The 144,179-nt window shown below is 42.1% G+C and overlaps 2 protein-coding genes across 3 annotated transcripts; both read right to left on the bottom strand.

Annotated features, from left to right (window-relative positions):
* Positions 1-17,251: 17,251 nt before the first annotated feature.
* Positions 17,252-49,547, bottom strand: CFAP300 (cilia and flagella associated protein 300). Its single transcript, XM_072132968.1, has 7 exons — positions 49,337-49,547; positions 45,817-45,898; positions 41,865-41,940; positions 30,383-30,549; positions 29,937-30,109; positions 18,089-18,155; positions 17,252-17,471 (listed from the first exon to the last, which is right to left on the bottom strand). The coding sequence occupies exons 1-7, from the start codon at positions 49,453-49,455 to the stop codon at positions 17,346-17,348; spliced, it is 810 nt and encodes a 269-aa protein (XP_071989069.1). The 5' UTR covers positions 49,456-49,547; the 3' UTR covers positions 17,252-17,345.
* A 21,263-nt stretch (positions 49,548-70,810) lies between these two features.
* Positions 70,811-113,784, bottom strand: CEP126 (centrosomal protein 126). Of its 2 annotated transcripts, XM_072134190.1 has the most exons (12): positions 113,492-113,784; positions 110,802-110,921; positions 91,520-91,665; positions 89,872-89,989; positions 88,784-88,985; positions 81,667-83,629; positions 80,675-80,815; positions 79,679-79,794; positions 78,124-78,205; positions 75,285-75,470; positions 74,790-74,854; positions 70,811-73,476 (listed from the first exon to the last, which is right to left on the bottom strand). In XM_072134190.1, exons 1-12 carry the CDS (start codon positions 113,509-113,511, stop codon positions 73,372-73,374), a joined length of 3,264 nt encoding a protein of 1,087 aa, XP_071990291.1. In that variant the 5' UTR covers positions 113,512-113,784; the 3' UTR covers positions 70,811-73,371. The 2 variants fall into 2 exon arrangements, with proteins under 2 accessions (XP_071990291.1, XP_071990292.1); XM_072134191.1 differs by lacking the exons at positions 110,802-110,921; positions 113,492-113,784 and adding an exon at positions 91,791-91,905.
* Positions 113,785-144,179: the final 30,395 nt, after the last annotated feature.

Genomic DNA, 144,179 nt, shown 5'->3' with positions numbered 1-144,179 from the left:
TCTGAAATTATCGACAAGTCCTTATGACCCAATATCAGTGATTTAATGAGATCTGATGACAAATGCAAAATGTCCAGATGTTGCCAAAAAAAAAACAGGCCGACCAAAAGGTAATCTATGGATATGGTGAGCAATGTGGTGCCTTTTCAGTCAGTCTTTTGTATGGGGCTAATTTAGGTAACATTTAAAAGCAAAGTTGTCCTTATCAATTTTTAAGAGCAGAATATAAAATTAAAGCTGCCCTGTAATTGGCTGCTGTGGGTCACATGGACAGTTTTAGGCATTTCCATAGAGTTCCCCCATATTCTCAGTGGATTTCAGTCTCTTCCAGGGCTCGCAGTTTTGCTGAGATGCTTTTGCTTCTGGTGGATATCACTGGAGTGTCACATTATCAGTAGTCAGCACATCTCACTTGCTGTCTGTACTTTTTGTTAATTTTTAGTAAGTCGGACATTTTTGTGGCTTAGATTTATCCATTGGTGTAATCTGAACATGACAGAGCAAATAAACAATAGTCGCTGTGATGAAATAACACCCTCAGCCAAAAAAGCAAAAAGATGTACGGCAGAACTACGGCTGTATATATATGGAGAAATAATGCAGGGGAGGACAAGGAGATTTTCAATGCATATTTTTCATACAGGTCATCAATATCAGATTGGTGGGGGTCCAAAATCCAGAACCCCTACAGATCAGCTGCTCACAGAAGCAGTGGCGTAACCAGGAGGGGCAGGGCCACCATAGCAGACCTGTGAATGGGGCCCCCTATGCTCATACATGTGAGTTACAATCACATACATTTATAAACTAATATATACACAATCCATTTATATACATACACATGCAGCATAAACATACATACAGTATATACACACTATATATACATACATACAACATACACAAATACATACAGTACCATTTACACCAATGCAGCATATAAACATACAGACATACAGCATGTACACACAAAACCAGTATATACACCACACATACACAAATACAGCATATACACACCTAATACCCCGGATGCAGGGGCCCCCTGACACTGCAGGCCCCAGAGCAGCTGCTGTAGTTACAGCCCTGCACAGAATGAATGGAGCTGGAAACACAGCGCAGTCTACTTTGTAGTGGATCGAGCAGGTTACTACAGCTCAGTAGATGGGAGCTAGATAGGAACCCAATCCAGTACCTACTTGGTGAATGTGGTTGTGTTAGTTCTGATTCTGGGGGCAGATATGAACAGATTATCAGCGGAGGCAGTGGATGTCTTACCCCCTCCAATCTAATACGGATTGACTCAATTCCTTGTACTTTTCTGTTTTGGCTAGTAATAACAAGGGTCATCCGCCTAAAACATTGCAGTGACTGTAGCTTCAGAGGTTATTCCAAATGTACGCGAAAGAGCCAAAGGAGATGATGTATAAAAAGTGCCCACAGCAGACGGCAGGCTGTAAGTAAACTTTAGGCCACGTTCAAATGCAGAGTTTGAGTTGTATTAACATTGTGTTAAGATTAAGTTTACAACTCATTTACACATAGGCTATACAACACAATGTAAACACACCGTTAACATAGATTAATTGTGTTTACAATTTGTTTTCATTGTGAACACAGCTTTAGAGTATGAAAGGATAGAAGCTGAAGGTCCTGTGAGGAACGGAGATTGCATTATAGAGTTAGCTGGAAGAGCAGAGAGAAGGATGTTGCAGTAGTCCAAGTGGGAGATGATGAGGGCATGGAGTAGCAAGTATGAACACAGCCTTGATTAGGATGAGTGATGAAGAGAACCTCATATCGTATTTAGAAAGCCAATTTTCACAAAGCTTATGAGGTAATTTTAAGTTAATATTGGGGTTCTTTGTGTTGTTTAATAGCCTCCTCTCTTGTACTGGTTGGAAAGTGATCTCAATCAGGGGAACCCATACTATCCTACATTGCACCGACAAATCAATGATGTGAAAGGATTCTGTGTAATATGTGTGTTTATCCTGTGGGGGCCCTGCAGAGAAACATTAAAGAGAATGGGGCACATTTACTTACCCGTCCAGTTGACGCCACCGATCCGGAATGTCCGACAAGGATTCGGGTCTGCCGCACTTCACTAAGATTGTGCCTCCAGTTGTCTTCCTGTGACGCTGAAGTCCGCCGGAGTTCACCTCCTTCTTCCTGGTGCATGTGAGTGCTTATCTTGTGACACAATTTGCTTTTTAAATTCCGCGGTTTGTCGGAATCAGTTGGGTTGTCCGACATCTACGCCCCCCCCCCGATTTGTGTCGCATGCAAGCAGGCGCCAATGCGCCACAATCCGATCGCGTGCGCCAAAAACCCGGGGCAATTCAGGGCAAATCCCGACGAAAATGTGGTATACGGACCCTTAGTAAATGTGTCCCAATCTGTCATCAGTAATTGGCCTAATAAACTGCTACTAGTATATTGTCAAACACCATCACACCTTCTAGTTTTTCTTTCTTTCATGACCCAATGTGGTGGTATCATCCAGAAAATCTACTTTGTAGTGAGATGTAAATTGGTTGTATGAAGGAGGTAGAGAGTTTAACGCGGAAGTCAAGACATCATACATTGGAGATCAAGAGATCTAGTGATGTCTCTGGAAGCAGAACCATCAATTACAGTGAAGGGGCTTTCTGACTTTACATCTCACTTCAAAGTAGATTTTCTGGATGGTGCCACCACACTGGGCCATGAAAGGAACGTGATCTGCAAGGTGTTTAGCTACTTGGCAACATACTGGTAGTGTTTTTTTAGGTCAATTTCTGCTGACAAGTTCCCTTTAACTCCTAGGCTCCCTACAGTGGCCATGTTGGGATCAGCTAATTGTTGAGGTGTCAACCACTTTAATAAAAAAATACCCTACTCTGAACTAGTGTATGACATCTAAAATCCCTTTTAAATTTCTAGTAATGAGGGAAGTTCTCAGCCAGGGATTTATTGGAACTTGTGGCGGTTGCCATAGTATTCATAGCAACAAAAATGGTGCCCTGAATTCAGAAAAACTGGAGCAGTAGCGATGCGGAACAATAACAGTCTGTGAGCTGCTGCGGATTGTGACAGAGGAAGATAAATAAGGCAGCAGCGGGCAGGCCCGTGCTTGTCAGCATCATCAGGACGGCCCCGGCCTTGGATTATAGCTCAGGGTTTAGGTGGTGTTGGGGTAAACATTACACAGGCTTCTTTGTATAGGAGCCTCTGCGGGAGCGAGTGTTGACATTGCGTTACATACTATTATCAGGGTTTTATGATTCTATCTACAAACAATATTTGTGACAATAATCTCAGTTACCATTTCTTGATGGATGTCTTGTTGACTTCTTCCCCTTATGGGCTTTGTACAGTTTGGTGCAGAATAAGACTGTCTAGTTTAAGGCTACATGCACACTGGCGGCAGCGCGCGGGGAGAGGAGGAGGAGGAGTGCTACTCACCCCTGCCCCTCTCCATAGGGATGTATGGCACTTGGCTCCGTATGCCGTCAAAAGAAAGGACATGTGAAAAGATAGGACATGTCACGGGGTACAGAGCGGTACCGCTACCGTAGGGCGTTGTGCGCCCATTGCCGTCTATGGGGGACGTATATCGGCCCCCATCCGGCAGTGTGAATGTAGCTTAACTCTGCACTGTCTCACCTTAGAACACGTTTTATAAATCTGCCCCATTGTTGCGACAACATTTGTGTCAAATTTGCTGAGCAATGAGAAAAGTTTGACACAATGGGGGCTCATTTATTTAAGCAGTCACTGGAGCTCACTAAAAAAGTGCTTTGTCCAACGATCATGCACAGTGCCGCAATTCACTAAGATCATGCGCCCAATATCCTGCATGTGTCGCCTTCCTGCTCAGGTCTGACTGAGTTCACATCTTCTTCCTGGTGCATGTAAGTGCATTGTCTTGCAACACAATTTGAAAGTTAAATCCCGCGCTCAGTCCGAATTTGGCGTGCGCCAAAATCCCAGCGCAGACACTTGTTAAACACCTGTGCGAAAAAGGTGTAACGAGCAGCGTGAGCAGCGTGACCCTTAGTAAATGAGCTCCATTCTCGTAAAAGATTTACCCAGGAATGAGCAAGAGCCATAAATCACACAATGGGGGTTATTTCCTAAGGGTGCCGCGGCTGCATTTTCGTCGGGATTTCCGACTTTTCGGGGATGGCGCCGGGGATTGTGTCGCATCAGCGCCGGCTTTCATGCGACAGAAATGGGGGGGGAGACGAAGGGATTCGGATAAACCGCAGGATTTAACTTTAAATTTGTATCGCAAGATCAAGCACTTACATGCAACAGGAAGAAGAAGGTGAACTCCGGCGGACCTCAGCGGGGAAGCGACACATGCAGGATATTGGGCGCACAATCTTGAATCGTGGCAGCTGTGCATTGGAGACGGGGAACGCACCTCGGGTGTCGTGCAGGGAGGGGGTAAGTAAATCTGCCCTAATCTGTCCCCCCAGCCCAAATGGCCAATACACATATCTAGATGAGGAGTCCTACCTCAGCAGAAACTACTACTATTTTTGATATTTGCTTTCTGTTTTACGCTTTAGTTTGTTTTACAGTTTAAAATAAAAAAAATATTAATTTTGATTATGATTTAATAATTTTTTTTTTTTAGAAGTAAAAATAATCCTGGACAAACTGTAAAAATTACAATTACCGTACATTTCTGAAAATAGAATTGTATTTTGTGACTGGTATTAAATCTGAAGTCTATGAATTTCCATCCGATAAATACCTAGAATCAAATATTATTTCTTAATGCTATTCACTATAACTGGAGGACATCAGAAAAGAAATATGGATGATTTTTTGAAAAAAAACATTTAGCTAGATTTCTCACCAAAGACATTTATGATTGATCACAGTCCGGCCGCAGACCCCTGTTAAATACCTGTCACAGCCGCGCAAATCCCGAAAATAGCGCAGTCCGACTAAAGTGCGATCCGCGACCCTTAGGAAATAAGCCCCAATGTAGTTTAGGCCACATTTAAGTTGGAGTCATAATAATAATTCTTTATAATTAAATAGGGATCTTTGTAAGATCTCTGCACAATGTCAATGAATAGGAAGATTAGTGTTTAGGAAGGATGATGGGTTGGTTTACATATTTCCAGCAGACTGTCTTCTGTAAAATACAAATCCTGGACTATTTGTTGAAACATTATACATAGAATTAAACACTGTAGCAAATCAGGAGCAGAACAAGAGAAATCTTCTGCCTGGGAGCGATACATTGTATCAGGCTGTAATGTTTAGTGCGGATTAATCCATTTTACAACAGGCACCAAGGGCACCTTTCATAACCTATTACTATATAATGGGGGTAATACTTAATTTTTTTTATTTTAAGGGGACAATTATTGGGATAAGGATCTATAATGGTGGATGACCTGGTTATCACCCAAATCCTCCGTTCATCTGAAAATATGGTAAATCGCAGCGCCACTTGCTTCATTTAGTACCACCGATCATTACCAGGGGTGACTTCCTGCAGGTGTAGAGGGTCCAAAAGCTGACATTTGAGCCATGGAGCACTTTAAGCTATATATAAACTGTATCTGCCTGTTAATTATACTGCTAGGCCAGGAAAATAAGCACTGGCAGGGGTCTTTGCTTTGCCAATATCCTAATTGTCTTAATTGCATGTCTTTATTGGGGCGGTTTCAATGTTATCTGCAGATCTGAGCGCCCTGCAGGCAGGGTTACCTGGTGTGTGAGCCGCCAGGCCATTCTCCTCTCTGGCCACCCATGGAGGGGATCCTATAGAGATACTTTCATCATCAGTAATGCCTAGTGCAGACATTGCCTGGAGCTGAAGGGACTAAAGAGCTTCATGGGGGGCATGAGAGGCAGAATTATGGAGCCCACAGGCAGAAGAGTTGGTAAATCCCATCATTTTCTTTATGGTGTTGAATACTTCTTTTGTCCAGCTTTCTTCTAGTCGGAGGTATCAGTAGGTCTATGGCTGTAGTTTGGTCTATAGGAGTAGGTCTATGGCTGTAGTTTGGTCTATAGGAGTAGGTCTATGGCTGTAGTTTGGTCTATAGGAGTAGGTCTATGGCTGTAGTTTGGTTGTAGTTTGGTCTATAGGAGTAGGTCTATGGCTGTAGTTTGGTCTATAGGAGTAGGCCTATGGCTGTAGTTTGGTCTATAGGAGTAGGTCTATAGCAGTAGTCTGGTCTATAGGAGTAGGCCTATGGCTGTAGTTTGGTCTATAGGAGTAGGTCTATGGCTGTAGTTTGGTCTATAGGAGTAGGTCTATGGCTGTAGTTTGGTCTATAGGAGTAGGTCTATGGCTGTAGTTTGGTCTATAGGAGTAGGTCTATAGCAGTAATTTGGTCTATAGGAGTAGGCCTATGGCTGTAGTTTGGTCTATAGGAGTAGGTCTATGGCTGTAGTGTGGTCCATAGGAGTAGGTCTATGGCTGTAGTTTGGTCTATAGGAGTAGGCCTATGGCTGTAGTTTGGTCTATAGGAGTAGGTCTATAGCAGTAATTTGGTCTATAGGAGTAGGTCTATGGCTGTAGTTTGGTCTATCGGAGTAGGTCTATGGCTGTGGTTTGGTCTATAGGAGTAAGTCTATGGCTATAGTTGGTTTTTGGGGGTAGGCCTATGGCTGTAGTTTGGTCTATAGGAGTAGGTCTATGGCTGTAGTTTGGTCTATAGGAGTAGGTCTATGGCTGTAGTGTGGTCCATAGGAGTAGGTCTATGGCTGTAGTTTGGTCTATAGGAGTAGGCCTATGGCTATAGTTTGGTCTATAGGAGTAGGCCTATGGCTGTAGTTTGGTCTATAGGAGTAGGTCTATGGCTGTAGTTTGGTCTATAGGAGTAGGCCTATGGCTGTAGTTTGGTTGTAGTTTGGTCTATAGGAGTAGGCCTATGGCTGTAGTTTGGTTGTAGTTTGGTCTATAGGAGTAGGTCTATGGCTGTAGTTTGGTCTATAGGAGTAGGTCTATGGCTGTAGTTTGGTCTATAGGAGTAGGTCTATAGCAGTAGTTTGGTCTATAGGAGTAGGTCTATGGCTGTAGTTTGGTCTATAGGAGTAGGTCTATGGCTGTAGTTTGGTCTATAGGAGTAGGTCTATAGCAGTAATTTGGTCTATAGGAGTAGGCCTATGGCTGTAGTTTGGTCTATAGGAGTAGGTCTATGGCTGTAGTGTGGTCCATAGGAGTAGGTCTATGGCTGTAGTTTGGTCTATAGGAGTAGGCCTATGGCTGTAGTTTGGTCTATAGGAGTAGGTCTATAGCAGTAATTTGGTCTATAGGAGTAGGTCTATGGCTGTAGTTTGGTCTATCGGAGTAGGTCTATGGCTGTGGTTTGGTCTATAGGAGTAAGTCTATGGCTATAGTTGGTTTTTGGGGGTAGGCCTATGGCTGTAGTTTGGTCTATAGGAGTAGGTCTATGGCTGTAGTTTGGTCTATAGGAGTAGGTCTATGGCTGTAGTGTGGTCCATAGGAGTAGGTCTATGGCTGTAGTTTGGTCTATAGGAGTAGGTCTATGACTGTAGTTTGGTCTATAGGAGTAGGCCTATGGCTATAGTTTGGTCTATAGGAGTAGGCCTATGGCTGTAGTTTGGTCTATAGGAGTAGGTCTATGGCTGTAGTTTGGTCTATAGGAGTAGGCCTATGGCTGTAGTTTGGTTGTAGTTTGGTCTATAGGAGTAGGCCTATGGCTGTAGTTTGGTTGTAGTTTGGTCTATAGGAGTAGGTCTATGGCTGTAGTTTGGTCTATAGGAGTAGGTCTATGGCTGTAGTTTGGTCTATAGGAGTAGGTCTATAGCAGTAGTTTGGTCTATAGGAGTAGGTCTATAGCAGTAGTTTGGTCTATAGGAGTAGGGTTATGGCTGTAGTTTGGTCTATAGGAGTAGGTCTATGGCTGTAGTTTGGTCTATAGGAGTAGGTCTATGGCTGTAGTTTGGTTGTAGTTTGGTCTATAGGAGTAGGTCTATGGCTGTAGTTTGGTCTATAGGAGTAGGTCTATAGCAGTAGTTTGGTCTATAGGAGTAGGTCTATAGCAGTAGTTTGGTCTATAGGAGTAGGGTTATGGCTGTAGTTTGGTCTATAGGAGTAGGTCTATGGCTGTAGTTTGGTCTATAGGAGTAGGTCTATGGCTGTAGTTTGGTCTATAGGAGTAGGGTTATGGCTGTAGTTTGGTCTATAGGAGTAGGTCTATGGCTGTAGTCTGGTCTATAGGAGTAGGTCTATGGCTGTAGTTTGGTCTATAGGAGTAGGTCTATAGCAGTAGTTTGGTCTATAGGAGTAGGTCTATGGCTGTAGTTTGGTCTATAGGAGTAGGTCTATAGCAGTAATTTGGTCTATAGGAGTAGGCCTATGGCTGTAGTTTGGTCTATAGGAGTAGGTCTATGGCTGTAGTTTGGTCTATAGGAGTAGGCCTATGGCTGTAGTTTGGTCTATAGGAGTAGGTCTATAGCAGTAATTTGGTCTATAGGAGTAGGTCTATGGCTGTAGTTTGGTCTATCGGAGTAGGTCTATGGCTGTAGTTTGGTCTATAGGAGTAGGCCTATGGCTATAGTTGGTTTTTGGGGGTAGGCCTATGGCTGTAGTTTGGTCTATAGGAGTAGGTCTATGGCTGTAGTTTGGTCTATAGGAGTAGGTCTATGGCTGTAGTGTGGTCCATAGGAGTAGGTCTATGGCTGCAGTTTGGTCTATAGGAGTAGGTCTATGACTGTAGTTTGGTCTATAGGAGTAGGCCTATGGCTATAGTTTGGTCTATAGGAGTAGGCCTATGGCTGTAGTTTGGTCTATAGGAGTAGGTCTATGGCTGTAGTTTGGTCTATAGGAGTAGGCCTATGGCTGTAGTTTGGTTGTAGTTTGGTCTATAGGAGTAGGTCTATGGCTGTAGTTTGGTCTATAGGAGTAGGTCTATGGCTGTAGTTTGGTCTATAGGAGTAGGTCTATAGCAGTAGTTTGGTCTATAGGAGTAGGTCTATAGCAGTAGTTTGGTCTATAGGAGTAGGTCTATAGCAGTAGTTTGGTCTATAGGAGTAGGTCTATGGCTGTAGTTTGGTCTATAGGAGTAGGGTTATGGCTGTAGTTTGGTCTATAGGAGTAGGTCTATGGCTGTAGTTTGGTCTATAGGAGTAGGTTTATGGCTGTAGTTTGGTCTATAGGAGTAGGTCTATGGCTGTAGTTTGGTCTATAGGAGTAGGTCTATAGCAGTAGTTTGGTCTATAGGAGTAGGTCTATGGCTGTACTTTGGTCTATAGGAGTAGGCCTATGGCTGTAGTTTGGTCTATAGGAGTAGGTCTATAGCTGTAGTTTGGTCTATAGGAGTTGGCCTATGGCTGTAGTTTGGTCTATAGGAGTAGGTCTATAGCTGTAGTTTGGTCTATAGGAGTAGGCCTATGGCTGTAGTTTGGTCTATAGGGGTAGGTCTATGGCTGTAGTTTGGTCTATAGGAGTAGGTCTATAGCAGTAGTTTGGTCTATAGGAGTAGGTCTATGGCTGTAGTTTGGTCTATAGGAGTAGGTCTATAGCAGTAGTTTGGTCTATAGGAGTAGGTCTATAGCAGTAGTTTGGTCTATAGGAGTAGGTCTATGGCTGTAGTTTGGTCTATATGAGTAGGTCTATGGCTGTAGTGTGGTCTATAGGAGTAGGTCTATGGCTGTAGTTTGGTCTATAGGAGTAGGTCTATGACTGTAGTTTGGTCTATAGGAGTAGCCTATGGCTGTAGTTTGGTCTATAGGAGTAGGCCTATGGCTGTAGTTTGGGCTATAGGAGTAGGTCTATGGCTGTAGTTTGGTCTCTAGGAGTAGGCCTATGGCTGTAGTTTGGTCTATAGGAGTAGGTCTATGGCTGTAGTTTGGTCTATAGGAGTAGGTCTATAGCAGTAGTTTGGTCTATAGGAGTAGGTCTATAGCAGTAGTTTGGTCTATAGGAGTAGGTCTATAGCAGTAGTTTGGTCTATAGGAGTAGGTCTATGGCTGTAGTTTGGTCTATAGGAGTAGGTCTATGGCTGTAGTTTGGTCTATAGGAGTAGGTTTATGGCTGTAGTTTGGTCTATAGGAGTAGGTCTATGGCTGTAGTTTGGTCTATAGGAGTAGGTCTATAGCAGTAGTTTGGTCTATAGGAGTAGGTCTATGGCTGTACTTTGGTCTATAGGAGTAGGCCTATGGCTGTAGTTTGGTCTATAGGAGTAGGTCTATAGCTGTAGTTTGGTCTATAGGAGTTGGCCTATGGCTGTAGTTTGGTCTATAGGAGTAGGTCTATAGCTGTAGTTTGGTCTATAGGAGTAGGCCTATGGCTGTAGTTTGGTCTATAGGGGTAGGTCTATTGCTGTAGTTTGGTCTATAGGAGTAGGTCTATAGCAGTAGTTTGGTCTATAGGAGTAGGTCTATGGCTGTAGTTTGGTCTATAGGAGTAGGTCTATAGTAGTAGTTTGGTCTATAGGAGTAGGTCTATAGCAGTAGTTTGGTCTATAGGAGTAGGTCTATGGCTGTAGTTTGGTCTATATGAGTAGGTCTATGGCTGTAGTTTGGTCTATAGGAGTAGGTCTATGACTGTAGTTTGGTCTATAGGAGTAGCCTATGGCTGTAGTTTGGTCTATAGGAGTAGGCCTATGGCTGTAGTTTGGGCTATAGGAGTAGGTCTATGGCTGTAGTTTGGTCTATAGCAGCAGGTTTATAGCGGTAGTATGGTCTATAGGAGTAGGTCTATGGCTGTAGTTTGGTCTATAGGAGTAGGTCTATGGCTGTAGTTTGGTCTATAGGAGTAGGTCTATAGCAGTAGTTTGGTCTATAGGAGTAGGTCTATGGCTGTAGTTTGGTCTATATGAGTAGGTCTATGGCTGTAGTGTGGTCTATAGGAGTAGGTCTATGGCTGTAGTTTGGTCTATAGGAGTAGGTCTATGACTGTAGTTTGGGCTATAGGAGTAGGCCTATGGCTGTAGTTTGGTCTATAGCAGCAGGTTTATAGCGGTAGTATGGTCTATAGGAGTAGGTCTATGGCTGTAGTTTGGTCTATAGGAGTAGGTCTATGGCTGTAGTTTGGTCTATAGGAGTAGGCCTATGGCTGTAGTTTGGTCTATAGGAGTAGGTCTATAGCAGTAGTCTGGTCTATAGGAGTAGGTCTATGGCTGTAGTTTAGTCTATAGGAGTAGGTCTATGGCTGTAGTTTGGTCTATAGGAGTAGGTCTATGGCTGTAGTTTGGTCTATAGGAGTAGGTCTATGGCTGTAGTTTGGTCTATAGGAGTAGGCCTATGGCTGTAGTTTGGTCTATAGGAGTAGGTCTATAGCAGTAGTCTGGTCTATAGGAGTAGGTCTATGGCTGTAGTTTAGTCTATAGGAGTAGGTCTATGGCTGTAGTTTGGTCTATAGGAGTAGGCCTATGGCAGTAGTTGGTCTATAGGAGTAGGTCTATAGCAGTAGTTTGGTCTATAGGAGTAGGTCTATGGCTGTAGTTTGGTCTATAGGAGTAGTCCTATGGCTGTAGTCTGGTCTATAGGAGTAGGTCTATAGCAGTAGTCTGGTCTATAGGAGTAGGTCTATGGCTGTAGTCTGGTCTATAGGAGTAGGTCTATGGCTGTAGTCTGGTCTATAGGAGTAGGTCTATGGCTGTAGTTTGGTCTATAGGAGTAGGTCTATGGCTGTAGTTTGGTCTATAGGAGTAGGTCTATGGCTGTAGTTTGGTCTATAGGAGTAGGTCTATGGCTGTAGTTTGGTCTATAGGAGTAGGTCTATGGTTGTAGTTTGGTCTATAGGAGTAGGTCTATGGCTGTAGTTTGGTCTATAGGAGTAGGTCTATGGCTGTAGTTTGGTCTATAGGAGTAGGTCTATGGCTGTAGTCTGGTCTATAGGAGTAGGTCTATGGCTGTAGTTTGGTCTATAGGAGTAGGTCTATGGCTGTAGTTTGGGCTATAGGAGTAGGTCTATGGCTGTAGTTTGGTCTCTAGGAGTAGGTCTATGGCTGTAGTTTGGTCTCTAGGAGTAGGTCTATGGCTGTAGTTTGGTCTATAGGAGTAGGTCTATAGCAGTAATTTGGTCTATAGGAGTAGGCCTATGGCTGTAGTTTGGTCTATAGGAGTAGGCCTATGGCTGTAGTTTGGTCTATAGGAGTAGGTCTATGGCTGTAGTTTGGTCTATAGGAGTAGGTCTATGGCTGTAGTTTGGGCTATAGGAGTAGGTCTATGGCTGTAGTTTGGTCTATAGGAGTAGGTCTATGGCTGTAGTTTGGTCTATAGGAGTAGGTCTATAGCAGTAGTTTGGTCTATAGGAGTAGGTCTATAGCAGTAGTTTGGTCTATAGGAGTAGGTCTATGGCTGTAGTTTGGTCTATAGGAGTAGGTCTATAGCAGTAATTTGGTCTATAGGAGTAGGTCTATAGCAGTAGTTTGGTCTATAGGAGTAGGTCTATAGCAGTAGTTTGGTCTATAGGAGTAGGTCTATAGCAGTAGTTTGGTCTATAGGAGTAGGTCTATAGCAGTAGTTTGGTATATAGGAGTAGGTCTATGGCTGTACTTTGCTACTTGCAACAAAAATGCAATGGGTGAGTCCTATATTTTTGAAGGGAACCGATTGTATTTTGGACATTGATGACCTATTTGCAAGATCGGTGGGGTTGTTAATTGCATATTAACTCTACAGACACAGAAGCAGATGGCTCTCTATAGTATATAGCAGGAGTAGGTCTATGGCTGTAGTTTGGTCTATAGAAGTAGGTTTATGGCTGTAGTTTGGTCTATAGAAGTAGATCTATGGCTGTAGTTTGGTCTATAGGAGTAGGTCTATGGCTGTAGTTTGGTCTATAGGAGTAGGTCTATGGCTGTAGTTTGGTCTATAGGAGTAGGTCTATGGCTGTAGTTTGGTCTATAGGAGTAGGTCTATGGCTGTAGTTTGGTCTATAGGAGTAGGTCTATGGCTGTAGTTTGGTCTATAGGAGTAGGTCTATAGCAGTAATTTGGTCTATAGGAGTAGGTTTATGGCTGTAGTTTGGTCTATAGGAGTAGGTCTATGGCTGTAGTTTGGTCTATAGGAGTAGGTCTATAGCAGTAGTTTGGTCTATAGGAGTAGGTCTATGGCTGTAGTTTGGTCTATAGGAGTAGGTCTATGGCTGTAGTTTGGTCTATAGGAGTAGGTCTATAGCAGTAGTTTGGTCTATAGGAGTAGGTCTATAGATGTAGTTTGGTCTATAGAAGTAGATCTATGGCTGTAGTTTGGTCTATAGAAGTAGATCTATGGCTGTAGTTTGGTCTATAGGAGTAGGTCTATGGCTGTAGTTTGGGCTATAGGAGTAAGTCTATGGCTGTAGTTTGGTCTATAGGAGTAGGTCTATGGCTGTAGTTTGGTCTATAGGAGTAGGTCTTTGGCTGTAGTTTGGTCTATAGGAGTAGGTCTATGGCTGTAGTTTGGTCTATAGGAGTAGGTCTATGGCTGTAGTTTGGGCTATAGGAGTAAGTCTATGGCTGTAGTTTGGTCTATAGGAGTAGGTCTATGGCTGTAGTTTGGTCTATAGGAGTAGGTCTATGGCTGTAGTTTGGTCTATAGGAGTAGGCCTATGGCTGTAGTTTGGTCTATAGAAGTAGGTCTATGGCTGTAGTTTGGTCTATAGGAGTAGGTCTATGGCTGTAGTTTGGTCTATAGGAGTAGGTCTATGGCTGTAGTTTGGTCTATAGCAGTAGGTCTATGGCTGTAGTTTGGGCTATAGGAGTAGGTCTATGGCTGTACTTTGGTACTTGTAACAAAAATGCAATGGGTGAGTCCTATGTTTTTGAAGGGAACCGATTGTATTTTGACATTGATGACCTATTTGCAAGATCGGTGGGGTTGTTAATTGCATATTAACCCTACAGACACAGAATCAGATGGCTCTGTATGGTATATAGCAACATTGCAGCAGTGTAGTTCCAACGCTGCAGCGCTGCTCTGCCGCTATACTATGGACCGAGTCCTCTGAAGGTATCAGGTGTATGACCATCCCCGACTGAATAAGGATGACCTATCCAATGGTATTGTCATCAGTATCAAAGGGCCAGAAACCCCTTTGGTTACCAAAAATTCAAGAAATTGCATAAAATGCATCAATATTCGACTGGAACATCGTGACGTTCCAGTCTATGCTGTTTCCTCTTAAATGGTCTATGATGCCATGTCCATTCATCACATGGCCTGTTTGTACCCCTCAGGCTCATTAGCATACTTATACAAGTTGATTTTACAAGGAAGGAGGCCATGGATGATAAATATAAGAAGATTACCACAGTCCTGGTGCCTGGATCTATGAGTAAAAGTGTCCCTGGTTTATCATGATGAATTTTGATAGTAGATTTCCTTTAAATCATCTCAAAATCTCTTCTTCAAAATCTCAAAATGTCTTCTCTGGATTTGTTTTTAGAGCCTCGCACGTTGGTAATGCTGCCGGGTGTGATTCCTCTTCCTGCGCGCTTATCTCAGCCTCTCATACGAGCAGTGATCTGAAGAACATATCCAAATACTGCCCTGCAGAAATGTCACATGCAAGAATCTCGTAGATCAAGTTTCTTCTGTGAGTGGAGGACGTGTTTTTCTTAAAATCACAATCAAGAGTCCTGCATAAAGGGAGCACATTTACTAAGGAGCAGGTAAATAGCACCCAAAGACCTAATCACAGCTGCCGGATGCAACGTCCGTACCGGGACCCTCCACCTAGTCACATCTATATGACTGCTAGAGGGGTCTTTATCCCTTTGGATGAGACAATCTTTCTCCGTACCCCCTATACCTATGCCCCTGGTCAAAGCTGACACTTCATACCTTGTTTTTTCAATGCAGGTACTTGAAACGTATATATATATATAATATATATACACACTTTTTTTTTTATCTGTGCAGATACGCAGATGGAGACTGAAAAGGGTACGGTGATATATGAGGGGATGATGAAACTGGAGAAAAATTATGGTAATGAAGAAGTGATGTTGTTTTTCCTCACTACAAGAAGCAGAGAAGTTTATCTTCTGCTGATCGACTCCATCTTCAGCTGATGACTGAGAGGGTGGGGCTTAGATAAGGGGTGGGGCTTAAAGATAATTTTTGTTTTCCAACTGAGGAAAGTGCAGAGGGCAGAGCCTCCTGCTGTAGCCAGTCATCTTACAGCCTGTACCAGGGGCATGTCTGAGGCAGGAAAAGAAGACAAATACAAGGATAAACATCTAAAAGCTAAGTTTGGAAGTGATAACTGGCTGATCGGAGAGGGTCCAACTGTTGGAACGTCCACCGATCACGAGAACGGGACCCCCAACGACCTGGAGATCGGGGCTCTGTTTTCACTATTGGGTAGAGTGACAGGTCGAGAATGCGTCCTGTGGCCCCATTCAATAGTATGAGAGTGTCAGAAACTCCTGAGCACGGCGCCCAGATGTCTCCCATATCCCAGAATCTCATAGATACATTTGGAATGGAGTTACGGAAATACTCCAACCCTGGGCTCAGCAATTTCATTCTATTGTGGTTCATACAGTTGTGAATAAGGGACAACTTAAAAACTTTGTACAGCCCATATAACTATTATGGGACTGGTCTCTATGCCATCTGCAACATATGCTGCCTGTGCCTCCTCAGCGAGCCAGATAATGTGAAATAAAGTTTTATAAAGTAGTGTCAATATTCATAACATAGGCTATTGTAACGTGTCAGCAGCCAGAAATTACATTCCTGCTGACAGTTTCACTTTAATGCTCAAAAAAGAAATTGACGTTTGGCCTTTTGAATACATAATACTTCCTGGAGAAACCTTGGTAATATCCCGGACACCTCTATTGTTGCCCAGCTCCCAAAAATCCCAGTCAAACCACTCAAGTGACATAGTAATCTGTAGGACAACTCCTACTGCTCCAGGTATTGCAATGGAGGCCATATTGATTGTCATCCAAAACTCTGACACTTAAAATACAAAAATTACAAATTTTGGCAATTAATATTTTTAAAGGTAATACACAGACCATGACAGCATTATTATTTAGAATAAAAGACCACACATAATGCATATATATACATAGTACAATAAACATTTTAAGTCATAGAAATAAATAAAGGTTGGATCGTTTAAAGGGGTTGGCCACTTCACTCATGTATTTTGTAATGTGTGTGTAAGTGTGGGGGAAGAATATTAGGTAATCTACAAATATACATCTATTAATAGTTGTGTATCTCTTTCAACCGGACATTCCTGTCCATAAAATGGCAGCAGATGGAGGGTCATATGATCTCTATCTGTACATGAGCAATCACCCTGCCATCTTAATCTTATATTGAGGTCCTGGCAGGGCGATTGTTCATGTACAAATAGAGATCACATGACCCTCTGTATGCGGCCAATTTATGGACACCGATGAGGTAAAATCAGGAGACTTCACTTTACATATCAAAAAAGCGGAACAGAACTATTAATAAATGTATAGATGTAAATTACCTAATAACCTGTCCCCCACACACATTACACAAAACATGAGAAAAATTAACCAAACCCTTTAAAGGAAGTCTATGGTTGTTGCAAAGGATTTCTAGTCACCTAATTATAGGGGTCGGATCCATGAGCCCCGCGGCTTCTAAACTTTTCTCTGCTCATCCCACAACTGGCTGGTTTCCCCTTTCATTACAAGAGTCCGACTCCAAAGCAATTGTGATTTGCAGGTGAATTAGCAGTTGGACCCCAATTATTATAAAGTTATGCCAGAATATCCCTTTAAAGAGAACCTACCACCACGATTCTACCTATAAAAGGTAGATCAGGTGGTAGGTGGATCTATAGGACATGAGGATAGCTCATTTTAGAGCTAATCCTAGCATCCCCGCTATCTTTTTTAAATCTTTATTGCCTTAATATGGAAATTTTCTAAAGAAATACTGTGGCGTGGAGTAGCCGGACATGAGGCTACACATCGCGGCTACTTCACGCCCCAGTAGCCTCTTTGTTCTTCCTACCCTGACATCTTTGGCTCGCAGCTCCTTGTAGCTGTGTACCCACGTCCGAGAAGCAGAGGTTCTGCGCATGCGCAGTAGCTCTGGCTTCGGAGCAGTGGCCGTGCATCCCCCGAAGATGTCTGGGTAGGAGGAACAAAGAGGCTTCTGGGGGCGTGGAGTAGCAGCGACGTGTAGCCTCATGTCCGGCTACTCCACGTCCCAGAAGCCTCTTTAGAAAATTTACATATTAGGGCAATAAAGATTTTAAAAAAGATAGCGGGGACGTGAGCATTAGCTCTAAAAAAAAGGCTATCCCCACGTCCTATTGATCCACCTACCACCCGATCTACCTTTATAGGTAGATTCGTGGTGGTAGGTGCCCTTTAACAAATGATATCGAAGAAGACTAATACCCCATGAATCTTGAATCTTATGTTGCCGGTCCTTTAAAAGATTCCCCCTCCAAAACAATGGTAGAGTACAATGACGTGACGCTTCAGTGGGTCCACGATCAGATAGGCGAATGTCTGCTCGTGAGACTTGGGTGATGGATAGCATAATCCGTTCTCGTCCTGCAAGGACACAAAAGAAAGTGTAATCACTAGTGCCACCCGGGATTATTACCAGAAACACAGGGCATCGGTCACTCTCAGTTACCCAAAGAGAGGTCTTCTCAATAACCAGATGATTCTGTATATTGTGTTAAACTGATCTAAACGTAGTATGTGACACATCAGGCCGAGGTCCCCGATGCTGGACATACACATACTATAGGAGGCAGGCAGTGTACAATGGCCTAACAGAGGATCCCTGGTGGGCCCAGGCTCTAACATATTGGACCCCAGAGGTGCATCAGAAGATAACTGAGGCTAGCAGGGTCTTTTTTCCTAAAGGATAATGAAGGGTGGCTTCCTAGAGGGTGGATTTTTTTAACGCTCGGCCATTGAACAATGTCCAACTCTTCTTGCTCCAATATCTGCTGTCCAAGAATTCCTTGAATAGTTACCTAAAATATATACATCCACCGGTTGTGACTTAAATGCAAATAGTTTCTAAGCAAAAAAAAGAAAAATCCTCTTTTTAGAAAACGAATATTTGTATCAAAAAGTTTACTGGGAAATCGCTCTCCATTCTCTCTCGACCTGTTCACACACGGGACGGCATTATACATGCAGTAATGGAGACTTACATAGGCCGACACTTTGAAGACAGACGATATGATATTTATCTGCTGTGTCTCAGGATCCTTTTGGACGCTACAAAAAGAAAACAGAAATAACAATCACATAAAACAGAATTATTCCCCTTCGATAACATCTATCAAACTGAAAACTAAAACTGTTAAAAGTAATGTCCCTTTTATTTAGTTTTAACGCATTATATTTTAATTAGTGTTTTGCAATGGGCTTTCAAAAGAACGATATTGCTCTGCAGACTCAGTACTTGTCTATACGGCAAAGCAGAAAGCCTATTTTGTGTCCCTTCCTCGCTCAGGTCCGACGGAGTTCACCATCTTCTTCCTGGTGTATGTAAGTGCATTGTCTTGCGACACAATTTGAATCTTGAATCCAGCGCTCAGTTCGAATCATTCGGATCGCCGGACAGCCCGCACCCCCGATTTCTGTCGCATTGAAGCCAGCGCAGCTGCGCCAAAATCCGATTGCGTGCAAGACAATCCCAGCTCAGACCCCTGTTAAATACCTGTCAAAGCTGCGCACATCCCGAAACCGGCGAACAGTCCGACGAAAATGCGATCCGCGACCCTTAGTAAATAAGTCATATTATTGTTGTTGGAGGTCTCACTGCTACCGTTCACAAGAAAGGGGGCCCCAATCTCACTAATCATGCCACTCCAATTACTTCTATGGGGAGGGTGGTCTCGTTCAGGCCCAGAGAAGTGAATGGAGTGTATGCATGCAGTGGCCCTTATCCCAAATTTCAATGATAGGGTATAAGGGTCTTTAGTGGGATAACTCCCACCAGTAATTACGGTATAATATGGATGGCCACGTAATGTATCATCAGTAGATATCACAAGTTCCATCTGTGGACAATGTCTGATATTTCTAACTGAGGGCCGGCCCATTCAGATGTGAGGAAGGACTAAACTGTGTTGGTTTACTAGGCGGGATGTCATATACCATATTTCTTTCTCCTGGAAATGTACACGTTGTATGTGTGTGTTACACAAATGCTTCAGGAGGAATCCACATGCTATGAAGGTCAGACCTGTTCATGTCACCAGTAGACTGCAGCATATTTCTTCCAGGGTGAAGGGTCTGCCCCGAGCTACAAGCTACATGGGTGCACTGAGATCACCTGCGTGCACCCCCAACCTGTAATAGTGACTATGCTAATGTATAATAAACCCAGTATTCACTATGGAATGAAGATATTATAACCTTAGTCCACACTAAGCTGCTCATATACTCTCCATAACTATATCATTGAGGTTTCACCAAATGGCACCCCAAAAGATTTGTTCTTCGCAATACCCTATGGGCAGGCGTCTTGCAGAAGTAGAAATCTCCTTCCACTGTCTAGTGGCCATATCACGGTACTGCAGCTAATTAACTGAATGGAGCACTACATCCTGGACCCCTGCAGTTTGGAAGAAACTCACCCCTGCCAGAGTCCTGCTATTCGCATCGCCCGGGGGCTCAAAGTTTGCAAGTCAGCGTGAAAATGTCAGTCTCACAGTCAATCACCTTCCCTATGTGTATGTGTATTATAGAAACAGATCATTACCATGGAGCGCTTATTTGTCACTGGACACAGTAGTGTCCCTATTGCCTATGGGCGGCCAATTCTCTGAGCAGCAGGACTCTTATTATCACTACCACTTGCTATGAAAGCGTTAATTCTAGGTTTCACTGAGATCAGGCCTCCTGTGGTTAAAAAAAAACCCAACTATATTCTGTACATCAATGGTTACTAAACTTTATAAAGATAGGAATAATAATAATAATCTTTATTTATATAGCGCCATCATATTCCATAGAGCTTTTCAAATCATAGGGGACATATACAAATATAATATTAGATTTAAAGGACACCTGTCATCAGGTCTCAGTCACTATTTCTGTCACCTCTACCTGTTGGAGCAGCTCACAAGGATCCATACCAGACTTTATCTAGTCAATTCATAAATTAATCATTGTAAAATCATCTTTTCTTTATTATGTAAATTAGGCTGGTCACATGGTCAGGGGCAGTGATGTCACCCCTGTTACCCCTCCCCTTGCTCATGTCTGTGTGTAATGTATAGTAAAGCATTGCTGGTGTCTGTGCTTTATCTGCTGACATGCTGCATCCTCCTAATATACATGTGAGAGACACAGACATCAGCTACACAAGTACCTGACATGTTCTGCTATACCATGGCTGCATCCTGGAGCTGTTGTATCTCTCCTATACACACACAGGCTGCAGGGGGCACCAGCACCAGGAAGCACATGGAGGAGCCATTACACCATTATACCTCACATCATTATACAGGCTGTCAGTCAAGCACTGGGGGTGTGGCTTTGCCTCCCACTCATGAATAAGCCGGACAGCTTGAATATGATGACTCATTGGACAACTCACAGGTCATTTGCATAAAGATTTAGGACCTCATTGCTTAGGTTTACAGGCATGTAGAGGGACAATGAAGGGATGGAGGCAATGCTTTCTAATGGCAGTTTATGAAAATATATTTAGTTTAGGGGGTTATTTTGCCTGATGGGTTCTCTTTAAGAGCACAAACAGTCATATGGAACAATAGGAGTGAGGGCCCTGCTCGCAAGAGCTTACAGTCTATAAGGATGAAGGGGTGACACAAGAGCTTACAGTCTATAAGGATGAAGGCGTGACACAAGAGGTGTAAGAACTTGTATAATGGTCCAGCCGTTCTTGTTTGGGGCTACCATATTTAGGACACTTAGCTCTTCTTGGCCCCCACTCTCCTCCCCAATGGAATCTTTATGTTCCTCCATCATGGGTTTCCCACTTTCCTCTTCCCCGGTATTTCAAATCTACTCCCCTTCTGCATCCCCATGAAAGCCAAACTCTGGGATACTTCCCTTTTCTTGGCCATTTCTATCTCCAATCTGCTCCGCCCTGGGATCGACAATTTTCTCCGTTCCGGTATACCCACACTCCTTACCCACCAGTATCCCAAAACTCCGCCCCTCTGTTTACCCCCCTCTCCTCCAACCCAATATCCCAACACACCTGTACCCCAATATCCCCACACTCCACAGGCCCGATGTCCCCACACTCCACAGGCCCAATATCCCCACACTCCACAGGCCCAATATCCACACACCTATCCATTCCAGGATCCCAAACCTGGATCCATTTGTCTTCAGCACCTCTTGCTCCATCATATATATGAGATTATTAAGATCTCTTATCCTATAATTGCACTGTATTTTACGCAGTGGATTCTCTGCTCGAAAATATGTACCTAACGCTCCCCGTGTAATTGAAGAACCACTGCCCGGGCATGAAATCGGATGCAGAGATGTGTTTTCATTCCATCATTCCCTTTAATATTGCTAACAAGCTGTTGTTACGAGGGTTTCTGAGTAAATCATGGTGACAGCACGGTTGGGTTCATGTCAGTACCACTCTGGAGATGAAGGTGCCCATATGAATATAATGAGCTGCACATGTGGAATTCTCCAAGTACAGACAGCAGAGGCCATTCAGCCAGCGCCACTTGTGCACCAGTAATGAGAAAAGTCCAATAACAATCCCTAAAAAAACACTGCCCCTCACATACTTGCCTGCCCCTCACAGCACAAGGAAAGGCTTTTATGTGAAATGAAGGTTATGCTAGACCGCTGTGAGATTATGGAGGGACAAATGAGACACCTTGGCTTCTGCTACTGAAAAATAGGGCGAATTTTAGATTTCAATGAACATTGACAAAAAGGGCAAATATGGGAATTGTAGAATTAGAGTCTGGATGTAAATGTAACATTCGCAAATACTATTGCTGAAAGATCTCTGAGCGGTCTGATCGTACATCTGAAAATACGTATATGTGGTAACAGAGCCAGACGTAGCGGACTGATGGAGTAGGACAAGATGACTACACATAGTTAACTTGTAGTCTGTTACCAGGGAGACGCGTGTTTTGAATAGGAGCTGTAAACAAATGATAATCAAATAGTTTTTGCATTGTTTCTTCATTATAGATGCACTAGTACAAAGTTTTTAGCTTTTACTAGATACTTTAAAGTGGTTTCCCATGATTAAATAAAATCTACCACCAGAAGCAAGCATGGATAAACCAGGCACCGGGACTGTGGTCATCTTCTTATATTTGTTATCCATGGCCTCCATCCTTCTAAAATCCATTGTTAAAATTATGCTAATGAGCTTGAAGGGCTTTGGGGGACGTCACCAGAGCCTTTCAGTGCTGCAGATTCACAGGCTGCTACAATGAGCAGAACATGTCTCACCCAACCCCTTGCTCTTGCACTCCTCCCTCTGCCTGTGTAACCTAGCAGTAGCAGGAAGTGTGGGAGGAAGGGAGACCTGCTCTGCACAGTGTAACAGCCTGTGATGCTACAGGACTCTGGAAACAACCCGAGAACCCTTCAGGCTCATTAGCATCATTTTCAAGTTAATTTTAGAATGGAGGAGGCCATGGATCACAAATATAAGATGATAACAACAGTCACGGTGCTTGGATCTAGGAGTAAGTGTCCCTGGTTATTCATGATGAATTTTGATGGTAGATTTAGCATTATCCTCTATCGGTATGAGGGCTAAATCGTCATTAATGGTAGTGGTCCTAGCTGTCTGACAGCCAATGCTCAGAATGCTGTCCTCCATCGTATGGATAGTAAACAACAATTTAACATTGGGAGAAGCCTTGGGGGTTTGCCACTTTGATAACCCCTGTGGCTCTGGTCCGGATTCCAGTGTGTATGGGGGACATGTATGGGGGACGTATATACGGCCGACATATATGCGGCTGATATACGTCCCCCATACACTTCTATGGGCTCACGGCGCCCTATCTTTTCCCGTATTGCGGCGCCGCGGCCATACATTGCTATGGAGAGGGGCGGGGGTGAGCTGCGCTCATCTCCTCCTCCTCTCCCCGCGCTGCCGTGTATACCCGATGTGTAATATACATGTATCTAGTCTGCGTAAAGATCTGCCACATGTCCCAGCACAAGGAAACCACATGTAGATAAATCTCAGCTGATTTCAACATCCTAGGGCAAGGAAGTGCACTTTCCTGATCTTTCCTTAGTGTCTCCCCCCCCCCCCCCCCCAAAGAGGTGCATATAGACCATGCAGGGCAATTACCATCCACCAGCGTAGAGAAAACCTCTTTAATATCACGGCTGGAGGAGCTGACAGGTAGTGGGAGTGTTAGAAGAGGAATGTCACAGAAGTCTATGCTTCATTGTTCATGTCTAAGAGCTGAAACCAGAGCACTGTCAGTCAATGAGGGGCTGACGCGGGGTGATTGATGAGCGTTGATGGTAAATAAAGTCCCATTTCATTTTTCTTTCTCCTCTGGCGCCTTATTTCCTTCTCTTTACCTGTGATGTCAAACCCAACCCTATGAGGACTCTCAAGTCTGTGATGAAGGACCACTCCAATATTATACGTGACTGTCCAGGTGGATAGGTTTCACTTGTTGAGTCACCCTACGATGCATAGACGATAGTGGGATTTCTCATGGTGAGACTATAACATACGGCACTGTATAAGACTGTGGCATAGGTCACCCATAGCAGCCCATTTTTTTGCCTACAGTAAAATAGCTAGTAGTTACAGTATCACAATCAATTCCAGGGGATTCTGCAGAAATATATCTGGTAAAGGACCAGCAAGGAGTCACAGGGGAGGAGAAAAGTCATGCTAGGAAGTCTCCTCCTGGCTTAATTGATGCCTCATAGGTTGCGATCCCGCCTGAAATGCAATTTGATTTGCGAAGTAGAGGAGATTTGCCTAATTACATTGCTGTTCACATTTGTGTTTGCACATTTCAAGTTATAACATCAATATTTACGTGGATGTGTTAACATCACATTAACGGCTGCATTTTGTAAACGCTAATTTTAACAACAATGTAAAGGCCACGTGTGAAGGCCGCTGTAGTCTAGTTACATCATCAAAAATCCGTCTGGTAAATGCTAAATGTAGCTAATAATAATAATAATTCCTTTATTACGGATACGCAGATTACGCCAAATCAGTCCCTGTCCCCAGTGCAGCTCACAATCTAATCAACCTACCAGTAGGTTTTGGTGTGTGGGAGGAAACTGGAGGACCCAGAGGAAACCCACGCAAACGCAGAGAGAACATACAAACTCTTAGCACATGTTGACCCTGGGACTTGAACCCAGGTCCCCAGCAAGGCTGTAATGCTAACCACTGAGCCACGTAGCTAATGATCATGTACGCTCTCCTCCTGTGGCCATTAGAGGATTAATCACATGAGGAGAGTGTGACTCTTCTAAACCCTGTGACTGTATACAGGTCCTTTAAATGTGACCCTGTCCCTTTTCCCTTACGGCAGGATAGTAAGACTGCAGTTAGATTGTCTTATGAAAAGTCCAAGAAACATTCAAAGAAAGAAGAGCAGCGCAAGATAAGTCTCTGTTACAATGGATGAATAATGCAGTTGTATACGTCACCTCACCTTTAATAAAACATAGTGGCAGCACAGTTGCTCAGTGGTTAGCATTACAGCCTTGCAGTGCTGGGGACTTGGGTTCATGTCCCAGGGTCAACATCTGCAAAGAGTTTGTATGTTCTCTCCATGTTTCCTCCGGTTTCCTCCCACACTCAAAAACATACTGGTAGGTTGATTAGATTGTGAGCTCCATTGGGGACAGGACTGATTTGGCTGCATAATCTGTGTGAACTATATAAATAAAGGAATTATTATTATCATAGTGGACAACCCATTTTATATTGTCTGAGCTCGCAGTATTGCACCAACTTCAAGCAGAACCTCAGCACCTCCCTATGATGACCCATACTGGTCTGTTACACTGAATGAGGCTCTTAGGCTTCCGTATCTATTGCAACATTTTCCCACAGCATGAGAGTTTATCTGCGGGACATGCTCGGGGATATTCTGTAGCTTGGTATGGTGTGTACATAAGGGCTATGCTAGTGCAGGGCGTGGAACTGAGCAATAAGAAGTGAATGGAAAAGGAAATGGCAGGTGCATCTGCCCCAGCTGGGATTTTTTTTTTCTCTTACCGTGAGAGCCAAATGAGCGTCCTTCTCACACCCACCACATCACGTGTACAAGCAATCTGACGGGAGGAGACGGCCCAGGATGTAGCATATGGGAGATGGAACCTGTATGCTAATACAGAATCATTTAAACATTCTATATTTTAAGGGGAACCTGCCACCCCCCAGAATTCTGGCTTTAGAATTTAGAATGCAACTTTTTGGATCAACTTATGCAAACACTTTGTACCATTTTACAGTTATATGTGTGTGTACACTAAGCTTAAAAAAAAAGTGAAAGGGAAATGAGTGTCCACTATGATAATATAAAGGCGGGTGTGTATAGTACCCAGCTTTTATAATAAAACTGTAGAAGGGAGAATTACTCCACCTGCTTCACCTGTATATTTGTGTTCCCTGACCTCACCTCCACTCACCTCATCCATGTTAAATCCCATTACAGTAAAGACTTCTCTTGTGCTGCCCCTTTTCCCTGGAATTTTCCCTGTAAGGTGTCTGCAGCAGTGTAATAGTACTTTAGTGGCTGATGCTGAATGATGAATTCGGTGCATTTTTGGACATTTCGGTCCATTATAAATTAAGCCACACCCATTTCTTCTAATCCCACCCTCTTATCAAGCAAAAAGAAAAAGTAATCTCCCATAATTTTGCCCCATAACAATATATTGTAATGCTTCAGACACCACAAAGAAGTCAAAAAAAGAGTAGCTGGTGCACTGGTCTGTCCCCCATGTACCTGCAACCTGATTTGTATATACACAAAAAGATGGTTATCTCTGAAATGCTCTGTTTGTGTCCAAAACTGTATGTTAATGCCTCTATTAAAGGGAATCTGTCAGGGTACTTGGGACAAGTGGGGGTCTGACGACTACACCAGCACTGATCAGATGTTCCTGTAACCTTTGGGTGCTAAAACATAGGGTGCTGTCACACAGGTGCGTTCTTGGTGCGTTTTTAATCGCACTGAAAAGGCATGTATGTATGAACATTTTCACAGCTGCTTAAACTTCCACAAATGAAGAAAAAACTGATTCAAACCATCTAAACATATGGTAAACATGCAAAAACGCATATGTTTTCAGTGCGTTTCAAAAACGGACCAAGAACCATCCAAGAAGCACCCCAAGATAAACTTATAAATTATGATTATAAGCCTGAGGGGCTCTGGTGGGTGTTTCCAGAGCCCTGAAGTGATATCTTTTCACTCTGTTATGCTGTAACAAGAGCAGAGCAGGTCTACCCTTCCCCTGCAGTTCCTGCTGCTGGATTACACAGGCAGAGGCAGGGGTGGGACATGTACCGCTTATAGTAACAACCAGTGAAAAGACATCACTAAGGGGCTCTGGGAACACCCCCAGAGCCCTTCTGGCTCATTAGCATAATTTTGAAAGTTTATGCAATGGTGCGGCACACGCTAGCATGAATGGGGGAGGGGGACTCTGGCCAATCGCCTATGCGTTTCTATGGAAACACAAGCAATAGGTAACCAGAACCTGGTGTCTTGCATTTAAACAATACAAAACACTGGGTGCTGGTTAGAGATCGCATGTGTTTCACTGTTAATGCATAAGCAGTCGACCCCAGCCCTGTTACCATGGCTAGCATAGCGTTAGGTAATGTAAGGCTAGCAGAACGTGTAACCGCAGCCTGGGGATCAAACATTCTGCCTCTGGTCACAACAACCCAGCAGCAGGACCACTACCTCTGCATTTGTGCAAGGAGGAACAGGAGGAGCACTGCCTGAGCCCTGCAAAATGACCTCTAGCATCCACAAATGTGCAGGAGTCTGCACAACGGTTAGAAACTGATTCTATAAGGAGGGTATGAGGGCCCGACGTCCACAGATGGGGTTGTGCAGGATGCTTGGCATCTACCAGAGAACGCCAGAATTGGCAAATTCGCCACTGAGGCCCTGTGCTTTTCGCAGATGAAAGCAGGTTCACACTGAGCACATGTGACAGACATGACAGAGTCTGGAGACGCTGTGGAGAGCGATCTGCTGCCTGCAACATCCTTCAGCATGACCGGTTTGGCAGTGGGTCAGTAATGGTGTGGGGCAGCATTTCTATGGAGGGCCACACAGCCCTCCATGTGCTCGCCCGAGGTAGCCTGACTGCCATTAGGTACCAAATGAGATCCTCAAACAGTTGGCCTCCGGGTAGCTCCTAATGCAGGACAATGCTACACCTCATGTGGCTGGAGTGTGTCAAGGTGAAGGCATTGAAGCTAAGGACTGGTCCGCTCGCTCCCCAGACCCAAATCCGATTGAGCACATCTGGGATATAACGTCTCGCTCCATCCCCAATGTCACATTGCACCACAGACTGTCCAGGAGTTGGCGGATGCTTTAGTCCAGGTCTGGAAGAAGGTCCCTCAGGAGACCATCCGCAACCTGATCAGGAGCATCCTGAGGCGTTGTAGGGAGGTCATACAGGCACGTGGAGGCCACACACAATACAGAGCCTCATCAGGAGCATGGCTAGGTGTTGTAGGGAGGTCATACAGGCACGTGGAGGCCACACACAATACAGAGCCTCATCAGGAGCATGGCTAGGTGTTGTAGGGAGGTCATACAGGCACGTGGAGGCCACACACAATACAGAGCCTCATCAGGAGCATGCCGAGGCGTTGTAGGGAGGTCATACAGGCACGTGGAGGCCACACACATTACAGAGCCTAATCAGGAGCATGCCGAGGCGTTGTAGGGAGGTCATACAGGCACGTGGAGGCCACACACAATACAAAACCTCATCAGGAGCATGGCTAGGTGTTGTAGGGAGGTCATACAGGCACGTGGAGGCCACACACAATACAGAGCCTCATCAGGAGCATGCCGAGGCGTTGTAGGGAGGTCATACAGGCACGTGGAGGCCACACACAATACAGAGCCTCATCAGGAGCATGCCGAGGCGTTGTAGGGAGGTCATACAGGCACGTGGAGGCCACACACAATACAGAGCCTCATCAGGAGCATGGCTAGGTGTTGTAGGGAGGTCATACAGGCACGTGGAGGCCACACACAATACTGACTTGTTTTATAGACATTAGATCAAAGTTAGATCAGCCTGTAGTGTGTTTTTTCCACTTTAATTTTGTGGGCGACTCCAAATCCAGGCCTACATCGGTTAATAAATTTGATTTCCATTGATGATTTTTTGTTGTCAGCACATTCAACTCTGTACAGAACAAAGTATTCAACAAGAATATTTCATACATTCAGCTCTAGGACGCTTCATTTTAGTGTTCCCTATTTTGATGAGTGTATAAACATAGTATGGTGGTCCAGTGACGGGACAGTGGGGCAGGGTTGCAGTTCCTGAGTCGTTTCGGGAGGCTTATGGAGCACAGATGCTGCACAAGTCTGGGAAAGTTTCGATGTGAATGGAAGCTATTATGTGCGGGCTGTGTGTGAATGTGTGCGGGGCCGGCCGGGTATAATAGGGCACACACAGGACTTGCACTGCTTGTTTCCTTTTCCTCTCTAATAACGTTTGCAGAGGGGACGATGAAAGTGAAATGACACCAATTCTTTTTTGTTTCTGCTCCTATTTTTCAGCATTAAAGTAACTTCTCCCTTTCTGGTTCACTTGGAGGGCATGTTTGCTATAGTAACATCCACAAGGTGCTCTCCTCTACAGGGGAGTGGGGAGTTTGTTTTCTTTCCCTAATAAATTTCTATCATTAACCCGCTTCCAAAAAACGATATTAGGAAAAATAAACATAACGGCGCAACGCTGGGAACGATCAGGTACAAGCGTCGTATGGTCACGTGACTTCCACAAAGAGCCCATTCTGTGGATCTTCTGCTCATTTAGGGCTTTAATTAGCTAAATTGTCCTAATTTTAGGCCGGCGGTTCTCCTGCTGGTCCCCATCTGTTTCCCGTTGTGCTGATTTATGAAGCGGAGTTGGGAAATTGCTCTTGTGAATAGAGAAGTTTTTCCTACTTTACAAAGTTTACTGTTCATAAAAATCCTGCGTATTCTGTAACGTGGCAATGCAAAGCGTGTGCGGAGGGAGCAAAGTGCAGGACGGGGGATTTCAGTGTAAAATTTGTATTATGTACTGGGATTAAAAAGTTTTTGCTAGAAAATACTGGATTTTGCATACTGTTGGCTGTTGGCTTCACACGCTGCGTTCAGAAACACAATTCAAGCGCAGCAGAAGGTTGTCCTGATCCTACGTGCATTTAGACCTCAACGTCTGCAGGAGCAACATGTGAAGTACAATGGAAAACACGCGTTACTCATTCCCAATCGCAAGCATTTAGGTCTTAAAGAATCTGTGATCGTGGCTCGGCCACACTAGGCTTGAGTTGTGTTTCTACATGCAATTCAAATGCAGCATGTGAATGCGGCCTGCACGAAAGATTTTGCTGCCTGAGGTCCCGTTAATATGTAGCTGAAGAGTGATTTGCCTAATTAAACAGCTGTTGACACTTGCGTTTACAAAACGGAAATGTTAACGCTTGCGTTAACAAACACATGCGCTAACCGTGATGTTAACACACTTTATTTATGTAAATCACTCTTCAGCTATTCCAATGCATTTTTAAACGCATGCGGTAAACGCAACGTGTGACCGCACCCAAAGCTGTTCCACAAATGTCATTCACCTGTTGATTTGATGTCTTTCACTTGTTAAAATAAGTAATACCACCTAAAACCAACCCAAAACTAATTGCGATGCAGTTTTAACTGCAACGTGTGAACGCACCCCTAGGTCTACACACATCTGCACCCACTACTAGCATTGTAATCACCCAACATAAGAGGGGCCATCTAGACCCAACCAGATAAAACCCCATGCTCTCACCTCAGGAGCTCTTTGTACATGGACTTTGTAATATCCAGATATGGATCTATCGTATCCTCAAACTGGCAGACGGCTCCCCCAAGGCAGAGATGTTTGAAGAGGAGGAAGAGAAACTCTTGTCTATCAGATTGGCTAAATATCTCATACTTGTCAGAGTCTTCAAGGAGGAGGACCTAAACCAAGAAAGAAAAAAAATTCTAAAAAAGTGTTCATGATGCAGGTTGCAAAGTGGGGAGGAGTCTAGCAAAGCGGCCTACTAGAGTGTGGGAGGAGTCTAGCAAAGCGGCCTACTAGAGTGTGGGAGGAGTCTAGCAAAGCGGCCTACTAGAGTGTGGGAGGAGTCTAGCAAAGCGGCCTACTAGAGTGTGGGAGGAGTCTAGCAAAGTTTTTCAAAAAGAAATGCCATATTTTGGTAGGAAAACCCATCTGAATTGTAAAGGTCCTACCTTACGAAGTTCATCTGACACTACAAAATCGTCAACGTACTCATCGAGGCATTTAGAGATGTAGCCACTTTCCTTGACAATGTTCTCTTCCTGCAAGCGATCAAACAGTGACATGGATAGATGGGTGCACGGGACCTCCCTCGCTTCAATTTTCTTAACATTAGTCCCTGCAGGAACATGAATGTTCATTAACTTTCCCACAGCTGAGAGAAGAAGCATACTGTATACACATAGTGGTTACACATGGCGTTTTGAAACAGCTGTGGAGAGGAGATTTGTCTAATGACCTTATATAAACATTGTGTTTACGTGCATTAGCAGTTGCCGTTTATAAAAATAATGTTAACATAAAGTAAACTTGTAAACTTTTTTGTGGTGTAACTTTAACATAGGGCACGTGAGACACTTTGCATGTGAAATCTGCCGCACTGTCCCCTAATTTGTGTCGCATGGTGACCAGTGCAGCTGGGCCACAAAAGGGTCGAGTGCGACACAACAGACACTTCTTAAATACATGTGCAAGCAGTATACACTGTAAATCCAGCTATTTCTTACAACCCCCGGTTCTATATGTGATTTCATGTGAATGGGACAGGAGATTAATCTGCTGCTAGACCCTCTGACATCAGTTTATCTCAAGGTCCAATGTTACCTGTGAGGCCCCCATTACACATATGGCAGGGTCCAATGTTACCTGTGAGGCCCCCATTACACATATGGCAGGGTCCAATGTTACCTGTGAGGCCCCCATTACACATATGGCAGGGTCCAATGTTACCTGTGAGGCCCCCATTACACATATGGCAGGGTCCAATGTTACCTGTGAGGCCCCCATTACACATATGGCAGGGTCCAATGCTACCTGTGAGGCCCCCATTACACATATGGCAGGGTCCAATGTTACCTGTGAGGCCCCCATTACACATATGGCAGGGTCCAATGTTACCTGTGAGGCCCCCATTACACATATGGCAGGGTCCAATGTTACCTGTGAGGCCCCCATCACACATATGGCAGGGTCCAATGTTACCTGTGAGGCCCCCATTACACATATGGCAGGGTCCAATGTTACCTGTGAGGCCCCCATTACACATATGGCAGGGTCCAATGTTACCTGTGAGGCCCCCATCACACATATGGCAGGGTCCAATGTTACCTGTGAGGCCCCCATTACACATATGGCAGGGTCCAATGTTACCTGTGAGGCCCCCATTACACATATTGCAGGGTCCAATGTTACCTGTGAGGAAACTTCCGGTAACGCTATCAAAAACTGCGGCGGGGTATAATGTAATCATCGGACCGCTCACAAAGCGGTTCCGACGTATTAATTAGGGGGCAGTCTGAGGCGCTGCCTCTACTCCGGACCGCCCCGCTCGCTCCATAGGGTGGCGGTGACAGCCGCGTGTAATGCGGCAGTCACCGCCCGTAACCACGCCCCCCTCATGAATACGTCGGACAGCTTTGCGAACGGTCCGACAATTACATTGTACCCCGCCGCAGTTTCCGGTAACGCTATCCTTCTAACACTGAGGCGTTTGTTCAAGCACTAGGAGCTGCTTACTTTACTGCTTACCCGAAATTTTGGGTGACAGGTCCTTTTTAAATTGCAGAAGCCTTTGATAACTGTTACAGCTGTTTATTGTAGCCTAAGGCTAAAGTACAGTAAATTACCAACATCCAGAGGTCCGTTTGTAAGTAGGGGTTGTATGTAAGTCAGGTGTTCTTAAGCAGGAGACCGTAGTTAATACCAACCAAAATTGGTGCAAGGAAAGAAAACGGGTGAGAAGAAGCAAAGTCATGAAGAGCCAAGGCTCCCTGATCCTGGCTGGGAGGAAAGGCTCGCCCATCTACCCCCATCCCACAGAAGTGGGGGGAAGTGCTAAAGTTAAGATACATCTTCAACTTTGAGGGAATGAACAATTAGGGGAAAAATAAGACCCTATGATGAAAGAAACACCTAAAGGATACAAGTATCACCTGCCCCCTAACCAAAACAAAACGATGACCTGCGCTCTACCACCCAGAAAATGCTGACCCATAAAATGGTGACAATTTAATGATAGTCCCCGGGACTTGGCTGATAATCTTGTATCTATTGTGTCTGTAAGGCTGGGTATGTCCTCGGGGAGAATTACACACAAGTATAGGGTTTCGTCACAAGGGTGGGGATGGCGATTGTCAATGTGACTCATCAATCACTAGGATCTGGAAGGTGTGGACCTCGCATGATCTATAAATTTGCAGGTTCAGTGACAGGTCCTCCCGGTTTAAGGTTAGAAAATAACTGAGTGATGGATAAAGGGAATGTGTTGTCTTCCAGTTTATTAATGTAGGTCAACGGATGCCATGGATTTTCATGATTAAAAGTTAATAAACTGTGATGTGCAGGACCCCTCTTGTAAAAGCTGACCTGCAGTACCAGACATGGCCTATGGACAGAAGAGGCGCTGTAGCTAGGTAACAAAACCCCAACCTGGGCACCCAAGAAACATCAGATAAGGGTGCTGGTGGGATCTGCCTTTTATTATACAATCTTTTTTTTATTGGTTTTAAGAACACCCTTAAGAAGGAAATGTAGAAAAGTCTAGAAATAAGGGGCCAAAGCCGCTCTGCCTAAACCAGACGCGTTGATCAGGCAGCATTTCGCCCCTAGCAACTAGGTATGGCTATGATTGGCCGGGAGTTTCCACCAGGTGTCCTACTTAAAGAACATCTACCACCAGGATGAAGGATTGTAAACCAGGCACGCTGACATACTGGTGAGTGACTCCTCTGGCAGGATCTGCTCTTATTCAAGCTTCCGATTCCCTTATTATTAAGAAAAAAAGGCTTTAAAAATTATGCAAGGAGCCTAAGGGGCTCCAGGCTCCATAGATGTTAATGGAGTCTGGAGCCGCTCTGGGTCATTTGCATACTTTTAAAAGCATTTTTTGTAACAACATGGACATTAGAAGCTAAAAGAAGAGCAGATCCTGCCAGAGGAGGCACACAGCAGTATGTCAGTGTTCTTGGTTTACAATCCTTTATCCTGGTGGTAGATGTCCTTTAACCCCTAGGCGCACCAGGACGTTATAGTACGTCCCCGGGGCTAGATGCTTAGCGCACGGGGACGTTCTATAACGTCCTGCTTCTGGCACCGGCTCACGAACGGAGCCGGTACCAGAAGCAGCGGCTGTCAGCTGTCTAGTACAGCTGACAGCCTGCGCTAACACCCGCGATCGGAGCCGGCTCCGATCGCGGGTGTTAACCCCTTACACGCCGCGGTCAAACATGACCGCGGCGTGTAAGGGTGTTTGCGTTGTGGATCGGATCCCCCGTGCCGCTTACCGGGGGATCCGATCCATCCCTGGGCAGCTCCGAGGACTGGCATGTGCCCCGGAGCTGCCCGGTCTCCATGGCAGCCAGACCCCTTCCGGGTCTGGCTGTAAACTGTCTGAGCATGCGCAAGCTTGCTCAGACAGTTTACACTGCTCTACAATAAAATAGTATTGTAGAGCAGTGTATTGGACTTAAACCAGTGATCAGAGCATCACTGGTTTAAGTTCAAGTATGTATAAGTAAAAATATGCAAAAACACTTAACACTACACATTATAATAAATAAAAAATAAATACATAAAAATATAAGCCCCTAAAATGTCATTTTCCCATAAAAACACTTAATAAAGTATAAAAAACACAAAAACACAAAACCCCCCGCATATTTGGTATTGCCGTGTCCGTAACAATCTGTATAATAAAACAGAATCGTTACTGGACCCGCACGGTACACGCCGTAGAAAAAAACCCGCAAAAACGTTCCGAAAAAAGATAATTTTTAATTATACCCTATCAAAAAATGCTCTAAAAAGTAATTTAAAAAATGTTATGCACTCCAAAATAAGCCCACAAAAAAGAACAACTCTTCTCGCAAAAAATAAGCCCCTAACCGGATTTGTCAGCCGAAAAATAAAAAAGTTATGCATATGAAAAGATGGTGATGCTAAAATGAACAAGATTTTCTCCAAATTGGTTTTTATTCAGTACAATTGAATAAAATACACAAAACCCCCACATATTTGGTATCCCTGCGTCCGTAACAATCTGCATAATAAAACAGAATCGTTATTAGATCCGCAAAGTGAACCCCGTAAAAAACAAAACAAAAAAAAGCTCCAGAAAAAAGATCATTTTCAATTAATACCCTATAAAAATGCTCTAAAAAGGGATTTAAAAAATGTTATGCACTCTAAAATAAGACAACTAAAAAGAACAATCCTTCTCGCAAAAAATAAGCCCTTAAACAGATTTGTGAGGCAAAAAATAAAAAAGTTATGCATATGAAAGACGGTGATGCTAAAATTAACAACATTTTTGCCAAATTACTTTTTATGCAGTAAAAATGGGAAAAAAATAAAAAATCTATATAAATGAGGTCTTTTTGTAATCGTGGCGACCCATAGAATAAAAATAATATACTATTTTTATGGTATGGTAAACGGGCAAAAAAAAAAACCCATAAAAATCTTCCTGAAAAGTGATGATTTTCATTTCCTCCACCAACAAAGAGTTAATAAAATCTCACCAATTAGCCTATAGATTCCCCCAAATTACGTACCAGAAAAGTGCATCTCATGTGGCAAAAGAAATAAGCCCCTATAGGTCCACATTAAAAAAAGAAAAAAATTATAGCCTGTACAATGTGACATAGCAAATCTGCTCTGGATGGCGCCTCCTTCCCTTCTATGCCCGGCCGTGCGCCCATACAGCAGGTTACCACCACATATGGGGTATCAGTGTACTCGGGAGAAATTGGGTAACAAACTTTGTGGAGCCTTTATTCATTTAATCCATTGTAAATGTTTAATTTTCCACCCAAAATGGGTGTATTGTGAAAAAATATTACAATTTGCAGACTGCACCTCCATTTTGTTTTAACCCCTATAAAACACGTAAAGCGTTAACAAACTTCTTAAAAGTGGTTTTTCATACGTTGAGGTGTGTAGTTTCCACAATGGGGTAATTTACGAGTCTCACTATTATTTAGGCCTCTCAGTGTCAATTAGAAGTTGAGCAGGTCCATCTAAATGCGGGTTTTGGTGATTTTACAAAAAATGTGAAAAATGATACCTAAATTCTGAGCCTCATAACATTCTAGTAAAATATGTGGAATCTTAAAAAACCATGCCAACATAAAGCAGACATTTGGGAAATGTAAGTTATGAATTTATTTGGGAGCTATGACTATCTGCATCAAAAGTAGAGAATTTAGAACGTTGAAAATAAAGAATTTTTCCAATTTTTTTCCAAATTTTGTTTTTTTTCATAACTAAACACAAAAGATATCATCCAAATTTTTAAACTAATTTGAAGTACAATGTGTCACGAGAAAACAATCTCAAAATCCCCTGGATATCTCATAGCGTTCCAAAACTATAACCACTTATAGTGTCACAGGTCAGATTTGAAGAATGGGGCCGCGTCCTTAAGGACAAAATAGGCTGTGCCCCCTAGGGGTTAAAGTTTGTGTCCGATTGTTTCTACTTCTGACCCCATTTACAATATAGTTTCTTCCACCTCAGGGCTTTTGTAGCTTTTGATAGGTGTTGGACATCCCCTGATAATATACATACAATCTATCATTACAGTTTTCTTTCCATATTTCTAATAATTTACTTATTATTGACCAAAAGGTTTATCTATATTCTCTTATAATCCTCGACCCCCACCCCCACACACACACACAACATGTGTTCAATGATAAGGAGCTGAAAGCTACAGTTACAACGAGCAGGCTCATGCTTTCTGATGCTTCAGTCTAATATCAGTCCCATGATGCCTCAGCAAAGTACTACATAGATATCTATAAACAACCTTATCTTTGTCTGCTAGAGGAAAAGTGCAATTATCCTACTCGTATAAAAGATCATAATGAATATGAAGGCTCATGCTTTCTGATGCTCCAGTCTAATATCAGTCCCATGATGCCTCAGCACAGACCTACATAGACAGCTGAAAACAACATTGTCTTTGTCTGCTAGGGAAACAATGGGGGTCATTTACTAAGGGCCCGATTCGCGGGTTCCCGACGTGTTACCCGAATATTTCCGATTTGCGCCGGGATTGTGGCGCACGCGATCGGATTGTGGCGCATCGGCGCTGGCATGCACGCGACGGAAATGGGGGGCGTGGCCGAACGAAAACCCGACGGATTCGGAAAAACCGCCGCATATAAAAAAAAAAAATTTGTCTCGGAGCTTGCACTTACCTTCACTCAGCCCGGCTCGGTGAACTCCAATGCGTTCCGATGTTTTACAGCGCAGCAGCGCCACCTGGTGGACGGCGGAGGAACTACCTTAATGAATCCTGGCCGGACCCGAACCCAGCGCAGAGAACGCGCCGCTGGATCGCGAATGGACCGGGTAAGTAAATCTGCCCCATTGTGATTATCTAAAAGATCATAAGTATACAGTCAGGGAGCCTGCACACTCATCTCCTACATTAAAAAACGGTGTGACTGAATTCAGCAAGGATCCTGGAGCCTAAACTGGTGACTACCAAGAGACAACAGAAAGGCAGCAAAGTTATGACTGGATTAACTTCCAGGTTTAATTAGGCTGCATTCATACATATCGCCTGGTAAAACATTGTAAACACAATCCAATTGAGTTAACACTGTGTAAATGTTGTGTTTACATAATGTTAACACCATGTCTAATGCATTTATTAGCACAATGTAAATGCAATGTATGAACGAACCCTAAATAATTGAGGATAATGGAGATGATGAGGATGGGGAATAATCTAAAATCAGCTATAATATTGATTTCTGTCACTTCCGTTACACAGCAATAATCTCTTCTATATGGAGGGCTCACCCTTGGGCGTTTCCTTCCGATGGTAATCGTCCATATTTAATAGCCGCTGCAAAAGTCCCAGCAAATACATAAATCGTAAATGTTATCTCCTGAACAAAGGATGGGTTTTATATAAGTATTTGTTTGCTGTTCTTATCTATCCCTCCCCTCCCTGGAAATCTCATATAGTGAATGTGCAATTCTAGGGCAAAATGATTCCACATTCACAAACATTTTGGAGTTTATTTCTATCAATTGTGTTTCATTTTAATATTGGACTGAGCAAAGGTGGTACAAGTAATCGTGGAGTCTCCTAGGAAACACAGAAAGGGGCCCACTACTGTATGATCACCGCCTAAAAGATGGTCAGAACATGAAACAGGATTATTGTGGTCTCCAATATGTGTCACAAGTCTTTTCATAGTACACAGTGATGTCACAGTACAGCGATAATACACACAGTGATGTCACAGTACTGGGATAATACACGCAGTGATGTCACAGTACAGGGATAATACACACAGTGATGTCACAGTACAGGGATAATACACACAGTGATGTCACAGTACAGGGATAATACACAGAGTGATGTCACAGTACAGCGATAATACACACAGTGATGTCACAGTACTGGGATAATACACGCAGTGATGTCACAGTACAGGGATAATACACACAGTGATGTCACAGTACAGGGATAATACACACAGTGATGTCACAGTACAGGGATAATACACACAGTGATGTCACAGTACAGCGATAATACACACAGTGATGTCACAATACAGAGATAATACACACAGTGATGTCACAGTACAGAGATAATACACACAGTGATGTCACAGTACAGGGATAATACACACAGTGATGTCAAAGTACAGGGATAATACACACAGTGATGTCACAGTACAGGGATAATACACACAGTGATGTCACAGTACAGAGATAATACACACAGTGATGTCACAGTACAGGGATAATACACACAGTGATGTCAAAGTACAGGGATAATACACACAGTGATGTCACAGTACAGGGATAATACACACAGTGATGTCAAAGTACAGGGATAATACACACAGTGATGTCACAGTACAGGGATAATACACACAGTGATGTCAAAGTACAGGGATAATACACACAGTGATGTCACAGTACAGGGATAATACACACAGTGATGTCACAGTACAGGGATAATACACACAGTGAGGTCACAGTACAGGGATAATACACACAGTGAGATCACAGTACAGGGATAATACACACAGTGATGTCACAGTACAGGGATAATACACACAGTGATGTCACAGTACAGGGATAATACACACAGTGATGTCACAGTACAGGAATAATACACACAGTGATGTCACAGTACAGGGATAATACACACAGTGATGTCACAGTACAGGGATAATACACACAGTGAGGTCACAGTTCAGGGATAATACACACAGTCATGTCACAGTACAGGGATAATTCACACAGTGATGTCACAGTACAGAGATAATACACACAGTGATGTCACAGTACAGGGATAATACACACAGTGATGTAACAGTACAGAGATAATACACACAGTGATGTCACAGTACAGGGATAATACACACAGTGATGTCACAGTACAGGGATAATACACACAGTGATGTCACAGTTCAGGGATAATACACACAGTGATGTCACAATATAGGGATAATACACACAGTGATGTCACAGTACAGGGATACTACACACACTGATGTCACAGTACAAGGATACTACACACAGTGATGTCACAGTACAGGGATACTACACACATTGATGTCACAGTACAGGGATACTACACACAGTGATGTCACAGTACAGGGATAATACACAGTGATGTCACAGTACAGGGATAATACACAGTGATGTCACAGTACAGTGATAATACACACAGTGATGTCACAGTACAGGGATAATACACAGTGATGTCACAGTACAGTGATAATACACACAGTGATGTCACAGTACAGGGATAATACACAGTGATGTCACAGTACAGGGATAATACAAACAGTGATGTCACAGTACAGGGATACTACACACAGTGATGTCACAGTGTAGGGATAATACACACAGTGATGTCACAGTATAGGGATAATACACACAGTGATGTCACAGTACAGGGATAATACACACAGTGATGTCACAGTACAGGGATACTACACACAGTGATGTCACAGTACAGGGATAATACACACAGTGATGTCACAGTACAGGGATAATACACACAGTGATGTCACAGTACAGGGATACTACACACAGTGATGTCACAGTACAGGGATAATACACAGTGATGTCACAGTACAGGGATACTACACACAGTGATGTCACAGTACAGGGATAATACACACAGTGATGTCACAGTACAGGGATAATACAAACAGTGATGTCACAGTACAGGGATACTACACACAGTGATGTCACAGTGTAGGGATAATACACACAGTGATGTCACAGTATAGGGATAATACACACAGTGATGTCACAGTACAGGGATAATACACACAGTGATGTCACAGTACAGGGATACTACACACAGTGATGTCACAGTACAGGGATAATACACACAGTGATGTCACAGTACAGGGATACTACACACAGTGATGTCACAGTACAGGGATAATACACAGTGATGTCACAGTACAGGGATACTACACACAGTGATGTCACAGTACAGGGATAATACACAGTGATGTCACAGTACAGTGATAATAAACACAGTGATGTCACAGTACAGGGATAATACACACAGTGAGGTCACAGTTCAGGGATAATACACACAGTGATGTCACAGTACAGGGATAATACACACAGTGATGTCACAGTACAGGAATAATACACACAGTGATGTCACAGTACAGGGATAATACACACAGTGATGTCACAGTACAGGGATAATACACACAGTGAGGTCACAGTTCAGGGATAATACACACAGTGATGTCACAGTACAGGGATAATACACACAGTCATGTCACAGTACAGGGATAATTCACACAGTGATGTCACAGTACAGAGATAATACACACAGTGATGTAACAGTACAGAGATAATACACACAGTGATGTCACAGTACAGGGATAATACACACAGTGATGTCACAGTTCAGGGATAATACACACAGTGATGTCACAGTACAGGGATAATACACACAGTGATGTCACAGTATAGGGATAATACACACAGTGATGTCACAATATAGGGATAATACACACAGTGATGTCACAGTACAGGGATACTACACACACTGATGTCAAAGTACAAGGATACTACACACAGTGATGTCACAGTACAGGGATACTACACACATTGATGTCACAGTACAGGGATACTACACACAGTGATGTCACAGTACAGGGATAATACACAGTGATTTCACAGTACAGTGATAATACACACAGTGATGTCACAGTACAGGGATAATACACAGTGATGTCACAGTACAGGGATAATACAAACAGTGATGTCACAGTACAGGGATACTACACACAGTGATGTCACAGTGTAGGGATAATACACACAGTGATGTCACAGTATAGGGATAATACACACAGTGATGTCACAGTACAGGGATAATACACACAGTGATGTCACAGTACAGGGATAATACACACAGTGATGTCACAGTACAGGGATAATACACACAGTGATGTCACAGTACAGGGATACTACACACAGTGATGTCACAGTACAGGGATAATACACAGTGATGTCACAGTACAGTGATAATAAACACAGTGATGTCACAGTACAGGGATAATACACAGTGATGTCACAGTACAGGGATAATACAAACAGTGATGTCACAGTACAGGGATACTACACACAGTGATGTCACAGTACAGGGATAATACACACAGTGATGTCACAGTACAGAGATAATACACACAGTGATGTCACAGTACAGGGATAATACATACAGTGATGTCACAGTACAGGGATAATACACACAGTGATGTCACAGTACAGGGATAATACACACAGTGATGTCACAGTACAGGGATAAAATTGTAATGAACAAAAATACCCGGTCGATTCGCGATCCAGCGGCACGTTCTCTGCGGTGGATTCGGGTCTTCCGGTGATTCACTAAGGCAGTTCCTCCAAAGTCCACCAGGTGTCGCTGCTGCGCTGAAGTTCGCCGAGGTCCGCCAGAGTCCACGATCCATTGCTGGATGAAGGTAAGTGCGTGTTCAGCGACACTTTTTTTTTTTTTTTTTTTTTTAAATGACCCCCAATGTGTTGCACTGCTACAATATTTCCCTCCAATTTTACTATAGTTCATTTATTACATTTTTGGCAATATCACTTATGACCTTCTGCAAATGAAAGAAAAAAATTGTGCAGATGCTTGAAATACTTCCTTTATTTATAATGAAAAAAGTAAAATTTTCGTGCACTGAGGTCTATGGGAAACAGTCTGTGAACAGAAGACCCTTCACCTCTATTTCACCTTCTGTTTTTTGGTTCGGTCGTATTCTTATAAAATGGAGATTGTAACGGAAAGCCCCGACCCAGGTGTGAACTGGGCCTCATCGATGAATGCAAAAACATCTACGGTATTATTTTCATAGATACCCAACATTCACAATCTGGCTAATGATTTTACAATGATATACTTACCAAGTGCAGTCCATTGTCCAGAGGAGCCAGTCAGTAATTTCAGGTGGGAGGTCACATTGGGGTCTTGAAAGAAGGCCTGAAAATAAGAATACATAATGAAGTTTTAATAATAATTTAATACAAACCAAAAAGGCGCATATAATCAATTTCAATTAAAATTCTGTAGCTCATGGGACCTACAGCTATCTGAAGAAAAGGGGTCCCCCAACTCCCATCTGGCAGCCGATATGACAGGAGAGACACGTATATAAAATATATGTATTACACAGCAGACACCCGCAATTAACACCCAAAATCTATACATGCGGCCCCCGAATTAAGGACACCCGACTTACAGACGACCACTAGTTACAGACAGACCTCTCTGCCCACTGTGACCTCTGGTGAAGCTCTCTGGATGCTTTATGTTAGTCCCAGTACAATATGGAGCTACAATTATAAAATATACCATCTCCGATTTACATAAAAATTCTACTTAAGAACAAACCTTAAAGAATCTTGTACATAACCTGAGGACTGCCTATACAGGCGGTCCCCTACTTAAGGACACCTGACTTACAGACGACCCATAGTTACAGACGGACCCCTCTGCCCACTGTGACCTCTGGTGAAGCTCTCTGGATGTTACTATAGTCCCAGACTGCAATGATCAGCTGTAAGGTGTCTGTAATGAAGCTTTATTGATAATCCTTGGTCCCATTACAGCAAAAAATGTTGAACCTCCAATTGTCAGTGGGGCAAAAAAAATGTTTTGCCTGGATCTACCATTATAAAATATACAGTTTTGACTTACAGACAAATTCAACTTAAGAACAAACCTACGGACCCTATCTTGTATGTAACCCGGGGACTGCCTGTACTGGCATTGGTGCTGGAGGTGGCTATCCCTTGCTATGACAGCCAAGAGCCTCAGACGCTCTTTCATGAGTGATCAGACCCTCTAGGGTTAAAATACCCTATGGGGCCTGCAAAGGAAAAAAAATATTATATATATATATATATATATATATATATATTTAATAATCATAAATAATAATAATTCTTTATTTATGTAGCGCCTACAGATTGCACAGAGCTTTTCAAATCAGTCCCTGTCCCCATGGGGCTCACAATCTAATCAACCTACTAGTATATTTTGGAGTGTGGGAGGAAACCGGAGGACCTGGAGAAAACCCGCGAAAACATGGAGAGAACATACAAACTCTTTGCAGATGTTATCTTTAGTAAGTCCATGCTGGCTGTCACTTATTATACCATGTGATGTCACTTACTCCTTTATGTAGTCTTTTAGTAAAAAAAAAAATTCAAATAATTTTATACGATAACCGTAGAGAAAACCACTTTTACAGCAGGACGGACATGGTCTCCTGTGTACTGACAGATTTACTATATACTGCACCAGAATTTAGAGCAAATTATTCTACAAATCTACATCTCATCAAAGCTGACATATGATAAGAGTCAATTGTGCACCCAAACCAGTGAGCGCATTGTACTCCATCGCCGCCTTTCTAGTGGCACATTGTAAATATGGAAATGTCATTAACCTACGTTATGTCTGCTGGACGCCGTGTGACTGGCGCTGGCATCTGATAAAGTCATTTACTAGCAATTTCACAGTCTCAGGTAGTGAGCGCCTGCCACTAATTACATCCACAGATCTGGGGATTAATATCACTGGCGTACAATCACTTCACCTCCCATTCACCCTGACAAGTCTGACAGCTGTGCGCCATTCTGGAACCTGTACCCAGCCGCCACCTGAGCGCCGCAGAGACAGGATCAATAAGAAGGGCACGGAAGGATTTTATTACAAACATATTTTTTCAATTTCTTGGTGATTTTTGCAACAGGGTGTATAGGGTTAGGAAACTGAACACCTTACAAAACTGTAGTGTATATTCTACCCTCATATGTGTGTCACAATAGCTTAGAAATGCTAAGCCAATATGAAGACTTTACAGGCCTTTATCACCCCCTCATAGACTGTAAGCTCTTGCGAGCAAGGCCCTCATTCCTATGACTGTTTGTACTCTGTAATGTAATATTATATTTGTATATGTCCCCTATGATTTGTAAAGTGTTATGGAATATGATGGCGCTATATAAATAAAGAGTATTATTATTATCATAGGCCTTTTTGGCATATATGCTCCCCTATGTTTCAGCAGGCCCCTGGATGACAGAGCCTGAGTAGGCCCCTTTGCAATGATTCATTAATGATTCATTAAAGGGCACCTACCACCACGAATCTACCTATAAAGGTAGATCGGGTGGTAGGTGGATATATGGGACGTGAGGATAGCCCTTTTTAGAGCTAATCCTCACGTCCCCGCTAGCGTAGCATAAACTTTATTGCCCTAATATGTAAATTTAATTAAGCGGCTACCGGGGCGTGGAGTAGCCGGACACGAGGCTACATGGCGCGGCTACTCCACGCCCCAGTAGCTGCTTTCCCCCGCCTACCCTGTGATCTTCGGCGCGCAGCTCCTGGCAGCTGCGCGCCCTCGTCCGAGAAGCCGGAGTTCTGCGCATGCGCAGTAACTCCGGCCTCGTTCCCGAGATCGCGCAGAGCGCAGGCCCGAGGATGCGCGATCTCGGGAACAAGGCCGGAGTTACTGCGCATGCGCAGAACTCCGGCTTCTCGGACGAGGGCGCGCAGCTGCCAGGAGATGCGCGCCGAAGATCACAGGGTAGGCGGGGGAAAGCAGCTACTGGGGCGTGGAGTAGCCGCGCCGTGTAGCCTCGTGTCCGGCTACTCCACGCCCCGGTAGCCGCTTAATTAAATTTACATATTAGGGCAATAAAGTTTATGCTACGCTAGCGGGGACGTGAGGATTAGCTCTAAAAAGAGCTATCCTCACGTCCCATACATCCACCTACCACCCGATCTACCTTTATAGGTAGATTCGTGGTGGTAGGTTCCCTTTAATCATTGTTCATTAACAATTCAAATTTTATAATTCTGGTTTAAGATGTTCTGGAATACCATATATACTCGTGTATATGCCGAGAACCCTAATTTTACCACCAAAAACTGGGAAAACATATTGACTCGAGTATAAGCCGAAGGTGGGAATTGCATTGGTCACAGACCCCCCCAGTATATAGCCAGTCAGCCCCCTGTAGTATACAGCCTACCCCCTGCAGTTTACAGCCTGCCCCAGCAGTATACAGCCTGCCCCCTGCAGTTTACAGCCTGCCCAGCTTGCCCCCAGTAGTATACAGCACTGCCCCCAGTAGTATACAGCCTGCCCCCAGTAGTATACAGCACTGTCCAGCCTGCCCCCAGTAGTATACAGCACGGCCCAGCCTACCCCCAGTAGTATACAGCCTGCCCAGCATTAAAAAAATAAATAAACTTATATACTCACCCTGCGGTGGCCCTGATGCGCAGCGCTGCTCCTCCGATGTCCCAGTAGTATACAGCACTGCCCCCAGTAGTATACAGCCTGCCCCCAGTAGTATACAGCACTGTCCAGCCTGCCCCCAGTAGTATACAGCACGGCCCAGCCTATCCCCAGTAGTATACAGCCTGCCCAGCATTAAAAAAATAAATAAACTTATATACTCACCCTGCGGTGGCCCTGATGCGCAGCGCTGCTCCTCCGATGTCTGCGCGGCTCGTCTTCTTGCTTCTGCGCCCGTCTTCTTTCTTCTGCTGGGCGCCGCCATAGCTCTCCCCCGGCCGGCAGGTGCATAGTATGACGCGCGTCATACTAGGCGCCACCTGGGGGAAAAACATGGCGGCGCCCAGCAGAAGAAAGAAGACGGGCGCGGAAGCAAGAAGACGAGCCGCGCGGACATCGGGGGCGCAGCGCTGCACATAGGGGCCACTGGAGGGCGAGTATATAAGTATATTATTTTTTAAGTATTTTTTTACTTGTGCATTTACTTGTGCATTGACATTGCTTATACACGAGTTTATCAGTACATCTCTCATATAACCTACCAGTACAAAGACATCCTTCTGATAGGACTGGAAGTACTGGTCATAGCGGAAGGCCTGGGCTGTTATTCTTCCATTCATGGACCTGATAGAGAGAAAAGCTGCAGGTTATAATATAATATCAGCTCATCAATAAAAGTGCATTCATATTTACTGTCTATAGGTTGTTTGCTTAAGGGCCACAGTTCTGTAGAGGTTTTCTATCTAGGAGCAGAATTTGGTTTCTCTGATTTGGAGCTGAATTTCCAAGGTAAGTCCTGACTGGACTCTTAGAAGAGACAGTCAGAGTCCAGAGTGTGGGCGGAGTAACCAGGACTCTCACTGCCAATCACTGTGAGTGGGCAGGGTAACCAGGACCCTCACTGCCAATCACTGTGTGTGGGCGGAGTAATCAGGATTCTCACTGCCAATGACTGTGTGTGAGTGTGGGTCTAGTTTTGGGCATATTTTTGTTAGGTTTCAAACTTGATTTATCTTAGTAGTTGACAAATGAGGCATGCAAATCAGGATTTTGGAGACTTTTGCCTGTAAAGTCGCACAAAAGTCTGCAATGTTTGAGGGTGCATTCACACGTTCAGTTTTTCAGATGCAGTTTTTGAAGCCAAAAGCAGGCATGGATTATAATATAACCATATAAACCTCCTTTCTGGCTTAATATTGCTTGCTTTGTTATTTTAAGCCCATGTATATATATATATATTAAAAACACCCAAGCCTCCAGCCTGGGAATAATAAAGTGATGTTAGAATTACAGAGTAGCTGTATCCTCCATTTTAACAGGATCTCTCGTTACATTGCATTTTAATCCCAGAACAACTGAGACCCGTGTGAAGTAGCTGCTCCAAAGTCAGGCTGAGCACATTTTCTAAATCCAGTCCTGGGGCTGTACAAGGGGGAAGTCAAAAAGTGTTCAGAAATCCTGAGACTGTCCCGCTATTTACAACGTCTCCTCCATGTACCGGCCGAGAGCTTAATGTTATTTACTCGCCATTAGCGAGCACATAACAGGGTGATTGAAGTACAGGGGTGAGGAGCCGGCAAGGAACAGACAACTCTGTGTTATGTTCTGCAGAATATTCCACCAAACACCTCAGAAATCCAGGTCAACTGCTCACCACTATTAACTCCTGCAAATCTGTATTTGCCTTGTCATATAACTGCACTTTTACTTACTTACCCCCCATTCCATAGGATAGGTATTAAGTGGTCACTATGGGTCTCACTTGAGGGACCGCTATGGATTATAATAATAGGGGGTCCTTTCATCCTTACTACATGCTCTGAAATGGGAGCATGCTTGATCATTATTCACTATGATGCCTCCTGACTACAGGACAAACACCACAGGGGGTATTAATCTTAAAGGGAACCTGTCAGCAAGGCCCCCATGTCCCCATCAGCAGTAGTAAGCCCTATCCAAAAGTTTTTATAATAATCCTTGAGCTTTTTTATTTATTAGATAACTTATAGCAAAGTGAGGCATCAGGAGGTACCCGCCTCACTGCCTAGCAAGCCCTAGCATAGTGCAGCGAACGGGTGACCACCTGCCCTTTACATATACATGACTGAGCAGGCGCATTAGAATTCCCAGACGTGGTCAGTGGGACCAGTATTGGAACATTAAGAAAGGCAAATCACACACCCACTCAACACTGGACAGACCAGAAGGTAAGCTTTGAGATAAGTTTATAAAATAACTAAAAAAAACAATGATTATTTAAAAAAAAAAACAGTTTTGGATAAGGCTTACTATTGCCGATGTGGACATGGGGGACTCTGGTGACAAGTTCCCTTTAAAAGGGTTTTCCCACGAATACAAATTAGGCCCTATCCATCATCAATGAGACGCCGACAGATCATGAAAACGAGGGGTCCGATGGGGTACCACGTACCTCCAACGGACTCCTTGTTACTCCATGAGAGTAATAGAGCAGACGGTTGTGGTATGTGGGACCCCATGGGACCCATCGTTATTGTGATCTGTGGGGATCTCATTACGGAGACCCCCCACCGACCAGCAAGTCAAGCCCTATCCACAGGATAGGACCTAACTTGTATTCTTGGGGAAACCACTAAGTCTGGAAACGTGTCTAGTTTCGGAGATTTTTTTTTACGTTTTTGGGCCGGCCTGCGCTTGTGAGTCTGTTCGTTCTTTCAGACTTTTGTCAAAAAATTTGCACCAAAGTCTTAAATGTTTAAGCAACCCCTTGCCTTCGCTGGCTGTGGACAGGAGGCTATTTGCAACTTTCCCCATCTCGATTTTTATGATAAATCAGGCACCGCAGTGTAAAACTCTGTTATTGCAAACTTTGCACATTTTAGAATGTCACATACAAGAAAACAAAGTTTGATAAACAGCCCCAACATTATTATTCTTGTGATTAGTTGGAAACCCTTTAATCAGGGAAATGCAAGAATGTATGGTTCAATGTCTTGAGAGAGAAAGAGAGAGATATATGAGGGGGGTGGCAAGACTTCAGAATCACTGGAATATCCTTACTGGAGGTGTTGCTGGACACAATGCAAGATGTTCTTCATGGCTTCTTAAAATCTGGAAATACCTTAGTCTGGGAATACTGTAAGTGAATAGAGATTGAGGGGCACATTTACTTACCCGGTCCTGTCGCGATCCCCGCTGTGCGTTGTCCGACGAGGATGAAGTCCGGCATGATTCACTAAGATCGTCCGACCGATATCTTGCATGTGTCGCTTCCCCACTCAGTTCCGCCGGAGTTCACCTTCTTCTGCTTCCTGGTGCATGTAAGTGCGTGTCTTGTGACACAATTTGAATTTTAAATCCTGCGCTCAGTCCGAATCAGTCGGGTTGTCCGACGTCCCTCCCCCGATTTGTGTTGCATGAAAGTCAGCACGATTGTGCCAAAATACAATCGCGTGCGCCAAAAACCCCTTGTTACATGCGCAAATCCGAAATAGTCGGGAAACCCGACGGAAATGCGGTCTGCGGACCCTTAGTAAATGTGCCCCTGTGTGCCCACCACCGACAGTCAATTTAGGACATAGTAATCAGTGCGCCGTGTGCCCACCACAGATTGTAACCTTTAGATTTTTTGTACTTGCCAGAGACAATTACCATTGAATGCTGTGTGCCTCTTATGGGTTGTTCTAAGAGAAAGTTCAGACTATAACCATTATCCTGTATGCCCACCACAGAGATTGTGACCGTTACACTGGTGCCCACCACAGATAGGGGTGGTTTGGGCTAACCGTCTAGTCTATAAGGTCCTGTGGGTGGTTCATGTCCCTGACAGGTTGTCTTTTATATCCATTGACCACTGTGTATCCCCTGCACCATCCTGGGACCCCCATATTAGGACGACACATAAAAAATGTACCCTCTTACACCTTCCTTAGGGTCCTGAACATCGCCCCTTCCCCAATATCCAAACAGGATTCACTTTCACAGTGTCCAATCATTAAAGGGGTGATCACAAAGACTGCAGCACTGACATAATACATACTCCATACTGGTGCTCTGCAGAAGACACTGCTGGACACTACTCACCACTTGGTCAGCAGCTCCCTGGTGTCCCTGTTCTCCAGGAAGCTAAAAGTCCGATTGGGCAGGGGATGGAACGTGAATTTAGAGCCAGAACCAGACGCTGCGTCTTCCTGTGCCATCATCCTGCTGCACTAGCAACTTGTATTCTGCCGCGTCTGTGTCTCCATGGCAACAAACATCGGCCGGTCCGCCGGGAAAAGAAGCCCTGCCGGAAATATGGACGCGTCCTAAACGTTCCGACCACGTGACACACACACTGTAGCAGTAGATAGATGCGTGTAACCCCGGGAGTGGGATGTAACCTGGATTTATTTATTTTATATTAATAAGGACACTGTGTAGATTACTGTTCACTAGTTAATAACTCCAAATGGATTGTCTAGGTTAGGACTCGGGAATATGTTGAAACAACCATGTAAACCTGTTAACAATAGTAAAAAAATGTAAAAAACAAACAAACAGTAAACTTAAAAAAAAAAAGTCATAAAACACTAATCCTATTCCCTCTGTCTAAAGTGGCCACAATTTCGTTTCATCTATGATAAACCTATAGGGCTGCATCACAAAATGCCTCCTACTTCAGTTTGCGCTTACCTCACATGGGTTAATTTTCTATAACCGCCTTGGGAATGCATGTTTTTTTCATATTAAAAGGCCCCCTGGCCTCAAATATTACTTCCATATCTACTAATATGACATATAGATAAGGATTGCATGGGTGGCCTGAATGTTGCTATTGGTGAACCCTAACATTACCATCAAGGTAACTAGAAATGGCAGGGGCCCAGAGCAGACTTCTGAATGAGCCGCCCCTACCCCCTCAACAAAAATGTACATTCTCCATTCTTTAGTGTTTCAGGTCAGATGCTGGGGCCCCCTGTCAATGCTGGCCCCGTAGCAGCTGCTATGGCTGCTACTGCTTTAGTTACGCCCCTGATTACCGTGCGATTCCATCTCATTGGGTTCTTTTTTTAAACTTTTCTTATTTTTTTGTCTCTTCAACAATGCAGAATAATAACTGAGAAGTGACTTTTTTTAAGCCTTACAAATTATAGGGGACTTGAAATTATCAGAACTGGAAATAATCACAGTTATGCTACATTCACACAGAACATGTGCCCGCCGTACCGTAGCACAGCGGGCACACGTCGGCGCCGGGGAGAGGAGGAGCCCCTCTCCATAGAGTAACTAGGGGCAAGGCGCCGTATTCCGAGAAAAGATAGGATATGCCCTATCTTTTCATGGTTATGGAACGGTACGGTGACACATGTGTGTGGCACCGTACTGCTCCATACGGCGCCGCGGCGCCCTTTGCCGGCCTATGGGGGAACTTCGCAGTATATACGTCCCCCAACGGCCGTGTGAATGAGGCCTTACTTGTGAAATGCCCGGAATTGCGATTATTTTCCCCTTCACACCATCTCTGTGCAAAAGCCTCCTGATGTATCCGCCGCAGCAGGGGAGGTAGCTTCCATGATACGCACAAGCAAAGTTACTAGATCTTATATCTTAGAAATCTTATATAGTACAGACTAAAAGTTTGGACACACCTTCTCATTCAAAGAGTTTTCTGTATTTTCATGACTATAAAAATTGTAGATTCACACTGAAGGCATCAAAACTATGAATTAACACAAATGGAATTATATACTTAACAAAAAGTGTGAAACAACTGAGAATATGCCTTATATTCTAGGTTCTTCAAAGTAGCCACCTTTTACTTTGATAACTGCTTTGAACACTCCTGGCATTCTCTTAATCGGCTTCAAGAGGTAGTCACCTGGAATGGTCTTCCAACAGTCTTGAAGGAGTTCCCAGAAATGCTTAGCACTTGTTGGTCCTTTTGTCTTCACTTTGTGGTCCAGCTCACCACAAACCATCTCAATTGGGTTCAGGTCTTTTGGTAACTGAGGAGGCCAGCATCTGGCGTAGCACCCCATCACTCTCCTTCTTGGTCAAATAGCCTGGAGGTGTGTTTGGGGTCATTGCCCTGTTGAAAAATAAATGATGGCCCAACTAAACACAAACTGGATGGAATAGCATGCGGCTGTAAGATGCTATGGTAACCATGCTGGTTCAGTATAACTTCAAATTTGAATAAATCCCCAAAAGAAGTCACCAGAAAGGCCCCCCGCCCCCCAACACACACCATCAGACCTCCTCCTTCATGCTTCATGGGAGGAAACAAGCATGTAGAGTCCATTCAGTCACCTTTTCATCGTTACACGGTGGTTGGAACCAAAGACCAAAGACTCATCAGACCAAAGCACATATTTCCACTGGTCTAATGTGTATTCCTTGTGTTCTTTAGCCCAAAAATCTTTTAAGTATATCAATGGGAAGAAAAATGGGTCAGAGCAGGTTGGACACCATATTCTGAAAATGGGACATTGGTGACTGAAGAGAAGGCGGGGATACTAAATGTTTTTTTTTTTTTAGCTCCGTTTATAAAATAGAAGAAAGAACTTCTGATGTGGGTGGTGCCAGTGTGGGTCATGCATCCTATAATATACTAGACTGGCTGAATGTAGACATGATCCAATCAAAGCTCAATAAAATCAATGTGTACAAAGCTCCTGGACCAAATGGGCTACACCCCTCACACACTCAGTTCTGTTATTTCTGTACCGGTGTCTAAAATCTTCAGGGATTCCATAATGTCTGGTGTGGTGCCAAGTGACTGGTGCAAGGCAAATGTGGTTCCAATATTTGAAAAAGGCTATAGAACTTCGCCAGGCAATTACAGGCCTGTAAGCTTAACTTCCATTGTGGGGAAAATATTGGAAGGGTTAATAAAAGACTATATACTGGAGTATGTGACATCACATAGTATAATAAGTGACAGCCAGCGAGGGGTTACTAAGAATAGAAGTTGTCAAACTCACCCGATCTTCTTCTATGAAGAGGTGAGCAGATGCCTGGATGGAGGAGCAGCTGTGGATATTGTGTGCTTGGACTTTGCAAAGGCATTTGACACTGTCCCTCATAGACGCCTGATGGGTAAAATAAAGTCTATTGCTTTGGAAGGAATCATTTGTAATTGGATTAAGAACTGGCTGAAGGATTGTATCCAGAGAGTTGTGGTCAATGATTGCTTCAGTGGTCACCAGTTATGAGTGGTGTACCCCAGTGTTCTGTACTTGGCCCACTACTATTTAATATATTTATTAATGATATAGAGGTAGGAATTAATAGCAATGTTTCTATTTTTGCAGATGACTCCAAGCTGTGTAGTGTAATACAGTCTATAGAGGATGTTCATAGGCTGCAGGGTGACTTGGACAAACTGAATATTTGGTCATCCACTTGGCAAATAAAGGTTTAATGTGGATAAATGTAAGGCTATGCACCTGGGGCTAATAATCCACAGGCAACATATGTCTATGGTGGAGTTAATCTGGGAGAGTCCCTTGTTGAGAAGCACCTAGGGGTACTAGTAGATAATAAATTTAATAACAGTATGCAATGTCAATCAGCTGCCTCTAAAGCCAGCAAGATCTTGTAATGTATCAAAAGTGGTATGGACGTTCAGGATAGGGGTCTAATATCACCACTGTATTGCACTAGGTTTGGCCTCACCTGGAATATGCTGTCCAGTTCTGTGCTCCAAAAAAAGGATGCGCTGGAGCTGGAGGGGGTACAATAAAGAGCCACAAAAAGTATAAGGGGAATGGAGGGTTTCAGTTAAGTAATTTATTTAGTCTGGAAAAAAGACAACTAAGAGGGGACATAATTAATTAAAATAAATATATGAATGGGCCATACAAAAAAATATGGTGGTAAATTGTTCCAGTTTAAATCAAATCAAAAGACGAGGGGGCACTGTCTCCGTCTGGAGAAATCAAGGTTTAATCACCAGAAGCGACAGGGGTTTTTACTATGAGAACTGTCAATCTGTTGAATAGCCTGCCTCAGGCGCTGGTCACAGCAGGGACAGCGGAGAGCTTCAAGAAGGGTCTAGATGCTTTTTTACACCTAAATAACATTGGTGGTTATGTTATATAGAATTGTTTCACCTAAATCCCTTCCTCATCCAATCCCTTCCCTTCCTTGGTTGAACTTGATGGTCATGTGTCTTTTTTCAACCCTATAAACTATGATACTATGATATTATGATATAGTCATTAAAATACAGAAAACTCTTTGAATGAGAAGGTGTATCCAAACTGTTGGTCTGTACTGTATATACAATTCCTATATACTGCATGTTGACGGTATATGTCATTCATTGTCTTATTCATACTGTTTATAGGCATATAATTATATGACAAGTGACATCATAACCGTTATAAAAACTGTCCACCGCAGTAGTAGTAATAATAATCATAATAACAATAATAATAAATCTTTATTTGTATAGCATCACCATATTCCAGATCGCCTTACAGATCATGGGAGACATATACAAGAAAAATAAGACATTACAGAGTAATAACATTGTCAGATGAAATAATAGGAATGAGGGCCCTGCTCACAAGAGCTTACAATCTATGAACTGTATCCTCTCTGTGGTTTGTCAAAGCCAACCTAGTATTGCCTGCGGTAAGAATCACTGGTCTTAGCTGCAGAGTGTCCCTAGGAGCTATTTTAAATGATTGGCAATTATGGTATTAAATTTTTGCTGGAAGTGGTTGATAACAGATAATAATAGCTTTCACTTCGCCATCTTGTATTTTATATTCCTATATACTGTTTATATTCAAGAAGGATTGTTTCATATGTAATTAGTGCATCTGTCACTGTATGAGAAGCTTAGTTATATTGTAATGGTTTATTACAGGTTTAGGATTGTCTTACATAGTAAGTAATAGGTAGCAGGTCTAGCCATTGCAACCCTCAGGCTAAACTGCCAGATTAGTTCTGGTCCCATCATAGACTGGTTTTGCAGTGTTCATTTACAATACTATACAATTATAGGATAAGATTTACAGATAACGTGATGTAAAGACTTTTTAACTTTGTGAATTATTGGGTTCGGGAACCTACAAATGTAATGTATGTCTGTAGTATGATATGTAGTATGTATGTAGTACGTACGTATGTATGTATGTAGTATGAATGAATGTATGTATGTAGTATGTATGTAGTTTGTATGTAGTTTGTATGTAGTATGTATGTAGTATATATGTAGTATGTATGTAGTATGTCTGTAGTATGTATGTAGTATGTACATATGTATGTATGTAGTATGAATGTATGTATGTAGTATGTATGTAGTATGAATGTATGTATGTAGTATGTATGTATGTAGTATGTATTTATTATGAATGTATGTATGTAGTATTTATGTAGTATGTATGTAGTTTGTATGTAGTATGAATGTATGTATGTAGTATGTATGTATGTATGTAGTATGTATGTATGTAGTATGTATGTAGTATAAATGTATGTAGTTCATAGGTTATTACATGTACTTATTTCTAAGAAAGGAGGGCCATAAATTGCAAACCTACCTGCAGGGGTGGTGATATAACAAATATTTTACCTAGCTGCAGGTCAGTGCTAGGTTTTCACCTACTCAGGCTCTCCTTAGACCCCTCGCACACGTATGTTTTTTTTTTTTTTTACGGCTGTGTGCCCCTCCATACCGTACCATTTTAATACAGGTAACACACAGCCACATGTTCTATCTCTTGCCGGATTTAAGGTGCAACTGTCCAGCTTCCTATAGAGAGGGGAAGGATGATGAATGGTCACCCCCCTCCTTCCTGCACCCTGCCCTATGCGGTGCCCAGGAATGGCCCGGTAAGACCATGGCCGTGTGTCAAGGGTGCTGAGGTTGTATAATGTATTTGGTGATTAGAAAGACATTTAAGGTCATCAATGTTTAAGGAATTTTCATAAAGGAATATTGTATAGGCAAACTCATCTTAGGCACACCAGTCCAACACCCTATTTGATTGCCAGATCAGTGGACGGTAAGACACCCTTAGCTGCCCTTTGGGCCAAGCAAGAAGTCCTGTAGCAATATATAGAGCGCAGGTCAAAAACCTGAGCTGAAGCCAGAAGTTGGAATCAAAATGCATAGAGAAACCAATCACGATCAAAAATGTATCCTCTATGCACATGAAATTTTGTTGTTTATGGGAATACCCCTTTAACTACGGTATCTGATTGCTTGGATCCCCGCTCATTAAGAATGTGTCCTGCTGATCCATTCAGTGTTATGGGAGTGTGGGAAATTGCCAAGTACGGCACTCAGGTATCTCCTGCATTCCTATTTACTGTTTATATTAGATTGTGTGACCCGAGGGTACAGGGACTGATCTGGCAAGAGATAGCTGTTGGAGATAGCTGAGTGCTGTGCTTGGCAATTCATATGTCATATAGTACAGAGTGGTGCTCCATCAATTAGTGAGATCTAGACCTATAAGGTCATACATTTTTTAATTCTTTTAAATTAAATTAAGATAGTAATAAAGACTATTTGCAGCATCAGCTTTTATTTTTCACTTTTTCCATCTTTGGGCACATATAATAATTTTTTTTAATTTGTTTGGGCGTCCTGTGCCAAGAAGCCAAGTACATTCACATCTTTTATCCTTCAGAACACATGTAATGACATCATCACAGTGAAGGTGCCTGGAAAAACTAAGTCTCTTCTGACAAACTTTCTCAGGGCCTTTACATCCTCCCCCCAAACATAGAACTGCTGAACTGAACTCTGCAAGTCCGATCAGTTCAGCAGTTATGGGTTTGGTCCAGAGTTTGGCAGAAAAATGTCACTTGTAGGCAACTGACATACATCCCCCACCATAACACAGGTTCCGGATCCCTGATAATTTTTCCTTCAATAACTTTTTCTTTATGCCTAATGTCAAATAAACTATGAAGTACAGGCGGTTCCCGACTTAAGGACATCGGACTTACAGATGACCCATAGTTACAGATGGACCCCTCTGCCCACTGTGACCTCTGGTGATGCTCTCTAGATGCTTTACTATATTCCCAGACTGCATTAATCAGCTTAAAGGTGCCTGTAATGAAGCTTTATTGATAATTCTTGGTCCCATTACAGCAAAAAATTTTGAAACTCCAATTGTCACTGGGGCAAAAAAAAAACATCTGTCTGGAGCTACAATTATAAAATATACAGTTTCAACTTACATACACATTCAACTTAAGAACAAACTTACGGACCCTATCTTGTACGTAACCCGGGGACTGCCTGTACTGGAATATTGAGAAATTAAACTTATATTATTGTGACTCGAAGTTGACCAAACCAGTTGGACCTATCAAATATCAAATATGTATGAGGGTTACCCAGTTCTCAACACAGAAGATGCGCTGCCACAAGAATTTTCTTGCTCACTGTCCTCTCCCCACTGAAAACACATGCACACTTGGCTGTATCGAGCATAATAACGTAACATGGGGGGTCAACAAATATAGTTGTTGGTCATATTAATATATGGCTGGCTTAAGAACCCGGAGAAAAAATGGAATATATTTTTCATGCACCTAAACTAATATAAGGATTGGTTCATTGGTCTTTCCTATGTTTGACAACAAGTTAATGTATTTTGATTTACGAGAGGTTGTTAAAGGGATGATGGGATAAGGTGAGACTAATTTGCTGAGTTCCATAAAATTGTCAAACTCAGTTGGTTTTCATTGATTAGCAGCCAAACAAGATCTTCAATTTTCAGCCTTACACAGCAGTTTTACAGACTTCCATGTATTACTGACTCAGCGGCTTTAAAGGGGGTGATGTGGTTCGTAAACTGTATCAAGAAGAACTGGAATATCTTGAAATCGGTCAATCCGCCTTCCTGTAGTAATTTCTCATTCTTCGAAAGAGGTGTATGACAGGTGTACTAAAAGTTAGAGCAAAACAGTTTCTTGTTGTATTCTCTCCGTCATGTGTGCAGATACGTGAAAGATATGGTTTAACAAAAACTCTCATTGTGTTCTTCTCATGAACCTCAGCTTTGAAGAGGATCTTAAATGTTATCAATCTATGTAGTTCAATAAAGGACAATGATGAAGCATAAAGACAAACCCCAGAACCCCATATCCTTATTGGTGGATCATTGGTTCTCAATGGAGCCACAAAGATCAAGCTTGCCTAGGCACTGAAGCCAGAGGTCGCGATAACGGATCTATATGCAAAATAGACTGCTATACAGGTGTTAGAGATTTTTTATCTAGGGCCTAACCGCCCTTACTTCATGTTGTACAGTGACCTTCAAATTAACCCTTTCAGGGTTGTCCTGGTACCAAGAACTTGAACATAAAACCAAGACACGTCAGTCTCGTTAGTGTATGTAAAGATCTTCTCTCTCGTTTATTCCACTGCTGCATTGTTTATACTAATTTCCCTGAGAAGAAGGAGATAAACTGTCTCCAGAATCATATTATTATGCAGCATCAAGGACAGGCTGACTTCTCATTAAATGTCAAAGGGAATTAGTTGGCAGGCGGGCAAACCGGTTACATAAAATGAAGTTTAAATCATGACATTACCTGGACAGTGCTTTGACCCCCTGGCGTGACCCCCTGGCGTGACCCCTGGCTAATACTTAAAATGGTGGACAGTAGTCAAGATGGCGTCCGAAACCAGTGCGATCTCCCTAACCCAGGCAACTTTGCTCCCTCTCGGGATACATGCTGTCTGATAAGGGCTGCAGATCATGGCCCGATGTAAGGGCCTGTAGCAGTGTTTCAGTCATATGACCTTACACATCGGCCGGGAGGAGCCCTGCCTGTGCCTATGACACTGTGTGCACATGCTCACACGGCCAACGTCACGATCGGGCTGTCACACTAACAGGGGGCTGATATCATCAGCAGTCCCAGCAAACAGAGCTCAGCAGGGGATATATAGATAAAAGAGCATGTGCAAAATATTAAGTGCTCTGCATGTTAAAATCAATCGATGCTACCTCTTGGTTAAAGGGAACCTACCACCCCGATTCTACCTATAAAGGTAGAAGGGGTGGTAGGTGGATGGATGGGACGTGAGGATAGCCCTTTTTTGGGCTAATCCTCACGTCCCGGGTGTCTTTTACAAAACAAATTTTTTTATGCGGCTACTGGGGCGTGGAGTAGCCTCATGTCCGGCTACTCCACGCCCCAGCAGCCGCATAAAAAAATTTGCATATAGATGTAATAAAGGGCCTTTATGGTAGAATCTTGGTGGTAGATGCCCTTTAAGGACTGCCCCATCGTCTCATTCATTTAATTAATGAAAAACATGTAAATTAGATATCTGCTACATAGTAACAAACCACAAACAGGCTTTCTCCCGGAGCTGATGTGTGTAACAGAACAAGCACAAAATAGGTGAATGAAACTATTAAAACTTAACTTTTAATTTAACAATAACAAAAGATAAAAAAATATAGATATAGTTTGGTTCTAAAATTATAGTCCCCAAGGGAGCATTTCTTATGTATGGTAAGGGACGCTGTTAGTTTAGTTTAGATACTACTCAGCATGCATATCAATATGGTCGGTCACATACCTGTCTCAATACAAGCTTGATAGATAAGTCTCCAAGGTTGTGTTTTCTCAGTTTCGGAACTACAGATATTGACCATCGATTAGACCATGTGCAAGAAAATCATGAAGAGTAACCACCAAAGGACAGTAAAAGGTAAGTATAAATGTCATGTAGATGCATTAGATAGTTGGGGCAGGGGTGCACTTTAATAGTCCTGGGTGCACAACAATGACCCTAATTGTCCCTAACCGTATAGGGGAAGGGGCCGGAATAAGCCGGAATAAGCCCTGGCGCATGGAAATGTAAGTATCATTGGTCTTTTTCCTAGCCAAGCGTCGTAAACACACTGGGGCAGATTTACTTACCCGGTACATTCGCGATCCAGCGGCGGGTTCTCCGTCGAGGATTCGGGTCTTCCGGCGATTCACTAAGGTAGTCCGCCCCATGTCCACCAGGTGTCGCTGCTGCGCTTATGTCCGTCGGAGTTCACTGGAGTGCACCAGTATACTAGGACTTGCAGAACACTGGATGGCCGTGAATTGTCAATCTCCTCGTGTATCCGCTATCATCCCATTGACACTCTGCATAAGAAGGTATAGACCTGGGTAACAATCTTGAAAAAGAAAATAAAATAAACCAGTTTCAACCATAAGCCGACTCTTCATGTGTGGAAATAAATATGTTCAGAGATGTACGGGGTTTAGTAGTCTCACCGAAGAGGAAATCTAAGGAAACAAAAGAAAAAATTGGTATTGTGGTAAAATATCGCTGGAGGGGGAATTCTCCCCTAATAACATATACTTTATACTTTAGAGGATCAACAGAAAAGCTAATGCATAATTCACCGGTCATACAGCTGCTTCAATTACACAACACTCTATATTATGGTACTCAAATTGATTCAATATTCAGACCAGGTTGTAGTGTGTGTAGGCGATGTATCCACTCCAATTCTCTCTTTCTTAACATGGATTCTCTATTCCCTCCTCTCCTAGGAGGAGGGATATGGTCAATGAGTTGGAATTTTAAATGTGATTCTTTATGACCTTTGTCCGTAAAATGTCTGCTGACTGGTAAATCCAGTCTGCGTATGCGGCTTGTATACCGATGCTGGGTAAATCTAGTTTTTAAATCAAGGGTAGTTTTTTTGAACGCCTAAAAGGAAAAAGTGGGGGATTACTAAATTCAGCAACTCCAGTGGGTTCACTGGCCAAAATCCGCCAATGTTTCCTTATTATTGTTAAGATTCTGTCACTATTATCATTAAATGTAGAAACTAATGAAATTCTGGTCAAAGATTCCTTTTTCGTTGCAGGGACCAGCAATTCTTGTCTCCTTTTTTCATTTGCTATGGTCAAATTCTTTTTGATTACTTTTTTTGAATAGCCCCTACATCGAAATTTAGAGGCAATTTTTCCCACATTTTTTTTTTAAACTTATCATTGTCAGAGGATATCCTTTTAACCCTTAAAAAATGACTTAGGGGTAATGATTTTACCATGGGTCGAGGGTGACTACTCTCATATCGAAGGATAGTGTTACTATTGGTCGGTTTGGTATAAAGGTCCGTACTAAGTCCCGGGTCAGTACGTATGACTTGTACATCTAGAAACTATACTGTTTCTGTAGAGTAAACTAATGTGAATTTAATAGAATTGAGGAACGCATGGAATTGAAAGAGTCGTCTAAGTATCTCCACCACCTCAGAACATGTTGGAAGTGGTGGGATACATAGATCAATTCCTCCTCCAGGGCAGTCATGACAATGTTGGCATAGCATGGAGCCATGCTGGCACCCATTGCAACCCCTTTTAACTGAACCAAAAAGGTGTTTGCCAAAAAGAAAATAGTTGTTATACAAGTTCTAACAATCTCATTATAAAAACAATTTCCTGTTCCTTGTACTAAGATTGTTGTAAACATTTGTTTACAACATGAGTTACCCCATCCGCTCACAAAAAAAACCCTCCTCCTCGTCAAAAAATACTCCTCAAAACTCAAAAGGAGGCCACAAACATTCTGATTGATTATCTACCAAAGCATAAAACATCTTCGTCATCCAGCGCTAAGCAACCCGGTGGTGCCCCCTCTTTGCACCGTAAGTCCGGTGTTGTTCTTATTGCTGGACTCAGAATCTGTAAATTTACTGGAAGCATCTTGAGCGACACAATGGGCAGTGGGGATTGTGATGAAGCCATTGGACGATGCAGGAGGGGTGAAATATGTGCCTGCAGGGTAGTTCTGTGACCTTCTCTTTGGTCTCATATTCATTCAGACAGATAGAACATGTGTCTGACTCTGCGGCGGTGACACTATGGATGGGCAGGGTGGCAATCTGCTGCGCCCTCCTGTTAGGGTGCGGTTCTCTCCGGATGGGGACGTTCCCTGGAGTTTGTATGAGGGGCCGCTGGTTGCTCATTACCCCCATCCCCTGCAGCCGAATTAGGATATTAAATATATGTGGGGACATAGCAGATCTTCTTTCCGGCCGGCTGCTCTCTCCTGATGCTTGGGACGGTTGGCGTGAAGATGACGACAGAGGCGATCGGCTTCTTTCCCTGCTGGATTGGGGAGCAGCTCTGCGTCTTCCTCTGGTTATATCACGAGTTGTGGTTCCACGTGTTTCTGCTGTGGATCTGCTCTGTGACCTCAACCGGTCAAGTAATATTGTCTGACCTATAGGAGTACAAGCATATGTTGAAGTGAAAGATCCTGTAATGAGAGATGTCCGGCAGTGGAACAGAGCGGCGCTATATGCAGACAGGCAACCTTCACACTATCAGCTACATAATATCACAGAGAGAATCAGGAATCTAGAACCTTCCCGGGATGGAGAACCAACATCTCTACTTTGAGGAACCCAATCCATGTACACTGCCATCCGTGGAAGCCAAGCTGTAGAGATATACATGGCTTACACAGATAAATAGATGCAGGGAGTGGATGGGGGTCATAGTTATATTGTGGCAGAGAGGGTGATAGCACCAGAAGGGGTCAGAATAACTGGATTTAGAGAATCTGAGATAATCCTACCAGGAGAGGATAGGGCCTGGAGGCTGAGATGCAAGCTCTTGCCCTCCCGAACATTGGGAAAGTCACTTAACGGATTTACAGTCCTATAAGCCCCTGAGACCAGTGAGAAGTGACACTGTCAGCACCCTCTCCTGCACCCTATGGGCACCTGTCCTCATTGCATACTGGACACACATTATAGGATTGTTATGGTAACCACCAGATTACAGTTGCCTTATACACTGTGTTAGGTTTGGACCGCTTATCTATCAGCACTGGTGATGGATAGAGAATGTTGTATAACTATTCCCAACCTTGTCACTCACCTCTATTTTCGGGTCGCTGGAGCCAGGCTTGGTTGTCAGCCTTTAGCTGGTGGAGCTCGTGGGAGCTCATGATGGTGATATTAAATATTAAGAACTAAGTTCTGTTAAAGGCTCTGGGCCTTGTGAAGAAAAAAAAACTATGAATAAAATAAAACCTGGATAAAAACACTAGAATATACTGTCTAGTCTAGTTCGCACTTCCGGAGCCAAAGTTTCAGCAAAGCATCAACTAATAAAAATGGCGTCGATGTGACTGTGTACAGATGTTTTCTTGCTTCCTTTACATTATGATGTCATATACAGAGCTTGTTCCGGATCCCTGTGCTGTGACATCACTACCCGGCCACCATGCTGCTCCCTGCCAACAGCTCAATATCTACAATTGTTTCATTGGGTATTAAACTAAGCCAAAGTGACCCATATAGAAAAATAAGTTCTGATCAGTAAGAATAAGCATATTATATGGTGCCCACAAAACAGTGCGGCCAGGAACAAGTAACAAGCGATAATCAATAAAAGTAAGCACTTTATAGTAACTCCACATATTATTATGAGCCTTTCTTTCACCTTCCTTTATGCTTTTTCTCTCGTCAATCAACATAATTACTGCCTGGAATTGACATTTTTGCATTAGGAAAGTTTACTCTTTCAGGGTGCGTTCACACATTGTAGTTAAAACTGCATCTCATTAACATATTGTTGTAGAGGAGTTTTAAATATATGTTTTTAACCTGTTCAATTGAGAAACTGCATCAAAAACCACCTAAAACACTGAATGCACTTCAGTTGAGATGTAGTTTAACTGTAATGTGTGAATGTGTCCTAAGCCAAATTGTACACCTACAAGACATCAGCTGGGCACAAGGTATTTGTATTTTGGTGCACCTTTAACATGGGGCGTGCAACACAATTTTTGTCAGACTTTGCATGTTAAATCTGGCAACACAAATGTGGTGAAGGCACTTCTTAAATACCTGTGAAAGCAGTTTGCACCTAAAAGAATGTGCAGAGTCCGTCAGAAAACTGGTGCAGGGCCCTTAGTACATGTGCCCCAATATATTTGGTATTAAAATGTAAAATTTGAGAACAAAATTGCAATTTTTACTCTGCACCATTCACTGTCTATTGCTTTTTGGACATCTGGGCGGTTAAAATGCTCGCTGTACCCCTAGGGAGCACTTTCCATAATGGGGTCACTTCTCAGGGGTTTCTACTGTACTTGTACCCCAGGGGCTCTGCTAAAATGACAATGAGAGTATGGAAATGATTGGACTGTGAGGGACTGGGTTCCAACAGTCTAGTGCTCTGATAGGCCAGTACCAGCCAATGATGGCGCTACATTCATAACCAGGGCTTTCCTAACTGACCCTGTGGTTGGGAGAATTCGGAGCATGCGATCAGTGCTGGCATCGATTGTGGGTGCTATCTCTTTAAAAACATTTAAGTGCCAGTTTCGGGGGCTTATCACCATTTTCCTGAAGATTGACGCTCCCCGGGATGTCATAGGGGAGTGTCGATCCTCAGGATAGATATTTCTATGTGGCAAACGTCTTGTCCTGGTTATTTTTGTGCTTCTATATACGACTTCAAAGCAATTCTGGTGGTTGTTTTATCTCCAGTGACACAGTTATTACCCTGAAGGAGCCAAGTAATCACCATTTTACACAAATTACCCCTTAGAAAAAAATAAATAGTGCCTCTAGGAAGCAATCATAGATGTCTAACCCTTAACAGGCCTTATAACAGCACTACAATGTAAGTCTAATCAGGCACTATTACAGACATTTACCTCTGCAGACCAAAAAACTGCTACTAATGGCCTCACAAATTAGCAGCGATTTAGGGCATACTGGGGAGTGCCATGTAGGCAAAATAAGTCTTATTGGCCATGTAATGGAAGAGGGAATGCAAATTAAAGGGGTTGTCCGGACAAAAATGGTTGAAAAACATGGCTGCTTTTTTCAAAAAACAGCGCCACACCTGTTCCAGGTTAAATCAAATCAAAAGCCGAGGGGGCACTGTCTCCGTCTGGAAGAAACAAGGTTTAATCTCCAGAGAAGACAAGGCCAATTTACTGTAAGAACTGTAAATCTGTGAAATAGCCGAGCTCAGGAGCTGATCACAGCAGGGGCAGCAGAGAGCTTCAAAAAGGGTCTAGATGCCTTTTTAGATCAAAATAACATTGATGGTTATTCTATACTATAGAATATTTTCCATTCATTCTTCAACTGTATTAGCTATGTACCAACGTAACTATTTCACAAGCCTTTTTATGTAACGTCCATTGCTCTTGGTGTTTGCAATGTACTGAGCTGTGCTCGGAAAAGAATGAAGAGGCAATTGATCACTATGGGACCCCTGTTCCTGTGAATAGTGGGGGTCCTCAATCAGATTGTTATCCCCTATCCTTTAGATAAGGGATGACAACCCCTTTAAAGAGTACTTTCTATGGGAATCCTTGATGTGTCAGCAGTTTTCCTGGAAGCAGGTTATTCCGGATCTCTTTTCTCCTCCAGCAGACCGTGTCATGGCCTCTGTAATGATGTTTTCTATATTTCTTTTATTGACGTCAATCAAAACTTAAGAGGAAGTTTTATGAAGGGGGTTAAACTCTGAGCAGTAACTTGTTCAGCAGGATTGGAGTTATCAAAGAGCGTGCGGCGTGAGTTTACTGCGGACAGATTACTTTATTACCTACATGACTCCAGCCCTTGATGATGTCAGGTTAGAGCCTAATTACCGCTTACCCGGTTTGGCGAGATATATTTATAACTGCTGACAATAATGAGGATCTATAGCCATAGGTTAATGGAGTATGTCATCTGTATGTACTGGAAAATGGTGAGAACAGCGCCACTCTTGTCTATAGGCTGTATCTGGTATTGCAGCTCATTCCATTCAAATCAGTGTAATACCGGGTATAGCTAGTTTTTTGCTAAAATAAACCGTTCTAAAGGACAACTTGATACTTCATAGTTGCATATTACGTGCATGCTCGGTTGAGCTGGGGGTGCATGTCAATATAGGTTGGGGGTTTCTCTGCAAAATAACTTTTTTGACCAGTTTCCACACTGTTATCCAAGGCTGTTTGTAAGGTTTTAGGTAAAACTGGGCAATTTAGGGTGCACTGCATTGGATGGCCACGCCCATAGTGCACCAAAGTGCTTATTTGCATATAAAAAAACAGCTTTGATTGGTTGCCATGGACAATTAGAACAGTTTTACCTGATAAATCTCCCTTTTAGAGTCTATATAGGTCTGAATTATACCAAGAATAGTGTCCCGTGCTTTACAGGAAGCAGTTTATCTTTTACAGAAGACAGCGATTAGTATGGATATTGTTATTCCGCATCATCTGCTTGTTTTCTAGTCTCCTGTAGCGGATCAAATTGACCTCATCAGATTGGAGACAGTGTAAACAAACGGAAATTCATGGAGGGAGAGATACAGTTACCACATCGGATGTCGTAATCCCGGCCCTTGACCATTCTCTGGCAGATCTGGAATTAGTTATAAATGTCATTGACTGATGCAAAGCAAGTGAGATGTTTACAAACTGGATCTGGCGCCGGTCCATGAGAACAGCTGTGTGCAGGCGCTCTCTGTAATACTGGGATATTCCTCAGCAGCACACGGCGTCCGTGCCTGTCCTGTAGTCACCTACCGCCGTAATGGCGCCTTCCTTGCATCATGTCATGTGGAGTTGTGCATCATGGAATACATACAAATCCAAAGGGATGTTTAGAGGATGATAACACGTTTGTCGTAGAGTCAGCGGGTAACATGACGCTTTGGAGCCCAATTATCTGTACTTCAGATTGTCATAGGCTGGTTTCACATTAATCTGTGATCAGTCCGTGGTCATGGATGTAACAAGTGCCGCTCCACAGACTGAACACTATGCTGGGGGGACGTGACAAGTGCCACAGACTGAACACTGTGCTGGGGGGATGTGACGAGTGACGTGCCACAGACTGAACACTATGCTGGGGGGACGTGACGAGTGCCACAGACTGAACACTATGCTGGGGGGATGTGACAAGTGCCACAGACTGAATACTGTGCTGGGGGGATGTGACGAGTGACGTGCCACAGACTGAACACGATGTTGGGGGGACGTGAGGAGTGCCGCTCAACAGACTGAACACTATGCTGGGGGGACGTGACGAGTGTCACAGACTGAACACTATGTTGGGGGGATGTGAGGAGTGCCGTGCCACAGACTGAACACTATGCTGGGGGGACGTGACGAGTGACACAGACTGAACACTATGTTGGGGGGAAGTGACGAGTGCCACGCCAAAGACTGAACACTATGCTGGGGGGAGGTGATGAGTGCTGCGCCACAGACTGAACACTATGCTGGGGGGAGGTGATGAGTGCTGCGCCACAGACTGAACACTATGCTGGGGGGAGGTGACGTGTGCCGCACCATGGACTGAACACTATGCTGGGGGGACGTGACGAGTGCCATGACACAGACTGAACACTATGCTGGGGGGAGGTGACGAGTGCCGTGCCATGGACTGAACACTATTCTGGAGGGACATGACGAGTGCCGCGCCACTGACTGAACACTATGCTGGAGGGACGTGACGAGTGCCGCGCCACAGAATCAACACTATGCTGGGGGAAGGTGACGAGTGCCGCGCCATGGACTGAACACTATGCTGGGGGGAGGTGACGAGTGCCGTGCCACAGACTGAACACTATGCTGGGGGAAGGTGACGAGTGCCGCGCCATGGACTGAACACTATGCTGGGGGGAGGTGACGAGTGACACAGACTGAACACTATGCTGGGGGGACGTGACAGGTGCCTCGCTGAGGACTGAACACTATGCTGGGGGGAGGTGACGAGTGCCGCGCCACTGACTGAACACTATGCTGGAGGGACGTGACGAGTGCCGCGCCACAGAATCAACACTATGCTGGGGGAAGGTGACGAGTGCCGCGCCATGGACTGAACACTATGCTGGGGGGAGGTGACGAGTGCCGTGCCACAGACTGAACACTATGCTGGGGGAAGGTGACAAGTGCCGCGCCATGGACTGAACACTATGCTGGGGGGAGGTGATGAGTGACACAGACTGAACACTATGCTGGGGGGACGTGACAGGTGCCTCGCTGAGGACTGAACACTATGCTGGGGGGACGTGACAGGTGCCTCGCTGAGGACTGAACGCTATGCTGGGGGGAGGTGACGAGTGCCGCGACGCGGACTGAACACTATGCTGGAGGGACGTGATGAGTGCCGCGCCATGGACTGAACACTATGCTGGGGGGAGGTGACGAGTGCCGCGCCATGGACTGAACACTATGCTGGGGGGAGGTGACGAGTGCCGCGCCATGGACTGAACACTATGCTGGGGGGAGGTGACGAGTGCCGCGCCATGGACTGAACACTATGCTGGGGGGACGTGACGAGTGCCACGCCATGGACTGAACACTATGCTGGGGGGACGTGACGAGTGCCGTGAACACTATGCTGGGGGGACATGAGTGCCGTAAAGCGGACTAAAAACTATGCTGGGGGGACGTGACGAGTGCCACGCCCTGGACTGAACACTATGCTGGGGGGAGGTGACGAGTGCCGCGCCATGGACTGAACACTATGCTGGGGGGACGTGACGAGTGCCACGCCATGGACTGAACACTATGCTGGGGGGACGTGACGAGTGCCGTGAACACTATGCTGGGGGGACATGAGTGCCGTAAAGCGGACTAAAAACTATGCTGGGGGGACGTGACGAGTGCCGTGCCATGGAGTGAACACTATGCTGGGAGAGGTGACGAGTGCCGTGACGCGGAATGAAAACACTATGCTTGGGGGATGCGATGAGTGCTGCGCCCCCTCATCCTCATAGACTGTAAGCTCTTGTGTCACCCCCTCATCCTCATAGACTGTAAGCTCTTGTGTCACCCCCTCATCCTCATAGACTGTAAGCTCTTGTGTCACCCCCTCATCCTCATAGACTGTAAGCTCTTGTGTCACCTCCTCATCCTCATAGACTGTAAGCTCTTGTGTCACCCCCTCATCCTCATAGACTGTAAGCTCTTGTGTCACCCCCTCATCCTCATAGACTGTAAGCTCTTGTGTCACCCCCTCATCCTCATAGACTGTAAGATCTTGTGTCACCTTCTCCTCCTCATAGACTGTAAGCTCTTGTGTCACCCCCTCATCCTCATAGACTGTAAGCTCTTGTGTCACCCTCATCCTCATAGACTGTAAACTCTTGTGTCACATCCTCATAGACTGTAAGCTCTTGTGTCACATCCTCATAGACTGTAAGCTCTTGTGTCACCCTTTCATCCTCATAGACTGTAAGCTCTTGTGTCACCTCCACATCCTCATAGACTGTAAGCTCTTGTGTCACCCCCTCATCCTCATAGACTGTAAGCTCTTGTGTCACCCCCTCATCCTCATAGACTGTAAGCTCTTGTGTCACCCCTTCATCCTCATAGAGTGTAAGCTCTTGTGTCACCCCCTCATCCTCATAGACTGTAAGCTCTTGTGTCACCCCCTCATCCTCATAGACTGTAAGCTCTTGTGTCATCCCCTCATCCTCATAGACTGTAAGCTCTTGTGTCACATCCTCATCCTCATAGACTGTAAGCTCTTGTGTCACCCCCTCATCCTCATAGACTGTAAGCTCTTGTGTCACCTCCTCATCCTCATAGACTGTAAGCTCTTGTGTCACCTCCACATCCTCATAGACTTATTATTATAGATAAATTTCTCACTACAGGAAAGAAGCAGGAAAAGGCACAGAGAAGCTTCTTTACTATGATTGGTATTCCCATGTCAACTGATGGGAAAACAACTGATGAGGGCATTAGTGTTCATATGGAGGGGGGGGTGGTGGTTAATTGTTAGCTTTGTTGACTAGACTGTATAACAAGTTTGGACTTTCGATGGCTTGTGTCCAATAGCAGCTAATGCAATAGTATGGTGTGACTAGTAGCAAAAATGCACTTGTTGTGGTGAGGATATATACATACAATCTGATGTGTTGTATATGGTCCCACTATATAACAGAATCCTTAAAAAAATATTCTAATAATAATCTACCATCAAAATCCATCATGATAAACCAGGGACACTTACTTATAGATCCGGGCACCGGGACTGTGGTAATCTTCTTATACTTGTTGTACATGACCTCCTTGTTTTTTTAAAAAAATCAACGTTTGAAATTATGCTAATGTGTCAGAAGGACTCCTGTGGGTGCTCTGTCTTCACAGGTTGTTATAATGGGGCATGGAGTGTCCGACGATAATGCACCTCTGTGCATAGTCTTGCGACACAATTTGAATCTTAAATCCCGCCCTCAGTCCGAATCAGTCAGATCGTTCGACCGCCCGCCCCCCTGATTTCTGTCGCGTGAAAGCCGGTGCGATTGCCACACAATCCTATCGCGTGCAACACAATCCCAGCGCAGACCCCTGTTAAATACTTGTCTTAGCTGCACAAATCCTTAAAACCATGAACAATCCAACAAAAGTGCGATCTGCAACACTTAGTAAATAAGCCCCAATGTCTCCCCCTCCCCCTGTTCCTTCAGCACTTCTTCCCTCCAATTGTGCGCTGCTGCCATGAGAATAGAGCAGGAGAGTGGGGGAAGTGCTCAGAGAGCAGAGAGAGGGGAGAAAGAGCACAGGGGGGACTCTGGAAACACCTCCTTAAGGCCTTCCGACTCATTAGCATAATTTGAAAAGTTGATTTTAGAAGGAAGGAGGCCATGGATAACAACTATAAGAAGATTACCACAGTCCCGGTGCCTGGGTCTATGAGTAAGTGACCCTGATGATGGATTTTGATGGTAGATTTCCTTTGATAAAGTCTATTTAAAAAGTTTACTATTATCCAATGGATTATTTAACTTATTTTATTTAACTCTTGCACTATTGTTCCAAAAATCAGTTTTATTCTTCATCTCATTCCTTTAGATCAAGTCTAGGAGACAGCCAGGGTCCCTCCGCCTCCTCATGCCCGCTCCGCTTTGTAGTAACGTCCCACAGTGGTGACTTCTTTCTTATTCTCGTGACCCTGCGCAGCGAAGAGAGGAATATATGGTGCTGAAATCTCAGGTGCGAAAGGAGCGCTTAACATCAGCACTGAGGGACATTACTATGAGGATGAGCGCTAGTGAGGAGGCGGAGGGCGCAGAACATCAAAGTTGAGCTCTTACAGGAGGAGAGGTAGCAAAATCTTGCTAAAAGGTTCCCTTTAAAAGGGAGTTGTCCTAATCTATCCCTTATAGGAAACAGATAAAGCGCCTTCCCATCCTGGGTATTTATAGCATGAGCACGGTGGCTTAGTGGTTAGCATTACAGCCTTGCAGCACTGGGGACCAGGGTTCAGGTCTCAGGATCAAGATCTGCAAAGAGTTTGTATGTTCTCTCCGTGTTTGTGTGGGTTTCCTCCGGGTCCTCTGGTTTCCTCCCACACTCCAAAACATACTGGTAGGTTGATTAGATTGTGAGCCCCATAGAACAGGGACTGATTTGGCAAAACTCTGTGTAGCGCTGCGTTATCTGTGTGCGCTATATAAATAAAGGAATTATTATTATTATCTGGTCAATGTGCATCCCATCCCGCTCCATCGAAACAACAGGGGATCCTCAGAAAAATATCTAATAAGTGATAGAAACATATCCTTATAGAAATAATAAATACAAGATTTTCACCATTTTATTTTGAATATTAAAATAATTATATATATATTTTTTTCTATCAAACAGAAAACTTAAATTAGCATCCACTCAAAAAAATGAGGTATTTTCAGATATAAAAATATAATAATCTAGTAAAGTGCATTATGGTAGTTACAAATCTCTAGAGTATATAGGACGGTATCTATTACAATCTACAACTGCTCACACATAGATAATGTACACAAGATAAAAAACACATACAAAACCCCAGGCCTTTACACACGTGATAAAAAAAAGTGTTATACTGCCCCCTAGTGATATACAGCTAGTATCACATCATTATTGTTCCACTTAGGCTTTAGTGTGATTAATTGGGGGAACCATGCATCTGTCAGAGGGAAATCCATGCATAGAAAATAGGTTTTAAAAAATGTATTAAAATCGGTTTAAAAATCTGCAGAATAGAACATATATACACATTATACACAGTTTCCCTATTCATAATATAATTATACAAATTCCCTTTTTATTATTTTGATAAATAGTACAGAGTAGTTGCTCTGTGTGTATATATAGATATATGTGTGTGTGTGTGTGTGTGTGTATATATATATATATATACATACACACACACACATATATATATGTATATATGTTGCAGTAGAGTCATAGCTTGGTTTACACTGCTACATTAAAGGGCATCTACCACCAAGATAAAAGATTGTATGCAAATGATCCTTAGGGGCTCCAGGCTCCATCAACACCTAGCCTGGAGCCCTTCAGGCTAATTTGCATACAGTCCTTCATCCTGGTGGTATATGCCCTTTAACATCTTGGATAATGAAAATTGCAATAAAAAAGCAACTTAGGTCCAGTTTATTAGGACCGGGGGAGTAGAAAAGACTCACTGGAAAGAGTAGCTCCTGCTCTGGAGGGCTCAGCATGACCCTATGGTTATATGATTGTTCATTTATTTGAATGGTCGCCATGTAATACCACTTTACACCTGAAGAGGCCACTGCAGGAAGAATGGGCGGGAGCTAGAAGCAGTTCTGATGATCAGTAGTGGGTCCTTTTTCTTATAAAGGGGTGTGTGAATAGGAAATCCCCCTATAGCCATTAAATAAATTTGTCAGAGAGCTGTCTAAAATAAAAGTAATCTCCTGCTTTAAACCAATTCTTAGACCTTAAGCAGGACCACACTTGAAAGAGAACCTGACAGAGGACTCCCCATCTCCTATATTATGTCCTGCTTACAAAGAGAATAAAATAGGTAGGAGGTGCTTGAAATTGCTTCGCTTTTAGAGCCTTAAAGGGATATTCTTATATGAAGATCAAGCACTTTTCCGTGAAGTGATCGTTCACACTTTAGCACCGTTGTTTGTATGTAGACATTTATGTGAAGAACAATTTTCTAGGATGTCTACGTAGAAAAGTAGGATGTGTATGTAGATTTATTGGATACAGAGCTCTACATATCCTGCATTACAACACAATACAATACAAATCCGCAATACAGTGCAGCAACCACTAGAGGGAGCTCATGCACTGAATTCAATCAGGATCAGAAAATCACCTAACCCCCCCCCCCTAGTGGTGGCTACAGACAGACAGAATTTCTGTATTACTGGAAGCAGGGGTTTCTACCTAGTTTACTGCATAGACATTTTCTGATTAGTATCTCTGCTTGCTCTGAATAGACTGAATTACAATGAGAGTACTTTCTAAGACCGTGTGTCCATAGTAATCAGTCTGTTTTACACTACTTAGGTCAAAGCCAGATAAATGATATGAAGTCAGAAAAAAAGTGAAAAGAGGTTGTCCCAGAATAGTAATTCATCATGTATTTACTGCTGGGTCCCTATGTGTCTTAGTATGGGGGGTCCTATGCTGCTTGTTTTACCCTCATCAGTCCTACTAGACTGATATTGCCAAAATGAAGCCCATCTCCATTGGTCCCATAGAGTTGAACAGGTGTAAGTATCCATGCATTACTATAATTCCAATAGATGGGGGACATACTTGAAATCTGATATATCCCATAAAAAAATTAAGAAAATTTGGAAATCGTAAGGAAACCCTTTATAATGATTCGCCTCAAGGGCCAGCTGACCCATAGATGATCATTTATGTGGATTTTGACATAGAAAATACATAAGAGTAGCTGCACATAGTTCCGCACCAAAATTTACGACTAATCTGCATATTGAGATTTTGGAGCACATTGAAACCCCAATTGAATCTGCCAAAGAAAATGGACCAAAATCTGAAGCAAATCTGCAAGTAAAACAGTATTTTTAGGAGGATTTGGCCATGGATTTAGTTTTCGTTAGAATATAAATGTTCTGTATTGTGCATTGTATTTTCCCCAGGTGCATTTACAGCGTGGTTCTTACTACGGCGGTTATACGCTAGTGCAAACTTGTCACAGAAATGTAGAAAAGTATAAAAGTGTGCCTGCCTATAATCCCCATACACAATATATTACATATCCATACAAAAACAGAGCTTTACTGTATATACAAGTACATACAACCAGGACGGCGAGGAGATAACAAGTCCTGCTATGATACAATGGAGGCCACCTAGAAGGCTATCAGTATCTTCTTTGCAGCCGGTTTCGTGGGTCAGCTGATAGACTGCGATATTTTTGCGCCTGTGTCATGTGTTCAGCCGCTTGAGGGGGGAACTGATGAATCTTCTGCAAAACACATCAAATAAATATGAACGTTAGTCATATGGGGGCAGCAGCAGCTGCCGTGCTTATCTTTAGCGCTGACGCCACAGCTCATACGGTCCTGGGGGTCACGGGACTTAGTTGGCCGAAAAGGCCACTAAATAGATGGAAGCAACTCCTGTGACCCCATGCACCTCTTCCCCCAAGGATCCAGGAAAACCTCTTTAAGCTCATCTCCAAGGCTAGGTGTCTGCATGCTGGGGGTCTGACTGCTAAGACGCCCAGCAGTCGTGCCTAGTGTAAGTTGAGTATTGATAGGCTGATCTCTCACAGTTCCATTGGCTGCGTTTACACGTTTCGGTTGCATTTAGAAACACAATCCAACCGGACTGGGAAGAGACTGGGCCGATTCATATATGTTTCAACGGAAACGTATTAGATAAGGAGCTCCATGTGCTTTGCATTATTAACAGGCAAAATATGCAGTGCTTGTTTCTGATCGCATGTGATTCAGTTGAAACGTATATATATGCGATCGGGCCAAGCTCCTCCCCATTTCAGTTGGATTGTGTTTTTAAATCCAACCGGAACGTGTGAATGCAGCCATTGAAGTAAATGAAACACAGGTTGGGCATGTACAGCTACGCTTCTTTCACATGGAGCACTTTGTGGAGTTCTTACACAATGGGGCACATTTACTTACCCGTCCTGCGCAGTGAATTGTCCGACCGGAATGCACATCTGCCGCGATTCAAGAAGATCGTGCGCCCGGTATCCTGCATGTGTCGTTTCCCCGCTTAGGTCCGACAAAGTTCACCTTCTTCTTCCCGGTGCATACAAGTGCTTGATCTTGCGTCACAAATTGAAAGCTCAATCCCGCGCTCAGTCCGAATCAGTCGGATCGTCCGACGGCCCGCACCTTGAGTTCTGTTGCATGAAAGCCGGTGCCGATGCGCCAAAATCCGAATGCGTGCGCCACAATCCCCTTCTAAATACCTGTCCCAGCGCTGCAATCCCCGAAAACGTTAGAAATGCGGCTGCGGGTCCCTTCGTAAATAAGCCCCAATAACTCCAAATCAACCTGTTCTTGTGATCCATGTACCTAAACTAAAGGGACTGTGAAAAGACTGAGATGCAATTCCAATAAGAGTCACTATTGGCGCTGTGCTGGTTAACCTCTTAGCAATATGGCGCAGAATTTGGCTAATAGCGCTCAGATACCCTCCATGATATTGATAATCTAATATGTTTTACTCCCTAGTATATAAAAATTTTTTAAAATTATTGCATAAATTAAGATTTTCAGATGAAAGAAAAACATGCAAGATAATCCTTACCAGTGGTGATTTTGGGTGAAATCCATTCATAGTTGTTGAGGGCTTCATTGTTGTTTCTTGAACATCTAAAATAGCAACAAAAAATAGATGAGACTTCTATCAATTATATAAGAGAATGATGCCCCCCCTGGATATGCGGTGCGTCTATTGTTAGTAAGGATCTTGGTTGTACCCTTTCTCCTTAGGCCTTGATCACACGTTTCGTTTGGATTGAGTTTCAGAACACTGTCCAACCACTACATGGAGGTGTTGGCCAAGTCAAATGTATCTTATTGATAAGGAGCTTTTTCAACATGCAAAACAAGTGGTGCTTGTTACTGATCGCATGCATTAGAGTTGAACACTGATAAGTGTTATTTCATAGGGATTACAGACACCTACTATAACACATGTCTTATGATCCAGGCTCCTCTCTCACAGCTGGTTTGAGTAGTAATTAGGTTATGTAGGGGATTAGTAGCCTGTTAGGGTAACCCACCTACGCAGTGTACTTACTCTGCAGTCTCTGGTTGAGACGATCGAGTGATTGGAGAAGTCTCTGTTCCTCTATGGAGAGCGCGGTCTGCGGGGCTCTGGGCTTGTTTGCTTTCATCTCTTGCATGGCGGCTAGAATTTCGCCATCTGTCGCAGATGTTTCCACCAGATTCTCCGCCAGCATAAACTGTGCCGTGCTTTCCGAGACTACGGAGACACAACATGATCGTATGTAAACAATAACACAGTAATTACGGATCAGCATAATACACTGTATGCTGCCAGCGAGGAAGAGATGGTCCTGCTTTCACCATTTACATATAATTACTATGGGGCGGTTGTGCTTTATTCTGGGATTTCTTCAGAATCCTTCCAAGGAAACTCTAGGACATCACTACTCAAGACAGTAGTAATGGAAACATAGCTGTAAGGATGCAAGTACCCCTTCTTATACATGGGATCGTCATATCAGGTGATGTTGGGGAAAGAAGGATCAGGCATGTTGAATTTGGGCGGCACGGTGGCGGAGTGAGTAGCACTTCTGCCTTGCAGCACTGGGGTCCTGGGTTCAAATCCCACTCAGGTCAACATCTGCAAAGAGTTTGTATGTTTTCTCTGTGTTTGCGTGGGTTTCCTCCGGGTCCTCCGGTTTCCTCCCACACTCCAAAACATACTGTTAGGCTGTTTAGATTGTGAGCCCCATGGGGACAGGGACCAATTTGACATGCTTGTGCAGCGCTGCGTAATCTGTGTGCGCTATATAAATAAAGAATTAATAATTTCACCATGTCTGATCCTTTGTTCTAACGGGATAAACGTCACTGTCAGAGATGTCTGGCAGCAGCGGAGAAAACGTGGACTCTCGGCCGTGCATAAATGCAGGTAGAATTTACTATAAAATGTTGAAGTAAAACGCACCATATTTTTTTAGGGCCATTCATAATGCTAAATCTATTATCTCTATAAAGATAGATATTGTAATCAGTTTATTCCTGGAATGTGTAGATGTCATGGGATCATCCTGAACTGCACACTTTCCTTTACTCCATGAGATGGATTGACTACACATGTAAGATTGCACTGGTACCTAAAAATCTTAATGCAAGTTACTACTCAGGTGTAAATAAGCAGTAACACAGTTTCTAGATATTATATGACTTAGTAGTTTCCCCTCTGCAGGTTCCATCTGTGATTCTCGGTTGTGTCAGAACTGGTGAATGGAGACCGGCTCCTACAATGTCTCCCATACAAAGAGAAGAATCTACTCCATAAATCTTTCTCTCTCAAAAGTAGCGCCAAATAGTACGTTACAGAGCAAGTACAGTACTGCTAGTATATAGCTATGGGTCCAACAGTGGGTGAGATAGGAGACTTACTCAAAGCTGCAGGTGAGCCGATACATTTATCTGCGCTGAAGGAAGATTTTACTATTAAATTCAGAGTTAGGAAACCTGTAATGATGATTTAGACCCACAAACCATCACCAAACCTTATCATAACTAAAGAAATAGGCTAGCTCACAGAACCACAAGTCTAATGCCATCTAAAGGATGAAATTATTTTCTTTAACCTTCTCATGCTCTGTGGTGGAAATATCCATCACTAAGCTCTGCTGACAGATATATCCTTCGCTGAGTTAATTCTGGTTCAGCTTGCCATTGGCGCTGGACCGGCATCAGTATACACAGGGTGTCAGCTGTACCTTACAGCTGACACCCCAGTCTAACACCCGCGGTTGGAGTGAGCTCCGGTCGCGGGTCTTTGACCTGTTAAATGGTTTGGTCAACATGACTACAGCATTTACATTGCCTTCTTGGAGTCTCTCCCCCATAATAACCCCCCTGCGTCATCTTCTGGGGGCACCGATTGTTTCAATGGCAGACTGGAAGACCAATCAGAACACCATGGCTGCCCACAGGCAGTGCCTGTAAGATCCTGTCTGTTTTAGGTGTTACAGTCACATTGTCAGCTTATGCGTGTCAGTCTATTATTTAATAATAATAATACTTTATTTATATAGCGCCTACAGATTATGCAGCGCTGCACAAAGCTTGTCAAATTGGTCCTTAATGGTATTATCATGAACAAGCAATTAGATGAATGCTTGTTAATGTCCCATGGTACAACTGATAAACATGTTAAAAATTAAATTTAAAAAATGTTCTTAAATAAAAAAATAAATGAATAAATTAAAAAATAGTAATTAATAGTACTAGGAAAATCTCTGCTCGATTTGTAATCTGACTTATGTCATATTAGAATAAAAAGACTTTTAAAAAATGATGAAAACACAAAGTTGAGATATGGGAAATGTTAGTAAGTGGGTTGGGTCTCAAAAGCAGAAGATTTTGAATTTTGAAAATGACACATTTCTCAAAAAAATTGGCTATTTTTTTAAATAAATAAACACAAAACATATTGACTAAAATTTACCACTAACATGAAGTACAATGTGTTCCCAAATAAAACAATCGCAAAATCATTTTGGTAAGTTAGTGTGTAAAAGTTATAACCATATAAAGTGAAATGTCAGATTACAAAAAAAAGAGGCTGAGACTTAACATACAAACTGGCTGCGTACTGAAGGGGTTAATATGACATCAGCACCATGTTTCTAGTTACTAGAAGTTCTAGCACCTGAAGATAGGGGCATCTGGAGTGACGCTCTACCTGTAACCACTAAACTTGATTCAGCTCAGGCAAATATGACTGTTCTCTGCTCATTTTAACATGAGTTTATTTTTAGAGGTTTCACAAAAATAAAGAAATCTAGAAAGGACATTCCATCCCCTACTTGAGGGGGCTGGTATATTAATGGGGTAAAATGTGGTGACAGAGCCCCTTTAAATATTGTACATACCTTCACCAGAAAGTGCACCATTGTGTGTCTGCCCCGGCTCCTGGGCACTTGGCAAGGGACTTATCTTCATTGTGTTCACATTCTGTTTATAGTAATAATTGGAAACCTGTTAATTTAGTCATTTACAAACAAATAATTCAGACATGTGACACTGTCTGTAATTACTGAACAAGACTCATCTGCTTTATTCTATCAAGATGGACACATCGGGTCTCTAAAAGCTGGAGTCATATTAATGCTTCATTAAAGAAAGTTTTTGTCCATTTCTGGCGCTCCTATAATGCTGAATAAGAGTGTCAGGATGCTAAACCTGCTACTTCATCTATTAGTCAGAACTGGAGCCACATTCTCCTGATTGTCACCCAACCCCCCTAGGCAGATCGATATGCCCGATCCCGCGGACACATCTTGCTTTTCTTAACCTTTGGGAAATACAGGAACCTGCTTGTCTGTCTATGTAACTGGTGACCTAATTGCTGGGATTGGTAACCAGCACCCGGTGTAATACATTTAAACAATACAAGATGCTGGGTGCTGGTTACACCCTGTGTGCTTTGATTCTGTTTCTAAAAGGAGTCAAAGCAGTTACTATGACTGCACCATAACTGTTGCAGAAGGTGGGTAGTGGTGAGCGCTCCTGGGTCCCCTCCTGCTGCTCCTCTTAGTGTCCTGACTTTGTATAAACACTGGCGTCAGGACCCAGAGCAGCGTCTCCCATGACCAGGAGAGGACCCAGAAGTGGTAAGTACTTGGCAGCTGTACTGTACTGCTCCCAGGTCCAGGTGCCGACACATACAACCAGTGGGACATGTGGAGGAGAGAAGAAGCTGATGTGTGGTCCAGGGATGAGAAGAGGAGTCAGGGAAGGAGAGGATCTATTAATTTTTTTAATGCTCTGGTGGCCTCCAGGATTTGTTTTGGGGGTCTCCAATATTAGTAGTTGTCTACTCTGGGGGGTCTCCAATTTTATAAGTTGTCTATTTTGGGTTCTCCTGTATGATTATCTGCTCTGTGGTCTGCACTGTTATTGTCTGCTCTGCATGCAGTCTTTGGTTTCTGGGGTGGTATTTATTGCTGTACTGTGGTATTTATAATTCCTGGGGTGGCATTTTGTGCTGTACTGTGGTTGTTGGTGCATCTAAAGTGCTGGTTACTGATGTGGCCCCTTAAAGTTGAGCAGTTTGACAATGCAGCCCTTAGACTAGTAAATGTTGTTCAATCTTAAATCCTTAGATCAAGAATAGAACAGATATTTTAAGGAAATTTCATAATTTGTAGAATTTTTGATATATTTGACCATCTTATCACGACTCCGACTCCACAGTCCTGGTTGGGAGTCATTACACTCCTACGCTGATCCCTAGATCTCCCCCCAGTTAGAAGGTTGGTAACGCAATGACATGTCAGTAGCAGATGTATAATACATAACACAAGTAAATGCAGGCAGCTCTGGCAGCATCAAAACAAAGGTGCAGGACAGAGTTGGTATTCCCTATAATGTGATGTCTTCTAATAATATCGCAAATCTCGATCCACAGCTGTATATCATTTTTACCTGTGAGGGCCTCAAGCCCGCGGATGCCGGTCTTCCTTTCCTCTGCTCCAGCAATGCTCTGCGCTTGTTCTCATTGCTGTCTAGAATCTGTTTCCTTCTTGCGAGGGTGACGTAACCTAAGAATGGAAGTAAATAATGACATTTATACCCTATACACAGGACAGAGGATACATTCTGATAGTGATGGCTCTAATAATGCCCCTCACTGATTCCTATGGGATTTCACAAGTTCTATGCAGAAAGGGAAAACTCATGAAGACTTATGGACTTTCCTAATTCCATTTTAAGTAGGGCCAAGAGGCCCAGAAATGTAAGGAGGTCACATTAGTAATGCATTGTATATTGCTAGGGTATGAAATTAAGATCTGTGTCTGACTGCTGGGACCCCCCTGTTCATGAGAATGAAGGGTCTGCTACAAACAAACAGTGATACTAGGTGTTGTGAGTAACCATGAAATTTCAGGTGCAGGACTTGAAAAGGGATTGATCCAATTTTTGGGAAAGTGCCTTATAGAACATGACTACTACCCCAGCATCAAGGTGAGAGGATAGGCTCAGTGGTGTTCATGCTGAAGGAGTTGTCCCAAGTATATAACAAGGTTATTAGTGAGGCTCCAACTGCTGGGACATCCAATGATCAGGAGAAAGGGCCCGCGATCAGGAAAGCAGGACCCCTGCGATCTTATTCTCACTGATGGGTGGAGCGACAGGACAAGCATCTGCCCTGCTGCTTCACTCAGTCCTATGGGAATAACAACAATATCCGGGCAAAGCGTTCACGTCCACCATCTACGACCCCAGTGCTCAAATATTATGTCTGCCCTTATTGACAGTGAATGGGAGCGGCATCGCAGATCTCCCATTCTCGTGATCAGTCGGGGTCCCAGCAGTCAAACCTTTTATGATCACCTTGTTATCCCCCCCCATCATGTGGCTAGGGAATAACTTAAATACTTGCGACAACCCATTTAATGCAAATAACAATCTAATCCTTACCATTGTTAATGGGGGAGAAACAACCATTTATCCTTGAAAGCGACTTCCAGTTATTGAGCGTTGCTCCATCAATCACTATATGGGACAGGTTAGCTCGGGCGTGCTGTAAATTAGAAGGAAGATCACCGGCACGGAAATCACCTAAAATACAACAAGAGTAGGATCTGGATTTGTAGTCACAGTGATAAGAGAACACATAACTGTATATGGTGGGCCTCAAAGTGTGTGGATTTATAATGAAACAAGCTGTAGCTCCGGCGCTGCCCTGGATAGTAGATAACTGCTCTTAGCTACAACAAAATAGAATGTCTCATTTCAGTGACTGTCTGTCGCTGGCAGTCTCATTTTAGTGACTGTCTCTGTCCCCGACTGTCACTTTGTGACAGCTGATCTATGATTATTTTCCATCGGCAACTGGAACAGTTGTACCTCAGACATTTCTGATAAATCTCCCCCTATCTCTGTATCCCTACCCATCTTACCTCACACATAAGCTGTCTTCTACTCATTGCCTATAGTAACCGATCACAGCTCAGAGCTCATATTAATGACCTGTGGCAGAACAGCAGCCAATCACGGCTCAGCTTCCAACTGCCACAGCAGCAGACAAATGGCTCCTGTATATGCTGGGTAATAAGTGGATTTTGGAAAGCTTTATATATTAGATACTGCAGCATTTTGTCTATATTGTTGGTATTGTTATATACCTATAAAAGGATACCCCACTTTGATGCCACAGGTCACATATAAACCACATATAAACTAAACAAATCGCCAGTTAGGTGAGTTGTACTGCATCGTAAGCATATCTAATGGGTGGAGCAGCAGGGCACATGCTCATCCGGTTGCTCCATCCACTAGTGATCCAAATAATTATTTTTCCAATACATTGCTATCTACTACACCCTGGCCCCCCCACAAAAAAATAGCCTGTAAGACTCTACTTTGTGTATATTTATGTAACCCAAGTCATCCATATAAAAGAATCCCACCTGTAGCAGCGTTCTTATGGGTTAAGGCACTTCGGACTCCTTGCCACAAGAGAGCGATTTCCTCGTCGGTGGGTGTGTGGTCCAAACGGAGTCCATTTTCACCAAAAATTGGCTGGCGCTTGGCAGGAGCTGGTAAGCTTTCTTGCAGTGCCAGGACCCGCTCACTATTCAGAGTGAGAGCAGCCTTTGAAGAATTATCTGGATCCGATGGAAAATAGGTCTGAATGGTCTGGGTGCTACCCGAAAATGGAGGCCCGGTCTGATAAGACATATTGTCCTTGTTTATCACATGGGTGGTGGAGGACACAACATTGTTCACCTGAGAATTGTTTGTGTTCCCCGGCTTGGCCTTCACCATAGCTTCGCGGTTATTGTTGCTTTCCGCCGTGGGCCTAGGAGGAGGATGTGGGGTCATGATCTTTCCCTGGGACCTTGCGATCTTGTTGGCCTCGGTTGCAGACTGAGGTCGGATTATAATACCCTTCCTATTCCGATGCACCACCGATGGCGTCCTAGCTGATTTTGGGCGCCTTACTACCCTCGTCTTCGTTTTTGGTGGGCTTCTAACCGTGTGCATATGTCCCACAGAGTTCGCTTCTTCGTCTTTAGACGCCATCCATGCCTGCTTAGTGAAATGGTAACCAGTAGAGAAGACCGAGGTAGGTCCTGTCTGGCCATTTTGAGACATCGTATGGACTAGGTCATTCTCCTTGAAATGTGTAGCAGCAGAGGTCTCAACGGGAGACTTTTTGGTTGTCCCATTCATACCTGGTTCATCTTCACCACCCATGATTTCATCTAACCATCTCAGTTTTTTATTATTCGTTTTCTTATGCTCTTTTTCTTTTAGAAGCTCGACACTGTCTCGTAAGGAGCTTCTATCCCCCATCAGAACCATCTTACTGAGACCCATTGCCCTGGTGTACCCATTCTCATACTTGGAGCCCTTCTTCAGGATGCTCTTCAGCAACTTCTTCCCTTCTTTACCTGCGCTATTTATTCTCACTTTTCTATAGATGGTAGACAATGCTAGATCGGGATCATCTAGAGGAAGTATTGTTCCATTTTGATGACTCTTTGGATCTGGTATGACTCCTGAATCACCCCTGGAACTTTGGCTTGGTGAAGAACTTTTTTGTTGTGGTGGACTCTCTCGAATATTAATCACTGCAGGTTTACCGTGGCCGTTTTTTATGGAATGAAACTGTGTATTGTACATATTTGTCAGGATCTCGGGATCAGAAACTGAGCTCGTTGAATGGGTTTTATCAGAATGTTTACTTGGTTTTAGGTCTGTGCTTACATTGTATTGGCAGCTGCCGGGAGAACTTTGTGGAAATGGAACTACCACTGGGGTTGCCAAAGGTTGAGTCATTGTGGGTTTTGTTGCTAGTCCAGGGTGTTGTGTTGTGTCTTTGTTATCATGAGGCACAGAAATCTGAATTGTCTCTCTTGGAGGTGGATCGGGAGTGGCCCAAGCTCTGCTAGGTCTAACCACAAAATTGCTTGTTGCATTGTCTCTATCAAAAGGGGATAGCTTGTTCTCGGTTACTTGAGGCACCGGACTTACATCTTGATTTGATACTGAGAAGCTGTACGTGCTTACTGGATGCATTTTTCCATTTCTTGTTAATGTATCCATCATTCTGTGCTGAAACCCATTTTGGGGGAAACTCTCATCACCACCCATTAGAAAGGGCTTTTCAACAATCATCTCTTCAAAGCTAGTTTGGGAAGGCTGGAGGAGGCTTGTCTGATTGTTTAAGCCACTGACCCCATTACCAGTATTATAATATCCACCATTAATGGAAGGGGAAGAAATTTCTGCCAGTGCTTTGTGTAATGGGTCCGATGAAATTACTGAGCTATTTTCTTCCTTCACAGTTTCTATGTTTTCATCTAGGCTGTCCAGACTCGACAAGCTATCTTCACGTGTAAGCTGTTCAACTTCTTGGTGAAAATTCTGTAAAAAGAAAGGAAAATATGCGGTTGATGTTAGATTATCATTGCAAATCTATAACTTTAATTATGAATTAAAAGGGACTGTCTGATAAAGACATCCCTGATACATATGTCCAATACCTTAAAGGTAATCTACCACCAGGATCAAGTATTGTAAGCCAAGCACGCTGACATACTGGTGTTAGCCCCTTCATGCAGGTTCTGCTCTTCTTTTAGCTTCTTATGCCCTTGTTTTAGTCTTTTAAAATTATGCAAATGACCTAATTTGCATAACCTTTAAAGCCCTTTTTCTTAAAAACCAAGTAATAGAAACACATTTGGGATCGGGCTGTGGCACGCCCGTGTGCTTCGATTCCGTTTCTAAACAGAGTCAAAACAGTACCATGACCGCACCATAAGATCTCTGTAACTCCATCTGAAACATGGATAGAAGGTACAATATCAGAAAAAGATGTCACTCCAGTCATTGTATAAAAATATGAATGTATAAAAAAACTAAATTGACTAATAGCCGAATATTGGGAGGGAGAAAACTTCTTCTAAAACACTCATGTAAGGTGAAAAGTAAAAATGGACTTCATGTCACAATCAATCCAATTCCAGTTCTGTTTTGGAAAATGAAAGCTGCAACGCTATTGGTTATGTGAGTCCCTGAGGTCACACCAGCAGCAGCACCTCTATTTTGTGGGTCGGAGAAATATATCAGCATAGCTATATATATATTACTCAAATCCCCTGCACTCTCTATATCCATCCCCATTTATCTACAACCCCAATGATTTAGTATTTGAAGACTTTGCCCTCTTATGTTGGTCCAACCTGCTGAAATTGTGTATCCACAAACGACATAGGGCTACTTTTTATCCACGCACATTTTAAAGGAAATCTACCACCAGGATAAAGCATTGTGAACTAAGCACACGTACATGCTGGAATCTTATGCACTTGTTTTAACAACAAAAAAAGGCTTTAAGAATTATGCAAATGAGACTAAGGGGCTCCAAGCTCCATAGATGTTACTTGAGGTTAATTTGTGTAATTTTGAAAGCCTTTTTTTTGGTAACAACAAGGCATAAGAAGTTAAAAGAAGAGTGGATCCTGCCAGAGGGGGAACATACCAACATGTAAATGTACTTGGTTTACAATCCTTCATCCTGGTGGTAGATTTCCTTTATATGCCAAATATGGACACTAATGAGCGTCCTATACCAGCCACACAATCTCCTGATCATCTGCTTAACTATTAGGATAAGCCTGTTCCACCTTCCAGAAATTCCTTAAAAAATGAATGTGAGTGAACAATGGCTGACAGAGGGAACAATGGAGTGCGTCAGCCTCGGTGCCAGCACGATTTATTACACTTTATTGTTACGTGCTTCTAATTACAAACCATTAGCCGGTATTGCTAGGAAACTCCCTTTATTATTTAAGAAGCTTCTTAACCCTTACAATCTCCTGCGTGTGCTGGCGGCATGTCAGCAATCGCCTCCTCCCACGGCTCCTTACACCTGACTCATGACTATTACATGGTGACTGCACAGCTCTGTGCCGTGTACACGTGGCTGTAAAATACTGCAATTATATATATATAAGGACGCACTGTCTATTTTTAGCCTTTTCATAGAGATCATAAGTCGCAACGTTTTGGGAGAACTCGATGGCCAAAAGCAATAAAATTACACCGGCACTTGCCTAACTTTATAGTATTCTTAATTTAGTTATGTACCTGGCTATGTTACTACTCATAGACTGTCATACCATGCGTAGGAAGCAACAGTCCTGATGGAAAATGAAGGCTAAATTTATTAAAGGACATCTACAACCAGGATCAATGATTGTAAAGCAAGCACACTGACATACTGGTGTGGCCCCCTCTAGCATGATACACTCTTCTTTTAGCTTCTTATGCCCTGGTTTTACAAAAAAAAAGGCTTTGAAAATTATGCAAATGAACCTGAAGGGCTCCAAGATCCATTGACAGCTATGGAGCCCGAAGCCCCTCAGGTTAATTTGCAAAGACTAAAAGAGCCTATACTTTCCTCCGTTCGGCGCTGCAGTTCAGCGTGGTGCTGCCCGGCCTCTGTTAGTATAAGAAACTCATGTGGACAGTGTTCACCCACCACAACCAAATACAGGTCGCAGCCAGAAGATGTAATGGGTGCCTGCTATCGATGTAATGTTTCTGCCAAGCCTCTGTATACCAACATAAACCAGCAGTGACATGCAGCGCTTTGCTGAACCGGATCACTTGAGTGAGGTCAGTATAGGTTCTTAATTTTAGTCCCCTTGGGACCTTTATTAAAAAAAAAAAGCTTCATCCTAGACAACCCCTTAAAGAGTGTAATGCCCGTGAGTCTGTGTAAAAGATTACAATAAATCTGTTGGCGGCCAAGCCCCTCCTACTAAGGTCCTACTTGAACAAGGATCCAAAAAGGTTAAATTGCATAAAAATCTAAATATTTTACATGTCAGATGTAAGTAAACAGAATGGATGTCTATAGCTGGGCTTCTCTATAGGTGGGCTTCTCTATAGCTGGGCTTCACTATAGGTGGGCTTCTCTATAGCTGGGCTTCACTATAGGTGGGCTTCTCTATAGCTGGGCTTCACTATAGCTGGGCTTCTCTACAGCTGGGCTTCTCTATAGCTGGGCTTCTCTATAGCTGGGCTTCACTATAGGTGGGCTTCTCTATAGCTGGGCTTCACTATAGGTGGGCTTCTCTATAGCTGGGCTTCACTATAGGTGGGCTTCTCTATAGCTGGGCTTCACTATAGGTGGGCTTCTCTATAGCTGGGCTTCTCTACAGCTGGGCTTCTCTATAGCTGGGCTTCTCTATAGCTGGGCTTCTCTATAGCTGGGCTTCACTATAGGTGGGCTTCTCTATAGCTGGGCTTCACTATAGGTGGGCTTCTCTATAGCTGGGCTTCTCTACAGCTGGGCTTCTCTATAGCTGGGCTTCTCTACAGCTGGGCTTCTTATTTAAAAGGTATCAAAGTACTGTCTGTAACTCCAACAAACGTCAAAGACAAAGAACTTTGTGCCGAGTTCTAGAAGTCATCAACTGTGGACGTTGGAACTATAGTCAAGGACTTTTGTTTTCCTAATAGTTGGGGGTCCTACAGATGGACCCCCACCTCTGTAGTCTACATGGCATAGCCTGTGAATGCGTTATAAGATGTAGAGTGTGAATACCCCTTTACAATAGGTAAATAACAGAGCAGACATGTGACGTCTGCCTTCCCGCTGGTAGATCGTGAACATTTACTTATTGGATTATGTTCCCGTCTTATGACATGCGGCGTGAATACAAGCTTCACAATTTAGGTGTATTATGGACGGACTGTAATGAGGGAAATCCGCAACATAGGAGAATGTTATTATGTGTGAGCACGGTGAGGGATGACGTCCGCTCGGCATTCCTGCCTCTACACAACATGTCGGAGCAATGCTGATCCTCAGCTCTGTGTACCGGCACAGTCCTGTAATAAATCAATGACTGACTGTATTGTATATGGAGGACGTTCAAGAGTTCACCTGTCACACGTCATCAGGCTTCCCGAGGGTCTTTATATGTTATTCACACTGTGACATGTACAATCTACTTGTCAGCGCACGTAGAAGGGGGAAATGAGGAAAGGAAAATACAGACAAAAACTGGGTTCATAAAAGAAGCTTATAGAAGGTTAATAGATGGGGAATAGAGAGGTTACAATGATCACCATTTAACCTTCCCTGCATTGCAGAAAATAAACTTCTAATGAAATGGAAGCCTTGTAGTGCTGAAGTTCACCTGCAGGGGCGCCACTGTGAACATGAACACTTACTGCTAGATTCTCCAACACGTCACAGCTGATCACTGGAGGTACCAGCAGAGGAAAACTCATCCTCATAGACTGTAAGCTCTTGTGTCACCCCCTCATCCTCATAGACTGTAAGCTCTTGTGTCACCCCCTCATCCTCATAGACTGTAAGCTCTTGTGTCATCCCCTCATCCTCATAGACTGTAAGCTCTTGTGTCACCCCCTTATCCTCATAGACTGTAAGCTCTTGTGTCACCCCCTTATCCTCATAGACTGTAAGCTCTTGTGTCACCTCCTCATCCTCATAGGCTGTAAGCTCTTGTGTCACCCCCTCATCCTCATAGACTGTAAGCTCTTGTGTCACTCCCTCATCCACATAGACTATAAGCTGTTGTGTCACCCCCTCATCCTCATAGATTGTAAGCTCTTGTGTCTCGTGACTAAAATTTACCATTGTAATAAAATACATTATCATTTCTATATGTACGCACATAAGTTAGATGTTCACCAATCCAGAAAGTCTTAGAATGGATTCTGTGTAGGTATAGGATGGGGTTTCAGTACATAAGAAGACTCCATTGATCGTAGTACATTTTAACACAATATTTAACTTTTTACTTTCTGTCTATCGACACTTTTCAATAATCTACTGCAATATCTAAATGCTAGAAGGTCTGACATCTGCTATATTCATGTAAAATGCAGATATTTCTAATATTTCATGCCTGGTTATTTCCTGGTTACTTATCTGCAGAGCTGCCTCTTAGCGATGGACGTTTTGCTATATTTATCTCAGAGCAAGGATAACGCTGCCATCTAGTGGGGGAATGTTAAATTGCTCAGAAAATCTTAAAATGCTGACAGCCTTGCAATCTATGCACTCGATAAATCAGATCGGGCAGTGACAATATGAATATGCTGACATGGTAATACGGGTGTGTTCACATTGTTATGGAATAGTTATGCACAAAATAATAAAATCTCACCACATGGGTGTTTCCATTCCCTTTGTCAAAGCAGCACGTCCCTACAGTCTGGCGCTGACTAAGTGACAGACTATGTAGTGACACACCCTACTGACGGGGGGAACCCAGCTGTCAACTTATTTACACACCTCCAAGAAGAACAACTGAGGAATGGCCCAAAGCAGGATTGTTATGTAATAAGGAATACAAGATGCATCAGGAAAGGTGACAGCTCCTCTTTATGTCTGGAATCTCATCCACCAGAATCAGATACAGATATACGTGCAGACCCAACTTGACTCCTGACCCAATACCAGTACAGAAATAGTTTAGCATCATTGCAGGTATAGAGGAGACGCTGATGCCTGTGTGTGTGTGACGCGCTGTGTACCTGGAGGTTGCTGAGATGCTGTTCCTCTAGAAGCCGCTGCGCCTCCTCCAGTCTGTGCTGGAAGTAGAGCTGGTTACTATCCGCCTGGAGCGCAGACCGATCTAGAAAGATTCTCTCAAGGTCCAATTTGGCAGACGGCTGTTGCTTCCTGGGCCACGTGGAGTGTCCTATCGATGAAAAGTTGGAAGACTGGTCTGATGTTCTGGAAAAGATAAAATAAGGGGTTAATGATTTATTTACTTGAAGTGTAATTGTAAAGTTACTAGAAAAAAAATAGGTTTAGCACAGCTGGAGAGAGCCTTCCACAACAATTTCAACAATACTTGTATCATGCTGCTGGCTACTTCCTAGCCTTAGATACAGCCAGGTATATCTATTAGCCCTACTTATAAAATCACATTCAGGACAGAGCACTGAAGGCTTTCAAAGGAATAAGGACAGCATGCTTGTAATTGGACAATGCTTGTGACATCACCCAAGGTCCTATTTTCTTGCCCTTTTCTACTACTGCCCTTTCCAACAAGCTCCAGCCACCCCCTCTCGTCTCCGGCCATCCAGTACGGATTCCCATGGTTTCCAGGAAGCATGAAAAAAGGAGAGCAGCTAGAGGGGACAAAGTAAAACTTCTGCTAGCAGCTAGCCGCCTGCAGATAGCTGCAGAGTAAATTAAAGAATTGCTTATTGTTGCTTAGTGCAGAGAGGCAAAAGTTTTCATACTTTACAGTTGTACTTTAAATGATGTATTCATCTATATTATTAGTGTTTGATTTGTATTAGCAATTTACATCTATATAGAATATCAATACAATACATTATTATATATTAAATGATTAGCACTGGTTTCTTTGGAAAATCAACACACCCTCAATTTCTTTTGGGAAAAAACATGTAAACAGAATACAGTCACCTACTTAAGGACACCCGACTTACAGACGACCCCTAGTTACAGATGGACCTCTCTGACCACTGTGACCTCTCTGGATACTGACAATTCCTGAACCTAAGCCCCAGGCTGCAGACGGTGGATCTATAGATGATGAACAGATAGAACATATCCCATTTGTGACGTAGCATATGTATGAACATACCTGGTGTTGTTAGGGCTCCTGTGACTGGATACATAATAATAAGTGGAGGGGATGGATCCCTGAATTTGGTCAAGTGCATCTTCAAGTTTTGGCGTTGGCCTCTTATGGATAGTATAGGCTGTAAGATAAAGAGAGATACAAGTTATGAAGATATATAGTGTCATAGTCATTACAGAGATGGTTCATTGAGGATCATAAGGGTGACACAGGAGGAGGTGCTGCTGATCCGTATCCTCCTCAAATCTGATTGTTACTTGGGGGTTGATATTTGAGATGGTGATGCCCTCAGATGTCCTATCTTGCTCTCTCTGCTCTAAACATATCGCATGTAGCTCAATTTACATCTAAGGCGTTGTCTGTAAAGTGATAAGTTATGAAATGGCATACAAAGACTTATATGAGTGAGTTTTGAGTGTTAACTCATTTAGAGAACGGCCAGGGTGAACCAGCACTGGAGAAGTGATCTTTTTGGGGCCATGATTCATTGCACTGGACAGCAGCCAATTGTGTTACAGAATATTTCAATATGTCTTAAAATGGGTTCCCACCTCAAAGGAAAGAGGGCAAGTTTAAAGTCACTGGGATACGAGCACTGGGGCATTCAGCAGTCGGGTGAAACATTGGGTCCAGCCTGTTACTCTGGTGCTGATGTGAGGTCTGGGTTACATTTTACTGCCAATGTACAGCAAATACATTCTTTCTATGGGGCTGCACTATACCCTTAGTGTTTTGGTGCTATAGCCAGAAATGCATCACTTTCAGAAGGGAGTATGAAAGCAGAATCAGACTACACAAGCCTTGTTTGTAGTCTGTTACTATAGAGACAGACTCCCTGCATAGGGGCTTTATACGCAGAATAGGAATTTTGTAATTTCACGTAACTGTACGTCTTTAGGTCTCATTTTAGAGGTGTTGTTACTATTGAAAAACATGGGTGGTGTCTGTAGCCTTAGCTGGATATGAAGCTTTGTTCCAGCAAAACCCTATTAGAAAAATTACTGAGCACAAAATTTTAAAGGGTATGTCCGAAAAACATCTTTCAAAAACAGCTTCACTCCTGACCATGGTCTATGTCACTATTGCAGCTCAGTTGCGTAGAGATGTATGAAGCTTAACTGCAATATCACCCTCTACCGTTGGACAGGTGTGTAGCTGTTTTAAAAAGAAAGCATCCATGTTTTTCAACCTTTGTACACCCCCTTTAAAATTTTGTGCTCAGTAATTTTTCTAATAGGATTTGGCTGCAGACACCTGTATATTTCAATAGTCACAACGCCTCTAAAATCAGAAATGAAGAAGATGTGCAATAATGTGTAATTACAAAATTCCTATTTTGTGTATGAACCTCTAAGCAGCGACCTCCGGACCACCTCTTTAATTGTGGCAACCAAATGGGGACACTACCTATCATGTAAGGAAATTCTAAGTCAAATAATGATTTCATTAATTTATAATACTGTGACCACAGGGCATTGCTATTACGATACAATCTCTAGAAAATGGCTAAAATGATAGTAAATACATTTTTCTGTAACAATAACCAAGCAATTTGCCATAAATCTTAATAACAAATAGTTAAGTGACAAAACGAGTCATAAAAACCTTGCATTTTTTCAAATTTTAGTGCAATTCCATAGCAGCCACTGACCGGGTCTCCTGCGTTGCGATGGGGGGAGGTGCGCCCTCTGGAACTTCTCTGTGGCTTCCTGTAACTTTAACTTTCTCTGCTGTAATACTTCTTCCCGGAACTTCTGCTCTTTTTGTTCTTCTTCTCTTTGTTTTTCCTCAAGTGCTCTAATAAAATAATAAAAAAAGAAGGAGAAATGAAACATAAAATAAACATAAAAAATAGCCAAAAAAATGAAGCGATTATCCGTAAAATAAATTAAATCTGATGTGCAGGAGGTGCATGAGCGGACCTGATAGTAAAATGTAACATATCACACGAGGAGAGTAATTTGGATGGGAGCCGTCTCTGCCTGTACAGGGCTATAAAATCTGTGGATCACACCCTGTTCACGGCTCGCATTGTCGTAAGTACCTTGTAAAATAAAAAAAAGTCAGACATAAAATGTGGTGTAAATTGACAGCGATGTCTCAGGGCTGACATTCCATCCTGAGACGCTCAGGGCTCATGGAGATACGATGACAGGTAGGGAGGGCTGTGCCCTATGGTGACTGTCACGCATATTATGGGAATAAAAGGCTAAAAATATGTGAACCTTACCTCTAGATATTGTGCTGGAAACTGAAACGTCTCGGGTGATGTGCAGCTGCCAAGTACGAAGGATAATTATCACCTTATTAACATCATGTACAGTACACACAGTCCACAACACCAGCGCACCGCACACACGTGCATTACACATCTCAGAGAGATGCCAACACAGGCTACATTCATGGAAGACACTTACCGTGCCATAAGTACTAGGCAGCAAAGCTCTGCTACAGTGGAAGGGATCAAAGATAACTTGGATTCTCACTGTTTAACCCAAAAGATGCCAAATGTGGCATCTAAAGGGCTGGACAGATGGAGGGGGCTTCATCAGCATTTCTAGGTTGCTACTGAAGCAGTCATTTGTGTATGGATAAAAAAAAAGAAATCCACATTATCGTTAAAAAAAATAAAAATTGGACTGGGGTTTATATCATTATTTATTGTCTGAGGTCTTTATTAATATATACAGAGCCATATCTGCCTTGTGGCGAGATGAGAATGTTGCCTCAGGCGGCAGTAGTCCGAAACCTAAAGGAGGCGGCAAAATATGGGACCATAATATGGGCGATTTGGTTGGCCATTGATGCCCATATTGCCCACCTGAAAAATCATTTGCTTGTGTATCTTTAACCCCTTAACGCTGAAGCCACTTTTCACCTTCCTGACACGGACCATTTTTTAAAATCTGACATGTGTCTATTTAAGTGGTTGTAACTTTGGAACGCTTTAACATATCCAGTTGATTTTGAGATTGTTTTTTCGTGACACATTGTACTTCATGCTGGTTGAGAAATTTAATAAATATATTTAGTATTTATTTATGAAATAAATGGAAATTTGGCAAAAATTTTGAAAAAAACAATGTTTTCCAAATTCAAAATTTTCTAGTTTTTGGAAAGTTAGTCATATCACTAAAATAACTTGATAACTAACATTTTCCATATGTCTGCTTTAACTTGGCATCATTTTTCAAACATCTTTTCCTTTATTTTGGATGTTAGGAGGCTTATAACTTTAGGTGCAATTTTTCAGATTTTCACGAAAATCATCAAAACCTACTTTTGGAGGGTCAATTTAGTTAGAAGTGACTTTATAAGGCCCACATGACAGAAACCCCCCACAAATGACACCATTTTAGAAACTACACCCCTCAAAATATTCAAAACAACCTTTGGGAATTTTGTTAACCCTTTGAGCGTTTCATGAGCGTGAAAGATAAATGAAAGTGAAATTAGAGAAATGTAATTTTATCTTACTATAGATTCATTGAACACTAAAATTTGCACCTTCACAATGGGTTAAAAAGGAAAATGCATTTTACAGTGTTGAGGGCAATTCCTCTTGAGTATGCCAATACCCATTTTGTCACTGTACCCTGCTGTACGGGCACAGGGGGGCACTTGGAATGGAAAGAGCGTTGTTTAGTTTTTGCAGGGTAACTATGGCTGAAAAAGTTTACATGTGTCAGGATGCATTTGGAGAGCCATAGTGGTACCAAAACAGAGGAAAGCCCCAACATGAGACACCATTTTGGAAAGTACACCCCTTGGAGAGTTTAGCAACGTGTAATTTGTGTATTTTCCCCAACAGGTGTTTGATTCAATTAGGCCCCAAAAGGGAAAAAAGGTGAAAATTTTCTCAAAAAAGTCACTTTTACCCCAAATTTTTGTAAGCCACAAGGGATAAAAGATGAAACAACCCCATAAATGTGTAAAACTATTTCTCCTAAGCACAGAACTGCACCACTTTTGCATATAAAGTGTTGTATGGGTGCAAAGTAGGGCTCAGAAGGGAAAGAGGGGCTTTGGCCTTTTAGAAGCCAGATTTGACAATCATCCTTTACATGTGTCAGGATGCATTTGGAGAGCCCTAGTGGTACCAAAACAGAGGGGAACCCCAACAAGTGTCACCATTTTGGAAAGTTCACCCTTTGGAGAATTCAGAAAGGTGTAATATGTGTATTTACCCCTACAGGTGTTTGCTTCAATTAGGTCCCTAAAAGGAAAAAGGTGAACATTTTCCCAAAAAAGTCACTTTTACGGCTAATTTTTGTATCCCATAAGGCATTAAAGATGAAACAACCCCAAAAAATGTGTACTAGCATTTCTCCTGAGTATAAAATTGCCCCACACATGCAAATAAAATGTTGTATGGGTACGCAGTGAAGCTCAGAAGGGAAAGAGGGGCGTTGGCCTTTTAGAAGCCAAATTTGACAGACATCCTTTACATATGTCAGGATGCATTTAGAGAGCCGTAGTGGTACCAAAACAGAGGGGAACCCCAACAAGTGTCACCATTTTGGAAAGCACACCCCTTAGAGAATTTAGCAAGGTGTAATATGTGTATTTGTCTGTAAAGGTGTTTGATTTAATTAGGACTTAAATAGATAAAAGGTGAACATTTTCTTATAAAGGTCATTTTACTCCTAATTTTATATAGCCACAAGGGATAAAAAAATGTAATAACCCCTCAAAATGTGTAAACCTATTTCTCTCGAGTGTAGAAGTACCCCACATGTGTATATAAAATGTTGTATGGGCGCACAGTAAAAGGAAAGGGGAATGTTTGCCTTTTAGAAGCCAAATTTGACAGAAATGTTTGACATGCATTTGGAGAACCCTAGTGGTATAAAACAGATAAGAATCCGAAAAGTGACCCTAATCTTTGAATGCACACCCCTTAGAGAATTTTGCAATGTGTAATATATGTATTTGCCCCTACAGGTGAATGATCCAATTAGGCCCTAAACATTAAAAAGGTGAAAATTTTCCTATAAATGTCACTTTACCCCTAATTTTTGTAAGCCACAAGGGATAATATATTAAATAACCCCAAAAAAGGTGTAAAACTATTTCTCCCGAGTGTAGAAGTACCCCACATGTGCATATAAAATGCTTTATGGGCGCACAGTAGAGGAAAAGAGGGATGTTTGTCTTTTAGAGGCCAAATTTGTAAGAAATCCTTCACATGTGTCAGGATACATTTGGAGAGCCGTAGTGGTACCAAAACAGAGGAAAACCCGAAAAGTGACCCTAATTGTTGAATGTACACCCCTTGGGGAATTTAGCAAGGTGTAATATGTGGTGTAGTGTAATACACGTGGTGAAATGAGCATTTTGAACATATAGGTGGTTTCCAAATATGATGTGCAATGGAGTCCAAGATGGAAATTGCAATTATTTCTGGAAAGTTCAGTGCCCGTTATGTGGCGCCCCTTATGAAATAATGGAGGGGTATAGGGAGCAACGTGACCTACCAGTTGTTACAATTATTCATTTTACCGAAATTAATTCACAATAGGTTGGGCGTGAATTGTGAATGTCCAGTGTATAAGGAGGTAGAATATACCAGGGGACCAACTAAACTTTTGTCACTCTGGAGGTGTCGCAGGTCTCTTAGTAGTATATAGTGTCCATCCTTAGTATATAGTGTCCATACTAACTCCTCTTTTGGAACAGACTCTTTATTGAGTCCTACCATTAGAAGCAGCAGAATTCACCGGGAAAATGCTGTCCTGGCAAAACACAGGAACATCTAAACCAGAGGTACTGGGGCCGTGTCCTTCTTGTCCCAATATTAGTTTCCTAATACCTTCCTCTTGAAAACGGAGAAATGATACGGCAGGACCTGCACATTGGAACAGCTCGTAAGAGTTGTACATCATAATCTGTACAATGTGCATGGCCAGCACTTTTGTACCATATCTTCGTTTTAGTAGGGAAATTATCGCCAAGTGTTGCTCTTATTCACCCTAGCGATGCCCATTGTGACGAATATTGCTGCTTTTGGCTGGACCATATTGACCAGCAAATAGCGGCAAACATGGACAGAGGGGGGCAACAAAACCCCTCTGGACCGCAAGGCAAAATTGGTGGCTGTCAGGAACAGCCGCCACCCTGCCCCGATCACCGTGTCTACAGACATGGTGACCGGTATTACTGACGTCATAAGTAAATTCGCTGCTATCGGCTCGTCTGAATTGATGAGCCAATAGCAGCGATAATAAACTGGGGGTGTGTGGGGGGGACGTAACCCTTCTGGTCCATGGGGCAGGATGGATGGCTGTCAGGAACAGCCGCCTCCTTATCCCGATCAGTGAACAGCCGCCGTCTTACCCTGACCGGTGTTGGCAAGTCACTACCCGCCGCACCGTTCTATAACAACGCTCGTTGGGAATAGGCTATACAATCTTTATTTATTTTTTTTAAGCAATTTAGACAAATAAGGGACGAGATGCACTGTAAAAAAAACCTTAATTTTAGTGGGTTTTTAGCTTATTGAAGAAATTTTATTAACTTTTTACGTGTGGAGGAAAATAAAATCATCAATTCTTGTTTTGGATTTTTAGCATTTTTTTGGGGGGTTGTTCACTGTAGCATAACAATAATATATCTTTATTCTACAGATCACTACGATTACGGTGATACCTCATTTATATAGTTTTATTTATATTTGTCCAATTTTATTGAAGGAAAACTAGAATAGAAAAAATTGCATTTGTTTTAGTATTGCCATTTTTATAGCAGCATAATTATAGTATTTTCTGGTTTACGGAGCTGGTTGTAAGCTTATTTTTTGCGTGACAAGTTGCTCTTTTTATCGCTATCATTTTGGTGCTTGTAACTTTTTCAGATCACTTTTTAGAACATTTTTTGTAAAGCAATTTGATAAAAAGTTTTAATTTTTGGCACGTTTTTGGTTTTCTTTTTTTACCACGTTCATCGAGCGGGTCCAATTATGATTAGGATTTATTGTACAGATTGTTACGGACGCGGCGATACCAAATAAGTGGGGTTTTTTTGTGATTTAGTGTTTTTTATAGTTTATTACTTGTGTAAAGGGAAATGTGGTGTTTGGGGGGACTTTCACTTTCTTTTATTATTTATTTTTACTGTAAAAAACCTTTATTTATTTATTTTTCCTTTTTTTACAGGTAATGACATCTAAGCTTGAACAAGTGATCTTCTGATCACTTGTTCAAGCTTTTTTACAGGTTACACAGTGCAATACAGATGCTGCGCATGCCCAGTGTCTTACAGCCGGGTCCTGCCAGGAGGCACGGGCCGGCACCGAGAGGAGGATCGCGCAGCCCCGGGCACCGGCAGTCCCGGGGCTGCGATCGGAGGAGCGGACCCCCCCGGTAAGCGCCGCGGGGGGGTCCGATTCGCATTTAAATAACTTTAAATGCCTCTGACACGCCGCTGTCAGTGCGACCGCGGCGTGTTAGAGGCGGGTGTCAGCTATAACATATAGCCGACACCCGCAGCTTCTGGCCCCGGCTCCGTTCAGGATCCGGGGCCAGAAGCTTGACGTAATAGTACTGCATTTTGCGGGAACGCACCTCCCGCGATGCAGTACTATTACGTCAAATGTCGGGAAGGGGTTAAGATATAGATGTACAGAGCAGCACAGTCTGTTGCTCTGGAGGACCCAGGCAGTGTAACGTCATCTGATGAGACAGAGCAGAAGAGCCGGGAAGATGCAGAGGGTGCAAACGATGGTGTGGGAGCGTGACACGAGTCAAGGTGAGTAGCTGCTTTATTATTTTTAGAAATGGCCAAATTACTGCATCATCTATCACAAGGGGCTGCATGTTATAATATAAGGGAGGCTTTACATAATAACTGAGCTGTATTATTTTAGATGCTGTATCTAATATAAGGGTTGTGTTATAAGGGCTGTATATAATATAAAGGGAGCCGTATATAATATAGGGGGCCTTCATATTATATAATAATGGGCCTGTAATATATAATAAGGGGAGCTGTATATAATATAAGGAGGGCTGTATATAATAAGGGGAGGCTGTATATAATAAGGGGGCCGTATATAATATAAGGGGGGGCTGCATATTATTTAATTATGGGCCTGTAATATTATATAATAAGGGGAGCTGTATATAATATAAAGGGAGCTGTATATAATATAAAGGGGGCTGAATATTATATAATTAGGGGCCTGTAATATTATATACTAAGGGGAGCTGTATATAATATAAGGAGGGCTGTATATAATAAGGGGAGGCTGTATATAATAAGGGGGCCGTATGTAATATAAGGGGGGGCTGCATATTATTTAATTATGGGCCTGTAATATTATATAATAAGAGGAGCTGTATATAATATAAGGAGGGCTGTATATAATAAGGGGAGGCTGTATATAATAAGGGGGCCGTATGTAATATAAGGGGGGGGGGGCTGTATATTATATAATTATGGGCCTGTAATATTATATAATAAGAGGAGCTGTATATAATGTAATAAGGGTCTGTTGTGTCTTGTGAGGTTTATATGATTTAGGACACTGTTATTTAGGGCACTTAGTACTGTGAGAGACTGTGGTATTTTATGGGTGCAGTGTGGAGCTGTGGTGCTGGGAGCTGAAGACATCTGGCAGCAATTTCAACAGTGATGACCAGGAGAAGACATAATGAAGTTCTCATCCTGATGGAGTAGATCCTGTGAGGTACTAGATTTCACTATTGTCTGTGTCACTGAACTACTACTACCTCTTAGCACGTGTAGTGTCGGTCACAGAGGGCCAGTTAGGAATTTTAAGTAATGTTGTCAGCATAATGTTGTCAGGTTGTAGATTATTTCTAAAAATGTGTCTGTAAATTCAGTAGGGGTGTTCTGGTGCTCAATTTTCGTCTCAGGCAGCAAATAGGCAAGAATCGTCCCTGAATATATATCAACTGGCCTGGAGTCTGTATTATTATTTAGTGTCTGGCCAGTAATCTACATATATATGTATATAATATACATAATATATATATTAGCTGTAGCTGCATTGCCGGGATAGTAAATAACTGCTCTAAGCCATAACAAAATAGAATTGGTGAACATAAAATATCTGTGTCTATCTGTATATCTGTCCCTATGTGTCTGTGTGTCTCTCTCTCTGTATGTCTATCTCTGTCTGCCTCTACCAATCTCTTTGTCTGTATCTCTCTCTGTTTCTTTCTTTGTCTGTATTTTTTTCTTCCTGTCTCTACCTCTTTCGCTGTCTATGTTTCCCTTCTCTCTCTCCTTCCCTCTCCGTCTCTATCCATATTACCTCACACATAAGATGTCTTATACTCATTGCCTATAGTAACTAATCAAAGCTCAGAGCTCATATTAATGACCTGTGGCAAAATAGAAGCTGAGCTGTGATTGGTTGCTAACTGCCACAGCAGCCAATGGCTCCTGTATATGGGGGTTAATAATTATGGTGGTTACTTATGGTGTATGGGATGAAAATTGCACCTCAAAACCTCAGTCTATAATGTTAGAGAATCAATATTAGAGAATTTTTTTCAGAAATAATGTAATCTCCACTGATCCACATTTGATGGATTTTTAGTAAGGGCTACACAAGTGTTTTACAAAATTACCAAAGAATAGCAACATAAAACTCTATTCTGCAAAGAACATGATGATCATAATTAGAGAACAGCAACGGCTGTAGCACAGTCTGTGTATAGAAAGATTATTACAAAATTTTCTGAAAGTTACAACAGTAGGAAGCTTAAAAGCTTTTGCTTTGAAAGACTTCAGCAGATGTGCAGCCACTGGACATCACTGGTCTCTCACACGGTTCTGCTGGGATTCTGCTCCACTCTTCGTCCAGTCAGTTCTGTGGCTGTTGTGGGTTTCTTGGCCATAACTTTGTCACCAAGGATTATTTTACCAATCCTTACCATGTTCAGTGCTAAACCGGCGAACAATTCCAGGTCTAGTGGTGAAACAATTACCCATGGAGATTCTCTGCGTTATCCTGTCCTCTCTTGCATTTCTTTTTCCAGGGTAACCGGCCTTTTTGGGGGACCTGAATGAGTTTGAGATGTTGTAAAGATGCAATATTCTGGAAAGCACAAACTTGGAACGACCAACTTCTGTTGCTATGGCTGATATGATATGGCTCCTTTGGTCTTCATCTACACAATCTGCTGCCAGAGGGGTTCAGTCACTTTGGAAAGGCACAACATTTTTGCAAAGTCAGTGAAAACTGGAAAGTTAGGGGCCAGTTAAATAGAGTTTCTCAGATAATTACAGAAATAAGTACCAGGTGCCAGATTAACAACAATAACTTGCAGGTATCTGAAAATGTTCTCTAATTTTGATCCTTGTTCTCTTTCATTTATGTTATTTACATTTTTGTTCTGTGGTTTAGAATATATACAATTTATGAAATAAGCTTCAAATACTGCTATTTTAATCATGTTAGCATATATTCACATAGCACTACACAATACGGCTTATTTACTAACGGTCCGCAGATCGCACTTTTGGCGTATTTTTTGTCGCTGTGACAGGTATTTAGCAGGAGATTGTGTCGCACGCGAGCGGATTCTGGCGCACCTGCGCTGGCTTTCATGCGACAGGAATCGAGGGGCGGGTCGTCGGACGATCCAACTGATTCGGACTGAGCGCCGGATTTAACATTCAAATTATGTTACATACACCGGGAAGAAGGTGAACTCTGGCGGAGCTGACACATGCAGGATATCGGGCGCACAATCTTAGTGAATCGCGGCACAGCGCATTATACACGGACAATGCACTTTCGGGGAACACGCAGGACCGGGTAAGTAAATGTGCCCCAATGACCTTGACATTTAGGAAATTGTGTTTTGCTCTCTAATTTTTATCTCTAGTCTATATATTGTCTTATCTGGGGGTTTGTAGTATTTTATATGATTTGGGGTATACATTATTATACATTGTCTGGTCTAAGGTCTCTTAATATTAGCAATAATAGCAAAGAAGACTCAGCTAAGGGAGGGATGAACTCAAAAAGAGTGCTTTATTCCAACCAAATTCCGTCCCTGTGCTGTGCTGTGGTCTTCTTTGCTATTATAACATCTGCAAATAGTTTGTATGTTCTCTCTGTGTTTGTGTGGGTTTCCTCTGGGTCCTCCGGTTTCCTCTCACACTCCAAAACATACTGGTAGGTTGATTAGATTGTGAGCCAATCTCTGTGCAGCGCTGCGTAATCTGTGTGCGCTATATAAATAAAGGAATTATTATTATTATTGAAACCATGGAGAACCCCTGACGGACTGCTGGCACCCTCCACAAATATCAATCTTTTTTGACCTTGGGTATGCGGTCTACTATTTCTGTATAAATAATGGTCTAGGGTCTCTATTATTCTCTATTGTCTGGTCTGGAGTCTATATTATAATCCATGCTCTGGAGTCTATATTTTCATTATTTGGTATGGCGTTTATATTATTATTTATTGTCTGGGCTGGAGTCTCTATTAATATATATAGACTGGTCTGGGGTCTGTATCATTATTTATTATTTGGTCTGGGGTCTTTATTATTTACTTTGGGTGGAATTTGGGTTAGACATCAGTATTTGTTTGATTATTTTAGGGTCATATTTCGTGCAGCACTGTGCCACACAGAGTGTATCACACACTAGCACTATAAATGCTCTGGCTATATACCTACTGGCACTATGAATTGGTACACACTAGCACTATGAATGCTCTGGGCATACAGGGAGTCCCCAGGTTACCTAGAAGATACCTTCTTTAGGTTTGTTCTTAAGCTGAATTTGTATGTAAGCCGGAACTGTATATTTTATAATTGTAGTTCCAGACAATTTTTTTTTTTTGCCCCAGTGACAATTGGAGTTTAGCCTGACTAAAGTAGAGTATACGGAGAGCTTTACCAGAGGTCACATTGGGCAGAGAGATCACTCTGTAAATAGGGACTGTCTGTAAGTAGGGTCTCCCTAAGTAGGGGACCACCTGTATCAATATCGGCACTGTAAGCGCTCTGGGTATATACATACCCGATGCAGCTCATTATACATACCCGATGCAGCTCATTAACATTCTGCTGAATAATTAGAGGTAATCAGATGTGTTACATTATAGGAGAAGCTGTGACTCACACCAGGTACATTCACTGGTCATAACATCAGTGTAGTCAGATTCCTAGATGTGCCGATCCAGCACCTGCTCTTAACTGTTGTAATAAAAAACTTGTATTAAAAAAAATGTCCACAGTTAAACTTAACTTAAAATTCTGCTGAGGTCTCCCTGATGGGACATATAGTGGCACGTGCAGCTTTACATACCCAGTCAGTGTCATACTTATCAACAAAAAGTAGAGAAACACCAGAGATGAGACAACCTTTATCCACTCTGCCTGTTGTACAATTTCCACTACATGTTGTGTTTACATTGCGTTACAGTAGGTCCATGTAAATATTGGTAACTTACCCATGTCATACTAGCCTTAAGGCTGCCTTTACATGTAATGATTGAATTGTGTTTACATCTTTTTGTAAATGTAACGTAAACACAATTTCAAAGGCTGCGCGTGGACGTGGCCTAAGGCTCATGGTTTGTTGCCAGTTGTTTTACTTGAGGGGTATTTTGATGGGGGACCAAAATTTTCTTGCTAGCCATTTCTAATTAACTAGAAGGATGAGAAACCCAGCAAAAGAAAACGTCCCCCATATGAACAATCCCCCAGTCCAGGAAGGAAGGAATAGGTCTGCCCTCTTTTGGATACCCAAGAAAACATGTGCAGTACCCAGAAATGGTACAACAGTGTCAACTCCTGTAAAAGGAAAGACTGTATAATATGCTATACATGTATAGACACAATGGGGCAGATTTACTTACCCGGTCCCGTTGCGATCCTGCGGTGCGTTGTCCGAAGGAGGATTCGGGTCCGGTGCGATTCACTAACATCGTGCTGCCGAGTTCCTGCATGTGCCGCTGCTGCTCAGAGGTCGGCTGGAGTTCACCTGCTTCTTCCCGGTGCATGTGAGTGCTGATCTTGTCACAAATCCTTTTCCCGCAAATTCTGCGGTTTGTCCCAATACGTCGGGTTGTCCAATGGCACGCCCCTTGATTTATGTTGAGTGCAAGCCGGCGCCGATGCATCAAAATCTGATCGCGTGCGCCAAAATCCCGGGGCAATTTGGCGCAAAACGGAAATATTCGGTAAACCCGGCAAAAGTGCGGCATTCGGACCCTTAGTAAATGAGCCCCAGTGCTTGTGTATTACAGCTATTTCTCCCCTATAAAACTATTTTGTGACCTTCTGACTTCAGGGCAGATCTTAAAAGTCTTTTCTTTAGGGTAAAATTTCATGTAGTGTTAATGTGTCAGATTTTATTACAGGGATGAGTGAGAATCATTAAGGTTTTGGTATAAAATGTGTTACTAAGAATGAAGTTCTCAGGACCATAGGAGTTATACATATGGATCAGTAGATTAGTTGGGTCATTGTCCATTAATAGGGCAACTTCATAGGCCAAGTTCATCCTTAGAAGAAAAATGGATCCCAGGTGGGGGAACCATCATGTCCATATTCTTACTGCTCCCTACTGTCACAATAGAGAAGATCCCTACATCATGTATCATGTTCACACACCTGTATCTATTGTTCGGAGACACTTAGTAATACGTTATATAATATAGTTGCTTCATACTGTTAGTAGGATTTAGCTATTACGATGAGTAACCGGTACGGGCACGCAATGTACATAACCTACAACAAACAAATGTGACTCAGTAAAAGTGGTGAAAAAATATTTCTCCAGCAATTAGATCTGTATAATTGTGTTTACCATCGCTTCGTATTCCTGCGGACGAGCGCACCGCCTTAAGTGATCCTTCCATGAAATCCAAGTGCCCGAGGCAGAAATCTCTACATGAGTGACAGCAGTGATTAAACACGACTCACACAACAAGTCTCGCCGGCCCGGTCACGTGTGGCGCACGCTGGGTGCTATGTTGTGTTACTGTGTGAATCACCTGTATCCTAGCATCCAGATGACTTACACATACAGACTATTCAGCGCGGGCTGTAAAGCTAGTTTCATAGGAGATACCATTGTGAATATGACAGGTGAGATGCTTAACTTTTCTACAGTACGATCCTCCCATGTGTCGTCGACAATCTCGTCATATAGTCATGAGGTCATAGAAGATGAGCCATGGGTATACATTCCCTCTTAGCCTTTAGGGCACTGCTACCTCTAAACATGAAATTAAACTTTATTCTTCATCAGTTCATCAGTGCTGTTTTCAGCACCACTAGGGGTCTAGGCTGCAGAGGGGGTATATATAAGTATCCCTGGTGGACTAGGGCAGTAAAGAGGTTTATACAAGTATCCCTGGTGCTCTGTGGTAGTAAAGAGGTTAATGCCCAATTTAATAGTGCCCATGTGTACCACTGTATCAACTTATATTTTTAACCCTGCAAGAATTCTGTATTTCTAATAATCCCTGGAGAGTCCACCCTGATCATTATTTTTAGCACTCTCTGCGTGGGAGAAGATGTTACCATATTAATAATGTCAGAGTGCGGTTACATTACTAGCCCCTGAGTGATGAGGACAACTGGTAATAGGCGATTGTTATGTTACCGGGTAGGTTTCAGCATCGCCGGCCTAATGAATGCTTTATACTTTCTAAAAGCATTAGTGTAACAAAAGGCCGTACAAGATACTCTATCTTCCTAAAGTAACCCTTCACCTGCTCATGCCCCAGCCCTGCCGACTGATGCAACCAAATCATTCCGGGCGTAATGTTACACTAGTCAAAGAGCTTTCTTGTTACATACACATATGACTTCCCTATACGTGTATGTAACAAGAAAGATCTCCCCCTCATTGCTTTCCTTCACACCGCCGGTCTATACCTTCATCCTACAGATGCACACCTAAGGCAGTGATTGGCTGAGTGCTCATTTCCTGCAGAAAGTACAGACTAGCGGGGGAGGGGATTTTGTAGATAAATATATCTTATTTTTATTAATTTAAAGCATCTTAAAGAGGATCTTACACCACCTCACACATGTGGTGATGATCATACTGTCCTATATGGGTTGCTTCACAAATTCAGAGAATTTTTCGTTCCAACCCCAGCAATTGATGAGATATGAGTCCAGGTATCTGACCGTAGTAATCCTCTTCACTGTCAAAGAGGAGGTTCTGGAGAAGAGGAGGGGTGTGTGTAATGATAATCTCAGTGTCAGAAAAGAAGGTCTCTGCTCCAGCTCCTCCTCTTTGACAATGGAGAGGATTATAATGGTCAGATACTGGGATATCTCAGCAACTGTGGGGGCTAGAAAGAAAATTTAAAGTGCCCCTAAATCTGCAAAATAGTCTCTACAGAATGACATGCATATCACCACATGTGTGAGGTGTTGAAATGTCCTCTTTAAGTATTTAATTAAAAAATGTAATCCCTCCTTTGCTAAATTCAACAGAATTTGGGTTAAAATGAACATTTGATCATGCTTGGGTTGTATATATCTGTATCTACTTTCTCCTTTCCCTGTGCCTGATCCCTACACCTACTCTCTCCTCTCAGAGCCCATGTTTTCTTAGATGTTTACTGTTACCTCTGATAGTAACACCATCTGTCTTGTTTATTGCTTACATGCATACTAATTTGTATGGTGTTCTTTCGATTTGCTTCTCTTGCACTAAACATGGTCTGTATCATGTTGTGGACAAGTACCAACTTTCCCATGCATGTAATTTTCTTTTCTCTGAATAAAGAATGATATGAAATAAATGTAAGCTGCCAGACAATCCCTTTAACAAATAATGGATTAACTTTAGATCAAGCGACACACATGGGGCCTCCATGTGGCTGTTCCTGTTATTGCAACTGAGCCACCGTCTGGGTTGCAGTACAAGTCAAAGTCACAAGCACCAGGGTGATCATGTGTTGAATATAGTGCGAGGAGTTCCAGGAGTTAGATCCCTTAAGATCACAGACTAATGGATCATCCTGTGACCCCTTTCCAATGAGTTGTCTTATAAAAACAGCCCCTTTTGGAATAAAAGCCTGAGTCACAGGATCTGCTTTGAAAAGGCTCAAGCTTATATATAAAAGGAAGATGTAGGGGGTACTAAATTTACTAACTGACTGACCATGTGGTGGGTCCATAAGGAAGTACGGCCTGTTTAAAGAAATCATTCTGACAAAGGATGTCTCCAGCTTGTATAAGCTGATGATTTATCCATTGGGTTGTGCACCCCAGATTGGGGGGTAACCCATTGATTAGCAGAGAACATAGACAGAAGCTCAGCTCCATTCTTAGTGTAGGGATGGGAGGTTACGGCAGTTCAGCTCCTATAGAAGACTTTAACCAATCTACTGTATTTTACCCATTAGTCCTCTACTGCAAACCTCCTACTTCTTGGGATTCTCTACATTGAGTGACTGCTGACCTAAGTGGGTCATGAGACGGCAATAGGCAGTGTGAAAACTAAAGGCAGGTAATAAGTAAAATCTATGCCAGGCAGAGAAGAGGACAGTCAGAACAGCTTCTGAGACAGGTGGCATGAGTAAAGGTCAAATATAGGGTGTATAGGCACACAAGAATGGCTCGGTGGAGACACAAATGGCCCTAGGTCCCACAAAGCTACTTAAGAAAGTATTTCTGTGGGTAGTGCAATTAGCATGGGTATCAGGAGTGATATATACTGGAGGCCAAACCATCGATGTTATAGTCCTGCAGCCCCCCTGCTCCATATACAAATGAACATACATCCTCCTGTGATGTTTCCTGTCTGCAGGCTTCTCACAATGTACAAGTAATTTGTCTTATTTGTTTTATTGTATAATTTACACCAGATTTGTACCGCAGAGAAGACAATGTCTGAGCAGAGTCCAGGTCCAATGAATGGTGGCTGGCTGACCTTAATCTACGGATTAATTATTCGTCATGGGAGGTAAGTTACAGAAACACCAAAAAGAAAATGAAGAAGTAAACAACAGGGATCAGAACAAGACAGACATTAAACACTGCTGCCTGCCAGGACCTGACTGTCACCGAGGACTGGGGGTGACACCGAGCAAACAATCAGAAAGTTCATGGGCTGTTATTGTTACAGGACCACGGCAGAGCCAGCTACATGTCCGAGGGATCAGGAGGATCTGCTGTGTATGAAACAAAAATGCTGGAGCTACACAGATGGAAGACAGTCGGAAATGCGGGTTAAAGGAAACCTACCACTTAAAAGTGGTAGGTTTATACACATATACATGGCACCAGCTCAGGGTGAGCTGGTGCCGGAGCATATTTTTGTTAGGGGAACAAAGCCCCTATCGCAGAATTATAAATTATATTAACTTATAACTCTCTGGCACACGTGCGTCTGCGCAACTTAGCACAGCCTTTTTCCCCATGCTAAGTTGCTCAGGCGCGCGTGTGACTACACCGGCTCTCCTGCACTTCAGAATCTGGCGCACGCACGGGCGCGCGCATGGTGCGCCGAGCCCAAGTGCGGTGCGCCGAGTTATAAGTTAATATAACTTATAATTCTGCGATAGGGTCTTTGTTCCCCTAACAAAAATATGCTCTGGCACCAGAGATCGCATTAACGCCTCACCACGCGTCATAGACGCGTGATGAGGCGCCATTACCCCCCAAAATAATTGCCATGCGTAAAGATACGCTTAGCAATTATTCCGTGTAGCGCGCAGGCTGAGCGGCCCGGCGCGCACTGCATAGGAGGGGAATGGCAGTAGAGTGATCGCATCGTGCGTGGGACCGCTCAGCAGGATGCAGCGATCTCTGGGATCTCTGAGCGCCGGACCCAGGGGAGACATGTGAGCCAGCAGTTATGTGATCCCGGGTGAGTGTGAGTCGCGGTACACTGCACTCTGTGTATGTGAGTGAGTGCTGTGTTGTGCCAGTGCAGGGCCCACTTAAGGCGGGGGAGGTGTGTGACAGGGATATAATAATGATACAGAGAGCGGTTACTCTCTGCATCCTCAGTATCTGTGTTACAGCCGTGCACTGCACTCCCGTACGGGCCATGGCCGAGCCTCCCACTGTGAGCACTCAGTGCCTCCAGCCACTAGCGCTGCTTGGATCGGCCTCAGCATTATCAGCGTTCAGACAGAAACAGACAGGAAGCAAAGCCCACTCCTATTTGATGTATGGTGACCCTGTGACCTCGCTGAGGAGGACAGCATGGTAGGAGTCAAGCCCTGTGTGTGCAATTAACCCTTTCAGTCTTTACTCTGACAGAGTCGGTTGTGTTTTTTTTATGCCCACTTTCTGCCCCCTGCAATGTTATCTGTGTGCCGCCTGTTCCACCACTCCCTTCCTCTTGACCTCCTATGGCCGGCGCCACACAGGGCGCTTTGTCTGCGCTTGCAAACGCAAACAAAGTCGCGCCCACCGGGGCGGGCCTCGGCCCGATCGCATCGGCGTTTCTATGGAAACGCCTGCGATCGGGAACGAGCCGCCGGTGTTTCGCGTTAAATTAACGCAAAACACCGGCGGCTCGTTCCCGATCGCAGGCGTTTCCATAGAAACGCCGATGCGATCGGGCCGAGGCCCGCCCCGGTGGGCGCGACTTTGTCTGCGTTTGCGTTTGCAAGCGCAGACAAAGCGCCCTGTGTGGCGCCGGCCTATCTCTTTCCCATGTACAACCACCTAACTATATTTGCCAGGTCACCTCGCCTCCAAATTATGTCCCTGCTGCCATTCTATCAATGCTTCCTTACATTAACCCTGACGGTGCATTCACACAAGGCACATTTATTAAAGTGTCTGCGACAGTTTTCTGTCTGACTTTGCACTGAAAAGAATGTACAAGCAGTTTGCACCTGTATTTATGAAGTGTCTGCGACAGTATTGTGTCACGGCAGCTGTGTCCGCTGTACCACAAAATCCTGCACAAAACAGGGTGTTCTGGTGCAGAGTCGGACCGTGCTCCATATTTTTTACTGCGTCTTGACCGAATTATGTCAAAGGTGCATAAAAAAAGTTGTTGACACTTCCCGAGCAGTGCAGGGGGCGTCAGATTAATGAAGAACGTGCCCCAGTTTTGATGAATCTGCCGCACTTGTGAGGAAACTGCACATAGTACAGGCTGCACTACTTTTGATAAATGTGGCCCACAGTGTTTGGACGTATGGGTAAGAATGCATGTGTTTCTAATGTTACCATGTGTTAGGATGCTTTCAAATCGTATTCTTTCATTGTTAGAAATGTATGCAAATGTGAAAAAGTGTTAACACAGCTGTTTACGTGTCCAGCAATGAATAAAAAGGCTTTCAAAGCAGCCAAACACATGATAACATGTAAAACACATAGTGGGGTTAGGAGAGGGGACAAAAGTGGGGCCATAGGACACGTTATCTGCCACAAAATTTGGGAGCTATAGCAAAGGGGCTATAGAGCTGGCCCTGTGCCGTTGTGTGTTGTGTGTGTGCGCTGTGTTGTGCCAGTGTGTGCGTGTGTGTGCGCGCGCTGTGTTGTGCCAGTGTGTGTGTGCAGTGAGCAGACAGATGATTCTTTTTGTATAAATAGCGTCTATTAACATTATAAACACCTATGAGATGTGTATATGTATTACCAAAATTTTCATACTCCTCATCGGCTAAAAATACTCCTCAAAAATGGTAAGAGGAGTATTATTACCCTTCGGTAAAAATGTTAGTGCGACCTCTGCTCTGGCACCAACTCACCCTGAGCTGGTACCATGTATATGTGTATAAACCTACCACTTTTAAGTGGTAGGTTTCCTTTAACCCCTTGAAGTGTTGGGTGCACTTATAAAGTGGAGTCTACCACAGTAAACTCCCTTGGTCCTTTAGTTTGTGTGTTAATCCCCTGGTCCCCACTATCCCATGTAGGTTTCAACTAGGAGCCAAAAGTACCTGTTAGCGGGTGCTAAACAGAATGCAAGGCAGCCGAGGAGAAACGGAGATCCATGCTGGCGATGTGGTGACCCTATAGGTTGGTTAAGTGGTGTTGTACCCATCCGGTGTATATTGTGGTTGTCATGCCTCCATTACTATGCAATGGCTCCACAGTACTACCATAGAGTAAATTATTGTCCTGTTACATCGCACTTTATAGTATAAGTCATGCCCTATAGTATAAGTGTCCTACTAGATCAAAAGCTATAGTATACAAAATATAATACATATAAAACAAAGTTCACTGGAAAATATGCTCACTGCACTTAAAAAAGCCGGCTGCGGTAGACAGGCCACTGCCCCACACAAAATCAACTTGCTCCTATCTTGCCTTTGCCTAGGAACTGATGGGCTAGAAAGGGTCAACATCATTAAACATAACTAACATACAGACCTGCAATACCAAACACTAGAGAAAGCATGGATAGGTCACTGCCTCCTACAAGATCAGCACATTTTTCTGCTGTTGTTGTTCCCTCTGATTCATTATATGGCATCCTAATCATGTAACAAACAGGCCTACACTAGTGGTGGACACTGCTCTTCTTCCCACAAGATACAAACACCCTTCCAATGTATGAAGTTTACATACCTCACCACCCTGCCCTACGAGACAAGTGGACTAGTCACTGCCTCTGACAAGATCATCACACCATTTTTCTGCTACTACCATTTACTTTATGGTACAATATTTCAATCACATACAGTCCTACACCCAAAGACCCCACAGGTCACCGTCTACCACAAAATAATCACACTCTTCTCCTGCTGGTTACAGATTATACAACATATTTCTACTTTCTGACTTTAATACATATTGTATAGTGAATTATATGTTTGTCTGATGGGGTAAAAGACAGGAGGCTTCACCATACATATCAAGAAAGCGGAGCAGAACTATAAATAGATGTATATTGGTAAATTGCCTAATATGCTACCCCAAACACTTACACACAAATTAGAAAATACATGAGGTAAAGTGGCCAAACCCTTTGATGTTATATAAACTGACAGGTCTTACTTTCTTCTGCGATTTGTCTCCACGGATAATTTCCGCGCCCGCTGTCTGATGACTTTCTGATCTTCCAGTAAAGCTTGCCGTTCTTCTTCTAAATCTATTTCCGCCTGGGATTTCTGATTTCTTATAAAAGTAAAGGGTTAAGGTCATATAATATACGTCAATAGTAACTACACAGATTAGATACATTGATCATTCACACAAGTGGAACATCAAACAAAATCCGAATGTCCCCTAATGATTTGGGTCAAGATGGTTATCAACTTGCCTTCTCATCTCTTGTGTGTGCGGCTTGAGTAAAAGGGTTTGCGGCATAACAACATGTCTATTTTCAGGATAAGGGTGATGCCACACATGGTGTTTTCAGTCCGTTTAAAAACGCATTCGTTTTTTGACTGTTTTCCATGCGTTTGGCTGCTTACAACTTATTTATCTATTAGGATAATCGGGAAAAATGGTCAAAACCGGATACGTTCTAAAAACAGACTGAAAACGCATTCTTAAAAATGAACCAAAAGTCATGTGTAGCATCACCCTAAGGTGATAAGGGACTGCTGGAATCCCCCCAAATCATAAGAACAGGGTTTAACATCCAACATTGGAAAGGACAGACTCCAGAGTCACTTCTAGGCACTGTCCTACTGACAGTTCCCTCTTTAATGTGCATTCTCAACCCGTTTAGTTCTAAAGAAAAAATCTCCTCCGCATTCATATGCAAATGAGCTGAGTCACTTTCCCCCCTGAGATGAGTCTCTTTTAGAGGCTGCAGGTTCAGTGCAAGATAAGGAATTTTTATCTGCTGCTCTTATGCCCAACAATTTCTATAATAACTGCGTGTATCTCCGCTTCTGTAGCCCATAGAACCACAATCCTGAAGCAATTTGTCAGATTACATTGTTACCTTAATAAGATGCATGGTTCTAGAAACTACAGAACCAAAGATAGGGTTGTCTGAAGTGACTCTATCCTCATCCAGCCTCTAGAAGTGACTCTTCTCTGCTCATTTTCAAATGACTTTGGAGCTGATTTTTTTTTTATAGGTAAAAGTGAGATTTCATATAAAAGAGGGAATTTAAGAAAGGACATTTCACACCCTACCTGAAAAGGAAAAGGTGGAGAAGGAGTCCCTTTAAAGGAAATCTAATACCTCTAGTTTTAGTGGGGTAAAACCAGGTGACAGATTCCCACTAAGGCTGCATTCACACTACCGCAAGGGGGACGTATATACGGCCGACGTATATACGGCCGATATACGTCCCCCATAGACGGCAATGGGCGCACGGCGCCCTACGGGAGCGGTACGGTGCAGCACACGTGCGGCACCGTACTGCTCCGTGCCCCGTGAAAAAATAGGACATGTCCTATTTTTTCAGGGCATACGGCGCCGTGCGCCATATATCCCTATGGAGAGGGGCGGGGGTGAGCAGCGCTCTCCCCCTCCTCCTCTCCCCGCGCGCTGCCGTGTGTCCGCCGTGCTACGGTACGGCGGGCACCGGTCGTGTGAATCCAGCCTTAGGGGCATGGATGAAGCCATCCATAGTCCCTGCTTTGTAGGATTTGGGGCAATCATGTATTTTTTCTCCAAGTGACCACAAGAGAGATACAGGGGTATATAGAGAACAGTGACGCCATAGGACACTAGTATAGAGCCCAGACACTATGTATAGAGAGATACAGGGGTATATAGAGAACAGTGACGTCATAGGACACTAGTATAGAGCCCAGACACTATGTATAGAGAGATACAGGGGTATATAGAGAACAGTGACGTCATAGGACACTAGTATAGAGCCCAGACACTATGTACAGGGAGATACAGGGGTATATAGAGAACAGTGACGTCATAGGACACTAGTATAGAGCCCAGACACTATGTATAGAGAGATACAGGGGTATATAGAGAACAGTGACGTCATAGAACACTAGTATAGAGCCCAGACACTATGTACAGGGAGGTACAGGGGTATATAGAGAACAGTGACGTCACAGGACACTAGTATACAGCCCAGACACTATGTACAGAGAGATACAGGGGTACACAAAGAACTGTGATGTCACAGGGCACTAGTATACAGCCCAGACACTATGGATTTGGGGCAATCATGTATTTTTTCTCCAAGTGACCACAAGAGAGATACAGGGGTATATAGAGAACAGTGACGTCCCAGGACAATAGTATACAGCCCAGGCACTAAGTACAGGGAGATACAGGGGTATATAGAGAACCGTGATGTCACAGGACACTAGTATAGAGCCCAGACACTAAGTACAGAGAGATACAGGGGTATATAGAGAACAGTGACATCACAGGACAATCGTATGCAGCTCAGACACTATGTACAGAGATACAGGGGTATATAGATAGTAGTGACGTCACAGAACATTAGTATACAGCCCAGACACTATGTACAGGGAGATACAGGGGTATATAGAGAACAGTGATGTCACAGGACACTAGTATACAGCCCAGAGACTATGTACAGGGAGATACAGGAGTATATAGATAACAGTGATCTCACAGGACACTAGTATACAGCCCAGACACTATGTACAGGGAGATACAGGGGTATATAGAGAGTAGTGACGTCACAGGGCACTATGCACAGGGAGAAGTCATTGTATAGGGTTGGGTGCAATGACATATCACCGTAGTGACGTCACATGGCACTAGTATACAGACCAGGGAAGGATACGAGTAGGCTCTGCTCAGCATGATGATGTCTCTCTTCACCACAATGGTGACATCTCCGGGGACGAGTCAGGGGCAGAGGTTGTCATGGGTCAGTGAGGAGCTGGGGGTGGGATGATCGGCCACCCATGGGTCGTGATCGCGGTCGGTACCGAGGACATTAGAGGTAGCACCGGCAGTGTCCGCAGCGCCTGACGTGCGTCTTGGCTTCCCGGTTACCATGGAGCCGGGGCTCGTCCCGGCAGCAGCCGCACTGGAGGGGAGGGGACAAGGCATACTGCAGTGCGCATGCTCCTTCAGCGGCTCTCGCTGAGAGGAAAGGGGCGGGGAGGAATCGAGGCTCACTATCTCTCTGCGCATGCTCAGTGATCTGGCGCGCCACAGCCTTGAGAGACCGTTACGCCATTCGCCACGCAGATAGCAAGCAGTGAACTGCGCTGGCCAGATTTTGCGGTTTTACTGCGTTTATCCATTAGTTTTTACTCACCAAACTTCAACCAAAGCTTAGCCTTTCTGCAGCCTTTGTTACATGAGCCATTTTCTGTTTTACAAATTGATGTAAATGGCGAAATCTGTAACCACAGCCATTGTTTCAATGTGAAAAGCTACTCCTAGGCTTCACATTGGCATTTCTGAGGCCTGTAAAACTAAAAATCCTTGAAAAACAGCGTCAATTGATTGTTTTGTGTGACTTTTTTGTCACCTTTCTGCACATATGTGCCTAGTGTTTTTTAATGTGAGGAAAAAGCCAGAAAACAGATACCTAGACACTGCATTTAGAACTTCACTGACAGAAAAATATCACCAAAATCTAAGAAAAAAGCAAAAATGATGAACTCTTTGTTAATTGAATCCTTTTTGTCACTTTATTTTTTTCTAATATGCTTTGTTCCTTTCTGAGGAAAAAGCCAGAAAAACATACGAGAGCTCAAGAGATACTGCAGAAAACTGCACTGCCTGAGAATATAGCTGAAATCAAAGAAAAGCACACAAAAATAATGTGCTTTTGTTAGTGAAATACTTTTTGTTAATTTTTAAAAAAAATACTCTGTGGCCAGAGATTTTTTTTTTGCGGAAAAAGACAAAAATTATCTGACACAGATGAGCATTTAAGGCAAAAAAAACTTCAATATTGGTGGCAATTGAATTTGTGATCCGCTGTTCACAAATCCTTTGTCTGTTAATTTAATCTTTTTTGTCACTTTTTGTAAAAAAAAAAAAATACAATTTTTTTTTTGTGGAAGAAAAAATTATCTGACACAGACAATCCTACAAACACACTTAACAGAGAACTGAACTGACAGAAATATATCACCATTTCTTTTGCTACCATGCGTAAACCTATTCTTCGGCATCATATACATATGTTTATGCACTTTTAGGCAGTTTTATAGGCAAAAAGCTTAAATATCAGTGCCAATTTAATTTGTTTTAATACTCTCTTTGGTTTTTTAATCATATTTTATCAAGAAAACTTAAAAAAAACTGCTCTATCTGAATTTTTGGGGGACTTTTTTTAAAAATACTTTGTGCAGTGTTTTTTTTATGACAAAAAGCCAGAAAAAAAATACAGGCAGAAGATATTAAAGGCATAACTTGCAGAGAATGACATTGACACGAAAATTTAATGAAGATTAAATAAAAACACCATAAAGAGAGTGCACTGGTTTTTATATATATATATTTTTTTTGCTCAGTAGTGTTTTTTTTTTAATAAAAAAACTGGTAAAAACTGCCTTAGCCCGTGATCAAGAGACACACATTTTATTCCACATTGTTCTGCCAACTTCAGGGCAGTTTTTTTCAGTTTAATCCTGTCAAAATAGGGCATTACACTTGTTTTTTCCCCTCCATATAAAAATAAAACTCCTAAATGTGTGTAGTTATCTTGCAGTTATGGGGTCGCAAGTTATTGCACGGCAGGTGGAAGGAATTTGTTTAAATATGGTTTCTGCGTCTAATTAAAAAAAAAAAAATCACATCAATTTTGATGTTACTGTAAAATGTGACAGATTGGGGCACATTTACTTACCCGGCCGCTGGAGTTCACCAAAAGTGCATTGTCTGACGATAATGCACTGTGCCGCGATTCACTAAAATTGTGCACCCGATATCCTGCATGTGGAGCTTCCCCGCTCAGGTCCCACCCGAGTTCACCATCTTTTTTTGTGGTGCATGTAAGTGTTTGGGCTTGCGACACAATTTGAAAGTTAAATCCAGCGCTCAGTCCGAATCAGTCGAATCGTCCGACTGCACAACCCTTAAATTGTACTGCATGGAAGCCGGCGCAGCTGCCACAAAAAACGGATCGCGTGTGCCAAAATCCCAGCACAGACATTTGCTAAATAACTGCACAGGCTGTGTAATCCCCAAAAAAAGACACACACTCCGACAAAAGTGAGCAGCACGACCCTTAGTAAATGAGCCCCATTATCTCCATAGAAATCTTCTAGTGTCCCAGTTCTTGGGGATTGTGCTGCTGAGCTGGTTTTACACAGCAGTTTTTGCTTTAATGCAGCAATGTTGGCAACCATTATAAATGACTAGGGAATGTGAAAGAATATTAAATTATAAATCAAACAAAAGACCCTGAAATAAATACCATGAACTTTCCAATCCTATGTGACATCCCAGTGTCCCATGGATTAATGTTATGGTTTGTTCACACTTATTCTCATTATTATGTTCACATCCTGACACATTAGGAAGAGGACACATACAGGTCTAACAACTACCTGATACCATACTATAGTACTACTCAATCGTAGTGACATTTTTGTTTAAAAGACCCTGCTCTTGGGAATAGTTCTTTTGTATTTATAGACTAGATATGAAAAGCCATGGGGCCAATCCATAAAACTGCAAGCATTCACGGTGCTCACTCTTAACTCCTTACCAAGCACGGTGCCATACATGGTATACAGCTTGTGCTCGGTATCACACCTTAGTCTATTCATTGGAATGGGACTGAGCTGCGAACAGGACATGTATTGAATGTACAGGATTTTAGAGGCCAGTGGTTCTTATTTTAGTGCCACAACCAGTTCCTGCAGCTGCCGGCTGATACATATGCTTGTTAGATCCAGGAAGATTTGATATTGATCACTTATTCTACTTTTATCCCAGAGTACCAATTTAGAAGACACCTACCTCCTTATTTAACATCTACAAAGCACCACCAGGCCAAAAAGTTTAAAGCAAATCACCGATGGTAGACCACTAGTACTTTTAAATCTCTTTTTAAGTGAATCTGTTAATTTTATATCCTGTAATGGTCTGAATGTGATCAAAACAACCCTTTAAAATTATGCAAATGAGCCCATAGGGCTCTTGGAGTAGTGTCTGCCTTGAGCAGCCGGCTGTGCAAGGAAATCACTAGCACACAATTGCGGGAATTGCAGAGAGCCGGGTGACAACTTTTTATCCAGTGCATAAACACTACAAATGTTTTGCTGCAGAAAATATGCCCAGCATTTCTACGCTGTAGGACCTTGACTCCAGTAAAGGCAGTCTACGACAATTTTTTCCATACTTGACAAAAAAAAAAACTATGTGTATGGCACTATTTGGCCACAGCTCAGAACAAGGTGACCGCGGCATCTATAGTGCATGTAATTTAAAAAAAATATTAAAAAAGAATAAAAGTCCCCATGCAAAAATCTAATAAAACATAAAAAAGTGAAAATCATGTATCACAACGTCTGTAACAACCCATACAAAAAGATAAAATTGTCACTGAACCTGTACGGTGATCGGAATAAAAAAAAAATTCAAAAACTTCTGCAAGAAAAAGTACAGCTTATCCCACTAAAAATAAGCTCTAAAACAGCTCAGTAAACAAAAAAAAATATAAATGTTCTGCCCATTGTTACATGGCGATCCAAAAAAAAAAGCCCATTTCTCACCCAATGAGTTATATATTCTGCAAAACAAGTTAACCATAAAAAAGCTATGTAAATGGGGTATCGCCGTTATCGTGATGACCCATAGAATAAAGAGAACACGTTAGCGGACGTCAGAGTGGACGTCTGGGGAAAAAAAAATGCTAAAAACCATAAACAAGAATGATTTTTTTAACCACCACGAAGAAAGATCTGATTATTAGCTATTGAACCCCTCGTAAATGATGGATATACCTGAAAAATTAATATATTGTCTTAAAATAACACTTCCATTTTGTTTTAACCCACGTGAATCATCTAAAGGGTTAACACACTTCTTAAAGTTGTTGATCACACAGTTTCTAAAATGGCATAATTTATGGGGTTTTACTGGTATTTAGGCCTCGTAAAGTCACTTAAAGCTGAGCAGGTGCCTCTAAATAAGGATTTTGGCGATTTGCTTAAAAATGAGAAAAATTGCACCCAAAATTCTGAAACTCCTAACAACCTAGAAAAGAGAGAGGATGCATAAAACCCTATGCCGATATAAAGCAAGACATTTGGTAAATGTTAGTTATCAAGTTATTTGGGTGCTTTGACTATCTGCCTGAAAAGCAGAACATTTTGAACTGAATAATTTTTAGAAATTTTTGCCAAATTTCCATTTTTTTCATAACTAAACACAAAAGATATCATCAATATTTTTCTATTACTTTGAAGTACAAAGTGTGATGAAAAAACAATCTCAAAATTGTCTGCATATGTTAGAGTGTTACCAATGTATAACCTCCTATAATGACACAGGGCACATTTTAAAAATCAGGCCTAGTCCTAAGGCCCTAAAATGTCTTAGACCTGCAGGGGTTAAAGCACAAATGTAAATAAAACATGCAAACAGTGTATACAAGCAAAATATAGGCAGAAAAAATAGAATTTTTTTGCACATTTCATAAGGCAAATATCAATATGATTGATATTATTTGATGTAGTTAAAAAATTTCAATTAAAGTGGCTTAAAGAAAATTCATATGCTTTTATTATTTATTTATTTATAGAGCATCATTAATTCCACGGGGTTGTACAATCCGTAAGGCATAGATTACAATAAGACAAGATATGAAACGAATAACAATTAAGTGGGGTGGGGTAAATAAATTAACGGAGGAGCCAGGAAGCGCTTCTTTCTAATTTGCATATTTTATAATCTTATTTTCCGGCTAATGTGGACCATCCAGAGATAGCAGATAGAGAGGGCAACAATCCCCTGGAGGTTACCAGCATACGTTGTAGGATAGTCTACCACCCATATACTGGTGGTAGTAATCGTCATTTTTCGATTAACAAAGCCAAAGTCGGTCCATTGAAGAGCCAACCATTGACCCCTATATCCCCAACCCCCTTAGACCAACCCTCTTGGTTTAACCTAGTTCGTAGCCATGTACCTTTTATTGACACCTTCTTTTCCCTGTTTTCTTCTGACCTGTGGACCTTGAAGAGACAACATCATCAACCTTCAACTTTGAAGATAAAAGAACTGCCCTGAAGAAATTATGACCAATTGGAATCTGATAGTCAAGCAGGCAGATAAGGGTGGTGGCACGGTTATTTTAAATAAGATCGATTATATATAGTTGACCTAGTCCTCTCTGATATGGTCAAATATAGAAGACTACAGAGAAGTTGGCAAATATCAAAAGAAAAAAAGAGAAAAAGCCAGCTCACCAGTAGTTCCTCTCTTGCAGACCTCCAAGGTGCACGGATAGACGTGTAAACCCACACGAGTATAGAAAGCTCAAATGAATGCAGATTCCAGCACGATCACGGAGGACGCTTGTAGTAGTTCAACAGTTTTATTTCATGGGTAAAAAGTCACAAAACATGCAGCACATGGACATAAAAAATGACCTACGCGTTTCGTCTGGTTAAGACTTAATCATGGTCCACCACCAAAGAACATAGACTAAACATTTAAACCCTGTGTAGCACACCTGTTGGGCGGGGAATGGGTCACGTGATACCACCTAATACGAGACAGCTAATTTTTGCTTGAGCTTGTTCATGGCCTAAAATAAAAGGGAAGTGATCCATTCCTAGTCCAATTAATAAAAACAATGTTATAGACATATCTTGATTTGGGAACAATTATTGCATATAATGATAAGATGTTAACATTTGGCACGAGTTAGTGGTACGTAAACTATTAACATATTAAGTATTAATCCATTCCACAATATAAACATTCTGCACTCTTATATCTTTGGCACTACAAACAAGAAAAACGCATCCTATTCAATCAGAATCTATCACAAATAAACTTATATGAGCCAAAGAAGTACAAACATTCTACTGCTTGTATATTTCTACCTACCCATCCCTAACAAACCCATATGAGCCTGATTAAAGGGATCTGGATGTGTAGCCTGTGTCACAGAATACTAAAATGACATGTTACATATTCCTGTTCAAGTCAACCTAGTATAACTAACTACAGAGAATGCAAAACATCAAATGACATCAACTAAAATTAATCCTGGTGAAGCTTTATGCTGTAATCTATTTATTTAACGCCTTTTTATTGCTTAGATATTGAGGTGAAAATAAGGCAAACTTTGCATATTCTTCTATAATTTATAATGCCCGCTTCACTATATGATAATTCATGATGTGCTAAATTTCAGGTTCCATATTTATTGCTCAGTTGTACCAGAGTATCAAATCTCTCCTGGAATTTAGCCCCAAGGGCACCCTGCTTTCCAGCGAGAATATCCAAAAAGCCTCTCGATTCAGGAGCATTCATTTGAGCTTTCTATACTCGTGTGGGTTTACACGTCTATCCGTGCACCTTGGAGGTCTGCAAGAGAGGAACTACTGGTGAGCTGGCTTTTTCTCTTTTTTTCTTTTGATATTTGTCAGTATAAGCCATTTTGCCGTGCATCGCCGTAGTTCTGAAGATTACGCTTCTATGTTTTTATAGTTTTGTCACTAGCAGCATGGACATAACTGAGATTAACAAAGCCCAGTTAACTGAGACAAACATGGACAGAAAACAAATGATTGCTAGCATCTTTGATGCACAAGTGAATATGGGCTTAAAATCTCAGGAATTTTTCATTCAAAGACACTTGTGGGAACGTCTTTTAGAAAAAGAGGCACGAGTTGGTTGGGATTGTGAAACACTTTCCTCGTATCTGGAAAAACGAATTATACCAAGAGGCCTCAGGATCAAAAAAAATCCCTACAACAATATATTCAGATACCTTTCAAGAAAGTTGGAACAATATCCTGAGTGATTGTTCACTTAAACTCATGGAACTGATAATAACACAAGAAAAAACTATTCTCACGGATCTAAAGAAAGAAATCGACAACACTAAATTGTCAATTAATGCAGCTCTCACAGTGGAACAATTTGACTCTGTTCAAACAGAAGTAAAAGCCAAAATATTAAAAATAGAACAAAATATTATGGACATTAAAAGGAGAAAGTTCCAAAGAGACCTAATGGATTATAAATATAATGAAGTTTAAGCATGGAAAAGGAAAGACCATCCTCACCGGCAGAGACCAAACAGCACACCTCGATCTATTTTAAAGAAAAGATATAGAAATCAGAATAAAGATCAAACGGATATGCATGTTACATTTTCAGAAGCTGAGGATTCCAATAATAGTTCCTCCTCATATATATCAGACGATGCCTCCAACCATAGTGAAAGGTCTGGTTCTGGAACAGTGCCAAAAAACCCCTCAAAGAACCCCCCAAAAAACGGCCGAAACGAGCGGGCAGGAAGCACAGGAGGGGGAGATACAAAGATGAAGACCAGACATGGATGGAAGGACAACAACAACAAAAAATAGAATCCCCAGTCATCAACCTTTCAGCATGCATTATTGATAATCATACTATAACTGCTTTAAGCAAGGGCTTAGGTTTCTCTCCCTCTTTTGATTTCAATTTATATAATACCATCTTGGATGTAAATAAATTTATTAGAAATATTACTGTACGCAAACATTTTATGGGAAACAATATAGAGGAGGGGGTCATACCTGTAGGTCCACCAGTTACTATACCCGAGGGGGGAGACATATTTGAGATTGAGAGTGATATTTGTTCGCAGGGTGCATATGATTTTGTGGACCAAAGCAATATTATAATGTTGAAAGCGCTTCAGTGCGAATCCTCAGCTGCCTCTGATGAATTAACTAAATCATTCAAAATTCGTAACCCTTCATTTTATCCGGCAACTTCTAGAAGTGATGTCATGGACACCTTCCAGGAGTTGGTGGAAAGGGAGCTTACCAAACTTAAAATCCAAAGCTCTAAGAGCAAAAAGAAATTTAATCTTACAAGGGCTGAGGCTTTAGCACTGAAGAATTTAGGGGAAAATGACAACCTCATAGTCCGCTCAGCGGACAAGGGGGGGTCCATTGTATTGTTGGACACAACATTGTACAAAACCTTAAATGAAAATATACTTGAGGATGAGACTACATATAGGAAACTACATGGAGATCCTACTAGTGCATTTAAAGTAGGTCTTAGCAGATTATTACAGGAGGGTCTTACTTTGGGGGCCATAAATGAGAATACTGCAAAATATCTTTTGGTTGAACATCCTGTCACCCCAGTTTTCCATTCTCTCCCCAAGGTTCACAAGGGAAAGTTCCCTCCACCGATGAGGCCCATTGTGGCTGGTATTGGGGGCCTTGGGGAGAGACTGGGCAACTGGTTGGATTTTTATTTACAGCCATTGGCGAGTGTCTCCCCAACATTTCTTAAAGACACGCAGCATGTTTTAAAGGTGGTGAATGAACTAGAGTGGGAGGAAACTTGGGGTTGGGCCACATGTGATGTGGTGGCACTATACCCCTCTATACCGCATGATCAGGCTATTTACTATCTAGCCATTCATCTGAATGAGTTTAGTACCTATTCAGATGGTTTGAAGGAATTTCTCATCATGACTACAGAATTTCTCTTAAAACACAATTTCTTTATTTTTGATGGGCAATTTTATTTGCAGGTAGGGGGGGCCCCAATGGGGGCCCGTTTTTCCCCCTCCCTGGCAAACATCTATATGACACAATGGGAGCTACTATATTTGTTTTCAGAGAGCAATCCCTTTAGGCATGCTATACAATGGGCAGGTCGCTTTATTGACGACCTGATCTTTATTTGGAAGGGGTCTGAATTGTCATTCAATCAGTTTAAAGAGTATATTAATGTAAACAATATGAATCTAAGATTCACAGGTTCATTTGATGACACAGAAATACCATTTCTAGATATTGTGTTGAGAGGCAACAAAAAACAAATAGAGACCCTACCGTACCGCAAGAATATAGCGGGCAACACCTTATTGCTAGCCACATCATGCCACCCCAGTCATGTCATTAACAATATCCCTATAGGGGAACTAATAAGAACAAAACGAAATTGCTCTGATACACATAAATTTAATTCAGAAGCAGACAAGGTATGTGATCGATTAAGAGAAAGACAGTATAATCCTGCAATTTTAAAAAAGGCTAGGGACAAAGTGAACAATATACAGAGACAAACTTTGTTAAAACCTAAAACCCAAATGCCTAACTTGGAGGAGGGACCCCAGAGACCCATAACATTTGTTACCACGTATAGTAACCAATTCCACAAGATTAAAAATATTATTAAAAAATATACACCAATATTAGAACAGGATGAGGTAACAGCCAAATGCCTGCAGGGAGGTATCAGATTTAGTACTAAACGGGCCCCTACCATAGGCAACCAAGTCAGTCCCAGTATGTTTAATAGCCACAAATCCAAAGGGGGATTCACATGGTTACAATATCCAGGGAACCATAAATGTGGCCATAAAGTTTGCAAAGTGTGTCCCTTGTTAGACACAGCTAATTTTGTCACGTCGTATGTTAATAACACCAGACACAAAGTAGGCACCTATATTAATTGTAATACACCTTACGTAGTCTATGTGATTTGCTGCAATGTGTGCAGACTACAGTACGTAGGATGTACCACTGGCCGCTTGAAAATACGTATTAGGCGCCACTTATCAGATGTCTCCAGCACCCAATGTAACATCTCGGCGGTGTCGAAACACTTCCGAGATGTTCATGGAAAGAACACCACGTCTTTCTCGTGGAAAGGTATAGAGAAGGTGCATCGTCCACCCAGGGGTGGTGATCATAGGAGAAAACTCCTGAATCGAGAGGCTTTTTGGATATTCTCGCTGGAAAGCAGGGTGCCCTTGGGGCTAAATTCCAGGAGAGATTTGATACTCTGGTACAACTGAGCAATAAATATGGAACCTGAAATTTAGCACATCATGAATTATCATATAGTGAAGCGGGCATTATAAATTATAGAAGAATATGCAAAGTTTGCCTTATTTTCACCTCAATATCTAAGCAATAAAAAGGCGTTAAATAAATAGATTACAGCATAAAGCTTCACCAGGATTAATTTTAGTTGATGTCATTTGATGTTTTGCATTCTCTGTAGTTAGTTATACTAGGTTGACTTGAACAGGAATATGTAACATGTCATTTTAGTATTCTGTGACACAGGCTACACATCCAGATCCCTTTAATCAGGCTCATATGGGTTTGTTAGGGATGGGTAGGTAGAAATATACAAGCAGTAGAATGTTTGTACTTCTTTGGCTCATATAAGTTTATTTGTGATAGATTCTGATTGAATAGGATGCGTTTTTCTTGTTTGTAGTGCCAAAGATATAAGAGTGCAGAATGTTTATATTGTGGAATGGATTAATACTTAATATGTTAATAGTTTACGTACCGCTAACTCGTGCCAAATGTTAACATCTTATCATTATATGCAATAATTGTTCCCAAATCAAGATATGTCTATAACATTGTTTTTATTAATTGGACTAGGAATGGATCACTTCCCTTTTATTTTAGGCCATGAACAAGCTCAAGCAAAAATTAGCTGTCTCGTATTAGGTGGTATCACGTGACCCATTCCCCGCCCAACAGGTGTGCTACACAGGGTTTAAATGTTTAGTCTATGTTCTTTGGTGGTGGACCATGATTAAGTCTTAACCAGACGAAACGCGTAGGTCATTTTTTATGTCCATGTGCTGCATGTTTTGTGACTTTTTACCCATGAAATAAAACTGTTGAACTACTACAAGCGTCCTCCGTGATCGTGCTACAGAGAAGTTGGAACATATTGAGTAGCTCAAACTCCTGGTAACCGAGGCTCATAACATGGGCATCCTTACATATATTTATATTTTACTGAAGAATCCATGCGCAGCGCTTTTCTAGTACCTGAAATGGCAAGCAAAGTTTCTCCTCAATAGGATTTGATTCATTCTGGAACATAATGGGGCACATTTACTTACCCGGTCCATTCGCGTTCCAGCGGCGGCTTCTCGGACGAGCGTTCGGGTCTTCCGGCGATTCATGAAGGTCCTGCGCCCGATGTCCACCAGGTGGCGCTGAAGTGCCGAAGTCCGCCGAGGTGCCCCGGAGTTCATCGTCTTCATCGTGGTGCATGTGAGTATGGCCCGTGCGACCAATTTTTTTCAAAAAATGCGGCGGTTTTTCCGAATCCATCGTGTTACCGTTCGGCCAGGCCCCCCCCCGATTTCCGTCGCGTGCATGCCAGTGCTGGTGCGCCACAAATCGATTGCGTGCGCCAAAATCCCGGGGCAATTCAGGGAAAATCGGCGCAAAACGGAAATATTCGGGTAACACGTCGGGAAAACGTGAATCGGGCCCTTAGTAAATGACCCCCAATGTGTTCACTTTAGAAAAATATATCAACAACAAAAAGGTACAGCTATGGGTACACGGTTTGCACCAAGTTATACTAACCTTTTTATGGATGAGTTGGAAAGTATTTTTATTACTGGTAGCACCGAATGTAGCCATAAGATAAGTCAATATTAAAAGATACATCGACGACCTTTTCATCATCTAGAAGGGCAGCCAGCAAGAAGGCTGTGATTTTGTACAGGCAGTAAGGTATTACACCCTTATACCTAATGTATCTCCCACTAGCATAGAATTCCTTGATCTCTTGAACATATATAAGGACTTGCTTAGTCCCCCAGGCCGCCCGATCATTTCAGGCATAAAGTCCATCACCTGCAACTTGTCAGAATATGTGGACCTTTTATTACAGGGTTATGTCTGCACATTACCTACGGATCTCAGAGACTCTTCAGTTGATCATGGAGATTCAGGACTTCTAATGGAAACCGACGACGTATCTTTTGACCATGGATGTCATTGCACTCTATTCCAACATCCCGCACCCATTGGAGTTGGCGGCTTTCTCTAAAATCTTAGAGAAGGATCCCAAGACTGACATGGCAAGCAAAGTTTTTCCTCAATAGGATTTAATTCATTCTGGAACATAATGTGTTCACTTTAGAAAAGTATTATCAACAACAAAAAGGTACAGCTATGGGTACACGGTTTGCACCAAGTTATCCTTTTTATGGATGAGTTGGAAAGTATTTTCATTACTGGTAACACTGAATATAGCCATAAGACAAGTCTATTTAAAAGATACATTGACGACCTTTTCATCATCTAGGAGGGCAGCCAGCAAGAGTCCGCGATCTTCTACAGACAGTAAGGTATTATACCCTAATACTTAATGTATCTCCCACTAGCATAGAGTTCCTTGATCTCTTTATTTTAGTGAACCCCTTAGGTATCGGTCTAATCACCCAGATTTATTTTAAAAACATAAGTGAAAACAGCAGAAATATAAACTTTATCAAAACTTTCACTTCGGAGCACATCTGCATTATTATGTGTTGATAAAAAAACATTGCACCATCCTGCAGAAAGATCCTTATTTGGCCGAATAGACCACATCTTACATTTAGGAGAGAACCCACACTGAAATCCCTGCTATAACCTATGAAAATGCGTACCACTTGCCACAATAGGAACGCTTCTACACCCAACCCAGACTGTTCCTGATATTCTACAACATTGGACTCAAAGATTCTCCTCATTCGCCACAGGTGAAAAATTCCAGATTAGATCTTTCATGAATTGTGCTACTGAATACGTAGTGTACCTATTGGAATGCTCATGCTCTCTTCAATATGTGGGGCACATGTCACAGTCTTTAAGAAAGGAAAGACAAAAACGGGTTACAGTCTCTCCAGACATTTTTTCTCCAATCATGAGTGTGACTTTGTGAAAAGTTGAACACGTTATGCCCATATGGTCTCAACGAGTCCCTGAAGAGACTTTAAAGGGAACCTGTCACTAGAAACCTCATTTTCACTAAAGACTAGAGAAAGGAGTATAAAAAACTCTGACCAAAGCTCCCAATGCTTCCAATACGTCTGCTTTCCAATATTCCTTCGAAAATCTTAAATTATTTTCTACCAATGAGGAAAGTTTTGCAACAAGATGTAGATCACTATTCAAAACGTTCTTAAGGTGCAGTTTTTTTCTCCTTAAACCCACTCAATAGTGTGGTAGCAAAAACCAGAAGAGAAAGTTAGCACCAAATAGCGCAGTACGGTCCTAAAATCTTAGTTTATTCTTAAAAATTATACTCACAAGAACATATTAAAATGCGCATAAAACAGTATACAAAACGGGACGCCAGCTCCACTCGCTCGCCCGACCCTGGGTTTCGCCGTTATCAGCTTCTTCCGGGGAGTGTGCTGACGTCCAATATCAGGCCCGTATTTTAATACATATTACACAAACTTACATAAATAAGAGCAATACATAGACACAGAATAACCCCATTATATATTCTCACCAGAATTAGGAGGAGTACAAGGAGTACAACCTCTATATCTCTAAACCCACCTACTTTTTCTGGTGAAGTTTCCACCTGTCGATCATTATATCGCTCGGTCTGTAGGGGAAAGAATCCCTCTCACAGACTACAAGCCTTTCGGAACATTGTTTTTTCCGAATGTTATATGGGGGAGAATATAGGCATAGTAGGAAGGACGGTTCTATCTAGGGCCAACGACTGCCTCTTCTATGATGGGAGACCGTGTGTACACTGCGAGATGTTATTTATGCAAGTTTGTGTAGTATGTATTATGGACGTTAAGTATTTAAATACGGGACTGATATTGGATGTCAGCACACGCCCCGGAAGAAGCTGATAATGGCGAAACCCAGGGTCGGGCGAGCAAGTTGAGCTGGCGTCCCGTTTTGTATACTGTTTTATGCGCATTTTAATATGTTCTTGTGAGTATAATTTTTAAGAATAAACTAAGATTTTAGGAACGTACTCATCCAGAACAGTGCGAACAGGTGATGTCGTGGATTGCGGACACGGTTGTCAGACAGTGGTGAAGTTGTTGTCAGGGCAGGAAGTCCGAGGGGGGAGCAGACAGAGGGATCGGAGGATGATGAGGTGACAGACCCAAGCTGGGTTGATAGGCCGGGTGAACACAGTGCTTCTGAGACGGAGGCGAGTCCTATACCAGAACAGGTTGGAAGAGGCATTGGTGGGGCCAGACGGAGAGGCAGGGCCAGAGCTGGTGCATCAGCACCAAATGTTTCCCGTAGTCAAGCTCCCGTGGCGAGGGCTAGATTTTCAGAAGTCTGGAGGTTCTTTAACCCCTACGGGACACAGCATCTTTTGGCCTAAAGGACGCGGCCCCATTTTTCAAATCTGGCCTGTGTCACTATAAGTGGTTATAGCGTGGGAACGCTGTGAAATATCCAGGGGATTTTGAGATTGTTTTCTCGTGACACATTGTACTTCAAATTAGTTTAAAAATTTGGATGAAATCTTTTGCGTTTAGTTATGAAAAAAAACAAAATTTGGCAAAAATTTTGAAAAATTCTTTATTTTCAACGTTCTAAATTCTCTACTTTTGATTCAGAAAGTCATAGCACCCAAATAAATTCATAACTTACATTTCCCAAATGTCTGCTTTATGTTGGCATGGGTTTTTCAGATTCCACATATTTTACTAGAATGTTATGAGGCTCAGAATTTGGGTGCCATTTTTCACATTTTTTGTAAAATCGCCAAAACCTGTATTTAGATGGACCTACTCAACTTCTAATTGACACTGAGAGGCCTAAATAATAGCGAGACTCGTAAATTACCCCATTGTGGAAACTACACCCCTCAACGTATGAAAAACCACTTTTAAGAAGTTTGTTAACGCTTTACGTGTTTTATAGGGGTTAAAACAAAATGGAGGTGGAGTCTGCAAATTGTAATATTTTTTCACAATACACTCATTTTGGGTGGAAAATTAAACATTTGTAATGGATAAAATGAAAAAAGGCTCCACAAAGTTTGATACGCAATTTCTCCCGAGTACACCGATACCCTACATGTGGTGGTAACCTGCTGTATGGGCGCACGGCCGGGCATAGAAGGGAAGGAGGCGCCATCCAGATCAGATTTGCGATGTCACATTGTACAGGCTATAATATTTTTCTTTTTTTTATTGAGGACCTATAGGGGCTTATTTCTTTTGCCACATGAGATGCACTTTTCTAATACATAATTTTGGGGCATCTATAGCTAATTGGTGAGATTTAATTAACTCTTTGTTGGTGGAGGAAATGAAAATCATCAATTTTTAGGAAAATTTTTATGTGTTTTTTTTTTTTGGCCGTTAACCATACCATGAAAATAGTATATTATTTTTATTCTATGGGTCGCCACGATTATGAAAATACTTCATTTATATATATATTTTTTATTTTTTCCCATTTTTACTGAATAAAAAGTAATTTGGCAAAATTGTTGTTAATTTTAGCATCACCGTCTTTCATATGCATAACTTTTTTATTTTTCACCTCACAAATCTGTTTAACCCCTTAAGGACGCAGCCATTTTGCAGGTTAAGGCTCAGCCCGATTTTTTGGATTCTGACTTGCTTCGCTTTATATGGTTATAACTTTTGAACACTGTTACTTATCAAAGCGATTCTGAGATAGTTTTTTCCCCACATGTTGTACTTCATTTTAGTGGTAAATTTTGGCTGATAAGTTTTGCGTTTATTTACAAAAAAAAAGAAAATATGATACATTTTTTGAAAAATTTGCCATTTTCGAAATTCAAAATCATTGCGTTTCCAGGCAGATAGATTTACCACCTAAATAAGTTGCTGAATAACATTTCCCATTTGTCTACTTTACATTTTCATAATTTCTGAAATGTTTGGATAATTTATTTTGATGTCACGCGGCTTACAAAAAGAATATCGCTTTTCCGGATTTTCAGAATTGACTATTTTGGGGATAAATACAGTTTGGAATGAAATTTTACATATTTAGCATCAAAACCCCCGTATATAACCAACCCATTTTCAAATCTGCACCCCTCAAGCTATCAGAAACAGCTTTTACGAAGATTGTTAACCCCTTGAGATCTTCATAGTAATTGAATCAAAATGGAGGTGAAATTTAGAATGGTCAAATTGTTCCCTTATACGTTCATTTAGCACTAAAATTTACACATTTCCAAAATATAAAAAGAGAAAACCCACCATACAATTTGTTCTGCAATTTCTCCAGAGTACAGAGACCCCCCCACATGTGGCCGTTACTTGTTTTATGGGCGCACAGCGAGGCGCAGAAGGGAAGGAGGGCGCTGCAGCTGCCAGGATTTTAGTTTCCTCATTGGCCCCTTTTGAAGACTATAAAATTTTCGCTTTTGCGTTATTGGGGCCATGTGATGCCATTTTTTTTGCGCGATGAGATGCTTTTTCCATTGTTACCATTTTGGGGTTGGTATCACCTATTGTTGAAAATTTAGGAACTTTTTTTGAGGGCAGGAGTAGAAAAGCATCAATTCTGTACTGGATTTTTTACTCTTTTTTTTTTTTGGTGTTCACCGTATAGACTAATAATCATGTTATCTTTATTCTATGGGAAGATACGATTACGGGGATACCAGACTTGAATATATTTTCTTACGTTTTACTAAATTTGTCAAACAAAACCCTAATGTGGGGAAAAATCTATCATTTATGTATTGCCGTCTTCCAAGTGGCATAACATTGTTACTTTTTTGGCTACGGAGCTGGTTGATGGCTTGTTTTTTGCGGGACATGTTGTACTTTGCACCAGTATCATGTCGGAGTACACATGGTTTTTTGATCGCATTTTATAGGATTTTTTGTGGGATTGAATAGCTAAAAATCATAATTTTTGGAAGGTTTATAGCAGTTTTTTTTACGGCGTTTATCGTGGGGGTTCAATAATGATTTACTTTTATTCTACGGGTTGTTACGGACGCGGTGATACTATATATGTGGGGTTTGTGTTATGATTTAGACTTTTTTTTTAGTTATATGTCTCTTTATATGTTTTGGGGGTTTTGGGCATTTTTAGTGATTTATTACTTTATTTTTTTATTGAATAACATTTTTTTTTTACTTTTTCACTTGTATACCATGGTACATGAACAAGAAATCCTCTGATTGCTTGTTTATGATAATACTCTGCAATAATCATGTATTGCAGAGTATTATCAGTGTCAGCCTATGCACTTGCATAGGCTGGCACTGTGCCAGTAAGATGACGTCACAGACGCCATCTTACTGGCAATTCTTGCAGGTAACTCTGGGGTCCAGATCGGACCCCAGAGTTACTATAGCAACGATCGGCGCACCCCGAAAACGGTTCGGGGGGGGCGATCGTGGTGGAAAGACCCCCCAGATACATGTTAGATGCCGCGGTCGCGCTGACCGCGGCATTTAACGGGTTAAGCACCCGCGATCGGAGACAACTCCGATCGCGGGTGTTACACTGGGGTGCCGGCTATCAGTCACAGCCGGCACCCCGTCTTTCCCGATGCCGGTTCGGCTCAGATCGGCTAAGTCACTGAGCTCAGCGTCCGATATATCGGACGCTGAGCGGGAAGAGGTTAAGGGCTTATTTTTTGCAAGAATAATAGCTCTTTTTAGTGGTCTTATTTTAGATTGCGTAACTTCTTAAGATCACTTTTTTAGAGCATTTTTAAAGGGGATTAATAAAAAATCATCTTTATCAGAGAGAGTTTTTTTAGGTTGTTTTTTACGGGGTTCACTTTGCGGATCTAATAATGATTCTGTTTTATTATACAGATTGTTACGGACGCAGGGATACCAAATATGTGGGGGTTTTGTGTATTTTATTCAATTGTACTGAATAAAAACTAATTTGGAGAAAATCTTATTCATTTTAGCATCACCATCTTTTTATATGCATAACTTTTTTATTTTTTGGCAGATGAATCTTGTTAGGGGCTTATTTTTTGCGAGAACAGTTGTTCTTTTTAGTGGGCTTATTTTGGAGTGCATAACATTTTTTAAATCACTTTTTAGAGCATTTTTTATAGGGTATTAATTAAAAATTATCTTTTTTCGGAATGTTTTTTGCGTTTTTTTCCTCCGGCGTGTACCGTGCGGGTCCAGTAACAATTCTGTTTTATTATGCAGATTGTTACGGACGCGGCAATACCAAATATGCAGGTTTTTTTTTGTGTTTTTATGTTTTTTATACTTTATTAAGTTTTTTTATGGGAAAGTGACATTTTAGGGGCTTATATTTTTATGTATTTATTTTTATTTATTCTAATGTGTTAACTTTAGTGTTTTTGACTTTTTTTTAATTATACATACTTGAACTTAAACCAGTGATGCTCTGATCACTGGTTTAAGTTCAATACACTGCTCTACAATACTATTTTATTGTAGAGCAGTGTAAACTGTCTGAGCAAGCTTGCGCATGCTCAGACAGTTTACAGCCAGACCCGGAAGGGGTCTGGCTGCCATGGAGACCGGGCAGCTCCGGGGCACATGCCAGTCCTCGGAGCTGCCCAGAAGTGGATCGGATCCCCCGGTAAGCGGCACGGGGGATCCGATCCACAGCTTAAACACCCTTACACGCCGCGGTCATGTTTGACTGCGGCGTGTAAGGGGTTAACATCCGCGATCGGAGCCGGCTCCGATCGCGGGTGTTAGCGCAGGCTGTCAGCTGTACTAGACAGCTGACAGCCGCTGATTCTGGTACCGGCTCCGTTCGTGAGCCGGTGCCAGAAGCAGGACGTTATAGAACGTCCCCGTGCGCTAAGCATCTAGCCCCGGGGACGTACTATAACGTCCTGGTGCGCCTAGGGGTTAAGGAAACACCGGATGACCGACGGACTGTGGTGTGCAACCTGTGCCAAACCAGGATCAGCAGGGGTTCCACCACTACTAGCTTAACCACCACCAGTATGCGCAGGCATATGAATGCTAAACACCCCACTCAATGAATCCAAGGCCGTTCACCTCCGGCCAGGCACACCACTGCTCCTTCCCCTGTGTCATCTGCTGCCTCTGCTAGTCAGCCCCCTGCCCAGGACCCCGGCACAAATACCTCCCGGGCGAAAACCACACCTTCGCCTCCACGATCCTCCACAGCGTCCACCAATGTCTCCATGCACAACGTTCTGCTGTCTATACCCCAGACGCTGGAGCGCAAGAGGAAGTACAGTGCAACCCACCCACACGCCCAAGCCTTCAATGTCCACATATCCAAATTCTGGAGATGCTGCCCTACTATAGTAATAGTATCATCACAACAGTTTAAAGAACACCATCCTGGCAGGGACTTTTCTTGTACATATGTACACATTTATGAATCAGAATTATGGGTTATTTATTAGTAATTGTTTTTAGGACTCTATACCAAATGTTTTTCAGTTAGTTATTTGTTCAGTTGTTTTCAATTAACTTTCACCTTATTACCTGTTCCTCATATTATTCGTTCTCTTGTTATATGCTACTCCCTTATTGCTTACTCTTTTCTTTTTGGATTTTACCTATTATATGTTTGCAACATCCACTGTTCTTCTAATCACGCTAAGCAGCGCATATGTTTAATCACAGCTTTTTACATGGAACCCCCAGATCTAAAGGACAAGAGGGGGATTTATACCGGGAGCACACACTACTACCACCTTCTCTTCACTGATGAAGTCATTGTAGTGATGATGGGGGATGGGGTTATAGGTTACACTTTAGTCTCTACTTGCTTAATTAAAGGGTTAGATATGGCATGAAGCTATGTGGAGATGTATTATAGTTTCTGAAGTATCAGGTAAAGAATATACATTTTGAGCCTCTAGATTAGACTCGGGTCCTAGGAATAATTTGGAGGATAGTATGGGATTTATTGCTTCCAATACTGCACCAAGGAAGCCACATGCTTTTTGAAAACTTTTTCAGTAGTGTCCCCCTCCTTGCTGCCAAGGGCACAGCATCTTGAGGCAAAATTAGAAGAAATTGTAGAGTTCTTCCTCAGTTATTCCGCTGGTATCAATTTAATTTATTATTTACTTGAGGTGGAGTTTGAAAAAGGTTTTCTTCTATGTAATTTCCCATAGGGATGAGGCCCAGATAAGACACGACTTAAAAATTTCTCCAGTGGTTAACAACAACTCTTGACAATTGGGTCAGGTATTTATTATCCAAAAATGTCTTGCTGTGGATGAATCCCTTGTTCACTTTGAAGGGTGTTTACACCTCATACAGATGCGGTGAATGGAGATGTTATCTTTGCAAATATTTGGTTAAATCCACCACTTTGTCCACAAACCTGTATATATATATTGATGACATTTGTAATATTATGACTAAATTGTGTCAGGAACATCACCATTTTTAAAGACAGCCATCATGTCAGAGATCTAGTGGATAATATGTTTGGAGACTTGTATTCTACATAGGTTAATTTGCAAATCAGAATTTTGGGTTATTTATAAATAAACGTTTTTATGATTGAAAAGTAAATGTTTTTTATTTAGTTATTTGTTCTGTTTTTAATTAGCTTGTACCTTATCACCTGACCTTATATTTAGATTTTCCCTTCCATATTATTCACACTCTTGTTATATGCTATCCCCTTACTCCTGTTTTCCTCTTAGATTTTGCTTACTATACTATTGTAACATATGACACTTCTGATTCTATGTTCTTTCCTTCTAATCACGCTAAGCAGCACATATGTTTATTTATATTGTATACATGGAACACCTAGAGGTAAAGGACAATACTTGCCCAATAAAAGGGGTAGATATGGCATGAAGATTTATAAACCTGTGAAAATATATAATACTAATCCAAAAAATGACATAAAGGATTAAAAATGTAGGTGCCAGATTGGTCCTAGGAATAATTTGGAGGATAGTTTGGGATTTAATGCATCCAATACTGTATGAATTTGGAAAACTACCACAATAGTGTCCCCCTTCCTTGCTGCCAGGGGCCCTGCATATTGAGGAAAATAAATTGTAGAGTAAGTCTAAGTCTTGAGTAACGACTGTGGGGTTGAGGAAGCAGGGCTGTTTACCATGAATGTCTAATACAAACTGAGACAAATGCATTGTTGTTGATCAGTCACCATGTTATGCAGTAACCACAGTCCCAGGCTTAGCACCTACAGTAGATGACCAAGCCTGTGTGTCACATGGATCATAAATACTTCAATGTGATGGATTTTCAAGATCAGGTTATGAAACCCTACAGTGCCAAAAGAAAATCTAATGTGTGGTATAAAAAGGTGGCAGTTTTCCTTAACTGAATTGATGCCTTGTTTGCTCTTCTAGAGGGATTGTTAAAGAGATCACTCACTTCTGTGAGACCTGTCCTTCTAATCCTGGCCTCTGTACTGGTAATTGCTAACAAACTTATCTCTCACCAGTTGCTGTTTAATCAATTTAGTTCAATTGTTTTTACTAATAATCACTTTCTAAAAAATATATTTCCTAATATACCCTTAGATGAGGGTAGACTTTGAAGGTTAATATTTGATTACAGTGAAAATATTTTTTCCCTCCTGTTCTATACTGATGATCTGATATATTTTGTGGTTCGACATGTAGTAATTGTTTATCAACAATCCATAGTTATAAAACACAGTTGTTTGTGGTGCACAGTTTTGCCCCTTAAGGAGCTACTCACGGTATAAGACCGGTCCACACAGTCTTTGAAAAAGTCCACAAAATAGAGAAAAATATTTTCACTATAACCGGAGCTCCAGGATTTCTAAAACTTCGATGAACAGCACCAATCTTCAATTTCTCCTGCTGAAAGTGTGTCACCATTCAGACTAGCACCATCGCACTCTCATTCTCCTCCTTTATTATATTGTAACTGGAAGAAAATATGCAGGCAGATGGTGTGGTACGTTCCAACAAGGTTAAAATTTATTCCAGTTCATTATACTCACAAAAATCAAGTAAAAATGCGCATATCAAAAATTCACATAACGGGACGCTAGCTTTCTCTCCGCCCGACCCAGGGTTTCGCCGGCAAGGCTTCTTCCGGGGCGTTGCTAGCGTCTCAAACATTCGTCCCTTCTTTTATACATATTCCTAAAAACTTTATTTTCAACAAACATTATTCTGTATACATTCCAAAACCCCTATAAAATCAGTTTACACATAAGGTTTAATAATATAAAATGATTAGTATTCCATTAGGTTTCTCATCAGCAATGTTTTTATATTTCCCATATAATTCCATATTAGATATCAGATAATTCCATATTAGATATCAGATACAATGATACTACAATCGTTACGATCCTCTGAACAAATGTTACAATGTTGCGATCGTATAAATTATACATACAGTTTACAAGTAGGGACGATCAAAATTTCCACCACCAGGTGTCGCTCTAACACTAGGATTCCTACTCCGCTAATTAATCTCTCCTGACTTCTCAGTGACACACCCCCTTTCTTCTCCGTCTCTACCCGAAGCCATCGCTTAACCCTACTGCTTCCACTATAGTTTCCAAATGGACCTGTATACACCATACTAGTCTAGTGTGAACAGCTACCTCATTCCAGAGCTTCCTCAATAGGTGAGAACTCAGTGTTACATATGACTAAAAGTATAGTATAATGTATGCATATGATAAATTCCTATATTTTAATTTAGATTCCATAATTGTCTAAGTGTTCAATGTCCTATATATTGTGATGTTTTATAAAAATGCCCAAAATAGCCTATCTTCTAACTAAATTATTAAAGTGCCTCGTGCATTCCAATTTTATGCCATATGTGTTTTTTTGTGTCTTAAGAGTACTTCTTTAATATTTATATACATTGTGGGTACTATCAAATCTTTTTTGTGTCTATCTATTGTTATTCATCCTATTGTGATAAATTTAATGTGACTCAATAAATATGTTTTAGTGTCATCTATTTGTGAAGTGTCCAATTATATATCCCTTTTCAATATAATATCTTTTTCTTTATTAGTGGCCAAACAGTGTGCATATAACTATACTTAGTAATCTTTTAAAAAGCATTTTAATTCAAAATCAATATTTAGACCCCTCGGGGCCAAGGTGTCCAGTTTGTGGATCCAAAATCCTTCTCTTCTGCTCAACTTAGTGCCCATATTTTCCCCTCGCCAGTGTGATTTTATTTTTTCAATACCGCAAAAAGTTAATCCTTTCGGATCCGAATTATGGAATCTCTTAAAGTGGGCTGAGACACTGTGACTCGATAGTCCCTTTTTTATATTTCTACAGTGCTCACCAATTCTAGTTTTAATTTTGCGGCCAGTTCTTCCTACATATCCCATATTACAAGGACAAATTATTAGGTAAACTACATTACTTGTATTGCAGTTCATGTCACAATTAGCTATAATTTTCTGGCCATTAATTTCTATGTTAATCAAGGAAGATTTAGTTTCTTTACATGCTTTGCATTTTTTGCAATATGTGAATTTACCTTTTTTGTCTCTATTGTCCACTTCTCCTTTCGTATTTATGTAGCTCCTTGTGAGTAAATCTCTCAAGGAGGGAGCTTTGCGAAAAATAGTTGTTGGTTTGTTTGTTAGTTTGGCCCCTATTACAGGGTCTCCTCTCAATATATGCCAGTATCTATGAATGATTGATTTCACTTTCAGCGCTTCCTTGGAAAACGTGGTTATAAACAAAGGATTAATGGCTTCATTATCGATGTGTTGTTTTGCTATTACCTGTTTCTCTAGAAAGAGTTCCTCCGGATACCCCCTTTCCCTGAATCTACTCTTAATAATTTCTGTCTGATTCACTACATCCTGTTCGTTTGTACAATTCCTCTCGATTCTTTTTATTTGGCCTCTAGGGATATTATTAATCCATGGTTTATGATGACAGCTATCAAATTCAATGAAACTGTTAACATCTACTTGTTTAAAATGATTCCTACTCTTAATAATATTCCCTTCACGAAATAATTCCAGATCCAAAAATTGGATCATATCACGACTACTTTCATATGTAAACTTTAGATTAAATTCATTAATATTGATATACTCCATGAATTTTTCTAGTTCATTCTTCGTTCCTTTCCAAATAATAATACAATCATCGATGAAACGTTTAAAAAGTACAATGTTTCCTCGAAATTTGTTCATATCTCCAAAAACATATTGTTCTTCCCATTTTTCCATGTACAGGTTGGCGAACGACCAAAAACGAGCGAAATTTGCCCCGTCGTTCGCCAACCTGTACATGGAAAAATGGGAAGAACAATATGTTTTTGGAGATATGAACAAATTTCGAGGAAACATTGTACTTTTTAAACGTTTCATCGATGATTGTATTATTATTTGGAAAGGAACGAAGAATGAACTAGAAAAATTCATGGAGTATATCAATATTAATGAATTTAATCTAAAGTTTACATATGAAAGTAGTCGTGATATGATCCAATTTTTGGATCTGGAATTATTTCGTGAAGGGAATATTATTAAGAGTAGGAATCATTTTAAACAAGTAGATGTTAACAGTTTCATTGAATTTGATAGCTGTCATCATAAACCATGGATTAATAATATCCCTAGAGGCCAAATAAAAAGAATCGAGAGGAATTGTACAAACGAACAGGATGTAGTGAATCAGACAGAAATTATTAAGAGTAGATTCAGGGAAAGGGGGTATCCGGAGGAACTCTTTCTAGAGAAACAGGTAATAGCAAAACAACACATCGATAATGAAGCCATTAATCCTTTGTTTATAACCACGTTTTCCAAGGAAGCGCTGAAAGTGAAATCAATCATTCATAGATACTGGCATATATTGAGAGGAGACCCTGTAATAGGGGCCAAACTAACAAACAAACCAACAACTATTTTTCGCAAAGCTCCCTCCTTGAGAGATTTACTCACAAGGAGCTACATAAATACGAAAGGAGAAGTGGACAATAGAGACAAAAAAGGTAAATTCACATATTGCAAAAAATGCAAAGCATGTAAAGAAACTAAATCTTCCTTGATTAACATAGAAATTAATGGCCAGAAAATTATAGCTAATTGTGACATGAACTGCAATACAAGTAATGTAGTTTACCTAATAATTTGTCCTTGTAATATGGGATATGTAGGAAGAACTGGCCGCAAAATTAAAACTAGAATTGGTGAGCACTGTAGAAATATAAAAAAGGGACTATCGAGTCACAGTGTCTCAGCCCACTTTAAGAGATTCCATAATTCGGATCCGAAAGGATTAACTTTTTGCGGTATTGAAAAAATAAAATCACACTGGCGAGGGGAAAATATGGGCACTAAGTTGAGCAGAAGAGAAGGATTTTGGATCCACAAACTGGACACCTTGGCCCCGAGGGGTCTAAATATTGATTTTGAATTAAAATGCTTTTTAAAAGATTACTAAGTATAGTTATATGCACACTGTTTGGCCACTAATAAAGAAAAAGATATTATATTGAAAAGGGATATATAATTGGACACTTCACAAATAGATGACACTAAAACATATTTATTGAGTCACATTAAATTTATCACAATAGGATGAATAACAATAGATAGACACAAAAAAGATTTGATAGTACCCACAATGTATATAAATATTAAAGAAGTACTCTTAAGACACAAAAAAACACATATGGCATAAAATTGGAATGCACGAGGCACTTTAATAATTTAGTTAGAAGATAGGCTATTTTGGGCATTTTTATAAAACATCACAATATATAGGACATTGAACACTTAGACAATTATGGAATCTAAATTAAAATATAGGAATTTATCATATGCATACATTATACTATACTTTTAGTCATATGTAACACTGAGTTCTCACCTATTGAGGAAGCTCTGGAATGAGGTAGCTGTTCACACTAGACTAGTATGGTGTATACAGGTCCATTTGGAAACTATAGTGGAAGCAGTAGGGTTAAGCGATGGCTTCGGGTAGAGACGGAGAAGAAAGGGGGTGTGTCACTGAGAAGTCAGGAGAGATTAATTAGCGGAGTAGGAATCCTAGTGTTAGAGCGACACCTGGTGGTGGAAATTTTGATCGTCCCTACTTGTAAACTGTATGTATAATTTATACGATCGCAACATTGTAACATTTGTTCAGAGGATCGTAACGATTGTAGTATCATTGTATCTGATATCTAATATGGAATTATCTGATATCTAATATGGAATTATATGGGAAATATAAAAACATTGCTGATGAGAAACCTAATGGAATACTAATCATTTTATATTATTAAACCTTATGTGTAAACTGATTTTATAGGGGTTTTGGAATGTATACAGAATAATGTTTGTTGAAAATAAAGTTTTTAGGAATATGTATAAAAGAAGGGACGAATGTTTGAGACGCTAGCAACGCCCCGGAAGAAGCCTTGCCGGCGAAACCCTGGGTCGGGCGGAGAGAAAGCTAGCGTCCCGTTATGTGAATTTTTGATATGCGCATTTTTACTTGATTTTTGTGAGTATAATGAACTGGAATAAATTTTAACCTTGTTGGAACGTACCACACCATCTGCCTGCATATTTTCTTCCAGTTACAATATAATAAAGGAGGAGAATGAGAGTGCGATGGTGCTAGTCTGAATGGTGACACACTTTCAGCAGGAGAAATTGAAGATTGGTGCTGTTCATCGAAGTTTTAGAAATCCTGGAGCTCCGGTTATAGTGAAAATCCATAGTTATATTGCTAGGCCCCACTAGTGGGCCCGTACTAACCTTCTAAATACTGAACTATCATACACTTCTACTTTTCATGTGTATAACCAAAAACTTACAATTGATTCCTACTGGTCCACAGTAGAGATGAGCGAACATACTCGTCCGAGCTTGATCCTCGTTCGAGCATTAGCGTACTCGCAACTGCTTGTTGCTCGGGCGATCTGATCAGGTGACCCTGGAATAGACTAGCCCCTGCCCGCGCTGCTCGGATCATTCTGTGTCTGGATGCCGCTAGGGAGAGAGCTGCTGCTGGTCAGGGAAAACGTTAGGGTGTTCTATTAGAATAGTGTTAGGCAGGAGTGATTCAACAAGAACCCAACAGCCCTTCTTAGGGCTACAATAGCGTTATTTAATTTTTTTTATTTGCTTGTGGCTGGGCTTGCTGGCACTAGTAGTGCAGCTACTACCATATTGTGACAAATTTGCAGGGAGACTTGTGAACGTTATTTTTGGCTCTTAGTGACACACATATCCATTCCAAACAGCTAAGTGGGACAATTTATTGGGGGTTTGATTGAATTAGGCACAGTCTATTTTTTTTTTTTTTTTTCAAAAGTAATAGTGAAAGTCACAGCACAAAATTTTTTTGTGTGCTGTCAGTGGTGCTAATGCAATTTCATCTAGCTTAGTCTGCCTGCTACTGTTTTGCAATTAGTCTCCAGAAATCCCAATCCAAATTCTCTCTGCCGGTGAAGCGTAATCTAATGTGTTTTTTTGTTCACATTAGTACCGGGACATTCAGCAATCCGCATTTCAGTTTGCTTTCTGATTTCTTCTGCGTGTTTCGTTCATAAAGAAATTAGAAAAAAAAAGTTATAAAAACTAAACATCAAAAAATATTTTTTTGGGGTGGGAAATCTCTGTTATAGCAATCAAATTTTGTCTACTGTAGTTGAACGGTTGTGCCTGCTACTGTTTAGCAAGCTAGCCTCCACAAATCCCAATCCACGTTCTCTCTGCCGGTGAAGCGTACTGTACGTCACGTGTGGCATAATCAAATACGGTCTTTTGTTCACATCAATACGGGGACATTTAAAAAAAATTGTCTGTGTTGGTTAGAAACTAGCCATAGCAATCATCTTCTGACTTTGCTGTCTGATTTCTTCTGCACATTTTTTTCTTCTATAAATCCCCAAAAAATTACCAAAAAAAATTACAGTTTATAATTCTCTTTTGTCTATAAAATAGACTTTTATTTGGAAAATGTTAAACCCGAGGGCTAGGGGTAGAGGACGAGGGCGTGGGCGTCCATCTACTGCAGGGGTTAGAGGCCGTGGTCCTGGGCGGGGTGAGGCACCACCTGCTGATGAGGGAGCAGGGGAATGACGCAGAGCTACACTCCCTAGGTTCATGTCTCAACTTACTGGGACTCGTGGTAGAGCACTGTTGAGGCCAGAACAGTGTGAACAGGTGATGTCGTGGATTGGGGACAATGCTTCAAGCCATTTGTCCACCAGTCAGTCTTCCACGCAGTCCACCCATGTTACCCAAGTGAGCACTCCTCCAGCTCCTCCACCTCAACCTCCTTCCCCCCAGGAAAATTTGGAATTTGATCCGGCATACTCTGAGGAACTGTTTTCTGGACCCTCTCCAGAGTCACAAGCCACTTGTCAGGTTGCTGCTGAGCTCTTTCCCGATGCCCAGGTTTTCCAATACTTGCCCAATTAAAGGGGTAGATATGGTATGAAGCGTTATAAACCTGTGAAAATATATAATAGTATCCATAGTATGAAATAAAGGATTCAAAATTGAGGTGCCAGATTGGTCCTAGGAATAATTTGAAGGATAGTATAGGATTTAATGCATCTACTAATACAATAGTGTCCCCCCTCCTTACTGTCAGCATATTGAGGCAAATAAATTGTAGAGTCTAATTGAGTAAAGACTGTGTGGTTGTCTAATACAAACTGAGACAAATGCATTGTTTATGTTGACCAGTCACCATGTTATCCAGTAACCACAAAGCCAGGCTTAGCACCTACAGTAGATTGCCAAGCCTGTGTGTCACATGGATCATAAATACTTCAATGGGATGGTTGGATTTTCAAGATCAGTGGCAAAAGAAAATCTAATGTGTGGTATAAAAAGGTGGCAGTTTTCCTTAACCGAATTGTACTCTTGATGCCTTGTTTGCTCTTCCAGAGGGATTGTTAAAGAGATCACTCACTTCTGTGAGACCTATCCTTCTAATCCTGGCCTCTGTACTAGTAATTGCTAACAAACTTATCTCTCACCAGTTGCTGTTGAATCAATTTAGTACTAATAATTACTTTTATTTCTACCGCTCCTAAAAAAAATAAAATAATTCCCATTAAATCAGAAATACCTAGTATACCCTTAGATGAGGGTAGACTTTGAAGGGTGGTATTTGGATACAGTGAAAATCATTTTTTCTCTCCTGTTCTATACTGATGATCTGATTTATTTTATGGTTTGACATGTAGCAATTGTTTATCAACAATCCATAGTTATATTGCTATATCTTTGTATAACCGAAGACTTGCAATTCATTCCTACTGGTCCACAGTATATTAAGATTTCTCCACTATAGCAATAATGATGAATGCCCACCCCAAATGACCCAAATACAATATATCAGTGGTTAACTACTGGACCAGAGACATGCATTACTTTAGAGTACACTAGATGTGTCTGCTACAGCGATAATGATGAGTGCCCTCCCCAAATGACCCGGATACAACTCAGGCAGGAATACACCCCTAAGAATTGGTGCCAATTTGATTTGTTAACTACTTACTGGAGGTTTGATTACACCTTTGCCTATACTTGCCCAATAAAAGGAGTAGGTATGGCATGAAACTATATAAGTCTGTGAAAATCTATTATAGTATCCATAGTATAAAGTGAAGGATTCAAAATTGCGGTGCCAGATTGGTCCTAGGAATTAGTTGGAGGTTTGTGTGGGATCTACTGCATCCAATACAGCACCATGGATGCCACATGAATTTTGAAAACTATTACAACAGTGTCCCCCTCCTTGCTGCCAGGAGCACAAGTGAATATATTGGTGACATTTGTAGTAGTGGGACTAATTTGTATTAGGAGCACCACAGCATCTTAAAGATGTCGGAGACTTGCTGGATATTTTAGGAATTTTGGGATAGTTATTTATGATCGTTTTTATGATTCTATATCAAGTGTTAATCATTTACTTATTTGTTTTGTTGTTTTCAATTAGCTTGTACCTTATCATCTGACTGTATATTTTGATTTACCCTTATATTTTTCATTCTCTTGTTATATGATACTCCCTTATTTCTTACTGTTTTCCTCCTTGATTTTGCTTATTATATCACACTTCTGATCCTGTGTTCTTTTCATCTACACACGCTAAGCAGCACATATGTTTATATTGTAGAAATGGAACACCCAGAGGTAAAGGACAAAAGGGGGATCTATACAGGGAGCACATCACCTCCTATTCACCACCGATACTTGCCCAATAAAAGTGATAGGTATGGTATGAAGATTTGTAAGCCTGTGAAAATATATATTTGTATCCATAGTATGAAGTAGAGGATTCAAAAATTGAGGTACCAGGTTGGTCCTAGGAATAATCTGGAGGATAGTTTGGGATTTATTGCATCTAATACCATGGAAGCCACATGGATTTGGAAAACTATTACAATAATGTCCCCCTCATTGCTGCCAGAAGGAACAGCATATTGAGGCCAAATAAAAAGTTGTGCAGTTCTTCCTAAGTCCTTTATTCAGTCAATAATGTGTGGTTGAGGAAGCAGGGCAGTTTGCCATGAAGATCTAAGACAATCTGGGACAAATGTATTGTTTATGTTGACCAGTCACCATGCTATCCATCAA

The sequence above is a fragment of the Engystomops pustulosus genome, chromosome 2 (genome assembly GCF_040894005.1).
Source record: "Engystomops pustulosus chromosome 2, aEngPut4.maternal, whole genome shotgun sequence".
In the NCBI taxonomy this organism is placed as follows: domain Eukaryota; kingdom Metazoa; phylum Chordata; class Amphibia; order Anura; family Leptodactylidae; genus Engystomops; species Engystomops pustulosus.
This window is presented reverse-complemented; position numbering and strand designations above follow the sequence as displayed.

Bases quoted from the DNA above. Each gene is read 5' to 3' on its own strand.
- CFAP300 (XM_072132968.1), bottom strand. From the start codon at position 49,455: ATGATGGCACAGGAAGACGCAGCGTCTGGTTCTGGCTCTAAATTCACG. The intron at 30,110-30,382 runs GTAGGACCTTTA...TTCTTGGTTTAG, and splicing joins TGTCAGATGAACTTCGTAAG to GTCCTCCTCCTTGAAGACTC. The intron at 17,472-18,088 runs GTAAGTCTCCAT...GTGTCCTTGCAG, and splicing joins TCTTCAAAGTGTCGGCCTAT to GACGAGAACGGATTATGCTA.
- CEP126 (XM_072134190.1), bottom strand. From the start codon at position 113,511: ATGCTGAGCAGAGCCTACTC. The intron at 79,795-80,674 runs GTAAGGATTAGA...TTCCATTCTTAG, and splicing joins TTTCTCCCCCATTAACAATG to GTTACGTCACCCTCGCAAGA. The intron at 78,206-79,678 runs GTAAAAATGATA...TACTATAAACAG, and splicing joins CGGGCTTGAGGCCCTCACAG to AATGTGAACACAATGAAGAT.